This window comes from Chrysemys picta, chromosome 16 (genome assembly GCF_011386835.1).
Source record: "Chrysemys picta bellii isolate R12L10 chromosome 16, ASM1138683v2, whole genome shotgun sequence".
NCBI classification, from domain to species: domain Eukaryota; kingdom Metazoa; phylum Chordata; order Testudines; family Emydidae; genus Chrysemys; species Chrysemys picta.
Window position 1 is genome coordinate 16,152,558 of NC_088806.1, and position 144,179 is coordinate 16,296,736.

Sequence of the window (144,179 nt, forward strand, 5' to 3'; positions counted from 1 at the left end):
TTCTTACCTTTCAGACACAGAGACATTAGTAACATTAACTTCAGTTTAAAGAACTCTGTCCATGAATTAAACGAAGGTCCCACTCCCAGATTACTGACAAGAAAGGGTTGAAATCTTCCCCACTGTGGAACACCACAACCATATGCAGTCAAAGCTCTGTGGCTTCCTTATGCTGCATGAAAGAACATAAGGACGGCCATACTGAAAGGTCCATCTAGCCCAGTGCACTGGCCAATGCCAGGTGCCCCAGAGGGAATGAACAGAACAGGAATGAATTTATCTAGTTCTTTTTTGAAACCTGTTATAGTCTTGGCCTTCATAACATCCTCTGGCAAAGAGTTCCACAGGTTGACTGTGCATTGTGTGAAGAAATACTTCTTTTTGTTTATTTTAAACCTGCTGCCTATTAATTTCATTAAGTGACCCCTAGTTCGTGTGTTATGAGAAGGAATAAACACCACTTCCTTATTTACTTTCTCCACACCAATCAGGATTTTATAGACCTCTATCATATTCCCCCCCCCCCCGTCATATCTTTTTCAAGCTGAAAAGTCCCAGTCTTATTAATCTCTTCTCATATGGAAGCTGTTCCATACCCCTAATCATTTTTGTTGCCCTTTTCTGAACGTTTTCCGATTCCAATACATCTTTTTTGAGATGGGGCAATCAGATCTGCACGCAGTATTCAAGACGTGGGTATACCATGGATTTAGATATGATATTTTGTCTTATCTATCCCTTTCTTAATGATGCCCAACATTCTGTTTGCTTTTTTGACTGCCGTTACACATTGAGTGGATGTTTTCAGAGAACTATCCCCAGTGACTCCAACTCTTTCTTGAGTGGTAACCGCTAATCTAGACCCCATCATTTTATATGTATAGTTGGGATTATGTTTTCCAATGTGCATTACTTTGCATTTATAAACATTGAAATTCATCTGCCATTTTGTTGCCCACTCACCCAAGTTTTGTGAGATCCCTTTGTAGCTCTTCGCAGTCTGCCTGGGACTTAACCATCTTGAGTAGTTTTGTATCATTGGCAAATTTTGCCACCTCAGTGTTTACCCCTTTTTCCAGATCATTTATGTCTAAGCCATATAAGCTATCCACTCTCTCTCTTTTTTTTTTTATTATAAGTCCATTGCCTTCTTCTAGTGCTTGCCTAAGACTTAAAATATTGTTGGCAATCCACTGTTCTTTAGTGTAGGGTAAATTTGGTGAAGAGTAATTAAATATGAAACTAGTAAATAATTTGGCCTGTATTAAGTAGTGATACAGCTAGTCTGACTTTCTCTAGTATCAGTAGCTTTCGGCTAATGAGAATTCACACCACTTCTAGATTCAAGAGCAGACACAATCTAATAAGCATCACTCATAAAGCAGCAGCATTCTCTTTAATATTAATCAAACCACCCAAAAAGTCTGCCCAAAACTACATCATTTAAAAATATGTACAATTTCAAAAGAATATTACAACTTTTTTTTTTTTTTTTAGGAAAATATAGCATATTTTTCTATATGATACAAAAACCATGCATCTTTAAGTCATTGCTTTCAAAGACCACACAGGTGAAATACAGAAAAACATTTTCCTTGGGCAGTACGACAGCTGAATGACGTTCTCAGATACTGGGAGGATCAGAGAGGGTTGGTTTGTTTTTACCAAGACCCATATTAAGACAGACCGTTACATAACTAGAGCCCGTACCAAGAGGAAAAGGTTTGAAACAGGATTTTTAAATTTATTGTTTCTGAGAGATCAAGATTTGGCTAGTAATAACCAGGAAGCTTCAGAGGGCCTCTGTTTAAAAAAAAAAAAAAAAAAAAAAAAAAAAAGGATAAAAAAGGGAAACGCACATAGGTCTGATGTCAGTGAATCTTTTTAAAAAAAAAAAAAAAAAAAACCAACCAACCAACCAACCCTGGGTTATGTATGTAGTGCCCATAGAAGCAAAGAACGTAACACTGGCTAGAGTCAAGCATAACATAGGCAGTTAATACAAGTTTCCTCATCACAGCTCTGCCAATGCACCTCATCCCCCTGGTGCCAAAACCCTTGCCAATGAACCCAGGATTCTAGAGTTGTGCACCTACTTCTCACATCCCACTAAGTCCCGGTGCCCTCTAGATTTCAACGGAAAATAACGTTCAAAGCACAAAACCAAGCCAGCTTTAAAGAACAGGGTGGGTTTTCAGAGGGGCAAGGCCTTTTAGCATTTCCTGGGGAGCTGGTACTAGCTGAAGTCTAAGGATGCGACGGGACTGATTTGCATGACCTGGGAATCACAGCATCTATGCAGGATTGGTGTAGAGTTTTGTAATTATGCACCTATAGTTAGGAGAACACGACCCCTAAAAAGAAAGGCAAACACATATATATTTTTATAAATAAAATACAATAAAAGAAAAACACTTAAAACAGTGTTATTCATTATAAATAAAGCAGTCCATGATGAGACTCTGCTAACATGGCAGATTACAACAATCTCTTCCTTGAGTAGAAACCCCACCCCCGAAATCTGACTCTTTCAAAGCAGTTTAGTCTCAAGGGCTAATACGAACCTGCCTTGGTTTCCTGCTCCAAACTACCAAACTCTTACAGCAGAGTTTCCTGAACCTCTCTGTCAAAGCATTTAATATGCTAGTTCTCTTAACAGGCAACTTTCGTAACCTAACGAGATCGGCCATTGCACTCAATAGATCACACTAGACGACGGGAGTCTGCCTTCCTCGGATGCTAATTAGGTCTCTCAAACATGCAGACGAATCCATTATCACATACTGTACACCTGGACATCAGGAATAGAGAACTTGTGTCCTCTCCCAGTAAGTTCTCATTTAAGGGCTGTATTTATAAAATATATAATATATATCCTATATTATATATAATATTTTCCACACACTGTACACACACATGCTGCATTTGACATTTGTTGCGATAGTTAGAAAAGTAGAGTCAGTCTTTATGATACACATATCTTACTCAATGACCTCGGAGTTCCAAACACCTTGGGAATGGAAGTGGTTAGTAACTCTGAAAGGTTTGTAACTCGGAGCAAAACGTTATGGTTGTTTCAAAAGTTTACAACTGAACATTGACTTTGAAGCTTTAGTATGCAGAAGAAAAATGCTGCTGTCCCTTTATTTTCTTTTAGTAGTTTATGGTTAATGCAGTACGGTGCGGTATTTGCTTTGTTGGGGGTCCCTGCTGGTTCCAAACAAGGTGTGTGGTTGACTGGTCAGTTCGTAACTCTGGTGTTTGTAACTCTGAGGTTCTACTGTATAGTGCACCTGTAGCCACCTCCTCGTTTCTTCTGTAAGTGGTTTGTGATTCAAATAGGGCAGCTTTGCTTCCCTCCCTCCCCTCGGGGCGTTTCTCGCTCTCGCTAGGAAAATATTCATTCCATTAAAAGGAGACTGCACATGTGTCGCCTCAGGGCGGCAATAATTGTGATTTATGTGCTTCATTCCTTGGGTTATAGGCTCTGATTTTTGGATAGAGTGTTTTACAAGTGAAAGTTTGTTTTATTTACTCTGATTAAATTTGAAAAAAAAAATGTGCAGTTAACATTGCAACACCTACATCATGCTCCAGCTGCTATGTCTGAGATACAGGCAAATTTCTTCATACACAGCCATTGTCTGAGCTGTGGTTTGTTGGACACCGTCTGCGACAGCACCGGGCTCAATTTTCTAAAGCAACACCTCCGGGCTCTTATTTAACAGGCAAGGGGAGCATTATTACACAAGTATCAGAGGGGTAGCCGTGTTAGTCTGAATCTGTAAAAAGCAACAGAGGGTCCTGTGGCACCTTTAAGACTAACAGAAGTATTGGAGCATAAGCTTTCGTGGGTAAGAACCTCACTTCTTGCATTGGATTACTTGCATCTGAAGAAGTGAGGTTCTTACCCATGAAAGCTTATGTTCCCAATACTTCTGTTAGTCTTAAAGGTACCACAGGACCCTCTGTTGATTATTACCCAAATGATACGTTTTCCCTTTTTCTCAAACCATGGAGTTAAAATACCATTCAGTCCCTGGGAGATCCATTGCAAAGGATTGTAAGTGAACAAGCAAGCAGGGCGAAAGTATCACAAAATGTTCGTTATACTTTAGTTTTAACCATTTGTGATAACAGTGCATCTTGGACTATCATATTTTAGGAGCGTGAGCCTCACCACACATCTGCCTCTACTAACTAGGGTTATGTTTAGAGATATGCAACTACCAGCACTACTGACTATTCGCTCACGTGGGGATTAGAAAAGTACCAACCATTGGAGATTTTACTGTAAATTGAACAGGTCCATTCTGAGGCAACTGGAAATCAAGCCAGTGGAATTAGTGGCAACTAAGTACTAATGTGCCGTAGAAACTGAAGCAGTTGGACATTTCAGAGTGACAAGTATCAGAGGGGTAGCCATGTTTGTCGCTTTTTACAGATCCAGACAGTCCTGTGGCACCTTATAGACTAACAGACGTATTGGAGCATAAGCTTTCAGGGTGAATACTCACTTCATCAGATGCATGTCACCCACGAAAGCTTATGCTCCAATGTGTCTGTTAGTCTATAAGATGCCACAGGACTCTGTTGCTTATTTCAGAGTGAGTTCACTTTGCCCTGCCAGCATTTACTCTTGGTATATCAATCCCACCTGCTCCGAAGGAAAGGTGCGCATGCATGAGCAGGTTTAAGATGTAAACTTAGAAAATTCAGCCCGATTTACCCGCAGCGAAATTTAAAACATGCACAAGAATGCAAAACAACTGGCTAATAAAAGACAGTTATATACTCACTGCCAATAACTCTTCTGAATTTAGCATTCTTTTTTGGATGAGAGCCTTTAACAAGAATAACGAATATGTTCGGAGAAATCACTATGCGCTAACGAGCTTGAATAAACAATGCTCAGACTCTAGGCCGTTCACAAATTATTCATGTAGATTATTCCTTATGTATATTATATAGCTGGTCCCACAAGTCATATGGAATACTTTCTGTTCCCTGATTAGATGATGAATACTTTTAAAAAACAACAAATAGTGACCTTCCAGTAAGACTGTTCAGATAAATCATTCCTGCTAGAAGGCATGAGAGTTTGGGGAATTATGAAATTTTCTCTGAACACTAAGGGTTTTCCAATACTTGGAGATAACTAAAAATATGATAAGTCGTATCCAACTGAATGCAGGGCTCTGGCTCCCAAATCAGATTTATTACTACTCGACCAGCTGGACCATTCATATAAACAGATCGGCTCGGGTTCATTATGTTGGGGTTCCATTATCAAATCTCTTTCCATCAAGAGAGCCTGAAACAACAGCATTCGAATGTCGTCAGGCAAATTAGCTGTAAAAATATTGCAACAAATGCCAGTGAGACGGCAGCTCTATAGAGTGGCTATAATCTGCTATGAACTTCAGAACCACTCGGGTTGGATCCACTCTAAAATCTGCATACTCAACATCTATGCTCCTTTGCAGAAGTGCTTCTCATGCTGGTAATATCCATGGAAAACACACTACATATTTCCCATTGTTGTTCTTTATATTATTACAAAACTTTATACATAACCAGGCTAATTCCACAGGGTGTGGAAAAAACAAAGGAATTTCTCAAGGCATAAATAATATAAAAAGGCAAACATTTTAAACAAGATACATTCATGACACTACTACAAAAAATAAATAGTGACTCTCTCTGTTATAATTAACACCCCTCCATCAGTCCTTGTCAGTGATTCTGCTGTGCAGTTACTGGCTTTGAGTGGGAAAATGGTTGCTGCTTCTTCAGGTTTCCTGCATCTGGAGCTGTCGAAGGTCCCCGGAGCTGTTTAAAGTGACACCAGGTGAATTCCATCCTGATTTTTCATTACAGTCCTTTGAAACAGGCTGCAGAATAAGAGGACTCCAGCTCAAAATATGATTTGATGTTTCTGAACGTGCACAAATGTCACCTGCAAATCAAGAGCAGTTTATATTAGCATGAAATCTCTCCTTGCCCCTTCACTATTTCAGCAGACTTGCCCCACCAGTCTCCAAATGCAGATTAGTGAACTGGGTAAAATCTTTGCTTTTCACTAAAAGTGAAAATTAGTTTGGACGCTGTACAGTGTTAAACCCTGGCAGGAATTGCTAATTTCCTAGGGCATTTCTCATGATAAATTTCCCTGTTCTCTAGGCCTTTTAATAATGTACTTTCAGTTATCACTAGATTTAGTGATCAGATTGTGGGTAGTGGCTTTGCTATTTTGAGAGATTATGGGCAAAGCCCTAGTTTCAAATGGCAAGCTGCCTCTCTGATCTAAATAAAATCAGTGGTTTGAGCATTGGCCTGTTAAACCCAGGGTTGTGAGTTCAATCCTTGAGGGGGCCATTTAGGGATCGGGGGCAAAAATCTGTCTGGGGATTGGTCCTGCTTTGAGCAGGGGGTTGGACTAGATGACCTCCTGAGGTCCCTTCCAACCCTGATATTCTAGGATTATGACCCTAAGAACCTCTCAATGCCAAGTTGTGTAACAGGAACTCATAACAGGCCTGACAAACTCATCACTTCTAGCACACCATTTTTATGATATTTATCCATAAATGAGGTTGTGAGGTTTCTAAGAAAAAGATTTTGTCATACTGATCCTCAATCATTGCCTGATGTATGCATGGATAGTTAAGGAGCTGCGTATATGTACTGAAAATATGTTTTAAAGTCTGTCACCAACCAAAGAGAAAAACGTTTCTTCCAGACAGGGAGTAAGATGTGCATCTCTGTGTCAACTGTAAATTAAGTATTGTAAGCCAACACAAGGGAAGGCCCATTTACATACAGGATCAACCGGAAAAGAACAGAGGGAAAAAAAACAAGCAATGGGGGCAGGGAGGGGGGAGATTCTGCTGTCTCTAAGATCAATGATCTATAGGGGTGTAAGTAGAAGGCAAGGAGACACCCCTTTATCCTGCACCTGAGGAAGTAAAGGGACAGCATGTTTATATTCATGCAAATATGATCTCAACCAGGCTTGGCTGAAACACCATGAAAGACATCTGGGGTGAGACAAACGTCCTTAGACAGAAGGTTAGACTGTTAAATTTAATCTCTAGAAAGCGTGTTATCAGTGGCACGGGAACGCTTTGAATAATGGGGTGCTGAAAACCAGCCCCCATACCTCTGTCCGCCCCCCCTCCCCTGCCCCCAGAGCCTGGGGGTGCTGCAGAACCCCTCACCCCCTCTAGTTCCCGCACCTATGCATGTTATGCTTTTGTTTTATATATAACTCTATTACCATTATCCTTACTCACCGTCTTGCATCTTAATCTTTAATAAATTTATGACTGTCTTTACTATAAATATATCTCAGTGCTGTGATGTTACATATGAGCTGATCCTGACTTGAATCATACAAGCTGGTGCATACACTGTTCCCATGGGGATAGCTAACCTGATAATTCTGTGAGCATTCAGTGTCTAAGGGACTGAACGCTACAGGAGAACGCTTCAAAGGGGCTTGTGGACTGGGGTACACTTACTGTTAACCTGCACAACAAAGGAAGGGCTGCCATAGCCCAGAGGAGATTGTTTCACAGAAAAAGAAAAGGCAAAATGATGGGGTGGGAAGGAACAGCCAAGACCCCTGATCCCTTGTCTTTACCCCCTCTAAACACCATGTTGGTCCAACCTGTCTTTTCAGCTGGAAAGCTCAAAATCTCTCTTTTTGGGGCCAGCCGGGAGCTATGAAGGAATGTGTGATGCTTTCAGCTCTTGCCCCCCCGAAGAGCAAAGACAGTTTATTCCTGAATTCCAGTTTCCCCATTTGGTACTTCCCCTAACTAGCTCTGAATTAACGCCACTTTCTGCAGGTACCTGGGCTTTCCCTAGAGGTCTCATATACATAATTACCCAGACGGATTCTTCCTAGAATAGGAGATCTGATAAGAGCAATGCCTAAGGTGGTACTGGCAAAGATTATTAAAAAAATAGCATTCAAAATAAATCAGTCGTCACATCATCTGGAGTAAGCGTACTGGAGGGGTTCCATTTAGAACACATCATTTAGGGCATGCACCTGGAAGGCATTTTAATATCTTCACTTCCATTGTCTTCAGGGGGAGCTGCAAGCTGATCAACACCTTGCAGACTCTGGCCTTCCTTTCCTGAGACTAATTGCTAGTTTCTGTGTAGTCAGATTAAGCACCCTACAGCTGTTGTACAATAAGTATGCAGCTTGGAAGCCAAGATTTATTCTCCCCCAATTTGGCATACCTTCTGGGTAATCTATGTTAATCTGATTCATATTTTCCTGACAGCAGGAATGCTGAGTAGATGGCTGCTCCACTTTCTCCTTGCTGTCTTCCTCCAGCTCGACGCTGCATTCTGGGACCGTGGAAGCTAAACACATGGCAACCATCACATGATTCATCGGTTTCATCTCTAAACTGTCCTGCTGATAAGGTGCTACTATGGGCACCACAGGTAGTGTGTTGCTGCTAAAAGTGCCATTGGTTTTGGTGAAACACCTGTGAATTTAAACCAAAATAAAGAATCACTCAGACTCCTGATCTCTCCAGATTCTTTGTTCTAGCACAGAGGTGGGCAAACTACAGTCCACAGGCCACATCCAGCCCGTGGGACCCTCCTGCCTGACTCCTGAGCTCCTGGCCCGGGAGGCTCACCTCCAGCCCCTCCCCTGCTGCCCAATGCTCTGGGCGGCAGGGCTGCGAGCTCTTGCCCGGCAGCGCAGCTGCAGAGCTGGCCTGACCTGGTGCTCCAGGCAGTGCAGTAAGGGGGCAGGGAGAAGGGCGGGGGTTGGATAGAGGGCAGGGGAGTTCGGGGTGGTGATCAGGGGGCGGGGGTGTGGATAGGGGGTCAGGGCGGGGAACAGGGGGGTTGGATAGGGCAGGGGTCTGGGTTCTGGGGGCGGTCAGGGGACAGGGAGGGGTGGATGGGGCAGGGGTCCCCAGGGGCCCCATCAGGGGACAGGGTACAGGGGGGCGGGATGGGGCAGGAGTCCTGGGGGGGGTGGTCAGGGGGCAAGAAGCAGGGGGGCGTTGGATAGGGGGTGGGGGCCGGGCCACGCCTGGCTGTTTGGGGAGGCACAGCCTCCCCTAACTGGCCCTCCATACAATTTCAGAAACCTGATGTGGCCCTCAGGCCAAAAAGTTTGCCCGCTCCTGTTCTAGCAACTAAAAGTGATTTAAGAAGTTTTTGAATACTTCATCAAGTAAATCTCAATTATTTAATACAGTAAATATAGCAGCGCTGATGGAATAAATTACAATTATTCTGCCAGATAAATTCAGACTTTTTTGGGAAGAATATATTCACAATTAAATAGTTGTTTGCCCTGCTCACCAGATGGCTGAAAAACATTCAGAGAATCATTTGTTTAGCATTTTTCCCCCATCTATTGTCAATTAAGTGACATTCCTTCATTTGGCCAGCTCTGTAATACAGATTTTAAATGCCATGACACAGGGCTTAAGTTACGAATCCAACAAGCAAATAGAGCATCTTATGTTTAACTAGCTTAGCAATGCCTATTTTTATGTAAACAGAGGACCTACATACAACCAACTGCAGCATTTTAAGTGTAAAAAACGTATAGTAACTTTTCAATTTATACAAAAAATATCAAAGACACTCATTCTGGACTCTGAAACTGAAGGCAAGCTGGGAAGTCAGTTATTTAACTTTTAAATAGAAAGACGTTCATAAAGGGCTTTTGCTGTAGATCTTTGCCTAGCATTATCTCATCCTAAGTAGTGAAAGTGCCAAGAATGTTGTAGAGTTCCTCAAGTCCTGGGCACAGCAGTGCTAGCAGCTTCATTTGTAACAGCCACGTTAAACGTGAAAGCCCAGGACAGACCACTCCAGTATGACTGCATATGTACGAGTAATTGTTACACAACTCAAACTTTCATATTTAGAACAGTCACATGACTTGGAATTCTCTGAAACAAACTGTATGAGCTGTAAGAAGAGTGCATCCTTTCTTCCGAAATCTAGCATGGAGAGTGATAAAGCAGAAAATATACAGCAAATCTTTATCACATCGCAGAAAAATTACAACAGTTATTTCACCAAAACCTCACTACCCGTCATTCACTTTAATCACACACCCTGGCAGTCAACAGAAACTTACTTATTCTGCAGGATTCAGTTATTAAGGACACAAACCCTGGATTGCAACACCACAGCTCAACATGGAAACAAGAGTGATAGCAGCAGGAGCGTATCTGTTTACACACAATTACCTTGGCCATAGCAACGTTTGGAAGTGCTCATGAGAGTCAGACAGGGTTCTCAAATATTACACATAGATTATCCAGTGATATGCCAAATGGATACAACTCAGAACAATTTCTACTGCCAAATCTAAACATTCAACCCTTCCTGCTTTATGCACCAGGCACAGAACTATCCCATCTCATTTTAGATACTTGTATAGCACCAAAACAACAAGGAGTCTGGTGGCACCTTAAAGACTAACCGATTTATTTGGGCATAAGCTTTCGTGGGTAAAAAACCCCTCATTTCTTCAGATGCATGGAGTGAAAGTTACAGATATAATTTCTGCATCTGTAACTTTCACTCCAGGCATCTGAAGAAGTGAGGGTTTTTTTACACACGAAAGCTAATGCCCAAATAAATCGGTTAGTCTTCAAGGTGCCACCGGACTCCTTGTTGTTTTTGTGGATACAGACTAACACGGCTACCCCCTGATACTTGTATAGCATCACACAGCGCCGTTCTGAGCTGACACCAGTTACTAAACACAATTCCATCAGGATCTGAAACATGTTTAACAGCTTTATAGCACAATGTATCTAAAATGATAAAATATCCTTTTGCTGATGGAAAGAAATCAACCCAGAAACAAGTTAAATGAGGACTTATTTCTAAACACGAGAGCATATTTATGCCACCAAAATAAACCACTCATACACACTTGAAAGACCGAGCACATATGCAATTGGAAGGAGTGAGTTTCGCAATGCTGGGACTACCACATCACATCTGAGTTCAATAAGGAATTGCTGTGACGGTAACGTTTTACAAATGAGCGTATGAAATACAACTTGGAGAACCGCTAGGCTGTGCTGCATGAAACCGTGCTCATTCAGTTGCTGTGTTACTTGTTTGGTAGTGAAAAAAGAGAAGAAAAAAGCTTAGTTTGAGTGGCTCAGGCCCAAATCATTTATTTCCACTTGTTTTAAATAAAAAATCTAAATAAACTAAGGGCTTAGTGTATTCTGCCACACACAAATCTGAACTGTTTGTGTGAGAACTTACTGCACACATCATTGTGCTCAAAATAACATGCAGTAAACAGAAGAGGCCCATTTTACCACCTGCAAAGTAGGAAAATTACTCGAGGTTTATTCAGGCCGCATTCTAAGTAGTGAAGTCTTCTTCATGTGCCTCTAGAAGGACGGGCTTTTCTGGCTACGCAGAGTCACGATCTTGTATTGCATTGTATAGCATAGTGCCATTGGGAGAAGCCAGTATGTTATTTGAAGTCAGAACTGTCTCATTACCAAGTTTCTTTTGGCACTGGGAAATGCAAGATGTTCTCACCCTTTTTTTTTTTAAATGCCTGTGTTAGCCTGGACAGCTTGCCTGTGAGAACTGGCTACAGGTTTGTGTGTTATTTGGCATTCCATAAACTGCTGAACTTTCAGTATTCAGAGCTGATTGTGTGCATTAGGAAGTTCAATGCCTATTTTGAGACATCTGCATCTAGTTAACAGAACCCATGCTGTTCTAGTTTGTCGAGAGTATGCAATTCAGAAGAGTTAAATGGGTCGGTCACTCCGGCATTTGATCGTTAGACTGCAAGGGAAGATGGAAGACTATTACATAAGCTATTTTGGAAGACATTGACAGTGACAGCATATCTGCATTCAGAAGCCCCCCTGCTGACAGGTAACTAATCCTTTAGCACAAAAGTATTAACAGAATTCACCCTCTATTTAAAGGGAAGTAAATATATTCAAATTCATAGTTTCTATGTGAAGAGTTTCTATGCAAGGTAACTGCTAAATTTAATAATAAAAAGTTGCTCCTATTTAGATTCCCCCAAAGTATTTCCCATCAGGACATTCTGATTAGTACAAAGATCATATTTAAGGGGATTCGATCTAAAATAATTTAGAGATTGAGCCTGAAGTTCCAGGGGACTGTAATTTTGGTTTTAAACATGGTCACCTTATGCACAAAACCTTAGAATCGTAGACTCGTAGGATTGGAAGGGACCCCAAAAGGTCATCTAGTCCAGTCCCCAGCACTAAGTATTATCTAGACCATCCCTGACAGGTGTTTGTCCAACCTGCTCTTCAAAATGATGGAGATTCCACAACCTCCCTGGGCAATTTATTCCAGTGCTTACTTGGGTCTCTCACATGAAACCAAAGCGAAGACCAGCATTGCTGGAAATAAACAGAATCAAGATAATTCATCTTCCAGGGCCCAGAAACCAAGGAATGGAGCTGTCATGGGGAGATGAAACAGACAAGGTCAAAATATGGACTTTGGAGTAAGAATTTGTCTGTCCTTGTAGGTATTAATAATAATAATAATTAATAGAGATATCCCATCTCCTAGAACTGGAAGGGACATTGAAAGATCATCAAGTCCAGCCCCCTGCCTTCACTAGCAGGACCAAGTACTGATTTTTGCTCCAGATCCCTAAGTGGCCCCCTCAAGGATTGAACTCACAACCCTGGGTTTATCAGGCCAATGCTCAAACCACTGAGCTATCCCTCCCCTATGTATCCCTGGAAGTGGGGTGAAACAGCCCCATGGGGTAAACTCCCCTCCCAAACATTCCTATGACAATAGCAACACAAAGTGCCAGAGCACAAGCAGCTTCCATTTTCGGTCCATCACCTCACATTAATTCATTATATTAATTAATTTTTTTATTTTATTACTATTAATATTTAAATTATTTTTATAATTATTTAATTAATTTTATATTATATAACAAATCCATTCATGAGTTGACATTTCTTTCCACAGAGGTTTTGACTAGAATCCCTTTTTTTTTTAAAATAGACAATTCCTTTAGTGAAACCCATTTTCAATGTTTGTTTTTGCTTGTTTTGGGGATCTTCTTTTGAAAGACACGAGTTCAGTATCATTCCTGGTAAAACTGCACTGGCTGGAGTGGAGTTTCAGTAAATTAATTTGGCTAATTAAATTTAAATCCAATGGTGCATACTAAAACTCTGCTTAAAACTAGTTATTACATCTCCAATGCAGAGCATGTATGAATGATAATATAAAATCTGCCCAGTGGAAAATGCATTTCAAATCTCAATGCTAAAAAGCCAAAATCAACCCATGACCTGATTTATAGACCCTACTTCTGAGTAACTTACATTACAAATTGGCTGAATACTGCTTTGCTGGTCCATTTAAAGTTTTTGTGCTGCTATTGAATCTGACCACAAAATACAAATATTGCCCTGGTCTGGGACACAAAGAAGGGTTAGAGAGAAGCAGCCCTACCTGGGTTGAACCTGCAGACAAAATATCTTGCCTACATGTGCTTGCTGTATATAATATAAATATAGAACATTAAAAAAAAATTGGGTGCCCATTTAAAAAGTACCTGAGAGCCTTTCACTGGCAAAACTGACACAAATTGCAGTCTCATTGGCCTTGTCAACACTAGAAAAATGAGTATTCACAGTTCAGCAACTATCAGCAATGGTGCGACTGCATCAGTGGGAGCAGCAGTGTAAGTATTAGTGTAGACAGAAATGCAGGTCTTTTCACCACTGTATCATGAAAGCCTGCTTGGAGATGGTAATTGCTGAAAATACTGGTACTTGTTTAGCTAATACAGATGTACCACAAGCAGCACACTTTGGCACTAGTCCAAAAAGCAAGCAGAAACTGAACAGCCATTTGGTTAAGTACACAGAAACCCACCAGATAGGAGTACTCAATAAAGAAGCGTGCACCAGGTTTTTTAGTGCAGGAAAAAAGCAAATTGACTATAATCCTTACTATAGCATGAAGAATTATGCTTATCTACAGGTGAACAGTGTAGAACAGAGGTCAAGTCTGATCCAAGACACAAATTTCAAATCTCACTTTTAGTGCGGCTAAGAACCATTCCATATTAGCTGCTTGCCGTTAAATATGCTAAATTAATGGCTTTCGACCTGTGGGGGTCCACAGATGGTCTAAGATTTCCAAAGGGGTCCACACCTCCATTTGAAATTTTTTAGGGGTCTGCAAATGAAAAACCACTGTGCTAAATAATGAAAAAAACATTCATTTATATTTGGTTTGAATTTAAATGCAGAATTTAAACTCATAAGATACAGGGATGCAAATATCGTTTAAAAAATATCAGTTAACCATTTAATATTTCACAGCCCTAGTTGATATCCCATCAGCACCCCCTCCTGCGCACTGTCATGGCAACGGGAGATGGGGGGCAGGAAGGGAGGGAGAGACCATCACGTGATCCGGGAGGGTTATAGCAGCAGGGAGAACCGGTCATGTGACCGGGAGAGGTCATGGTGACATCAGTCTTCCCCCATCACCTGATCCGGTCTTCCTCGGTGTGTTGTGGGACTTTGACTAGTTCCGGTCACGTGTCCCTGGCTGCCCAGCTCCCTCGCCACCCCACAAGCCAGGAGGCGGTGAGACCTTCCAAGTTGTGGCATAAGCAGCGGCCAGACTTAGTGCCCAGTGCCACCTGCCCCCTCAGCTGCTCCCCAGGCAGGAGGCCCATGTCTGTGGGGGACGGGATGTGCCTCTCCTGGGTCCCTGTGCTGGCTCCTGGCGGGGAGCGAGGCACCCAGCCCTGGAAGCCGGCCTTGACAGCCTGAGAGCACAGCGCATGCTGACCGTCCCCAGTCTCCGCTGTTCTGGGCTCCCGAGCCATCGCTGTGCAAGGAGAGCTCAGCTTGTCCGGCCCTTGGCGCTGCCGCTGAGTGCAGAGCAGGATGCGGATAGGGAAGAGGTGGATTTGTTAATGCACATGGTGTGCTTGGATGTGGGGGCGGGGGCAATCTGTTTTAAATGTTAACTGCAATGTATTAACCGCTAGGTATTGGTCTTACCGTTAACCCTTTAATATTTACATCCCTACTAAGATTATCAGTAATATCAGCCAACGTTTGTGGTCAAATTCCAGGATCAGCAGCATTCAAGTGATTCATGCAATGAGGCCAGGTACAGCCCACTAGCAATTCAACAGGTAGATTAGGCATTAAAGGTTGATGTCACCCTTAACCCACATGAATCCCTTTTAAACAAAGTTTTTATATAGGAAATTTCCTGTGTTTTTAGTACGGCTAGTGCTGGAGCGTTTCGGGGGTGCAAGGAAGGCAGCAGGGATGCACCTAACATCCCCTATGGCATATGGGGATCGAGGGAGCAGGGATGTTTGGAGAAGGAGAGGCAGCAGGAGCTATCAGCCCTGCCTAAAAGTCCAGAAGAAAAATGCCTGTATTGATGGGGCAGGGCAGATCCCACGAAGTGTTAACTGCTCAGCCAGGCCAGTCACGGCTTCTCAGCTTGGAGAACCCTTTGTCAAACTGAAGAGCTTCAACAGATGCTAGAGAGCCATAAGCTCCAATCTCTGGAACGTCTCACCCCAAGAAACCTCCGCCTCTACTCCCTGATTGAGACAAGGTCGATGGCAAAAACTCTCTCATCAATTTCTAACCACAAAGTCTAAGGGGCCGTTCTCTTTCCTGAGGACAGCCCGGGGCTTTGAGACAGATATGGCAATTTCCTGCAATATCCTTGAAAAAAATCTTACTGAATTAAGTTTAAGTATCTGTGGAGTCCACAGTATGAAATGCAAACAATACAGAACTGCTATTAGCAATTATCCCCAGTAGCCAGAGATGGGACACTAGATGGGGTAATTACAGAGAATTCTTTCCCAGGTGTCTGGAGGGAGTGTGTGTGTGTGTGTGTGGTGGTGGTGGTGGGGTGTCTCGCCCACATGCTCTGGGTCTAACTGATCACCATATTTGGGATTGGAAGGAATTTCCCCCCAGGTAACACTGGCAAAGACCCTGAAGGTTTTGGCCTCCTTTGCAGCGTGGGGCACAGGTCACTTGCTGGTTTGAACTAGAGTAAATGGTGGATTCTTTGTAATGTGTAAGTCTTTAAATCAAGATTTGAGGATGTCAGTATCTCAGCAAGAAGTGATGGGTCTATTACAGGAGTGGGTGGGTGAGGTTCTGTGTCCTGCGATGCACAGGTCAGACTAGATGATCATGATGGTCCCTTCTGGCCTTAAAGTCTATGAGTCTACACAATATTGTGGGCTAGGACTTTATGTAACACCTCTCTGGGGGGAAAAGGATATGAACCCAGGAAGTGTTATGGCAATCATGCTGTTTGTAAGCTTTTGCATTTAAAGCACAGACTCTGGCCTGTTTAGGCAGTCTGGCTTGCTGTGGATATCACAGTGTAGGCAGAGATCTGTGCAGACTGAAAAAAACTTCAGTCAGGAGGGAGACACACATAGGTCTCTATCCAAGAGAGGTGACTGTTGAGGAGCTGGGAGACTAGAGGGGGTGCCCTTCAGGGACCATGGAGAGGGAATACAAGTGCAGTTGCCCTGACCCGTGATGGGCTTCAATCCCATTGGAACAAGAACCAAGAGGTGACCACCTTTACTAGGGAGTAGCCTCACTATTCACATGGCAAGCACAGCTCTCAATTGCATTGCAGCTGAACTAGTCTTGGAGAGGGAAGACAATCCCATCAAAATACACCTTAGCTTAGCAGTAAGTGCGTTGAGCTGGGAATCAAGAAAAGACGAGTTTAAATCTCATCTCTTCCACTCCCTGTTGCTTATACGCCTGTGCACTTCACAGCCCTTAATACTGAGGAGGCTAGTATTAGCCACCCCATTTTACAATTAAAGGAACAGAAGTTGCACAAAATCACTTGTAGCAGAGCTAGGGACAGAACTGAGATCTCTGATATGGCAGACCTCATCTCAGCCACCCTGCTGCTCAGAAACAACCTGCCCAGTCTGATGTACTTGATGATGCTGTCTGTAACTACGAGACCATTCTTCCATCCCAGAGCCAGGAATATAATTCCTAACGTCTAATCATTAGAAATGAGGCAATCCCAATTCCCAACATTTTACTGCTGTCTAGCAAATAGTTGCGTCACTTGCTGGCCAAATGAAAGTCACTTTCCTCTCTAGCAGAAGGTCCATACAGAGGATAACAGTTAGTCATGTATCAGCTGGAGATCTGAAGGCCTAGGGTCCAAATGTTGCTGATAACATGTGAGGTGAACCTTTGTTACACATGACAGAATTCCTAATTTTCCAGTTTTCTTTTTTAAAAAAATGTGAAAAGAATTCTCACGGTGTGAGACAATGTGCTCAAAAGCAAGAAAAAAAAGTCAATTAAATTGTAATGCACAAAAATATGTTCCTCACTATGGCCACATGTCACACATCAATGGCTTGTGTCACACCCAGGCAGGTTTGAAAGGTGAGACGTTTGATAGCTTTAGGGTATGTCTGCACTGCAGTTGGGAGGTGCAATTCTCAGCTCAGCCAGACTTACACATATTAGATCTCTTGAGCCAGTAAGCTAAAAATAGTAGGGTGGCAGCGATGTGGACTAGCCACCTGAATACGTACCTAGGATCTTGAATGGAGCTGTATTCAGGTGGCTAATCTGAGCTGCCACCTGGGCCCCCACAGCCACACTTATGTTTTTAGCACTGTAGCTCGGGCAGAGCTAATGTGTGTGTGTGTGTGTCTACCCTAGCTGGGAATTACACCTCAAAACTGCAGTGCAGATATAGCCTTAGTGAGATGGTAGCATCCTCCCTGAAGAGGATTTATGGCTTCAGTCCAGTTAACAATAGCCAACAATGGCCATCTTTACTAGGGGAATCCCTCCCCACTGAGAGTAGATTAGTATCTTTCTTTACTGAGGGCATGAACAACTTCAATCCCATTGTAAGTAATGGGAAACGGGGTCATTTTGAGTAAGGAAAATAGCGACTATACTGGGAATTCTAGGAAAAACAAATCAACTTTGCTTAATTACCACCTGAATTCTTCAAATCTATGTTTGAAGGTAGATGGCAATGAGTTTTAAGAATATGGGGAGTTTGAACGACAACAAGTCAGCCATTTCCTAGCAGAACAGGTCCAAAAAAAGCGAGACACTGAATTCTAAGGTCCCATTTTTAAATTAATTTTAGCAAACTAAATCGAGATTTACTTGAAAATCCTGAAAACAAATAATCTTTACTCACCGATGTGAGGTCAGTTTGGAGAAGAGACATTCTTCACAGAAAAAAGGCTAAAATCTTTGAAAAACGCAACCTAACCTTAATACAGGAGGCACTACTGGACCTCAAATTCTATAAAGGAATCTCCTTTCTCCTGCTGGTACGTGCCCAGAGTGTGAGGCTGGCCAAACCTCTACCAAATGCCTCAAGAGCCTCAAATGTGCAAGACTGAATGCTGTGACCCCCAACGCACTTGCTCTGGTTTTATAAATGGTCTCAGGGGATTTCAGAAGATGGCAGAAAATTCATAATACAGAACAGACAGTAAGAATGTGAATGGTAGCTGACAAACTAGCCTTTTTATGCTGAATTTAGAATGGTCTATCGCATGTAACTGAAGGAAAGAGACGTGCATCTGAGACCAAAGGTCAACCCTCCCCATTAACCCCAGACCCAATAAAACCCAGCAAGGGTTAGTTAATGATTTGAGCAACAGCAACTCCAGGGGTCTAATACTGGCTTTATTCAATCCTATCTAGGTTCTTATACTTTGTTCATCAGCTGATCACCTTTGAGACTCATCTGTCAAACACATATTCACACGGACTTCCTTTGTGTCCTTGGCTAAATCACAACCAGAGTTGGCTGAAATTGGAAAGTTTGGGGTTTTCGATTGTTTTCATCCAAATTCAGAACAAAAACAAATTTACTAAAATTTTCTGGCAAACCAGAGACGCCCAAAATGTTCATTTCAGAAACAGTGAAATTCAGTGCTCCTGAGACAAAATGTGAAACTGACACCCGGGTAGCTGTGAAACTGACAAGAACATGAATTTCAATAAGTTGTTCCACTGCAGGGAGCCTGCCAGTCACAGAGACCTGGCTCCAGCCATTTGTCAATTTCACTCATGAAATTGACAATAACCTTCCAGCAAGCTGAGCCCAGCAGTTCTGCCTCCTCACCAACCCTGAAGCTCCGGGAGCCAGAAAGGCACTGCTCGTCCCCCAGAGTTAAAGGTGCCCTGGGACTTTGTCTCTCTGTGCACAAGAAATAGGGAGAGGCGGTGTGCTTGCTGATCTGCTTTTCCACACCCTGGAGCTAAGGGAAGGCGAGGAGGAGGCAGAGCGGCAGGGCACACTGCTGTTTCAATGGAAGTTTAGCTAAATATGTAGCAGGTTTGGTGAAACATTTCACTCAAAGTGACATTTACTGATGAATCTAAGTTGTGTTGGAAAATTTTCGGCAGCTATAGTCACCACCTCTTAGCTTCTGCTTCCCATGTGTAAAACGGGATCATCTGCATTTACACTCATAACAGTGCTACTAGATTGTGGTTTGTAAGGCTCATTGAAGAGGATGCCAAGAATTAGAGGTGTAACTAACTTACCTGTTATTGTTCCGACAGTTCCGGCAATTGATGCACTCCGAGGGGTCGGTCTGAGGCACTGCTGTGTACATTCCACCACCCTGGAGGAAGAAGGGGAAAAAAACCAACCCAAAAATCAATTGCAACCCAGGCATACAAGATGTAGTCTATGATAAATGGGCACAATGTACGTTAACCCCCAGGACCCCTCATTTAATTATGACTCTTAATCACCTTATCAATCTTCAGATCTGTGTTTTGTTATGTGGCATGGGAATACTGAGCTTCTATTATACAAAGTCTAGTTGAGTTTTCTGCCAGCATTTGTGTCAGAGAAAAGTAAATAACTGTAGCTTAGACAAGCATGTAGTAATTTCCCTGGCTTATTTTCAGTCTAATATGTCCAGGTTTAATTTAATAAACACACTGTAAATATGTTTATTTTTAACGCTGATGACAGACATGAAAGCAAATTCCTATTCATTATAGAACTGTGCCCCGTTTGGAGTGACAGGGTGTTAAATATTCAGGGCTGATGTCACAGCATAAACCCATCCCACTTTCCTGTAATTACTCCGATTAGATCAGTTTACTTCACTAAACAGACTTTTGAAACATTTTATATTTTTACAGATGGGGTAATTCCTTCGCCAGCAATGACTCTGGGGTGCGAGGGATTTTGTGTTGTTGGTTTTGGCTGAACAGGCCCATTGCAAGTAAGTAAAATGGCCAGATTAACACATACCTCATTGTTAAATACTAGGCGGACACTGATGTGAGTCATTTGAAAATGGTACTGTACTGTTGTGTTACAATTCTGCATTTTCTTAAGGGGAGCGAGTTTGGGAAAACTAATTCAACCTCTGAGTTTGAGTTAGATTGGATAACTGCTTCTTCTCCGGTATTTATTTTCATACGCCTCTGCACCAGGTCTCGTCCTACATTTTGCAGACCTGTGCACTCATACGTGTGGGACCTGTGGGGCCACTCACAGCATGTCTCTCCCCCAGGTCTCTTTACTTCATCTTCCCAAACACTGGAGCATTAAGAGGGATGCCAGTAAGAGTGGGGATATAAAGTTCCTTTGCTCTGTATTGTGATCATGCAAGTCTCACTTGTTCTGTGCAGGAGTGGAGTCAGCTGCTGACATCCTTGCTCAACAACCTTCCATGGCATTCCAAATGGGGAGATGAAAAGAAAGGCAGGTATTTACAAGGGACAGTCCTCTAGAAACAGTACGTCCTGTGGAGATCTCATGGGCCTGCTCCACACAGAACAGCGCAGGGATCTAAAGATCAGCTCCACATATGTGCACCTGGAACACAGAGTCCTATGTGGTAGTACACCATGTACATAAGCTTAGGGCAAGGCTTGCTCTGTGATTTCCACTTCTTACCCTGGAAGGAGGAACCCCAAAAATACCAGCCACAGAGTTCATAAGAAAGCCTGTCCGTAGAGTATCTACAGTCTGTGCAGCCCCCAGATATCTGGAGAAACATCTGTGTGCTTATCTAAACCAAAATACCAAAGTTTTTGAGGGTCCTCATTGTTAATGTTGGTTAGATAGCTTTACAACGCAAGAAATCTTTATGCCATGGTTGTTCTTTTAGGCAAAGGAAAAACTGCACCTTTGGTACTTAACCGTGGCGCGAAAAGGAAACCATGTGATGAGATGACTAGTCTACATTCCAACCTGGAGTTATCTGAAGTGGCAACTACTGTGTAAGTGGCAATTTGCTGTTGAATAAAATGAAGTACTTGTGTTCAATTACTAAAGCAAACAATCGTGCCATTTTTTCCCTTTGGAAACAGCATTCATTACATAGACTTTTTGAACTTTTCCTTCAGTTTTCCTGGGCAACATTCACAGTTTTGAGTAGGACCAGTGATAAAAGTGGAGTAAGTTTGAATGTAACCCATCTGTTTCCATAGACAATAATGAAATCATTATCCTCTCTTGGAAATGGGACACGTTTCAGAAAATTAAATATTTTTCCACAGCGCACACAGGCTGGATCACAGATTGAGACCAGTTTTTGTTACTTCAAGAAATTAGTCTCAAAAGTTGCAAATAAGGGACTCAGTAAGGCAGACTTAGTTATTATGTTGTTGTATTTCAAGACCGGGGGGACATTTTCTTTTATGAGACTCCAGCTATGTACATGCTGTGGTAAAATGAATAGCACAGCTTACAAATCACAGATCTGAAACAGGTGTGTGTGTGTGGGGGGAACAGTCAATTCGTGAAGCTGCAAAATCAGCAACCATCATTAAGTCTATTTGATAGAAAGAGAGAAAGACCATATATACAGTACAGTATCTCAATCCAGCATTGCATGAGTCTCAAAACTCTCAGACTAAAAACCGGGGTAAGAGGAGACTCCCCATAATAAATAGAGTTATCGGTGCCTCTAATCCTAATCGCCACAGGAAAGCCCTGAAGATGAAAATATGAGAAACACCAAGCCCAGCTACTTCCACTGGCACAAAGATAGGGTAACTGGTCGTTATTAGCTCCAGCACAACGACTTGAGTATTTCCACAACTGACTTGACTAGCTGGAGCTTCCTTTTACACCTTGAATAAAATTCCAAGGTCAAGATCAGGACCCTTCCAACATACATGCGTCAAAGCACTCTTACATTCACTAAATGGTGGGGATGTTCATAATCCATGTGTGTCCTGGATAGAGAGTTGGTGTGTCCCAGGTAAAGGCCAGTCCCTCCATTCAAGCCACCATTCATGATCCCATTAACTCCATTGGGAACCTTGTGATGGAGGTGTGGACAGCCGTTACTGAGACTACCATTGCTGATGAAGTTTCCATGTATGCTGCCGTTGATGCGGCTTGTGCCTGGTAAAGTAGCGTATTCGACCATTTGCCCATTGATATCTGCACCTTGGTAGAGGTAACCAGGAGGGTCATACTCTGCAAAGGGAGACCCACAGGGAAAAAATTAGCAAAATTATGCTAACAAAGTGTTCTAGGTATTCAATGCATGATTAAAGAATATTTTATTTTTCATCATACTTCTAAAACCAAAGTCAGATGAGCGTTTCAGACACCCAGTGTGACTCATCTACCCCTTTTCAGGGTTTTTATAGTAGCCATAAATTGTAACATCTAAGTGTTTAATATGCAAATGTTTTCCATCTCTACAATAGCTATGTCCACATACTAATCCTCTCGGTCTGGAAAGAATTTAGCAGAAGATGTTGCTCAGTAAAAATAGGATTTTAAAACAGGACCATTTGCATGATCAACAGGCTTTAAAACTCTATGGCAGAGACAATTTAGCTTATTCTGGTCCTGCTCAGTTTCAAAGGAAGTTTTGCATAATTTGGGTTTGCTGGTGGGGAGCATGGATCATATTTAAACAACCACAGACTGTGCAAATAAAGCTAATTAAAGTACCAGAAACAGAGGGAGCTATTTAAAATGTCATGTAAGACTCCGATTGCTCCGAGTATTTGCTGGGACTAGAAGCGGATAGCTTTTGTACGCTGCTATAAACTAAGTATTCCATAGTACTTCACAGTGTGTTTCTAGTCAGAAACTGGCAGGTTTCTGCTTATTAACAGCTGCTCCACAGCCTGTTGCCAGCACTACAATGAGCCTCAAAAAAAGTGCCACAGGATCTTTCACTTGATCTGGAAAAATTAGAGAGAGGCAAAAAGAATGTTGGCTTTACACTGCTATCTAGAAAAACACTTACGCACATGCTTAAGTCTAAGCATGGGAGTACTGCCATTGAAGTCAAAGGGACTATTAATCTGCTGAAAGTTAAGCACGTGGCCATAGTAACAACACAAGTGAAGAGTTTCTATCACTAACCAAATACCAGTTTGATCATAACAGAGGATGCCCGGTTCCCATTTGGAGTATTCAATATAAAAGCTATAAATTTATTGTCTAATTTTCATTACCCTCATTTTTTTTTCATATTAAACTAGGGCTGGCAGGAGAGGAAACCAAAAATAACTTACTCTGCATGGCGTTTTGCTGCCGATTCTTCCACAGACACATGGCAATGAAAACTATCAGAATAAGGACCATCACTCCAAGGACACAGCCCACAATCAGATATAGCATGTCGCTGCTCCGAACAGGGCCATTTGATGGGCCAGCATTGCCTCCACCGGCACGATCAGGAGAATTAGGTGGTGTACTCAGATCCTTCACTGGATATTCCGATGCTCCAGGTGTGCGTTTCACTGGTTGAAATACAGGAGACAAACATGGTCTTGTGAACCCAACTTGGAATGAAGTCTGCAGAAAGGTTATTCTACACGTGTTTATTTATCTGTTATTCAACTATACAGTTATGAAGTGGAAATAGCTACCATTAAATTTAGTATCCCAATGATTTGTAGATAGAAAATTTTCAGCTCAAGATTTTTACATTAGCTGATGAGGTCAACTAACATTGGATGGTAACTATTTGTTTTAGAAAATACCTATTATCTACCTACCTATAATCCCATGCATCTACGCCAAGTTATACTTCAACAAGTAATTGAACGTAAGCATTGCTAGAAATTGCACTAGCTTCCAACCTGAAAGAATACAAATCTTTCCACTTCTGAGGTCAGGAAAAACCACAATATGCATTTCTGTCAACTAACCATTGCCAGATGCCCTACTTCTATCTGACGGGAACCCTGCTAACCTTTACTGATTTCAAAACTGCATTCTTCAGGAAATTAACAACCAGGTAGAAGCCTTACAAAATTCAAGACGACGTCAATATGACACCTGCACTAAAGTGAAAGGCACCATTTCAGCAGCTAAGTAAATACATACTGAATTGTAGCCACTCTGTGTTCCCCAAAAACAATGTAAAGAATTAGTTATTGGTAATTCATTTTGCAGGACTAAATTTTTCCATCAGTGAATATTACAACCAAGATTTTAAATGAGGGTTTGTACTGAACATTTTTAATATTGTATTTATAGCATTAGAATTTGTTTTGCTAAAGGTTAGCTCATGCTTAGGGAATCTAATAGAGAACTGTAAGACCAAGTTAGTTTTTGAATGCTAATTACCTCTTTGAACAGAAATGACCAAACAAGCCCTATTCAGTGTCTAGAGTCTCATCAACACTCACCTTGATCTGCTAAAACATGTTCAATACAGACTGCCTGGTCTACATTAGCATTTTAAAATGTGTCTAGCTAACAGGATTTTTAAACATTTTTTTCCTCCTAGTCTGGACAGACCCTGTGTGAACAGGGTAATCACGCCTGCCATCTCATCACGGCTCTGCTGGGGCAGTGTCAACAGAGGCCCACGCTATGCTAGGATGAAATGAGTGGGGGCTGAATCCTCCTTCCTCTGGGCAGACTCCAGCTTGCCTGAAGACAGGAACAGGAAGGAATGAGGCCAGCTTGCTCAAAGAGAAGGGCCCAAAAGGCTGCTTGTGTGGGTGACCCCTTCCAGAGCCAAGCCAAGAAGGATCAAGGCTAGAGCATGGGGGCAGAGACAATGCTTGCTCCCATTTGGGGTTGTTGCTTAGGGCCCCAGATTGCCTTGATTTGGTCCTGAAAGAGGTCATGAGAACGACCATACTAGGTTAGACCAATGGTCCCTCTCGCTCGGTATCCTGTCTTCCAACAGTGGCCAATGCCAGGTGCCCCAGAGGGAACAAACTGAACAGCTAAACATCAAGTGATCCATCCTCTGTCGCCCATTCCCAGCTTCTAGCTAAAAGAGGCTAGGGATACTTCAGAGCATGGTTTTGCAAGCCCTAAAGGAAACGTCAGTATGAATGTTTGACAGCAGGTTGTCCCCCGGGTATAGTCTTAAAATCTTGAAGAATTACAGAGCTGTTGATAACTAAGCCAGACTCTGGGTAGGATATGTTCCACCAGATGTAGGTGGTCTGAGAGATTGCAGCTCTCAGCCCTGCCCTGTAAGGTATTAGGTATTGCACTGTAAGTTTGATGTGCACGCTTGTAGACTCCTCTCAGAGGTAGCGCATTTGAAGACGTACTGTACTTTTAGTGTCAGCATATTCCCTCTGCAACGTCACTTGATTTTAAAGATTCATTTGCTTAAGAAACCAAAGTGACTGTGATCGTTAATTTCTTTTGCAAATAACTACTCTGACATTTTCAGAGAACAGTATTCCTATCTTCTTGCCAGAGGCAGGTAGAATTGATGCGAGTGGCAGCCAACTTACTCATCATGAATTAAGAATTTGAACAAGTCCCGAAGAGACAGTGTAGGCAGAAGTATATTATCTCCAGTAACCAACTAAGCCACAGCAAGATGGTGTCTGCCTAAGGAAAGACCACCAACACCAGATGAACTGGAACTGTCAATAGATCCGATAGGTCTAAACATCTTTGCAAACTCTCTTTCCTGGAGACAAATGCATTGGTCTCTATACAGTCAGAAAACCTCAGCAATAGTAAATAAAAACAATCCTCCAAACATAATTATAGGAGATGGCATCAACTTTTTAAAATAAACGAGAGGGTCAGCGAGTAGAGGATCAAAGGGTAATTTTCTCATCAGGCTTTACATTAGACATTACCTCTCAGATAAACAAAAGTGCCTCCACTCACCTTTCGTCTCGCACATCATTACGTTGCTGTACTCACTTTCACCTCCCTCATTATAGCACTGCATTTTAATATCGTAAGATGTTTCTGGCTGCAGGTGGCTTATCAAGTGCCACTGTTTTGTACCTAGAAAGAAAAATGAAACGAGATTTGTTTTCTTGTTTGCTATGAGACACTTGTGAGAGTGTGTGGGAGAGAAAATGTCTGAGTCATGGTAGAAAATATAGCTTCATGCCCTTTTCACTGGGCAGAAGTATAATGCTGGGTTGTCACAGCTTTGCTTGGTGAGCACAGAAAGCATTATCTTTAAAATATTACATCTTGTACTTTTAAACAGAGCTGGTGGAACCTCTTCAGGCAATGTTTTTCCGTCGGAAATCTCAGAATTCTTCGGTTCTGTTCTGAATGAAATCCATTTAAAAATCATGGAATTTCCTATGAAACGGAACTTCTGGTTGACACACACAATTCTAATTTTAAAGACAAACTAAACTGGATTTCTTACACTTGGAATTACTCTTTCCATCCTGAAAGATTCTTAAGCACTTTACAAGCTACCATACATATGCACAGGAATCTCTTCATCCATCATTCACATGCACGCCTCTAGGGTGGAATGTGCCAGCTGTTTAACAACATACAATGTTCATGGCAAGTAGTGAGGCAGATTACTGTATCAAACTGAAACAGTAGAAGTTTAGGGAGACAGTGTAATTATTCTCACATTAGAATTTGGCCAGAGTACTGTGATATATCCTGACTCTTTCAAGAGTACCATGGGATCTTCAGTGACTATAAATGCGAGGTCCCAGTTAAAATTCAAGTCACCCAATATTTTCACAGGAAGGATTCAGCTGAAGTCGATGTTATGACCTCGCCTATCTCAGTTAGCAGAAGCCACAAATAATTTAACTTGTACTTTATGAAACATACTAGGGAACCCTTTCAGATAACAGGCCTGTCTTTCTCACTCTCCCAGCCTCTTGTGGCATGGACTCCAATCCAAGCAAGCTTTTCTAATAGAATGATTTTGTTAACTCTGGCTGCTAGCCAACCTTTCATTTAGACACCCTCCTGAAGTACAGAGCACTTCAGTATAAATCACTCTCCGTTTTTACTTTCACAGACTTGTGACAAATTTTAATAAACAGGGACCTTTTTTTGAGAGTTTAATTAACTGTTTGAGCACTTCTAATCCCTCTTGGAAAATACCACCTTGAACTGTTTCCACTGTTTCTAAGAAACTGTCATACCACCTACTGATTTAAGTATTAATTAAAAAAATAAAGCCCACTTGGCTGGAAGGGCTGTGCCATCAAGATTCCATTCTAACGCAACAGAATTAAAGCTGCAATACAATTCCCACTGAAGTGTCACTAAAAATACCCTAAAAAGGAGGGTGTTTTTCACTCTACGACATGAGGAAGGCTCTTTTAAACTGCTTTCTTTCAGGGCTCCAAGTGGGGAACTACTATGAAACACAGCTCTCAGTCCACACACACTCAAATGAATAGATGCCCCAAATAATAACTTTTATTTAAATATTGGTTGATGCTGGAATTGGCTTATTCCTAAAGCACATTTTTTCCAAGGCTTTTTACTTCTGTCTCCTCTCTCCCTCCACCCCCAAACATTCCTTTCAGTAATTACTATACCAGGTTTTAGGTTTCTGCTTCAAACCATTAGAGGAACTGGAATCAATACAAGCACTTTAACTGTGCTCTCCCTGCACCATTAGGAAGGGAAAACATTTGAACAACTGACATCAGACTACATTTAGGGTTAAAATTCAATCTCCAAGATTGAAGCAATAGGGAAAAATTCAGCCCATCTAAGCAGGAAAGGGCAGGTTTAATTTTGCTTTTGCTGAAAGGTACAACTACTGGAGAGCCATATGATGCAAACACACAAACATTTTTATAAAATTGCTTGTGGCAACTTTTATAGAGGAAAAACCTTCTGTAAGCTTTTGACTCTTGTCTCAGAAGACAAGACTTAGCAGGAAATGTTATGACGCTTAAGGCAACTCGTTAACTAACACAACCATCACAACAGCTTTTCCACTAGTAAAAGAGTCTTTGTAAGATAAAATCTTCTGTCAAAACACTGATTCAAGAGTAACAGAGGGAAGACTGTGAAGGCCAGAGGTAGCCATTTGTAATGTGTAAGGGTTAACCAAAAGGCCTGGCACCTAAGTTAAGGATCACATGCTTCTTTATACTTTTGTAATGTAAAAAAGAATCCAGGCACATTTGAATTGAAAATAGCGTTCACTATTTTACAGAAACACGGTAAAAAAGTTTATGTTTCAAGTTGCTACCATGTGAATTTCAATTGCAGGCTCTGGGATAGCTGAGCAGCTGCTAATGGTTTCAGACTGCCACAAAGATTTCAGTATGCATAAACTTGAAAATCAGGAATAAGTCAATTTCACAGCACAGTGGAGGCACATTTAAACAATCACCCTGTGCGCAACGTTCATAAACACACAAGTTCTGTGTCACAGAAGGCTAAAATATGTTTACAGACAAAGACACTGACTGCATAAGCTTTGAAGCGACCTTCTGAGCACCAACACTAACAGTCCTACAATCTGAAAAAACTTACGTCACAACTTACAGTATTGTGCAGGCTACGGTCAAAGAAGGAAGAATTTGAAAAATAAGGGCCCAATCCTGCCTCAACTGAAGTCAATGGCCAAAAAACCCATTAGCTTCAACGGGGCAGAATGATGCTGCTACATTTATTTAAGCCAGATGATTAAGAGGGTGTTAAAAAATGTAAAATGTGACTACTATGAAAATGATGATCTAAAAGTTCCTAGCAAAATAACCCACTGGCTTCCAATATCTGTTATCAATGTGTTCGAACAGCAAAGCATGAATTCCGCTAAACTGTCAAATTAGTTAACATTTACTGAATGTTGCAGTATCTTGGGCTCAGAGAAGCTCCCTTATAACAAAGAGTAAAAAATTAAGCACCTACTAACAAATAACTGGAGAGGGCTTCCCAATTTGCAACAGCAAATAGATGTTACTTACTGTAATTGGAGGATTCTCTGCACCTTGAGGTCTTTAAACCACGATTTGAGGACTTCAATAACTCAGGCATAGGTTAGGGGTTTGTTACAGGAGTGGGTGGGTGAGATTCTGTGACCTGCGTTGTGCAGGAGGGTCAGACTAGATGATCATAATGGTCCCTTCTGACCTTAAAGTCTATGAGTTCTTTGAGATGGTCCCTATCTGTATTGCACACATGGGTATGCACCAGAGTCCAGAAGTTCTTTGAAGCAGTGTCTGTTGACCCAAACATGCACAGTAACTCTCCTCGTGCTCCTAACCAAGCGGGTAAAAGGCAGTGCGAGTCGACACCTCTCCATTTCCTCCTCTTACTGCAATCCAACTGGATCCAAAGCAGAGGGGATGGAGGGCAAGTAGTGGAAGACAGATAGGGACCATGCATCTCCAAGAACCTCCAGTTACAGTAAGTAACCTCCATTTCTTCAAGTGATGGTCCCGACATGTATTCCACACACAGGTGACTGTCATGCAGGGTTGGCTGGAGGAAGGTGCAAGGAAACTGGTAGCAGAGATGTTTGTAGTACTGCCGTTCCTACGGCTGCATCTGCCATTGCTGCTTGAGTTAGAACATAGTGTGATGTGAAAGTATGGCTGGAATTCCAAGCTGCCACTTTGCAGATATGCTGCAACGGACTGCCCAATAAGGATGCTGTGCAGGCAGGTTGTGCTGTATGGAGCAAGCTATGATATGCCCAGGAGAGGGAAGCTTTGCTATTTTGTAGCATTCAAAGATGCATCCCGAAACCCATTTAGAAATCCTCTGTGAGGATATGGCTTGTCCCCATGACCTTTCTGCCAAGGCAACAGAGAGTCTCAGATTTTCTAACAGGTTTGGTTTGCAGCATGTGGAATGCCAGGGTGCACCTGATGTCAAGGGAATGAAGTCTCTTCTCCTTGGAAGAAGTGTGGGGTTTTGGGCAGGAAACATAAGTATTTGACTGATGTGCAGCTCAGACACAACCTTGGGGAGGAATTTGGGATGTAACCAAAGGGAAACCTTCTCCTTGCGCAATACTGTATAAGGAGGGTCCACCATCATGGCTCCCAGTTTATTGACCCTTCTTGTCAAAGTAATGGCTACTAAGATGGCTTCATGGACAGATAAGTCATGGCACATGTCACCAGAGGTTCGAAGGGTGGGCCTGTGAGTGTTGAAAGGATACGGTTAAGGTACCATTGAGGCATAGGTTTAATGTCAGGTGAGAAGATCTTGATCAAGACCTTCATAAATCAAACTGTGGTTAGGTGTGTGAACATAGACCATCCTTGCACCAGGGGGAGGAAAGCATTAACTGATGGTAGGTGTACTCACAGTGAACTGAGGGCTTTAAAAAGAGAAGACAGTCTAGGATAACTGGAATGCCTATAGCATCAAGTGGATGCTGGTGGTGATGTGCCCAGGCCAAAAATTGCTGCCATTTAGCCAGGTAGCAGAGCCTAGTAGAATCCTTCCTGCTTTGGGTCAGGATTTCCTGAACAGGGAAGTCTTGGATAGTATTTTGGCCCTCCTTTGGGAAGCCCGAAGAATGGAGCCACGAATCCCTTCGCATGACCAGTCCTGTGGCCAAAGATCTGGATGCTATACCTGCAGCATTTACCGCAGCCTGGGAAGCCACCTTCGCTACCAACCTCCACTTGCCCAGAGAAGACTGGGACTGGGCTTGGTATTCCATGGGGACTATCTTTAAATTCTGTGAGCCTGGTATGGGTGTTAAAATCACATTTGGCTAACAAAGCTTGGTAATTAGCTAACCAAAATTGGAGACATGCAGAGGAGAAAACCTTCCTACCCAGGAAGTCCAGTCTCTTTGACCCTTTATCTGCCAGAATAGATTTTTTGTTAGTTGGCTGAGCTCTCTCCGTAGCTACCTGTACCACCAAAGAATTAGCAGCAGGATAGGAAAATGTGAAATCAGCACCCTTTGGCCGATTTTTTGGCTCTTTTTGGCATAGGGGCACAAATTGCAGGTATGTGCCAGACTGCTCTGGCCAGTTCTAATATGGCCTCATTGATTGGAACGGCTACCCTGGTCGGTTCCTGTGGTTGCAAACATGTCCAGGAGCCGATGTTAAGGGTCCCTGGACCTCGTCTAGCAGGATTTGGAGATCATTAGTGATCCTTTGCGAGAACTCGTGATGTTGCTGATGGTTATCCAGCGGAGAGGGCAATGAAGGGGTGATGGCCTCCTCCAGGGAAAATGAGGAGGCCCCCATCAGAACCGGTTCTGGTTCTTCCTCCTCATACACTGAGGGAGCCGGCTGATGGGAGGTGGAGAAATGGAATGACTCCTAAGAGGTGACTGGGGCACCTGCCATAGAGGTCCCAAGGGCCTCAAATGCCTTGGCCCCTATGGGAATCGATATCGGGGTCCATAACTGGAGGGATAATAATGCCTCAGCTGCATCAGGGTTCCTGTACCCTCACAGAGATACTGGTGCAGCTATATCATCTGACTTCTCTGATTCCAAGGATGGTTCTGTTGGTAGCAGTGGTATCATCAGTACTGAGGTGCTCCTGCCCGATGGAGATGGTACCTCTCTTGAGACAATGGTAACAGTTCCTCCTCTGGGGTAAAGATATCTGTCAGGCAGGCAGGCAGGGCCCGAAAGGAGTGGAGATTGTGGGCAGGGGAGGAAGATATCCTTCAGTGTTAAAAAAGGTCTCCGTACGGCCCAGAGTCTGAGGAGTTCCAATAGAGACACCTGAAGGACCTATTACATCTGATGCAGCAGATGGTCTTTGGATAGACAAGGTGGTAGCAATGATGAATCTGGACTTGCATTCATTGACGTGACTGGCAAGTGACTATCTTTCTACCACCGATACCGCTGTCACTGCCAGATTGCTCTTTTTCTGCACCTTACTCTCCAACCTGGGGGTTGAGCTGGTTCCGTGGGTTCCATATGCAACGCCTCACCCGACCTAGACCAGTTCGGGGAGGAACACACATTTTTTCTGGACAGTCTGCTGCAGGGATCTGTCCTTATGCCCATGCAAGTGTCTCTTACTCTCATGGGGAGCCCTGTGTGACGAGTCCTTGGGCTTCCATGTTAAGGGCTCTGCTCCAAGGGTCATGTTTGGAGGGGCTTTGCTCGTTGGTAGAGGCTGATGTATAGCGGGGGCTCCTGGGCCCAGTTCGGAGTGGGGGCCTCATAACCTCTTCCATCAAGAAGATTTTCAGTCAGAGCTCATGGGGCTCTAATGCCGAGTAGGAAGGATTTACAGATACTGCACTTCGCAGAAACGTGCATCACCCAGACAGTGCAGCCACAAGTGATACTCGTCGCTGATGGAGAAGGAGCGAGGGCAGGAGACGCAGTTCTTGAATCCATGGACCCTGCACCTAGTCCCGTAACTAGGGAGGGGTGGCGGGGGAGTATTTTATTCTATACTAGAGTTTCTAAGCTAAGAGATAAACTATTTATAAATTTTTACAGGTTCTGCAACAGCAGAAGGAGGACACGATTCTGACTCAGGCCATGTAGTGGTAAGAAGGAACTGGAGAGGCACTGACCTGCATTGCCTTTTATACCCTCGGTCAGGAGCACAAGAGGAGTTACTGCACGTGTGTGGGTCAACGGACACTGCTTTGAAGAAATTCCAGACTTGGGTGCATGGTGTGCATACATACCCATATGTGGAATACACATCGGGACCATCATTCGAAGAACTATGGGTTTATCTATCTTAGAAAACTTGTGCCAGTGAAACTAAATCTAAGAGCCATTTAATTACACCAGGGGAAACCCCTAATTGTTAGATGTATGTAAACTGGTTTAAATCTCATTTATACCAGTTTATTTTATTTTAGTAATTAGTGGACTAAGCTAAACTGGTTTAAGCGCATCTGCATTTAGGGCTTGCAATGATGCAGCCGGAACAATTTAAAAGTGGAATTTAAAATCGATTAAGTTTGAACTATGGATGGAAGAAACAAGTTCATGCGGGGGCAGAATTTGGTGCTAAAAAGGTTAAGATCGCTACTGCTGGTGAATATATTATTTAGACTGAATTCGTTTGGGCAAAGTAGTTCAGATTTTATGTAAACTCGGCCATTATGGTTACATAACTGTCTTCCCCAACAAATATCTGGCACACTGCCTCTGATAATGCATACGCCACATCATACCTTCCACAATCTCTCTCTTGTAATCACTATCATTGTCACTGTCAGTTGGCCGGTAATAGATATAAAATCCTTGGATGGGGGTATTGTTGTTGCTTGAAGTAATATACTGGAAAAGAGAATAAAAATAGTACAATAAAGGATAAATCTATTTAAAATTAAAATATTTGATTATGTTTCAACAACGTCATGACAGAAATAAATTTACTTCATTCAGGAAGAGACCAGAAGTATTTTCAAGAAAGAGTGGTCTTAAGTAAGATAAAAGAAATAGAAGAAACCACTATAGCTCAGATGATGTAACAGTTTCCATTCTAATCCCCTGCTATCAGTCACCAGTTGCTGTCTGTAACTTCCATTTTAGCGGAGAATTTTTGCATGCTGGTCTCTGCACAAAGGTCAATTTCTTAGAGTCTTTGGGCTGGTCTACACTGGGGCAGGGGGGGATCGATCTAAGATACGCAACTTCAGCTACGTGAATAGCATAGGTGAAGTCGAAGTATCTTAGATCGATTTACTTTGGGTCCTCACAGCGCGGGATCGACGGCTGCGGCTTCCCCCGTCGACTCCGCTACCGCCTCTCACTCTGGTGGAGTCAACAGGGAGCACATTTGGGGAATCGATTTATCGCGTCTAGACAAAAATTGATCCCCAATAGATAGATTACTACCCGGATCGGCGGGTAGTAATCGACCCGATCCGGTGGGTAGTGAAGACGTACCCTTTGACCTAGTAGTTCACAAGGAGAACGAAAAATACACACCCTTCCCATTGAAAAAAAAAAAAAAATTATATATCGCAATCTTTTTCTGAACAGCCCTACAGCTGAAACGACGGTGGTTTGAAAGTTGAAAACAGGCCTCAGTGTATGTCAGCACCTTTCAGTGCTTAAGAACAGAGGCGCTGACTTTCTGATCTCCCAGGGGTTATTTGACCACCGCCCCCCGCCTCTTCCTGCTCCACCCCCACTCCACCTCTTCCTGCTCCACCCCCACTCCACCTCTTCCTGCCCCATTCTGCCCCCTCCCCCAAGCGCACCCTGCTCTCGCTTCACCTCTTCCTGCCCACGCTCCTCCCCTTCACCCCAGTGCCTCCTGCCCGCTGCTGAACAGCTGATCCTTGGCAGGCAGAGGTGCTGGGGGGCAGGAGCTGATTGGCGGGGACAGCCGGTGGGCAGGAGGCACTGGGGGAGGGGGAGGTGATCAGTGGGGCCCGCCAGCGGGTGCTGAGCACCCTCTATTTTTTTTCCCCGTGGGTGCTCCAGCCCCGGAACACCCATGGAGTCGGCACCTACACTTAAGAAAATTGTATTTGATTTGACAGAGCAATAAGCCTTTCAAAATCAAACTGAGTGTGCACAGATATATATATTTTTTTAATCAGGTTTCATGGTGTGAATTGAAGGGTCTACTCTGCATGTATATGGAGCTAAATTAACTGCACTGTGAAAAATCTAGTCAGACACAGTGCAGTGAATGCAGACATGTGACTGGGGAAAGCCCTGTTGAAGGGTTGAGGACGGACTCCTGCAGTTCTGAAGAGCCCAGAAGGGGTCCACAGCAGGGAGCTCTGGACACCTTCCTATATCTCTTTTTCAAAATGGGACTTACTCTCATTTGAAGTTTTTATTTTTAAGTCAAAGATATACTGGACCATTATGACCAAGAAAAGAAAAGAAAAACAATTACAAGAATTATATAATTTCAGACATCGTATGTAGTCGTGCAGCTGAAGACTGCTGTGAGGCACAGGGGACAGAGTTAAGGTTGTCCACGCAACTTTAAGTTGGGTTAAATTGACTGGCTTGGGCTACACTTAAAACTGGCATCAGCATAGCTACGTCAATCAGAGGTGTGAAAAAACCCACGTCCAACCAGCATGGCTATGGTGACAAAATCCCCAGTGCAGATGCAGCTATTGCAACAAAAGAGTGCTTCTGTCAACACAGCTAACGTTGTTCCTATACCAGCAGAAAAACTCCTTCTGTCGTGTAGGTTGCATCTACACTAGGAGGCTATGCCAGCTTGGCTATGTTGACGTGCATATACTGGCACTGACCCTGTAGTGCAGACACAGTTTCCTAACCTTTGAGTTCAAACTTAACATTCTGCTAATAGAGAATTCTGTAAAAATACTCTTATGTCGTCCTCAGACATTTTAGACTAAGTTTCTTCAGTTTATTACTGATATTTTCCTCTTTCAAGGTTGAATTGTTCCGGCAAATTGTAGAACTGGGAATTCTGTGGAGTTTAGAAACTACCCTCATGGTGTACCATGGTTGCATACATCAGTGTACAAAAGCAAAAAACTAATGATACGGTGGATTTCAATAAGGACTTCAAAATATTTGTTTATCAAAGACGGAGTTACAGAGGAAAGGAGGGGAACGTTTTTGCAATATGGAATGTTTATTGGATACACTTCCTCTTCAGATGTAGTCTACTGAAAATTCTCAACAGGGAATAGGATTTTGAGGCGTAGTTAAGACTTTTTAGAGTGTGCATAATACAACAGTGGATTCTTTTCAAGGACTCATATAAACTAAAACAGGATCTATTATCAAATAACACTTCTGAGCTGTTTGGAGGAGTTAAAGTTGCAATTAATCAACAGTCACTACAAGACAGTGTTAGAAGAACAGCAACAACTCAGGTTTCTAGATTTTAAATCTTACAATATAGGAAAAAATGAGTAGATTGATATGGTTCATGGGATGAAGCCAACCAAGAATCTCTTAAGAATACCACTCAGTACGGAGGAAAACAACTACATTGCTAGCTTGAGTGTGTTGTTCTTGGTCCTTCACTTTTAAAGATTTCTAACCACCAAATCAGTAAGAATTAGTCTATAGAAGGGGAAAAGAACAGAAATAAAGTGTACTCACAGTCCATTTTAACATGATCTGAGTGTCGCTGACTGCCTCAGTGTAGGCAATGTGAGGTCCTGTGATCGGGCGGTTGGAAAAACGGTTGGTAAAGCCAGCGACTTGATATGGCCGAGATGGTGAGCTTCGTGGACTATCCCCGTAATTGTTAACGGCAATCACACGGAATTTGTATGTTGCTCCTTTCAAAGGCAAAAGATAAAATTAGGGGGCAAGATAAAAATACCCAAGCACTAGAAAAAGGGCTCAAATGATTAAAAAAAAATCTGAGATAAGACCCTGTCATAGTGGAATTAGTTCTAAATTGATTTCTTGGGATTCAAAAAGAAAATTACTTGCTATCAATGATGTCTCTCTAGTGGTTTTAGATGCTTAACTGTGACAGAACCTGCTCTCATGCAGTGGTGAAAAGCTAGTCATATAATTGGGCTGGAAAGAAATTTTCACCCATGAGAAAGGCAAGGAAATGCTATTTTCTCCCTCCTAAAGCAGTGATGTCCAATTAAGATTATAGGAGTATATCCCACAAGACCAGTTGTGTGCATTTCTAGAGGTCATGGACAATGGTCCTTTGTTTATTTCTGAAGCTCCCCTGAACTTCTGTCTCATCAAAATAATTGGCTGATGTTAGTATATTTGTTCTCTTGTTTCCCGGCCCAATAGTACTAACCAATGAAAAACAAATGGAATGGCTGCAGAGAAGCACATAGCAATCATAACCTAGATTTAGTATTTACCAGAAATGACAATTAAGTAGGGAGAGGTTGAAAGAAAATGTACACAAACAACTAACAAACACCAATAAAAATTGAATGGGGGGCCGGGTTAGGGGGCGGGGACCGTTTCCTTCTTAGAGAGCTAAAAGCCAACTTCAATTAAAGAAACAAATTCCTAACCTGAGAGACAAACTACAGATAAAATGGGCCTTTTTAATCGTGTTTAGTATTCTTAATGAGTCTGTAATTATTTTATCTGCTGAAGTGCATGACCAGAAATAAGAAATACTTCTCCTCACAAGAAAACGGTCATCTAAAAGAAAAAGGATTTGGAACTAAAAATCCTAAAGGCAGTGAAAGAGTTTTAATACCTGGCTCTAAGTTGCGAACTTCCACTGACAGGTTAGAAGGAGAGATGCTATTGGCTGCAATTAGCCAATCGCTGTTTCGGCTCATGCGCTTGTACTCGACTTTAAAGGCAGTGATGGGAGAGCCACCATTTGCACGTGGGATCCATGTGACATAGACAGAGGTCTCTGAAGCTGTTGAGATAGCAGGGCGATCTGGAGCCTCTGGAACTGAAATGGGAAATTAAGGAATACGTACATAGGAGTTAGATGAGAAACATGGAACTCCGTTCTCTACAGAGCACACCTATGATTAGTTTAATCAATTAAGTTAGACCAAATGTTTCAGACATGGAGATTCTTAAATCTTCCTCCCACAGGCATTCCAGTATATAAAATGAGAGGTACTTTTATAAGTTTTCCTTTTATCCTTCAGAGTTGGGAAGAGCCCTAGTACTAAAGTCTTAAACTGTGTATGAAAACTTAGTTGTGGATGTGAACACTGCCATTTCTAACACCAGTGACTGTGCTGCATCAGACCAATGCAACTAAATTACGGGAGTGCAAAAGTGTTCTTGAATAACCAGAAAATAGGGGAGCTACATTCTTTACGCAACAGAATTGAAAGAGACATGCTAATACACTAAATCCTACCTCTTCCGTGGTACTACAACAAAGGGAGCGCATACAAAAGCAGCAGGTTGGTTTGGTGAGAATAAAAAATTTGAACTGAAATTCCCAGAACCATGAAAAAAACCTGATCCATAAATACTACTAAGCACTGAATTGCTTAAGCATAATTTAGAAGAAATAAGAGCAAACCAAGCATGTAACAAATGATCTCAATACTTACTGAACTCACTGGAAGTTACAGACAGCAGTGGGAACAGAGAAAATGGAAAGAGGTGGTGTTAGCAATCTGGTTATAAGATGTCTCATCAGTCAGAATGGTTAAGTCTTCACTGCACTGGTTTATACACATTGTTAAATCACAAGTGCCATAGAGGGAGGAAGGTATTTAATAAGGAACAGAAAGGCAATAGGTTATCTGGCACTAACTGGATTTTAAACTTTTAAACTCATTTTCAGTCTATTTGGGTAAGAATTTCAAAAGTGCTGAAGGGAGTTAGGAGGCTAAATCCTATTTACAAAATTGACATATGCACTTAGGAGCCTTAGTCACTTTTGAAAATTGGACGTGGGTGCCTTTGAAAATTTTACCTTTTGTGCTCATGTTATTTACCTTCACTTTGACAATGATCTCTGCAAACAAGCCTTAGTGTACTGCAGGAAGACTGACACATATTTAGCAGTAAGATATTTAAAGGGACATTTCCAACTTAAAAATTGCACCTGTTTGAAAATGAATTACTTACTCTTACAATATCCAATTTGACTATCAGTGATAAACTACAGAAAAGACACTGACTTTGTGCATCTGATAGCACTTTGTGTATTGTCACCTTCAGTTTCCCCTGTATAATTTGTTTCTCCTGTTCTTGTGGGTCTTTCACAAAGTCAGAGAGGAGAGAAGACCACAAAATAAGAAAAAGTCCCTGTAAATTATCAAAATTGGCAGTGAGATTAGGGGTCAAGTGTGGCAAATTACTTAACTCATTTTTAGAAACTGACTACACTTCTAGGTAAGTGTCCCTTTAAATATCAAATTCACTGGATGAGAAATCCATTTGATGACATCTCAGTGTATAAACTACACTCTTATGTAAGACAGGCACTGCATTTTGAGGATTCATAAATAATTATTGCAAGTCACAACAAATGACTGGATGAATCAAGGGCCTGGTCCCCACTAAGCCCCCACTTCGGACTAAGGTACGCAAATTCAGCTACGTTAATAACTTAGCTGAATTCGAAGTACCTTAGTCCGAACTTACCGCGGGTCCAGACGCGGCAGGAAGGCTCCCCCGTTGATGCCGCGTACTCCTCTCGGCGAGCTGGAGTACCGGCGTCGACGGCGAGCACGTCCGGGATCGATCCGGGATCGATTTATCGCGTCTTAACCAGACACGATAAATCGATCCCAGAACATCGATTTCCTGCCACCGGACCCTCCGGTAAGTTAAGACGTACACAAGGTGGCTACTTAATACACTGCCTCACTGACTGGGATGAACCTTTTAGTTAACACTCTCAAAAGCATGAACAATCTGATCCTTGCATGCAAGCATAGAAAATCTGGTAGTTTGAAGTCACTTATATCTGAGCCTTGCTAACAAATCATTCACAAGAGAAAAAGAGACCTGCAACAGAAAGACAGACCTAAGGAATAAACAGGGAATAAAAATGGACACACGACACAGAAGTACAATTATAAGCACTTGAGAAATTAGCTTAAATGCACCTCATTTTATATTGCAACATCTAACATGTGAATTGGAGACAATCCATTCACCTACCTCCACTGTGTCGAGACAGGTCTGGAAGGACCACCCCAAAGTTATTTGACCCTTCCTGAATGACGGGATGTTTAGGAATGCCAAGTGGGGGAGATGGGGCCTGAGTGTTTTTTGAGGATGATGTTCTTTCTAAAAAAAAGTTTGAGATATGACAAATAACTCAGTGACCGGAGAAGACATTGCCGGAAAAAGATCTGTTCACTGGATCCTTACAGTATGTCCCCTCCCATTGCTTTTACACAAGATTGCACCAGAGTTAAAGTTGCTGTTGGCACTAAACCTGGCTCCAATTCCCAGCCAGGCCAGCTGTGCACTAGGGAGTTAGTTCCTCAGGGGCTGAAGGAGAAGACAATTCTCCATGTCAATCGGCAGACTCACCTCCAGTCTCAGGCTGGAGTAACTACCATAATAACTGCACATTTATACAGCATGAGAGGCACTCGCCCCACCCTAGATTTCTGCTGTGAGTTCAACACCTGCTACATTGGCTTCCCCCAAATCATGCCCCTCAGTACATTGGAACCACCAACATTGGTAAAGGAGTCATGTTGAATGTACTCTAGCAACAATAGTAATAGGTCTAACGAAGCCCCAAAACTGGCAATTAAAAACTGATACCAGTGTTCATAGCATATGGCGGCCTCCTCCTGGAAATAAATCACTAGCATGTCTAATCATTTTTAATACAGCTGGTTCTTGTATTATATGACCAATTGTTTAATTCTTTGCATTAGGAACATTTTAAGCAGAGTGGATAATATAGGGTAATTCAAACATTTAATGGTCAGTTTAAACCTGAATTCAAAAATCACTTAAGTTGGAAATGAGAACTGGGTTAGTGTTCTCAATACAGCATGCACTACAAAACTAGTACAACAATGTGCACCGGAAGTTTCTGCACAGGAAAGGCCAAGGCCAAGGCCTTTTTACACAGGGGTTTTACAGGTCAGGACTGAAGCAGCTTTATTAATTTGGGTGAGGACACTCAGAATGGAAGGACCAGTGAGGATTCAACAACTTTAAGTGTTATGTGGAAAAGGCTGACCAGAGCTTGGCTGCCTTAGGACTTGTACACACTACCACTTATGTTGGTATAAGTTATGTTGCTCAGGGGTGTGAATAAGCCACCCCCAGAGCAACGTAAATTACACTGACCTAAACACCTGTGTGGACAGCGTTGTGTTGGCAGGAGAGCGTCTCCTGCTGACATAGCTACTGCCGCTCACAGAGGTGACAATGGGAAAGCTCTCTCCCAGCGGCACAGTGTCTTCACCAGATGTGCTACAGCAACGCAACTACATTGGCACAGCTGCGCCGCTGTAGCACTTCCAGTGTAGATTAGTCCTAAGAGTCCATATGTAGTGCAGTTGCCTTTGTAGTTTGTTTCGTGAATTGAGACGCAAATAATCACCACAAACAGCATGACAATTGAGAGTCTGCTGTCTTTTACTAACAAGAATCCTCTCAGCATACCGCTATGGTAATACACCATCAGAATTTGACTTACAGCTATGCTGGACCCCATTTACCAACAGCCTTAGTTGTGATAGGCACTTCCTTTGATACTACATTAAACCACTGTTTCCACAAATAGCTTTATAGACAAGCCACAGCCAACAGGAATGTTTTGGCGATAACTTTGCATATAGGAAACACTGCACCTACCTTTGCTGGTGCGAAATGTAAGCATGGCAGGCTGGCCTTCACCAGCAGCACTCCTCGCTACCATCAGAACTTCATAGAGGCTGGAGGGCTCCAGTTCTGTGAGATGAAGCTCATTTTCACTTCCAGGAACACGAACTGTATGCCAGCTTCCCATGGCATTGACGCCATCATCCAGCTGTACAGGAGGGAATCACAAGATGCTAAGATCAAGACAAACCATGACTTCAACTTTAGATGTGGGAAAAGATCAATACTTCTCCAGCTGAGCTGGTCTTCTGGACATTTTATTGTATAAAAATGCCAAAATGTCTATTTATGTTCAATGAGTTTTACTTAGTGCCAGTGACAGGCCTGGAAATCCAAGGCTTTTATCCACACAGCAGGTAAAGCACAAGCGGCAGCTCTGTGAGCTTCTACACCACGTTCCTGAAATAGATCTGAACCCTGACCTACAGGATCCCCCATATCAAGGTTTGAGAGAATTTAGTCTCCACATTAATTTGGCCCCTTGCCACTCAGCTGAGACAGCTAACAATGCTAATTAGTACATATTGCAACGGATATTTACTGCGAGTGTTTGTGCCCGAGAATCTAGAATGAGGACAAATGATTTCAAGCAGAATACCTAGCATTAGATGGTGGTGTGCCTCTCTGGATAAAGCAGAACCCAAGATGGGAAAGGTGACAGTCAATTACCCTATCCTATCCCAGCCTTCCATGAATTTAAGCATCTTTACATGTTTATGAGTAACGAGAAAGAGAGAGAGAGAGAGGGGGAGGGAGGGAGGGGTGTTTTATCTGCTTGGTTACCTCCAGAGGCTGGAAAACATCAGCAGGAAGATTGAAGATTTGTTTTACTAGTGTACATATTTCCCTTTTTACAATTTTTCAGGGTTTTATTCTGTTTTACAGTGAATTCCCCAGTTCCATTAGGTAAAGGAAAGATTTTTCTTAATATTTGACCTTCTGAGAAAAGCATTACCCCAAATCCCAAAGGAAAAGGCAGAGATTCTATCAAAAATAAACTACTAAACAACTTAAGACTTTAATAAAAACATGGAAGGCAGCTCTAAATGCTACGGATTACTAAAGTTTATACTGACGGCCTTGATTCAAATTCTTTCTTCAAAAGAGACATTTCTTTCTAATACTTTATAAAAAGAAATCTTGGAAGAAGAGGAAATCAATTAAATAACTTTTATGATAGAAGAGATAGGTGCTTTTAAAACCATGATAAACTGTCTACTAAAAATATATAAATAAAAAAGCATTTAATACAGAAAATATAATTGCTAGTGCTGGACAAATTTGAAAGGGTCAGATAAGCACCAAAAGTTTTGAATACTTATCTGAACCTACTATCTTTGGTTCATAAATTAAATAGGCGCTGTCATGAGATTTCCTGGATTTGGCTGGTCAAAAATATCATGCGGTATTTCTGCTTCAGGTTGGGACAAGACCAGGACGAACAAGGATTTAAACTTATAAAAATATGAACTGAGTAACTTAGCCCTTCAGAAAAAAAGTCTGATTTAAGATTTAGTCCTATGTGATGCTTAGTTCGAATTCTAATCAAAGAAGTTCACTGCTTGCAAAAGTTCTATTCAAACTATACAGTGCAAGTGAGATCAGAACCAGACATACCGACTTTAAATGCATTTTTTAAAATTACTAATGTTGTATGAATAATGCTCAACCAGAGTCCAATTCCACACATACAATAATGGTACGACAATGAAAATAAAAACTTGAGTTCTGTTGAATAAGGCCCAGTTAAGCCCCAAAAAGCAGCAACTAATTTCAAATCATCCCTAAACAGACTGCCTGTGTCTCCACAGCAAAACGGTGGTTCAACTGTATTTTATCTTCTCTCTGGGCTGATACCATAACTCTTGTTAACACCCATGCTGCTGTAACAATGATAGTTTTAGGCTTCTCAAGGAAGCCATCTGCTCTGGAGTTATGACTATCTCCTGCAAAGAAGCAGTACCTTGCGATATTTCACGAAGTAAGCATTGATGGGCAAGCCGCCATCCTTCCCAGAGCGCCACACCAGGTTATACATGTCCGGCTTGAGTGTCTGTGGAGGGCTGAGGATGATTGGGGCTTCAGGAGGCAAAGCCCCATTGGGTGTCTTTTCTGTAGCAACTGCATCAAGATGCAACTTTGTCGGAGACAAATTTGAGAACCCCACTTCTGTATCATAATCTCCATCACCTTCATCACTTTGGGCAACCTCCGTAGGAGTGACTTCTTCAGCTTTTGTACTAGATTCAAAAGGAACTGCAGAAGAAAAATTCTGGTTATATCTACAAGTCAAAGCCTATTTGCTTCATGCACCGGAAACAAATAATGAACTACTGCCTTTCACTCTTAGATTCTACTGCATCTTCTATGCGGTAACAGCAGGGCAACATTTCATTGAATGTAAGCATTCTAAAGGTGTAGTACCTGGCAGATTGGCAGCAGTGGATGTGTTATAATTCATGTACCAGGTACATTAGGTAGCAGCAATGTACTTATATGGAAAAGTAAATAACTACACCTCTACCAGCATATACAGAGTAATTTGATGCGACACCAAGGCATTAAGCCATATCTGTACAATTACAATTTACTGTACAGTATGTACAAAATTACATTAAAGGCATTTTCTTAGCTCACTTTGTGAAGTTTTAGTTGTGAGTAATTTCTACTAACATTGAACGTTACAGAGCTGAAACCCAGCCAACTCATTTGAAAATATAGTGCTAAGAATGAGGTAAGCTTAAAGTCAGATCTAAAATGCTATTTGTGATATTAACATATTTCTGAAAGCCCTCTATGTGCTTCCTCCTGCCATCCCGCAGCTTTAACTGAAATGAGGTCAGTAGTACTGGAAAACATAACAGACAAAAATACTCTTAGGGAATCCTGGAATTGATACACAGCTTGACAACATTCCAGCAGCAATGGGCTGGCAGGTTGGACATCTGAGGTTAGCATCAAGACAAGCAACAAACTTCAATATTTAAAGTGAGAACACTGAGGGAAATGACGCAGCTACTGAGGTTGCACACTGAAATGCTAGACAGCCAGATGTTCTTAGTCCTGCCCGTTCTTTCGTAGATCTGTGTAGGTTTCTGTTATGTGTTGGGGTCCAGAAAGTGGAGGGGAATAAGGGGAACTTAGTTTACAAAATAAACAGAAAATCCTTGGTAATGTAAAGCGTAAGCGGTGTTGGCCTGGCCACCTCAGATTGCATCAAACCTCCATTAAAATACCAACAACAAGTGTGGCTGCTATTTTTGGCCATTTCTTGGAAACTGAAGGGGAAGGGAAAGGGTTGGGTTTTTTTTTTTTTTTTTTTTTTAAACTGAAGCCCATGTTCTCAGCAAGCACTGGTTTATTTAGGAATGCTGCAGAGTTTGGGGATGGGAGTCATAAGCAACACAAAGAGGAAGTCTTCAAGGTCAGACATCAGCTTGTTCAAGACAACAGAAGAAATGTCTGACAATATTCTCACACTTAAAGTGTATCTACTACACCAGTGGTCCCCAATCTTTTTCGTCTAGTGGGCACCAGATGACGAGCCACGGAGGACAGTGGTGGTGGACGAGCATCCGTCGAAATGCCGCCAACAAGCGGCAACGTCAAATAGGCATCGCCGCCGAAATGCCACCGAGAAGCAGCGTCATCCAGAGGCGTCGCTGCCGAAATGCCGCCAAAAATCAGCGGCATTTCGGCGGCGGCGCTGCCGCTGCCTTTGGATGACGCTGCTTCTTGGCGGCCTTTTCGGCAGATGCTTGTCCGCCGGCCAGTACGCGGGTACACTTAGACGCTCCGGCGGGCGCCATGGCACCCGCGGCACCGCGTTGAGGACCCCTGTAGTACACTAAATTAACCAGTGAGAAAGTGCTGCATATTAGTATCAAAACCCAACGTTTTGTTTGTCTGACGAGTTGGAACATGTACTTTCCTGTGATGGGTTAGCAAGGATTCCTGGATGTACACAATAGGACTTAAACAACAAGAAGTCCGGTGGCACCTTAAAGACTAACAGATTTATTTGGGCATAAGCTTTCGTGGGTAAAAAACCCACTTCTTCAGATGCAATATGACTTGGTGACTGCTGGAGCAGGGAATTGGACAGCAGTATGTGGGGAATTAGCTGTGGTTTAGGTTGGAGTGGGTAGACCTACTGGCATTATTGCTTTCACTAGTCCTGAAGGCTAGTAGTTAACAATTGGCAATCAATTTGTATTTAACTTATGGACAGACACCACAGAACAGTAATGTTTATTAAGGCTGTTCAGATTTATGTGCCTACACCAGAGGATTTGTCAAGGTTTCTGTATCCTCTATTTTAGTATGTAATGTGGGGTACTTCCGCTACCTCTCTAGTCAGATTAACTATTCGCCCTCAGCTTCCTAGTCACTGCACCCTTTGAAAAAATTCCTTAGCAATCCCACAAATAAGCTAGTGTTTAATGGAAGTTAGCAGGGAGATTTGTGGTCGGTGTTCTATAACATACCCAACCTCCTACAACCAGCACTGCAAGACGGGAGTTACTACTCAAGACAGGTAACATTTTCCAAACCATCTAAATGACTTAAGACACTAAGTGCCACGGAGTTAGGTTCCTAAATCACTCGGGTGCTTCTGAAAACTTTACCCAACATGTTCACTTGAACCTATTGTAGACTCAACTGACTGCAGAACAACATCGGTTTGATACTTCTGCTATTAGAACTGCTTTATTAAAGTCGTATGGCATATAAATATCTTTAGGCATTTAAGTTAATAGTCCTCAATCGTGATGGCTCTCAGGTAGCCAGCTTCCAAACCCATTTAAAGGTTTACAGATCAAACCCAGTGTCTTTACTGTCACTTGAACACCAATCAGAAGTCAGTGCAACAAATTTGATATTTAACTTGTAGAACTCGATATGGCACCAGGATTTTTATTTCAATTCAGGTGGAGTTCTGAGAATTGTGTGTGATTTTGGTTTTATGAGGTCCATTAATGAAGCTAATGTGAGTTTTTAATATTAAAACTACATTGATAGATCATTTTCTCAGCAATTTTTTTTTTACCCTATTTCAGATGTATACATTTATTTCAAGGAAAAATATCTACTAAAGTCTAAATGGAAAAATTTAGGGAAAAAAAGTCTCAGTTTATGGTATATATTTGATAGCACTTTGAGTGTAGTCAATTTTTATATAATCCCCTGTACAGTCAGTTTCTCCCTTGCTAAAAAGAATCTTCTACACATCAAGATGGAAGTAGAAAAATAACTTTAAAAAAAGGATTTTAATATATTTCAGGACATATTTACCAGTGTTGTACCAGAAGCCAGAATATTTAAAAATTAGGCAATTAAAAAATAAAATTAATGTTGTTTTATGTGAATTATGCATTCAATATATTTTCTATCTTGATTTTTTGGAAAAAAATATTATTAGGTATAGAGTTTAACTTGCTTTCTGGCTCAGCACATTTTAATGAGGTTTTCTGTTTTCCCTAGGATGTGTTTTGACGATTGTACAGCAAGACTAAGGGTAAATTTTTCAAAACCACCTACAGGATTTAGGCTCTTCAGTCCCATTTTAAAAAGGCACTTAAAAGGCTAAACCCCATTGATTTTTTGAAAATGAACATAAGCCTAAATCATTTGGGTGCTTTTAAAAAATTTTGCCCTTGTTTTCGTTAGGGTAACATTTTAAAATTATTTTAATGCTTTTGTGATCTTGGACATAACAAAATTATAATAAAAATAAAGATTTCTTTTTATATTGTGCCTTCAGTTTAATTACAATCTCTTTCTAGTAGCAACCTCTGAGAATAGTGAACACTCAGTATTTTCTTTGCAAGAGCAAGCCTTTTATATTGTCTATTTATTTTTACATTTCTCATCTACCCACAGTTAAGGTCATGGTGGTGGTGTTTGTGTGTGCACACTACTGAGAACAGTTGAAGATTCATAGAATATCAGGATTGGAAGGGACCTCAGGAGGTCATCTAGTCCAACTCCCTGCTCAAAGCAGGACCAATCCCCAGACAGATTTTTGCCCCAGGTCCCTAAATGGCCCCCTCAAGGATTGAACTCACAACCCTGGGTTTAGCAGGCCAATGCTCAAACCACTGAGCTATCCCTCCCCCCACTTTACTTGACTCTGCAAACACTGTTTTTGCTGTGCACCAATTCCTTAGTGACTTTGGAAGCACTCCTCAAGCATAGTCTTTATGGCTGAATGCTGGGCTGCAACCAAACAACACTTTAGCAGGTGATTCTAAACATACTTTAAAAAAAGCCTGTAGAGATTTTAAAGTGAATTTAGTGCTTGCCAAAAGTCCCTCATTGGAGCAGACTGGAGAACTAAATCCTCCAATTCCAAAATGGGGCTTCCCCACAGGGCCATCTCCCTTCCCAAAGACATGCCACAATACTGACAGGTTTCAGAGCCACACTGGTACAAGCTTTAGCCTCAGATGAGACGGGCAAAAACTACAAGGTGAATATCTGTCGTTAGGAACCTGGCCAACTCATTTCAATATGTCATGAAATAGCCACTTAATTTCTAATTCAGATTTTGATAAACTGACCCTTTTGACACTAAAAAGATGTTTCACCCCATAAGGCACATGCTCGATTATTGAAAAGATACATAAAAGAAAAGAAACATAAAAAAGGCTCATGGCAACACCGATGTTAGCTTACCAACTGTAAGAAATGCTTCAGACAGTGCTGAGCCATGTTTATTTGTTGCTTCACAAGAGTATTTCCCAGCATGCTCTGGAGTAACTGCCTGAATGTATAGGGAGCTTGATCCCGCTCGAGACATGGTGAAGTAGACGGGTTCTAAAATCATGCTGCCTCTTCTTGTTTGTGGAGATTTTCGTGGTTTTGAATGTAGGACCTGAGAAGGGTGGCTCGTAATAAGTCCACGGCTGTTGTACCAACGGATTACAGGAATAGGTAGTCCAGTGGCATTGCATGACAATGTAACATCACCACCATCTACCACATTGGCACTGGCTGGTGAAGAAACTATAACTGGCTTGTAACCTTTGCCTGTTTAAAAAAACCAACACAATTCATACATAAAATTAATTCACTGTACTATGGAATCTATTGTCTAATGCACAGATGAGCTATTAATATGGTACAAAAATGAACACATTCAAATATTTGTCATTTATACAGTTCTTTAGTTTTCTGGTTGCTAGTAATTCCCCAATTCACTGCCTTACTGAACAAGGGACTGAAAACCGTTAACACGATTGAAACTTTTGTTAGGAGAAGGCAGATGCAATATTAACCTTCAATCTGCACTTGGGGTGTACAAGAACAAAAATCTCAAACCTTAAGTAAGGAATTCGTCAGTTAGACAAATTCCAATAGAATCTGAAACCATTCAACTCAGATGATTTAGGACAATGGAATCAATGATCAGACTCAGAATAGGTTTAGTTACACTTGGATTTAACCCTGAAATTTAGGTTTAAAAGTTTGAGAATCAATACAACTGAGCCACCAAATACTTCCAGCTCTCCAAATATTCCTCCTATCAAAACATGGCTAAAATTTCATAAAAGCCAACACTGTCTAGGAGAGAAACATACAAAACTATATCTGAGGCAAGATTTTTTTTTTTTTTTTTTGGGCCTTCTTTTAAATTCTGGATCCTTGAAATAAAGGAGCTGGGTTATATCTCCCACTCCTCCATGAAATACATCAAGTAGTGATGGATAAATCGTACAATTTGCTGCTTACTGTGGTCAGAAATGGACGCAGTCGATACATAAACCAAATCTTTTGGAAATAAAACGAATATGTATCAGAAAAAGCAAAGGTTTTAGTTTAAGTTCTTGGATAGTTAAAAATGTTCCTATACCTGTCTGGATTTGAAGTCTCCCAGTGGATTGCATAAAGCCAATCCCATTGTTTGCCACACACTGGTACAACCCAGAATCCTCCTTGGTGATGCCACTGATTCTCAACCTGTTTCCTGTGACCAGATGTCGTGGAGAGAGATGGATGGGAGCTGCATTATGGAACCAGGTAAGATTAGGAGCAGGGTTTCCATGAATGTCACATGTGAAATGTATAGTTGCACCCACAGCCACTGTTTGATCCTGCAGTCCTTTAGAAATTGAGGCAGATTCTATAAAACAAACAGAATATGAAACCCTGCAGATGGCTCTTTCAGGAATCACGCAGCAACTAATTACTAGACCACACATTTAACAACAATATGAAATCGTGCAAACTTATCACACATATGGAGGCCAATTTTAGTCATGTCGTAAGCTCAGTGAAAGATGAATACTTGCTTCTAAGGCATTTGCTCAACACTCCTTATTTTAATGGTTTTTTCCTTCAGTGCAGAAAAGTCATGCTTACACTACAAAAGTAAAGGATTCCTTTAATGGAAAACTTTTTCTGACAAAACTATTTTCTGTCTCAGCATCTCTACTTTATGAAACAAACTTTTTTTTTTTTTAAATCATTCAGACTGTTTGGCCAGAATATACACATATCTAAGCCCTAACATATTTACCACTGATCAGGGGTAAAGCCCCCATTGACATAAATGGGAGCAGACAGGCAATCACTGTGTGGTTTTGAAAATCCCACACAGAACTAGCATGAAGAAACAGAAATGTTCATATTTATTTACAGATTAATGTCTATGACAAACAGCCAGAAGACTTGCAGCCAGAGGTACACTGTTCATTAACCACACAAGCAAACCCAGACTGTAGCTTTTTGCTAGAATTCTATTTCACTCAAGAGGTATAGAAAAGCGTGTCCTTGCAACAAAGCCCGATGCCAGCTCTGTCCAAATATCTATTCAAGTGACATCATCATAGGACCTAATCACATCAGCCACATCATCAGGGGCTTGTTCACTTGCACATCTACCAATGTGATATATGCCATCATGTGCCAGCAATGCCCCTCTGCCATGTACATTGGCCAAACCAGACAGTCTCTACGCAAAAGAATAAATGGACACAAATCTGACATCAGGGATCATAACATTCAAAAACCAGTAGGAGAACACTTCAACCTCTCTGGTCACTCAGTAACAGACTTAAAGGTGGCAATTTTGCAACAGAAAAGCTTCAAAAACAGACTCCAACGAGAAACTGCTGAACTTGAATTAATATGCAAACTAGATACCATCAATTTAGGCTTGAATAGAGACTGGGAATGGCTGAGCCATTACACACATTGAATCTATTTCCCCATGTTACGTATCCTCACACCTTCTTGTCAAACTGTCGAAATGGACCACCTTGATCATCACTACAAAAGTTTTTTCTCGTAATTAATTAGCCTCTCAGAGTTGGTAGGGCAACTCCCACCTTTTCATGTTCTCTGTATATGTACATAGATCTCCTTACTATATGTTCCAGTCTATGCATCCGATGAAGTGGGAGTTTGTTAGTCTCTAAGGTGCCACAAATACTCCTAATTTTCAAGAGATGAGTGTTAGAATCATCCTTAGCTACTTTCTATTTTAGGTAATAGTAAGAACGTTGGGGATGAAAAAGATGAAAGGGTGATTCCTTCAATATGATTTAAGGATGCTGCACAATTGATTCTATCTTAAGTTATGCAGTGCCCAGAAAGAATTGCTACAAAAGAAAAGTGGAATGCAATGAAATACAGAGGCACAGCAGAAGCCAGCTACATACTGATTGGGGGGCGGGGGGAGGAACATTTTAATATGCTCACCCCTTCCAGCTAACTTTTTGTTTAGTTACGACCATGAACGAGGAAAGGAGAAGCATCCTATTGTGGCACGTGATTCATCCAGTACTAGGAGGTGTGTATGGCATTTTTGCAGACAAACAAGATTACTAGTTTTGTCCTGAGGAGTTTACAATCCAAAATAGATTAACACAATGAAGGAGGACAGAGGATTTAGAGAGAGGATAATGAGTCATAAGGGATACAAGCAGGGAGAGATCATGATATAATAATTAAGTACATATCTTAACTCTTTGATGATGTAAAAGTACAACAGCCCTTGTCTAGGTTGAAAGAGCATGAGGGAACTTAGAGTCAAGAGCTACTATACAACAAAAACAGCAATGGTCTTCAACATAAAACTTGCAATAAATAAATAAATAAATAAATAAATAAATAAAATAAAAATTCAGTTCCTTCCTCTATTTCTTACCAAGAATAGTTACTGTGTAATTTATATATTTCGCTACTCCAGATTGATTTGCCACCACACAGGAGTAGTTTCCAGCATCCAATGTATCAAGCCTGTCCGTCACAAGATGGGAGTGCAGTAGTCTCCACCTGCTTCCAGTCAGTGCATCCTGACCATCCTTAAACCAGTGGACATGAGAAGCAGGCAACCCACTGACAACACACTCTAGAGTTAGGGGACTGTGCTGAGGTACCGTCAAAGCCTGAGAAACGGTGGGGTGAAGAATGCGAAAACTTTCTGCAGAAGTGCCTGGAAGTAGAGTAAAGGGATACATAAAAGATAAAACTCCTTAACGATCCAATTTTTAAATTGGATTATTACTTTTTCCTCTAGCGGCTCCCTCTCCTTTCTATCAAAGCCCTGAGGTTCTGTGTGTTACTTACATTGCGGACAAATTTTCCTTATGGCTGAGTACAGCATGATGGGGCTCTCTTGAATTGGCACCCCCTCAAAATCAATTGGAGTGGTGGTTATTGGACATGGGGTATTCCCCTTCCAGCAGCTAAGTGCAAAGCCTTTTTGGCATTTGAGCCTACATCTCCCACACAGCAGTGCACACCCACCACGCCGCTACTATCAACTCTGCGTTTTACTCTTGCAGGAGTTCATTACCCCTCCATTAATGTTCCCATCACTCCCATTTATGCTAATAAGAGAACGAACCATAAGTAGCAATAAATTACTCCTTTTGCAAAAAGAACAGAAAGTGAGCATTTTACCACAGATCACGGACTTGATAACTCATGTTAGACGAGAGCATGAAATTGATAATATAGGCGACTATTTCTATACAATGGAGTTACCATATACCATACTGATGGAATACATTAAAAAACACATGCAGACAGGAAAGACTTTGCAGACCCAGAATTTTTTAGACTACTAGATATTCATGCTAGGAATCTTTTTAGGTTGATTTTTTTCCTAAAGTCACAAAATCGTAGTCGGTTACAGCAGATGAAAAGTATTCTGCAGACATTTGCTAGCTAGATTACATACAGTAGAGGAAAAGAGTTTCACCCATCAGAATAGCGAGACATTAAGATCTAGCAGAGTTTATTAAAAATACTAATTTAAGGTGGATCAATTTAGTTTGAAGCTTTTATCCTTTAAAGCCACCCTCGTAGATATACTAAATACTCACGGCTGACTATGAGCTTATGTCCAGTGGGTTCTAATTTGAGATCATGAGTGACTGGGTTGTATGCTGCACATTTATAGGAGCCTTTATCCTCTAAAGAGACATTCAAAATCTGCAGATTTCCAGATGGAAGAATTAGGTAGTTATCTGAGGAAGGGAAAAAGGCTGGTTTAAAATTAGTTTCAAAGAAACCGTTTAAAAAATGTCTTTAGTCAATTTATCTAACACCCTGTTCTATTAAGTGCATAGCTGTGAACTAAGAACTCTGCCGACAAAAATTCATTCCTGTAATGGATGTCTTTACTAAGATAGATGCATCTAAAATGAATTGCATAATGAGTTTTCAACTTTTTAGGATATCACTCAGTTCTGATTTCAACCAGTATTTTTGCGGCAGGTTATTTATATTAGGGTCACAAAATTTCTCACCTGTTGATTGTTCCAGCCATTTTCCCCGTACTCGAAAGCGAACTTGTGCTTTAGGGTTACTTTCTGGTACCTTACAGCCAATGAAGGCAGCACTTCCTTCTTCTGCTGTAACTGTGTGTTTCACTGAAGTATCAAAATCATCAAGATCTGGAAGACAGTGTACAAAGGTAAGTGGGATTGTAGATTTTGGAGGAGGTGGGGTTAAAGAGTAATTACGGATTACAAATACAGCAGGTTTTGATCCAAATGAATATTGTTTTTGACAGCTTCTCTCAACTCCTCTGTAAAGAAGTGTGGCATTTTAAGTAGGGCTGTCAAGCAATTAAAAAAAATTAATCCCGATTAATCGTGCAATTAAAAAAATTAAGCGCGATTAATTGCACTGTTAAAGAATAATAGAATACCATTTATTTAAATATTTTTGGATGTTTTCTACATTTTCAAATATATTGATTTCAATTACCACACAGAATACATGTACAGTGTTCACTCTATATTATTTTTTATTGCAAATATTTGCACAGTAAAAAACAAAAGAAAGTATTTTTCAATTCACCTCATACAAATAATGTAGTGTAGGGGTTCTCAAACTGTGGGTCGGGACCCAAAGTGGGTCATGACCCCATTTTAATGGGGTCGCCAAGGCTGGTGTTGGTCCTGGGCCCAAGCAAGTCTAAAGCCCAAGCACCACTGCCCAGGGCTAAGGTTACATATCCCCTCCCCCCGAAGGCAGAAGCCCTGGGGCTTCAGGTTTGGCCCCCCCCCCACCCAGGGTGACAGAACTCGGGCGGCCTCAGTCTTCGGACCCCTCCCCCCCGGGGTCATGTAGTTATTTTTGTTGTCAGAAGGGAGTTACAGTACAATGAAGTTTCAGAACCGCTGATATAGCGCAATCTCTTTATCCTGAAAGTTGAACTTACCAGTGTAGAATTATATACAAAAAAATTACTGCACTCAAAAATAAAACAATGTAAAACTTTAGAGCCTACAAGCCCACTCAGTCCTACTGCTTGTTCAGCCAATCGCTCAGACAAACAAGTCTGTTTACAATCGCAGGAGATAATGCTGCCTGCGTCTCATTTACAATGTCACCTGAAAGTGAGAACAGGCACTGTCGCAGCCGGTGTCACAAGATATTTATGTGCCAGATGCACTAAAGATTCATATGTCCCTTCATGCTTCAAGCCCCATTCCAGAGGGCATGCATCCATGCTGATGACGGGTTCTGCTCGATAACGATCCAAAGCAGTGCAGACCAACGCATATTAATTTTCATCATCTGAGTCGGACGCCACCAGCAGAAGGTTGATTTTCTTTTTTGGTGGTTCGGTTCTGTAGTTTCCACATCGGAGTGTTGCTCTTTTAAGACTTCTGAAAGCACGCTCCACATCTCATCCCTCTCAGATTTTGGAAGGCAATTCAGATTCTTAAACCTTGGGTTGAGTGCTGTAGCTATCTTTAGAAATCTCACATTTGTATATTCTTTGCATTTTGTCAAATCTGCAGTGAAAGTGTTCTTAAAACAAACAACATGTGCTGGGTCATCATCCAAGATTGCTATAACAGGAAATATATGGCAGAATGCGGGTAAAACACAGAGCAGGAGACATACAATTCTCCAACAAGGAGTTCAGTCACAAATTTAACACTTTTTTTTTTTTTAAAAACGAGCGTCATCAGCATGGAAGCATATCCTCTGGAATGGTGGCCGAAGCACGAAGGGACATACGAATGTTTAGCATATCTGGCACGTAAATATCTTGCAATGCCAGCTACAAAAGTGCCATGCGAATGCCTGTTCTCACTTTCAGATGACATTGTAAATAAGAAGTGGGCAGCATTATGTCCCGTAAATATAAACAAACTTGCTTGTTTTAGCGATTGGCTGAACAAGAAGTAGGACTGAGTAGACTTGTAGGCTCTAAATGTTTTCTTTTTTGAGTGCAGTTATGCCACAACAACAAAATCTACATTTGTAAATTGCACTTTCATGATAAAGAGATTGCACTTCAGTACTTGTATGAGGTGAATTGAAATATACTATCTTTTCTTTATCATTTTTACAATGTAAATATTTGTAATCAATAATATAAAGTGAGCACTGTACACTGTTGTAATTGAAATCAATATATTTGAAAATGTAGAAAAGCGTCAAAAATATTTAATTTCAGTTGGTATTCTATTGTTTAACAGTGCGATTAATCACGATTAATTTTTTTGAGTTAATCGTGTGTATTAACTGCGATTAATCGACAGTCCTAACAATGTAGTTCTCAATACCAGAACTAGGATATAGATATCTGAACTTCTGTTGCATGAAGAGACAAGAGTTTTCACTTGAAGGATGGAAAAAACTGAAAATGTAGCCCTCTTTTAAGTTCCACAGACCTACTTCATGAAAAATAAGGGAACAGAGAGGCTCTCAACCCAGGAACTAAGTGTGTCAATTACTAGTTCTGAATTTAATGCAGGAGGCAAGTTATAGTACATGGATAACAGGTACTTTGTAAGCTCTATGCATACAAAAAGGAGTTAATTACTCTGGGAGAAACATAACCTGACAATTAATACATCAGTGAGGAATGCAGCATCTGCTATTCACTGCCTGTACAATATGAGTCAAATATAAAACCTCAACCTACAAGTTATAGCATCTCCCAACTTCGTTTTTAATGCTGCTAGAAACCCAGAAACAGTTTGTCTTAGGCCTGGTCTATACCTAAAGAGTAGGTCAAACTAGCTATTGCTTATGGGCTGTGAAAAATTCACATCCCTAAGGGTATGTCTACACTAAAGGGGGGTGTGTGTCGATTTAAGATACGCAAATTCAATTGAATTAGACGCATCGCAGCCGACTTACCCCACTGTAGGGACGGCGGCAAAATCGACCTCTGCGGCTTCCAGTCGATGGTGCTTACTCCCATCTCCGCTGGTGGAGTAAGAGCGTCAATTCGGGGATCGATTAATCGATCCCCGAGAGGTCGATTTCTATCCGCCGATTCAGGCGGGTAGTGTAGACCTAGCCTAAGAGACTTAGTTAAGATTACTTAAGTCCCTGGGTAGGCACTGCTAGGTTGACAGAAGAATTCTTCTCTTGACCTAGCTACCACCTCTCAAGGGTGTGGATTTACTATAGCAATGGGAAAATCCCTTCTGTTGCTGTAGCAAGTGTCTACACTACAGTGGCAGCTGTATGGCTTGTAATGTAGCCATACCTTAAGTCCCTCATGTAGTGCAGTACAGTATGCAAGTTACTCTTTTCCTGCTGCCTTCCATGTTCAAAGCTTATAGCCTGTAAAGTTTGTCTACGCTGATTACCCTTACAGGTCTCTTGAGGGGGTTTCGCTATGGGTCAGCACTTTACCAAAACACTTAGTCTTCTCAATTATGAGAAACTCTCCTCTCACAGGGATTCTGGACATGCTCCATAGATGGGGCATCCTTAAGAAGAAGTAACTCAAATCTTGGCTGACAAAGGCCCAATTCAGACATAACTTTGATGCAGGACAGCCAAATCATACTCCGAGGAAACTGTCTTCAACGGTACATAATCTTTTTCTTATGAACTTGGCCCATGAGCCCTCTACTTCATATTTCTTTTTTAATTATCAAGCAATTTACAGATCAACCACCAAGGCAAAGATTGATTAGATGACAGAACATAAGAGAAGAGAAGAAAAACAACCAGGAAAAAAGGAATTTAAACACAAAGACAGATGATTTTGACCAAACTAAATTGATAAAAAATGGAAAGGACATTAAAAAAAAAAAAAAAAATCATGAATTATTCTTCTGTCTTCCCCTCCCTCCTAGTTTCCCAATCAGTTCAAGTACTTGAGAAAAGGAATTCCATTTAATACAGCAAAAGGAATTCACACAACTGACACAAACCACATTTGGGAACGTCACTTGCATTTACTGCTAGCAGTTGCTGTGTGTAAGGCAGATATTGCTGTGAATTGTTAAAAATAAAGAGATTGTAAAGGGCTTTTTGTTAGCGCTTTATGCAACACAGGCCTCAATGCAGAAAATTCGAAAGCAAGAAGTGCAGCCAGGAGCGTATGGTTTTGTAATGACATGGCAGATCAACAAGAGAGTTTACACTAGAAAATTCTTTTGCCCGGAGGAGAAGCTTGTGGGATCCTTGTATTATAAAAGCTGTAACTAGAAACATTATTTCTAGGTCTCACTGTGGCTACATATAGAAGGAACCACTATTAGTGTGAGTTAGAGTATCTGTTCATCCCTTATCTGGTACACAGCTTACGGAAAGAAGATTCACAAGATATTGACTCTCTGCTTTACTGAGGGTGACAGGGAAAAAAAAAGGCAAAAGGATTTTTGCTTCTGGAAATTAAAAACTATAGTTGCAGAAAGCAATCTATGAGCATGTTTCCTTTTTCCTCTAAGCACACAGTCAGGTTTTGTACGTGTGTTTTCAAATACTTTCAGAAATGGAACACTTATTTCCCATTAACGCTGTGGTTTTAAAATTCATCCTCAGAACATAACTTAGGAAGGTTTGCATTTAATAAAATCAAAGAGAGTTTGGGAGGAAGGAAATGGTCAGCATGTGGACAAAAGCTTTTGTATGGTTCCAGGGACATAAGGGGCATTAGTTGCATTAGGAAGGGTATGGGGGCTTTTTTGAGAGTAGGGAAAAGAGGGAGCCGGAGAGTTACTGATGTCCCTGCCAAGAGTGTGACTGTTTTCAGGAAATCACTCAGGGCATGTGGATTTTGGGTATTTTTCTCCAACATTCTGGCTATCAATCTAGCTCTGATCTGGCTAGCCGCTATAGTTCAGTTTAACGCTAACTATGGTGGATCTGTCATTTTTGTTCTTCAAGTGTTACAAACAGTACCCTCATTGTTGTGAGAGGCACTTCATAAGTTATTAGCCTAACCAATATCATTTTGGCACCTCTGTTACCTTCTTTTGCATTTTCTCTCTCTAACACTACTGCATCTGTGGGCACTGACTTGTGGCACAGGGAGTTTGTTAGAGTTCCTTCCTTTGTGTTTGCTAACTGGAAGCTTTACTGGGAAAGAGGAGACAGGGAGAGCACACTCTTCCTGGAAAGATGGTATCTTCCCATTAGAAAGGCCTGCAAAGCAAGGTGTGATCTCTTAGCCAGAAAGTAAGGCCTTAGATAACTCTATCCCTTTGTAGCTGACCTAGCCATAGCATTATTCCCAACACCCTCAATGCTTTGCTAACAACGCCATCTTTAATTTCAACCTCTTCGGAATGCTGCTGCTAAAGTCATCTTCTTGGCACATCACTCTGACCACATCAACCCCACCTTGGAGTCTCTCAGCTAATTCCCACTTCACCTCTGGAGCAAATACAAGCTTCATCTTTGCCGACAAGGCCATTCATAAGTTAGCCCCATGCTCGGTGGCTGATTAGTAACCCACCACACTGACCTCCACCATTCCCAGCCTTTACCGCCCACCCCAGTCAGCTTCTCCTTTAAACACCACCATGCTTCCTCCCATGATGCTCCTCACACATGGGGAAAGCACTTGGATAAAATCTGAACAGCCATGAACCTTATCTTCCTTCAGATCCCACTTAAGACTCACCTTTGCCATGATGCCTACAGAACCCAGCCTGCTGATCATGGTTACATGCTACTATTCCTCTTCCCCTTCTTTCCTGTGCCACCCTGTCTCACCCCCCCCCCCAATTAAAAAGCTCCACAAATTACACTGCACAATAAGCCAACGAAGTAGTGTCAATTCTTCACCATATTTTTTGCTTCTAAGTTGTATCCTCTACTCATGTGTGTATGTGTTTAACCTGTAAGATCTTCAAAGGCAGGCACTGTCTGTCTGTACAGTGCCCAGGGCCCAATCCCTTTGGGACTACCATAATATAAATATGTAATACTACTACTAGCCCACCCATTAATTCCCCCCCCACAAGCATGTGTCCCCCTTTTTCATGCCATGTGAAAAGTCATAGGCCATTGGGATATGCTGCCTTCTATGCATGGAATGGTCTTCAAACTACTACATTCTCCTCGTTTCAATCTAATTTTTGTAATGTATTTCACCAGAGTAAAAAGTATTTCATTTCCTTCTGAAAACTCAGTGATACCTTAAACAAGAGAGTCATTCATATTCACCACCTCCTCTATTTTTTATACAAATAAAAACCATACTGATCACCAAAATGTGCTCATACCCAACTTGAGAAATCACATGATTTTAATCGCTAAAACCTGTCTCACCCCACTTTGTTTGCTATCCTCACTTATTACAATTTGAACTACTAGTTGAAAGCTTGCGCTGGCGTATAGGTGTAATTCGTAAAGTCATGTGTGTAAAAAAAAAACCCGAAAATGGCTGCCAACTTACAAATTAGATGGTAACAGATCACATGTCCCAGTGACGACTGAGGCTGGTGATTTTCTAAACAAAAAGAGCTCTCAAAATTCTAGACTTCAGAGTGACACAAAGTTATTGTGTATGCTGACTGTGGTGTTGTGTAGGTGGTTGTGCTGATTTGTGTCTGGGTGGGCTGGGAGATTTGTGCAGGTAGCGAATGAAGGCTGTGTGCTGCCATGAGGGGTTGTGTGTGTTTGGGGTTATTGTTTATGCCAGTTGTGTTGCTGTGTGAGTGGTTGCGTGGATTTGAGTGGACAGCAGTTGGTGCAAGTTATCCCCCATCCATGCAGTCTCCCACATACAACCAATGAAACTGTTGCATGCAAATTAGCTGTAGAGTAAGGGTGGTAATGAATATCATAGTGGTCTAGGATTTGTCGCCTGGCATAGATGCATGCCTTACTGTAGCTGTACACCGCACAGATGCAATTTGTAGAGTCAAAATGGCTGAGAACTTAAAATTGGACAACAACAGATGAGAAAACCCAGCGATGCTTCAATCTTGTGATATTCTGAACAAAAAGAGCCCTCAACCATGCTTGTAGCTGCATCCATTGCTTCATACCGACGCAGACATTTTAGGTTTTAGAGTGACACAAAGAGCGACATCCCTGTAATCTTATTACATCATCCATTTTAAATTATACACAAGATCTTGGGGCAGAGGCTATCTTTCTCCATCTCTGAAGCATCTCTGGTGCTCTATTAAATATATATGGAGTGGCTTTAAAAAGCACTGTTTTCCCAATAAAGTTCTAGAGTGCTTTTCTTTAAAAATGCAAAATATTTTCAAAAAAGTTGCACTATAAATTTTCAGAAATGTGTCAGGTTTTTTTCATCTCTACAATGGAAGAAACAACATTTCATACAACTAGTTGATGGCTACTAAGTTTTGCCATGGAGTTAGGAATAAAAAGTAGAAAATAACTTACGGCCTATGGATACTGTAGCAGGCCTGCTCACAATTGCACCAGCACTGTAATTGGCAATGCACTGATAGTGACCAGAATTTGAGGGGCTGAGAGAGAAGATTGTCAAAGATCCTAGCTGCACCTCCACTTGCTCCACCTTGCTGTCCAACCTTTGTCCGTTAAACAGCCAAGAAATGCGAGCTGTGGAGGGTTCAGCAGAGCAATGAAGCTTTACAGGCCCACCAGGCTTCTGGATAGTGGACAGGGGCTCAGAAATAAAATGAGGAATCAAATCTAAAAGGAAAGAAAAAGACATTAAATGGCTGAACAATACTTAGCAGTATGACATTTGAATACTCTCTGAAATCGCTCTGTCTAGATCAGTTATACTTTGACTTGTATGGAAGAATGGACCAGATTTATTTATTACTGTGCAAATATAAAAAGTATTTCCCTGCCATTGTTCTCCAAAAACATAGCTTGGCAAATGATCACCCCTAGAGTCTCAGGCCACTGTATACAGACGTGGCAAAAATTCTCTTACATCAAAGTCCTGAGTGATAGGTCCTAGCAGAGGGTGGACAGTTTCTTTCACAGCAGGAGTACAAGTACTGGCAAAATAATAAAAGGCAGGACAATGCAACATTAAACCATTTACAGAACCTCCCAATTCTTTGAGGAGACGGTGTGTCAGTGGTAATCTGTCAAAATGGAGATCTTTGGAAAACAGGCAATTATCTCTTTTCAAAAGAGATTCATCTTGACAGATTCCCACTACTAGAGACTAACATGCCACTGGGAGGTCATTATGACAAAAGCAAATAGCCTGCAACAATAAACTTACTGAACCCACCTTAATATTCACAAAGAGATAAGATACATCCAAAATTATGTAAGTGAGAAAAGAGTCTTCTCCAAAATAAGATTACAAGGGACAGAAGTGTTTGGGTGTCCAAAGACCAGAAAGATTGTGTTACAATGAGACTAAATCTAAACTTGGTGTCCTGATAAGACCACTCTCACCTGGTAAGCACATGCACAGAAGACCACATGGCTCCTTTGCAAATCTTCTGACAGGACACAGAATGGTAATTTGAAGATGTAGCTAATTTGCCCTGTATAAAATGTACTTTGACATGAGTTTCAAAGTTCTAGACCTACTATGCTGTCAAAGTAGCTTCAATCAGCCTGCTATTTTGGCATGTTTATCTATGAGACTGCAGAACTTATTAAATTAGGATGAAATAAAATGTTAAAGTCAACCTAAGTTATATGCAGTGATATAAGAGACATGGTGGGTGAGGTAACATCTTTTATTGGACCAACTTCTGCTGGTGAAAGACACGCTTTCGAGCCACAGAGAGCTCTTCTTCAGGTCACCTTGTCTTTCTAAAGTTTACCTGAGATTTTCATGTGCTCCAAATAATTGGACTTCACCAGGTAGAGCCTGATGAAGATGGAACTGCATCATCACATTTGTAAGGCTGTGAGGAGCCATTGTGAAGCTGTCTGTATCAGCTCAACATTCACATTTGAAAAAATATCTTCACCACTGTAAGGGCTAAAAACTTTATTTGGTAAATGAAAACTTGAGTTTTGCACAACTTGGGTTACGCAAGTCCTTCGCCAGGGCAAATTTAATGCTCAGACATCAGGGTTTTTCCAGCCCTACCCACTGAAATACTGCAGAAAGCAGTTGGAAACAATTTCCAAAGTTGGGCACATTCCTGCTAACAACAGAAACTGGTGCACAGAGACAGCAAACAAGAGGCAATCCTGGTGACTTCTGTTATGTTAGAAACAGAAGGGGGGAGAATCAGTTTGCCAAACAGAAAAAAATGGGAGTGGAAAAGCAGTTTCTAGTTTGTGAATATGCTGTAAACACTGAAATATATAAAAAAAACACTAGATAGTGTGTGTTTCACAGTGACCTATGAAGTTTCCTGTGAATGGTTCTGCTCAATTAATATTTTCTTCTAAAAAATCAGTTCACTCTTCCACTAGTTACACAGATCAATTTCAGATGAAAGATTGTTTAATGATTTTTAACTGAGCCATAAAAAACATGAACAAACAGAAACAACCCTGGAAATTAAAGTGTGATTCTATTCAGAAAAATCAACTCCATAAAAATGGAATCCTGGGGTTACATAAAGATGCCAGATCTATTTTTTCCAGCTTTGATACTTTTTCTGGATGCTAGTGCTACAAATGTGAACTGAGATCTCAGAGAAAAGCAGTGGTCTTTCTAGTTTGTAGCTCAGCATCAGTAAAACTAGTGGCATTCGTTACATCTTTGTCACCCCACTGTCTTCAGATTCTGCCCTCAGCTATAACTGAGCAACCACATTGTTTTCAGTGTGGATGCACAGGGTATAACTGGGGCAGAAAGTGACCCTGAACCTGGAATTTACTTAACGAGTTTTAGAATGGTTGAAGAACAAGATTCATCTCACTCTCCTGCATTGCCTAGGGAGGGCTAACGCTAGTAAAAGCTTGTAGCTAAATTAAGACAAGCTGACAGCACAAAGGAGCAGATCGGTTATTAAAACCATGCCATTTTTACATAAGAGCTTTTCAGACTAGAGCCAGGGTTTAATTTGTTAGAGATTCAACTTCTACCTCTGTCTTTTTGCATACTTTAAACCATCCCTAAAACAGCACTTTCCACGAGCAAGAGGTAAGACCTGAACTGTACACACAGTGCCATGACAGTTTAGTTCAATTTTGGGGCACCTGTAATCCTTAGTCATTTTGAAAAGACAGGCTTCTAATACTCAAGCAAGTTACCTAGGTCAAGATGAAGCCTTACCTGAACTTGTAGCGGAGAAGATAACTGCAGCAGTGATGAAGAGCAGTGCCTGTAAGGGTCTGGGATCCGGATGCATAGCGCCAGATTACAGAAATTGAAAGCAGAGTTCCAGACTAAGACAAGGCACTGAAAAAACTATAAACAAGAAAAAAAGTCTACAGTAAATTTCAGATACTCTTTCCTTCTTTGCATACTGTTGACAGAAACAGTCTGACATTTGATTCAAGGAAATTCCAACCTTTAAGAACTAGAGATTTTCCATATCTAAATCTGACACTGCCCTCTTGGCCACCACACCAGAGACTGAACCATAGACTTTCAGAGCTAAAAACATGACTTGCTACAGCTTGGGCTAATTGGCCAAGGCTATGTAGCTGTGGTCTGTGGGTTACATAAGCATATGACAGTACTCCAGATGAAGTAGAGACAAATCAGAAGTTTGTAAAGATTTTAAAAATTGTATCTGTCAAAGATTGAGAAGTTATAGATCCAGAGGAAAAAAGCATGGTCCTTGTATTGATTTATCCATCAGCCAGCATTGCTATTTGATCACAGATACGTGAGAGCACACATGAATTCTGACATACTAGGATACTCAATACAGATACAAAATATGTATTATGCATAGAAATCCAATCTGGATTTGACTTTAATGGGATTCTGCACAGGCATAAAAGGTCTCCCTGGGTGGAGCAACTTGCAGATTATGGGCCTGTGTTTATCTAGCACCAGTCATTATTTACTCACTACTTATCTCAATTTTACATTTGCTGATTTAAACTTCAAAGTACTCAGATTCTGGAATTTCAGATTTTCCGAATTCATCCAGTTCACATAAGAAGAGTCCTAATTTACCAAATACTTGGTCTCCCTTTGTGCTCTGTGAAACTCCATTCTAAATAAATAGTGGAGGTTTTTTGTTTAATATTTCAGACCTTACTGACACTGAAGGGATTTTAAAAAATAATAATGGTTAGCGCTTATATAGCGCTTTTCAGAGTACAGCTCCAAGTGCTTTTAGCGGAATCTGATTAAAAACCAGAATTGACCATCTTAAACTTTTCCTTCCAACCCAGAATGTCAAAACCAAAGCTCATTATTGAAGCCTTCGCCTTGGAAAGAAGAGGCGCTCTCAAAGCAACCAATATCCTTCACAAAGCCGACACCACCTACAGAAATCCCTCATTCCAAAATAAATTAAAGATTCAACTCCTATGTCTCCCTATATATTTTAGACTAGAGTTTAGGCCAGAGGTCCCCAAAGTGTGGGGCGCGGCATGGAGGACTGTCTGGGGAGCGCATCAGGACCCAGTCCATCCCCCATGGGGACGGGGAGGGAGCACTGCCCAGCCCCTCCCCGCCCCCAGCTCTGCTCTGCTCCCACCCCAGCCACATCCCTGGCTTCCGTTCCCAGCCTTGGCTACTGGCAAGGCCAGGAGTGGAGCCGTGCCTGGCTGCGATCCTGGCTGTCTGCGGCCCCACTCCCACCCTTGCCCTCCTTACCCCTGTCCATGTCCTACCCCGCCCACAAGCTGGAGTCCCGCTCTTGGCCTGGAGGGTGGGGGACGGGAGGGGCAATTTGCTGGTTTAGGCTATTTCTAATATAAAACTTTTCATGAGAAGGAAGTATATGACATGTACCGTTTACAGAGTGTCTAGACAATTTAGTTAAAAATACTTTACATTTCTCATCTTAAGCTTGCTAATCAGGTTACTTGGCAAAGACCTTCAGAGTGCATACCCCAAAATACTGAAATCTAGTCAGCAAAATATTGTTTGTAAAACATCTGATCAAGAATCGCCGGGAACGTGACCCAAAGTTGGCTAGGTTTGGCATAGTAGATCTTATTATGTAACTGAGCCCTTGTTCATAACAGAGAAATAAACTTAGCCAACCTACTGAAATACACAAGTGGTTTTCATTCTTTTGTTATTGCTGCATTGGAACATCACGCAGAGTATACATAGGTTGACTTTTATAAAAGTCAAATCGCAATTTAAATATTTAATTGTCAAAAATGACCACTCTACCTCAAATTATTTTCTTCATCAGACATGCGGTCCTCTTCTATCCTCTCATCCCTCAAATCATAGATTATGGGACATTAATTACACAGGCTTACAAGCTACATCTTTTGTATTTCTCCAGACAGATAATTATGCATCCAGTTACACTATGCATGCGGAACCAGATTAAAAAACCTCAGCACCGCTTTTCCAATAATTTTAATACACACACCACACACACACACACACACACACACACACAGAAATTTAATTCTACGGAAGGACTTTAAATACTGTCACTAAATATTGAAGAAGCTCACAATAGAACCATAACAGAAAAGTTGTACAGAAAGCCAAATGATTTATTCATAACATAGTCCACACCAGATCTCAATTTTGCATTTCATAATATCAACCACACCATGAAACAATCAACCTGTCCTTCTGTCAGCTGTTACATACACCGAAATCTCAGATCTTAAATTTCTGACATTTGTGTCCCTCCAAATTAGTGGAGATAAGATCATGTTCCTCTCCAAAATCCCCAATATCTGCATATGGTATTTACATAAATTCAAAAAAGCAGAAAATCATCTGTAGACATTCATCTAAATGCCTCCCCTGATATTTAAATCCACTACTTCACAGTTACCTCATTTATTAACCTAGGCTATACAAGGAAGTAGCTGTTGATAACATTCACTGCATTCTTTAAGGGCTTCATGTGTCAGCAATTTCTATGAAAATGTACATCTGATGTACAGGTTGGATCCTGGGCTCTGCTGGTCTAATGTACACTGCTCAGAATTCAAACAATTAAGAACTAGAGGCAAAACGATGAGCACCAAAATGTGGTACAGGATACAAATGTTTCAAATTGAAAAATGGAAAGCAGTACTGTAACTTTCACATTCTCAAAGCTTGAAGGTCAATGTAGCATGATGAAAAGACAAAAAAGTATTCGATCTTAATAGGAGTAAAAACACTTCATGTTTCCTGGAGGCTACTTACTTATTGCTGTTTTTCCCTGCATATCACATTTAAATTTAAAAAATGGTTCAAGGGGATCCTACTGAATTATGTTAGACAATGCACCAAATTAAGGTTTGATAGGCCTGCAAGACCATTCAGTAGTTCGATGTGCCTCACTCTTAAAGAGTCCAACAATTGCTAATTCCTTTAGAGAGCACTCAAGGATATTTTTGGTAACACAGATGGCAGAAAAAAAAACTAACTGTGTAGAAAGTGCTTGGTTTATTTGAATATTCCCTTGGTTCAAGGGCAGGAGAGCTACCCCTCCAGCGAGCACACAGGACAAAGTAAACATTCAGAGAACTTGTTAACATGAATCACTTTTCCGAAAAGGGTGGGGGGTGGTGTTTCTTTTTGCCAAATCTTTCCTCAACTATTTATTTATAAAAAGCAATGAAACGTAAATTCTAGGTCAACTTTAACCCCAGCGCATGAGGCTACTGGGTTACACTGCAGCTGTCTTTAACCAAGGCAAAGCTCATTATCTTCAACTAAAACCTTATCTTATGAAATCTCTCCTTTATCCATTCTCTGATTTCCTTCTGTTTATCTTTTTTACATGTTCCTTATTGCCAGTGTCAACAGCTATTCTGCTCTTTTGATCTTTTAGTAGGCTTGAATGACAGTGCGACCAATTACAGTGTATTATGTATACAGAAAAAACTGCACAAGAATTCATGCATGTGCCTAAGTATCCGCCGACTGGAAAGACACCACAAGTGTGCTATAAAAAACTTTAATGAATCTAAAGTAATCAGTTGTAAAAGCAATATTAGTGTTTAGGCACTTGTTTCAAATTCAGTTTTAAGAAAAGACATTGATGTTGCAAAAATTGGTATCTAAATATTGGAATCTGCTCAACTCTTTTGTCATTTTTATACTTTGTTACCCAAAGAACACCTAAGTAGGTGGAACATTTAAGTTGAACAATGTCTAGAGAATGAAGGCCACAGTGCCATGTATTAAAGCTTTCCTTTTACTATACTTACGTCTCGTAAATATCAACAAAGAAAAATGCTTTTATAATGTATTAGGTTAATTACTTTCCAGCTGATGACTGATCAATGGCCTACATCAGTGGTTCTCAACCAGGGCTCTGGGGCCTCCTGGGGGTCTGCGAGCAGGTTTCAGAGGGGCCGCCAAGCAGGGCCAGTGTTAGACTGCAGGAGCCCAGGGTAGAAAGCCGAAGCCACGCTGCATGGGGCTGAAGCCCAGGGCCCTGAGCCTTGCCACCTGGGGCTAGAGGCGGAGCCTGCAGCTTAGTTTCGCGGGGCCCCCGTGGCCCCACATATTGCCCTGCTCGCTACCCTCTAACGCCGGCCCTGGCTTTTATATGCAGAAAACTAGTTGTGGAGGCACAGGTGGGCCACGGAGTTTTTATAGCGGGGGGGAAAGGGAGCTCAGAAAGAAAAAGGTTGAGAACCCCTGGCCTACATGAAATGGTCAGTGTCACAATTCAGAGCAACGGCACATGTATTTGCCCTCAGTGGCCACACAAGCACACCCACTTTCACACTTCACCTAAAAGAGGTAACAGTCTGGGGAGTGGGGAGACACACGACCCACTCCCTTCTGACCCGGCTATTCCCAGGTTGCACAGTTCCCTGCCTTCTATGTTATGCCCAACAGAGGCAGAGTGCCCAAACACACCTGCCTCCTTTCTCAACAGGGATGGTTAGAGTGTGACTGCCCCCAGTTATAGATACCGCAAAGCTCTTTCTATGCAAGCCTCTTTTATCCTTAAGGAATAACACTAGAGAGAGAACATTAAAAACAAGAAAGGAACGTACACACATGCTAATGATGATGGGCGATCACTCGGTACTGAGTATGATCATCTTCCATGGGAGTTATGGGTCCTCAGGTGGCTAATAAGGCCAATCCTTGAACCACAAGTTCTATTGCAATGAGGGCAGATGTTTTCAGGCTCAGCAGGAGGCTGTTGACCATGACTGGGAGCCAGCCTCTCCTTCCTCCCGTGCCTCTTGTCCTCTTCGGCTTGTCGACGAGCAAGTACAAACTGCAGGGGACCACCACATAGGACTTCACTCCATTTTAAGCAATCCTGGGCAAGTGTCTCGCAAGTGTCAATGTCAATATTACAGTTTTTTAGGTTGTCCTTCAGTAAGTCCTTATAATGCTTCTGTTGTCCACCAACGTTATAGTACCCTTCTTTCAGCTGAGAGAACAGGACCTGTTTTGGGAGGAGATGGGCTGGCATCCGGACAACGTGACCAGTCCAGCGGAATTGCTGACAGATGATCATTGCCTTGATACTGGTGGTCTTTGCCTCTTCCAGAACACTAATATTGGTGTGCCTGTCTTCCCATTTGATCTTCAGAATCTTACAAAGGCAACATGATGGTGCCTCTCAAGGACTTTCAAGTGGTATCTGTAGGTTGTCCAAGTTTTGGACCCATACCACAGTGTTGGGAGAATAACGGCTTGATAAACAAGAAGCTTGGTGTCTGTTCGAATGTTATGATCTTCAAAAACCCTGTGCCATAAATGAGAAAAAGCTACACTGGCACAGCTCAGGCAATGTTGAATTTCTGCATCAATATCTGCCTTGGATGAAAGAGGACTTCCAAGGTAGGAGGAAATGATCAACATTCTCCAGTGCCACGCCATTGATTTTGATAGATGGGGCATGTAATACCTCATTTGAAGAGGGCTGATAGAGCACTTTAGTCTTCTTGATATTAAGAGTGAAACCAAGACATGTGTAAGCATCGGCAAACATGTTCAAGATAGTTTGAAGATCTTTCTCAGAGTAGGCAAAGATTGTATTGTCATCAGCAGACTGAAGTTCCACAATAGATGTTATGGAAATCTTACTCTTTGCTTTCGGCCTGCTAAGCCTGAACAGCTTCCAATCCATTCTGTAAATGATTTCTACACCAGCTGTAAACTTCCCAGCAATTAGGTGAAGAATGACGGCAATAAAAACTGCAAACATGGCTGGAGCAATGATACAGCCCTGTTTGAAAGGTTCACTCTGGGAGGCAGTGCTGCTCAAAACAGTCGCTTTCATGTTATCATGAAGCAATTTTAGGACATTGATGTATTTATCAGGACATCCAATCTTAGAAAGTACAGTCCAGAGGGCATGGCGATTCACTGAATCAAAGGCTTTAGTTAGATCAATAAAAGCCATGTACAGTGGTTAGTTTTGGTCCCGACACTTTTCTTGCAGCTGCTGTGCTGTGAAGATCATATCCACAGCTCCACGACATGGTCGGAAACCACTCTGACTCCAGTAAAATTTCTTCTGACAGGGGCAGAAGGCGGGTTGCAAGGATCCGCACCAGAAATTTGCCTGCAATGTCTAGGAGGGAGATACCATGATCGTTTCCACAATCCACCATTATCCCCTTTCTTGAAGATGGTGACAATCAGGGCATCCCTCATTTCACTGGGTATTTCCTCCTTTATCCAGATATTAAGGATAAGCAGGTAAAGGTGCCAAATTAGTTCTGGTCCACCGTTTTTTAAAGATTTTAGTGGGGATCCCATCAAGATCTGCTGTCTTGTTGTTCTTCATCTGGTTTGGTAGCCTATGGTTTCCTCACTTGCATCGATGATTACTGCTTTCAACTGGCTGCAATGTTTCTCAGTTTCTTCCAGAAACTCTGATGGGAGCTGTTCTTCTAAGACTGCTTGGAAGTGGTCACGCTTAATAGAGTCCTTCAAATCTTGAACCTTCAACTTGCGCCTGACCTGCTTCTTTTGCAGCCTCCATTTGGGAGTGATCTTAATTTTCATTGTGAATTGAATAAGGCGATGATCAGTCCAACAGTCATCAGCACTTGTCACTGCTCTTGTGAGAAGTACGCCACTACCATTGCGGGCACGAACTATGATGTAGTCGAGGAGATGCCAGTGCTTTGACTGTAGGTGTCTCCAAAATGTTTGGAATTTTTCCTTTTGTCGGAAAAGAGTGTTCGTAATAAGAAGTTCACGTTCAGCACACTTGGTCAGGAGCAGAATTCCATTTGAATTGCTTTTGCCAACTCCTTCTTTCCCGATTATTCCTTTCCACAGGTCTGAGTCTCGTCCAACATGTGCATTGAAAAAAATCTTCCTTTACATTCTCATCAGCATCCAGTGTTGGTGCATAGGTACTCACAATAGTTGCCTGTTGATTTTTGGTGAGCCTCAATCGGCGTGTCATAAACCACTCACTGATGCCAACTGGTACCTCAGAGAGGCACCTTATGAGCTTGTTCTTTATAGCAAATCCCACTCCATGCAATCGGGGTTCATCTATAGATTTTCCATTCCAGAAGTAGGTGTATCCTCCTTTCTTCTCCCTCACCTGTCCATCAGCTCTTCTAGTTTCGGGCAAAGCAGCAATATCGATGTTAAACCAACTCAATTCACAAGCAATAATGGCTGTACGTCGCTCTGGTCGGTCACTGTTTGAGTTGTCCATCAGGGTACGTACGTTCCAAGTTCCAAAGTTGAAAAGTTTCTTACATTTTTGACCGCTGAGGTGGTGATCCTGCTGGATATGGCTATCCAGCCAAGAAAAAACAGAGGCAAGACTATTTTTAGGGTACCTTTTCTAACACCTTCCCCATGTGGGGTGAGCAGAGTGGATCCTAAAAAGGACTGCTCAGCCGTGGGTGCAGCTGCAGAGATACTCGACCCACCTCAATCCTTGAGCAAGGTGACTGTATCACACACCCACTGCCTGTGTGTAGGTCTGTGACTAGGAACTTCCGGATTTCACTGACCTGCTCCCGTCGCCACTCGCCGCTCACCACCAGACTTTTGACTTGTGCAAATGTTATTTTCCCTAAAACTGGAAGATGCCTGTGCAGGACTTCTTTTAAAGTGGGGAGACTGGTGCACAACAGTCACCACACTATCCTTGACAGGACACCATGGCGATTGGAAATCCTCTATCTGCTGCAGCCTTCATCCACCTTCATAGCCATTGTAACATTACACAACAGTTTCACCTCCATTGTGCAGTTATCCGCTGTCTGCTCTGCCCTTAGGGACTTCTTGGACCACATTTGGTCTGGAACCTGGCCCTTGACCGTTCTGCCACGGGTGACCATAGGGAGTACATGACTCCAGGAAGCATCATGCTCAGGGTCAAGAGAGCGCAAGCCTCTCTATCACTACAAGGTGGTGATCCATGGAGAAGACATGCTAATAAGCTTACCAGGGTTCACCCCAATCCTAACATGGGCTGTGGCAGAAGCAGTCCTTCAAACCCCCACCTAAAAGGATTAAGCTCACCGCAGCTTCAGCCCTGAACAAGCACCCAGGCTTATGAGGCCTCCGAAAAAGCCCAGTCCTTCCAACCATGCTCTAAAGACTGGGGCCCTCTGTGGACCAGGGATCCTGTCTGCCTGCTGGATCAGAAGAAGGCCCTGAGCCAGTTTAAAACCAGGCTATTTACCCAAAAATCCTTTCTTTGTATGTGGGCTCCTGGAGAATCCAGTATGCGGACCTTTCCAGGGGTCTGACAACGGAGGAAGTACTACTTCAGAAGGTACAAACAATGCCACAACAACAGCTGCATTTTAATGCAATGCACCCCAAAGGTATTAACCATAATTATAAGGTATAACTTAATTCAGAAAAGTTATCTTAATTCCATAAGATCTGCTCAGGATATTTGCAGTGCTGTTGTAGCCCGTGTTGGTCCCAAATGGTCACGAATGAACTCACCCAGAAAAATGATAAAATACAAAAATACTATATCACCCGTGAGCACTTTTCACAAAACAATCGTGCCACATCTGACCTCTCAGTCCTCGCCCTCAAAGGACACCTGCACAACAGCTTCCAAAGACGAGCCCGGAGCTTAAATTCATAACTTTGCAAGACACTAAAAACCATGGTTTTAATAAAGACACTGGATTTAAGGCTGACTACAATAGGTTAACAGGCCACTACACCTTAGAATGTGTGTTAACTTGCTTATGCTAAATGATCTCTTCCACTCTGTATTTAGCTGTAACATTCTGAGTACATTTCCCAGACCTGAAGATGAACTCTGCGTAGCTCAAAAGCTTGTCTTTCACCAACGGAAGTTGGTCCTAAAAAAGATATTACCTCCCCCAACTGTCTCTCTCTAATTAGTGGATATTGTCAGTCTGTCACAGACAGACCACCAACTAAGTTCCTGGCAGACAGGTGTCCACTTTACAACTGGCAGGTTTGTTGAGAGTCTCAGAAGAGGTGGTCAAGGATTTAATGAGCAGAGAGAATGAACTTTTTCACCCTTAGCGGTGCTCCCTACAGGTCAGGGGCGAGGTGTACAGTCCTAGAAAGAGGTGGTGTGGGGGATGCCTAGATTTCCACAGTCAATGAAGCACCTCTTCTCTGGAGGGAAGTTTATTTTCCAATGTTTTTAGTCCAGCATCTGACCTTGCCAGCTCTAAAGTAGCTGTACTACTGGTACATCAACTGCTATGAAAACCAGGAAAATGAAGAATTTCTTTGTAGTGAGTAGTGTCAGAAAGAATTGTTAATTCTGTTCAGTGTTGAAACACTAGTATTGTTCTGAATAAACAGGAGATTACTGAACTGTGCTTAAAGTTTTGCAGCTGAGTAAGATACAGTATAAAGCTTTGAGATATACTAATGAAAAACACTCTGATATATTTAATCAAACTCATAATACTGACAAAGATCATTCCAGTTACAGAGCCTCACTTGTCATGAGATGAAGGTATGAACATCCTGATGAGCTCCCTCACAATTCTAAGAAGACCCCATGCCAAGGAGGCTCAATGCCAGAGGGATAGCTCAGTGGTTTGAGCATTGGCCTGCTAAATCCAGGGTTGTGAGTTCAATCCTTAAGAGGGCCATTTAGGGAACTGGGGTAAAAATCTCTCTGGGGATTGGTCCTGCTTTGAGCAGGGGATTGGACTAGATGACCTCCTGAGGTCCCTTCCAACCCTGATATAGAATCATAGAATATCAAAGTTCTGGAAGCGTTATCTACGTGATGCCATCTGCTGGCAAATGAATGGAATTCCTGAGACTGGTATAGTGCAATGCAGAGCGACTGCCATAGGCTCAAGAAGTGGGATTGAGACTAGAATCGAAACAAATGCAGATCTGAATACAAGGGTGAAAAGCCCGAGTAGCTTATTTGGACTGACCTAACAGCTGCTGTACCACTTCTCATGGTCCAATACTGCTATTCATGGTATCAAAGGCACAGACACTAAATGAAGCACCACCATAGATATTAGCTGCATAAAACCAGGGTAGTGCTGCCAGCTGCTGTAATCCACCTACTTTGCCACAAACATCAAGCTTACAAATATTTTACTATTTCACCTGAATTTAAAAAGTATCTAAGAGGAAAACCAGAAGTGAACTAAGAGACAGTGAATATTCCTCTTCAATGCAAAGAAGTATCTTATAATAGGATTTGAATGGGCTTGGGGCTAATAGGGAATTTCTTCCAAGTTTTATCGCCTTTTCTGCCAAGATGATAAAATAGTCACTTTTGCTGCACAGATGACATGCCAAGTAATTTGGGGCAAACTTTTGTTCTAAATTCTGCTGACTGGCCTGTTGTCTCTTGGTCTTGTTCCTCTACAGGAATTATTTCAGATTGTAATTTAACTTTGAAATGGAAGCAGGAGTAATTTTCTAGTCTTGCCCAGTGAGCAAAGTTTAACCCGCCAACGGTGATGAATTCTCAACACTGGTGTGCAGCCTCACAAGACGTCTCTAAGGTGCCACAAGTACTCCTGTTCTTTTTGCGGATACAGACTAACACGGCTGCTACTCTGAAAAAAAAGACAGAATTTAGGCTCTTTTAAATGCATAAAAGTAGTTTTGAGGTATTTCACGCGTCCCTTGGGAATCTTCCAAGCTTTCCAAGGGTAACAAACATTCTTTTAGGTATGATTAAACATCTTTTCCACCATAAGGTACTAGGCCTAACTTTTAAACAGCATAACAATGTACCTGATGGTAACAGCCTACTATTCTAAAACATCTTTTTTTCTTTAAATCCTCTCCTCCCTGTCCTTGTTGGCCTCATCCACCTCTTACGTCTTGTCTTTCGGACTGTAAAGCTCTTTGACTGTCATTTGTACTGTAACTAGCACAATGAAGTCCCAAATCAGTTGAGGGTCTAAATGAATATAAACAATAAATAATAGACAGCTTCCGCTGCTTAGCCATTGTATACACAAGTACTTCCCCATTTAAGTGCTGCTTTGTACCTACCCTTTCAGCTGTGCTGAGAGAGCAGGAAAAAGGAAAGTATATTCACTATGAAGAAGTTCCTATTTTCTTCTCCAAAGTTATCAAGGGTCCATCTTGCCCAGTATACTCTCTTCTGACAGTGGCCGGTGCCAGATGCTTCAGAGGGAGTGAACAGAATAGGGCAGTTTATCAAGTGATTCCATCCCTTGTCATCCAGCCCCATCTTCTCATGGTCAGACATTTAGGGACACCCACAGTATAGGGTTACATTACTTCACTTCCCCTCTGAGAGTTAAGAAGTTAAAGCTCTCTGGTTACCCACCCCAGTTCTAAAAATTGACAAATAGCCTTCTCTGTAAAGACAACGGTGCCCTGTATTGTCCTACGGCCAAAGGAAAGCCTCTATCTTTGGCAACATTACTCAGCTGTGCTAAAGGTAGCAAAAATGACAGCAGAAACGCCTTTCCCTGTGAATACATTGGCTTTGAGATTCCAGGGATTTCAGATCTTTGCCAACAAAGGCATTTCACATTCTGAAAAATGTTTAGTTCAGTATGCTACTATATCATAAACATTTTATATGCTCTGACACCAAAGCATATCAAGTACTGTTCTTCCTAGACCACACATAAGTTTCAGTATTTTTTTTAAAAGTCTTTTTAATTTTAATTTGTTCTCTACAGTCTTCACTTTAGCAATGCAGTAGACTGACGATTTCAAAGAGAAACTGAATTTAAGATCTTTAAATAAGGCAAATAAAATCTCCAGAATTAGCTAACATACCGTGGTTATAGTGCACACAAGCTGAGTTGGATCATTAAAGTTCACACCAAGACACCTTTAAAAAAAAAAAAAAAAAAGGTATTGAAGCCTATAGTTTTCTAAGAAAAAGTAATCAGACATTCCTTTAACTTTTGACTCCTCAGTGATCACCAAAGCCTTTGATCATTGGACTGTCTTCATGCTGTCCTCCTGGGATCTGGCAAAAATGCGCATAGCAGCTGGCACACATACTTTGCTAGTTTTTATTTGTTTGTTAGGAGGGGGCAGTGAAAAGCCCAGTAGCAACTGGCATGCTGCCCATCAGTTTTAACTACTGGCCCCTGGTGTTTATTCTTGGTTCTTTCTGGTAGTTATAAAATCTCTTGAAGCAGTCATGTGTAATTGACACTGATGCAGTCTCACACATACCACATAACTCATATGTTCACTACAGAAACATACAGTATACATTTGTAAAAACAGCGCTGCTGTGCATTAAGAACACAGTTGATAGGTATAGTGCTGATAGGAAGGTCTGCGATTGTTTAAAGGGAAATGTAATCTTATTTAAGCATATTTATGAATGCTTAATCACTCAAAAATTCACACCAACTTTTAACAAGAAAATGCAGCACCTACAGTGTTCATAACCCTCCCCCCCCTTCGTCCTTCAGGGTCTCAATCGAGTCAGCCATGCATGCAAACTGATCCTGTCGCCAGCAAAAGCATTTCCTTTCACTGTGGTCAGCCAAAAGCAGAGGAAGAAAATGGAAGTGACTTGGAGTTATGGCACCAAAAAGGCCAGACGAGCAAGGAAATAATCAACTCCACATGAGCCACTTCTAGCCCATCACAATGAAAAGGGCCCACGACTAACCCCAGGAAAGGTCATCAGGACCTTGGGGGTCACAAGCAGAAAAAGGCAATAGTGTGGCTGCCAGCTGCAATAAGAATCAATGTGTTCCTAATTACACTCAGAAGAGGGGCTTGAGCTCAAAGGAAAAGTTTTGCTGTAGTCACAACTTGCATAAAAAATTAAAGCGCTCCTGTTCTACTCCCTTCAAAGCAGGCACCACAAGAAACCAAACAAAGTAGGTAAGAAATCATGCATCTACATAAACGTGGACGGAGGGCTTTGTGTATGTGTTTTTAAAAAAACAATTAAATATTTGTATTGGAATTATGCAGTTATGAAAGACAGGATTTTGAGATTATGCATAATAAAACCACATCAAGGGTTTGGGGGGTGTGTGTGTGTGTGTGTGTGTGTGTGTGTGTGTGTGTGTGTGTGTGTGTGTGTGTGATCAAACTCAGTCCAACCATCTTGCAGATCCAACATTTTTTCTAGTTAGATTTTTCAAGGGTGGCTTTATGAAAAATCACATGTAACCCTCCAAACCAAGAATGGAAGCAGTAAACAGACCTGAGAATCAAATGAAAATAGGCTGTCTACCAGGCAAGATTACCGAAAAAACTAACTATTAAATTGATCACGTGGAAAATTATTTCAATTTGAAGTCATGACCTCCTTTCAGAATGAGTTCATATCTGAAACTAATATATATTCCTAACAAAAACACTTTTCTAAACAAAACAAAGGGGGGGGGGGGAATAAATGAAGCAAGCAGTTAAGGCATTAAATATCCCTAAAACATCCCAAGTTCTCCTTCTTGACCTTAACTCATTCCCTTCCCCCCAACTATTCCCTTAGCTAAGAAAATACTGAGCCATAACTCAAACCATGTTTTTATTAGGTTTGTGTTTTCATTATTAATATAGGGCTCATCTGACTTTCATAAACATTGTATGTAGGTTTGCACATGGTTTTGTATTGATGTGTATAAGTGAGGCATAATGTTAGTTTGCAAATGGTGGCAGCCAGATACATTTTTCTGGAACGTTCAGGAAGATTCTTGTGAATGGATAACATGCTGCTAGTGACTGTTCTAAATTTGGTAGCAATTTTTGTGTAGAACAAAACTCTGCAAGTGTTTGTATCGGTTCATTGACATAGACAGAAACAGATATAGATATATAAAAATCTGTTACGATCATATATTTGCTCCGGACAAAAGTGTAGATATAATGACTGCACATGGTAGATGAAGTTGAGAAAGCCAAATAAATTCTATATGTGGGATGATGGACTCTTGACAGTACCTGCCACTATCTATACCATGTTTATCAAGTACCTTAACAAGATGCCTCATTAATACACACTGAACAGAAGAGTTAAGACAACCTTCAAGGATGTCACATTTCAAAATTTAGTGACAACAATTGATCACTCACCGCCAACTGGCTCCTGTTTCTAGCTATGACTGACAACTATAGGGCAATTTCTCACATATGTACCAGCTATAATCCTTGGTAATCAAAATGATTACAATTTAAGCATTTCAAGAAGTCAGATGAACAAATAGACAACTGATCCAAATTGAAAACCACAAGGTCATTGATGACCCTGACATTTCATTTGAAACATAATGAATAACTCAGAAACAGATCAAATGGGAGGGGAGGGGGGAAGACAACAGGTGGCCCAACCCTACAAAGACCAAAGAAAAATAGCACACTAAGCCAACATATTTGCATGCAGTTTCAGGAACAGGACCGTGTGTTAAATCAAAAGAGCTTGCAGGAATCAAAGGAAAAAGCTGTAACAAACTCAGCCTCAAACGCAAATAAACTAAATAAAGCTTTCAAAAAGATCAGAAAAGGAATCAAACAGCCTATATTCTGTGGCCATTCTCTCTATAGAGAACATTCGTTTGTCTGTTAAAGAATAGATACTGTACACTTTATCAGTGAGGATTTTATGTTTTCTTCCAGGTCATTACTAAAAATGTTAAATAGCTTATGGCCAAGAACTGATCCCTGAGGAACCCCATTGGGAACACACCTGCTGGATGGCAATTCCCTGTGTACAGTTACATTTTTAAACCTGCTATCCAGCTTTTAATCCACTTAATGTGTGCCATGTTAAGTTTATATCACTTTAGTTTTCTAATCAAAGTGTCATGCTGGTACCAAGTCAAATGCCTTACAGAAATTTAAGTATATTACATCAACACCATTACCTTTAATCAACCAAATTTAACCTCATTTAAAAAAAATATATCAGGTTAGTTTGACATCTGTTCTCCAAAACCACAATTAAATTTGCATTAATTATATTAGCCTCCTTTAATTCTTTATTGAGCAATCCCATATCAACTGCTCCATTATCTTGCCTGAAATTGATGTCAGAGTGAGAGGCCTATAATTACCCAGGTCACCCTGTGATGTTATCTGATTAGAGTATGACCATGCAAAATCATTGTTGCTACCACTGTTCTATAATTGCAACAAATATTATACAAAGTGTGACGCATGGCCAAAAGGGGTTAAGCATCCTGCAGGATAAATGACCAGAGTCAACCATTAGAGACACATGTTAGGAAAGTATATAAAAGGTAATTAGGACCATTCCATGGTAGATAGGCTAGAACTTGGAAATGCAAACCTATATTGTTAGAAATTAGAGGTGATACTAATTGTATGTGTATACTCATATCTTGTTAAATGTTAGCCATGTAAATAGACAGTTCCTGTCTGTCACTACAGCTGTTAATTCAAAGATCAAAAGGGAATATTAACATTTAGATGAATCCTGGGTGAAATAATGTCATTGTCCATATGTCTCTTTAAAGTTTGTGATAGACTGCCTAATGGATAAATTGCCTTATGTTAATTTATGTAGCTAATTACCGGTGATGCTTAGGAAACAGACCTCCTTCAAAGTTGCCCTGATTGCCTACTGTTCGCCTAAGGACTCTGACCTGTCAAGGAAGGCCTGGTACTGTATAAAAGACCCTTGGGTCCTGATTCTTTTTATCTCAGATCTGCTTGATGCCTCATGCAGGGGAAGCTTAAGCCAAAAGGCTGAGATCTCCAGTCCTAACCTGGAATCAGCCTGAATATAAACATTGGACTAGAACCTATAAACTAATTCTGAAATAACTCTTTGCAACTACAAAGCTCACCATCTCTGCTATGAATCTGAATCTCAAGAACCGTACTCATGTCTGTATGTATACTGATCTTTTAACCAATACTCTCTTTTCTTTTTTAATAAATTTTAGTTTAGTTAATAAGGATTGGCTGTAAGCGTGTACTTGGGTAAGATCTGGAATATTCATTAACCTGGGAGGTAATGTGTCCAATCCTTTTGAATTGGTAGAACTTTTTTATATGATGAATAAGATTTTCAGTAATCCACAGCTGGGTTGTTTTAAGGGAACTGTGTTGTTGGCTTCTGGGTAACCAGTAAGGTATTATAGAAGCTGTTTTGGTAAATTTAAGTATCAGAATATCTACAGCTTTGGGGATTGTCTGCTCCATTCTATGCAGCTCACCCTAATTGAGTGACCTCAGTTGGCTCCCTTGGGGCCCTAGTCACACACCCCATTTACCCTTTTAAAATACTGTCACATCGTCAGCTTTCTTCCAGTTTACTGGAGCTTCCCAATGTGCCAATTCTTACTGAAAATAAACATTATTGGTCCAGCAACCTCCTCTGCCAGCTCTTTTAAAACTCTTGGGTGCAAGTTACCTGGACCTGCTGATTTAAAAATATCTGACTTTAATGGCTGCTGTTTAACATCCTCTAGAGATGTTTGTGGAATGGAAAGAGTGTTATATATTACATCATCTGTTTTTTCCCCCCAAACATATAACAGAAATATTTATTGGTCACTTCTGCCTTTTTTGTATCATTGATAATGCTATCATTTCCACCCTGTAATCAGTATATAAATATTAAGGACTGTGTTTCGGACTTTAAACTGCAAACATTAAGTTAGAATGTCTTCTGACGGCAGCTTCAGAAAAGTCAATAGCATAAATGCCAATTCAGTTCTCTCACACCTCTCCCATTGAATCCACATGCATGCTATGGGCTGATGTTTACACTCTATTTCAGATTAAATAGTAAAGTGTCTGCAATGAACTTTCAGAACAATTTTTATTTCTTCAAGAATATGTCAGGTCACGATTTTTGGCTCCTTCCCTACATCTCTTCTCCCTCCCCTATAACCTTTACCTTCTTCCCTTAAATAGCCCCAAGCCCCCCCTCCAGGCTTCTCCGCCCTCAAACAGGATATTTGCAAACCAGCACATTGTTTGCTATATTTGCATGTTACTTTCCCCTAACCTTTGGGACAGGGCTACCTCCCACTATGTTTGTACAGTCACTAGCACAATGGTGCCCTGATCTCCGCTGTGGTTTTTCTTCGGGCACACCTTCAAATAGATCATCTTTTGCTTGTCACTAGACATTGAAGTTAGCACAAAATGTGGCTGTGCACTTATTAAGTGAAGTTGTATACTGACAGCATTGGCTACCAGTTGGCTTGAATAGAACTTAAGGTGGTGTTTTTGACCAAAGAAGTGCTACGTAACATATGCCCCATACCGTTGCTGACTATGGCAGTACTTGAGCTTACTTGGTTTAAACCGGAGGGAGCTTCCAAAGAGCTGATCAACTTCAGGATTCGCTCCTCAACTTAATCCAATAGAGCCGAATCTCTTGGCCTTCAGAGCAAATGCAAGATTAATCTGTTTATTGTATTAATGTTTATGGACAGAATTTGTTGTGAGGCTAAAACTGACTGGGCTGTTTTCATAGAATAGAATCATACAAATCATAGAATATCAGGATTGGAAGAGACCTCAGGAGGTCATCTAGTCCAACCCCCTACTCAAAGCAGGACCAATCCCCAACTAAATCATCCCAGCCAGCGCTTTGTCAAGCCTGACCTTAAAAACCTCTAAGGAAGGAGATTCCACCACCTCCCTAGGTAATCCATTCCAGTGCTTCACCACCCTCCTAGTGAAAAAGTTTTTCCTAATATCCAACCTAAACCTTTTTTTATACTGTACAATGTTGTATGAGCATTTAATCAACGTCAAGAAATGTAGAGTTACAAATAGGTGCTCTTTTGTTTGAAGAGATGAAATTAATGTTTTTGGGCCTGATTCCCTGAGACCGTATCTTTCCCCAGGACACTCTTTATTTTCAATTGCTTATCAGACATCCCTTAAATTTTACATTTAGGCCTGAAGCTTCTCACGCTTAGTGTCAGCTCATAGGTGAATTCTGTTATAAAGTCTGAATCAAATCCATTCATCTGTTTGAGTGATACAGTAGGTGGGCAGCAGGATTTTTTCAGCTGTTAAAGTTTTTCAGATGCTTATTTTGCACTCTGATAACTCAAAAACATCTTTGTTTCAAAACTTCAGATTTGGCACACATATGGTCTTGATTGAAAAATGCATGCTTGGCCTTGTCTGAAGAAACTGGTTCTGAAACAGAGTTATGAGCATTTAACAGCTTGTGTACTGTGCATGTGCAGTATATTATGCATGTGCAGTATATTGCTTTCCTTCTTCCTGATGTGAACACACACCAATATGGGCTCATAGTTCAGTCAAACTGAATGACGTTACAATGGGGCAAGGTCTGAGTTTACACCTAGAGAGAGGGGACTTTCTATCACACAGCAAACACCACAGAGCAGAACTCTGTCATGTAACACATTAAGGAGTCCACAGATTTTTGTACTTCAGATGCATCTGTGCAGCATTACATGTTGGGTAATCAAAGACTCAACTGCCATTCACTCACATAGGCAGAATTAAGTTGTGAGAACCATGCCACTGGAATTTCCTCTGGACTCTTACTAACATATTAATCTTAGGGCTAGTCTACACTGGCGGGGGGGGAAAATCGATCTAAGATATGCAACTTCAGCTACGTAAATAGCGTAGCTGAAGTCGAAGTATCTTAAATTGATTTACCTTGGGTCCTCATGGCGTGGGATTGACAGCCGTGGCTCCCCTGTCGACTCCACTACTGCCGCTCGCTCCGGTGGAGTTCCGGAGTCGACAGGGAGCGCGTTTGGGGATCGATATATCGCGTCTTAACGAGACACGATATATCGATCCCCGATAAATCGATCGCTACCCGTCAATACGGCGGGTAGTCTGGACATACCCTTAGTGCTTTAAGGAATTCTACATTATCCAAAGTTAGATAAGTTATCTCTGAGCCTGTAACTGAAAGAATATATTCCTCTATTGGCCCATACATATGCCTTCCTGCCTAGAAGCATTCACACTAGATTTCTACATTCAAATAGCTACTCTAGAACATCAGCAGTATATATGGAAAGTATAAAATCCAGGAAGTTACAGGAGCACCACAGGATTTTTCATAACATACAATATGCACAACTTAGGCTAGTTTTGTTTGCAACTGTGACACCAAGTCCCCTTGTGCCTTGCTAAAGCAGCGTAAGTGGTTCACAGCATCATGAACTGATCTCAGATTTCCCAACTTTCCAGCCTCAAGAGAAAGTTAGGGATTAACCACTAGTATTAACACACAGTATTTCTGGGTTGCAAGTATTTTTTAAATCCCTGAACTAAGCCTATTTATTTAAATGTGGTTTATAAAACAGAAATGTGCAAAAAAATGACTTATTCAGGCCACAATGGTTCTGATGAAGCCATCAGACTAAGCAGACTACAGACTAATGGCTCCATCAGAATAATTGTAGAGTGAGTAAATTCAAAGTTCTAGCTCTTTGCTTTCCCTTCTTCAGAGCCTTACACAATATTGATCTCACATACCTGTCTGTTAATAAAATCTTAATGGTTCTCCATTCTTGCTTTTGTGCCTATAATGCTGTCCCTAGGCTTGGGGTAGACTTCTTGCCTGCCACCCCTTCTCTTAATCACGCCTTAAAATATTGTTTCTAGGAATGCTTCCGTTTCCTCATCAGTAATCCCCTCCCCTTCTTGAACTACTGACCAGACCCTTACATTGGCACCTCTTTGGAGCTGGGGTCAGATCTTAGTCTGTAAAGCATCATGTACATTTATGATGGTGTATTTAATAATACGTAGTCTCCGGAGCTCCCCAAACTATTGCAATTTCGAGGTGGATTTACTAGCCTGAAATTAAAGTAACACACAAAGTTCTCAATTGACACAAGAAGATCCAGAAAAGAGCAATACTACGTATTTTCACAGCTCAGCTAGATACTCCGAAGTAGCTAACACCCACAAACTTAACTACGCAGACTAAATACACACACTGTATGGCAAACTTTTCAAACCCACCTATAAGTATAATGTTTTTAATCCAGAGTACATATTTAACACACCAAGATGATTCACGCTTGTTTATACCTGGCAGATCACTTACCTGGACTAACGAAGTAAGAAAACAAATGGGAAAAAGACTGGAATGATCAGTTTGCTGTAAGCACCAGGAAAAATATTAAGAATAGACCCTCCGACAATGGAACTATGCTAATTTATATTAGCTGAGGTTCTGGCTCCACCAGTTTTACTTCCTGCACTTGGAAGCCATCTACCTCAAGTTTGAATTTAATGGGGAAAAAAATACACCCCTCTGTGGCTGAACCCTGCTACAAAAGAGCTATTAAAGAAAGAAACTCTGTTAATTTGCCACAACTTCAGAAAGTAATCCCACACTTCCACTGGCATCCTCCAACAACCCCTGCAGTTCTGTAAAATGTAGGCAAAAGGTGTTTTAAACCAGTTTATCATCAAGTCTGATTCATTCTGTTGCAACTTGTAATGATCCATTTTACCTGTGAGCCCTTAAAGGGAAGTACAACTAGTCTATTAAATCCATACCTGCAGCCAGAATTTACAGCAACCCAATCTATTGCTGTCTTACATCATGGGCAATTAGGAACACAAACTCATGGCTGCAGGGGATGGGAGGCTCCCTTGAACCAGAGAGCAAAGCTTGTGCGCTGTAGTCTATATAGGATTTCAGTTTACATACAATGGCAGTGGATTCCACAAGTTGACTAAATGCTACATCAAAAAAGGGAACATCTAACCAGTTTTGACTACTCTCTTCATAATTCTGAACATCTCAATCAACTCTCCTTATGGGGCTAAACAATCTTCCTTTTTTCAATTTCTTGGCACACGCACGGAGTCTTGGTATGCCTTTAACATTTTCAACCTAATTCTAGATGAGGCAACCAAAACTGAACACGGTGTTCCAGATGGAGCCATACTTTTGTACAAAAGCGGAGTTCTCTTTGTAATGCATTAACTAGAAAATTATAAAAGATGAAGACTTAGAAAACTAAGGGTACGTCTATACTTACCTCCGGGTTCGGCAGTAAGCAATCGATCTTCTGGGAACGATTTATCGCGTCTTGTCTAGACGCGATAAATCGATCCCGGAAGTGCTCACCGTCGACGCCGGTACTCCTGCTTCGCTAGAGAAGTATGCGGAGTCAACGGGGGAGCCTGCCTGCCACGTGTGGACCTGCGGTAAGTACCTTGTAGTTCGAACTAAGGTACTTCGACTTCAGCTACGTTACGCAACTTCAGCTACGTGAATATCTTAGTTCGAACTGGGGGGTTAGTGTGGACCAGCCCTAAGATTAAATCCCAAAAGCAGTTAAGATAGCATGTAGTTAGAGATTTTGCTGGGCTCTTTCTGGCCCTAGACAACTTAATAGCACTAGTCACCAAAAGTGCAATCTTCCAGTGTCTGCCCTCTCAGACAATCACCTGGTCACAGCAATCCATACGCTGGTCTCCTTGCTCAACTATTGTAATCTGTAAGGCCAATATACTGTCCTTCTGCAAATCCATTCTCAAGACCTACTTTTGCTGTGATATTTACAAGAAATCAGCTAATCAATGATGGCAAGGAGTGGCGGCAGTTGGGAACAGCAGATTTTATTTACTGACTTTTATAGCGTTCCAATGATTATCATCAAGTTGTACAACAGCTAACTGTGATTTTGTTCTCTTTACTCTCATTCTTCCCCTTCCCTCCTACGCTCAAATGCTGTGCCTGGTTTCAAAATCAGATTCTAAGCATTTTGGGGAAGGGACTATTTCCTTGTACAACATAACAATGGCCTCCAATCCTGACTGGGGCAGAAATAATATTAAACTCACTCTACTAGGGTCTAGAGAAGAGTCATAAGGAAATTAAAGGTAATTCATAACATAGCCACCCATCCAAGAGTGCAGAACTGATCCGTAAATCCCCCAATAGAACAGATCCACTATCACACAGACTAAATTTCTTTGCATGACTCACATGAGCCATGAAACTTGTCATGAACAACACAACAAAGTTCAAACACAACCACAACATGACCAAGCTACCTGACTGAAAAGTGCACCTCTTTTATCCATACAGACATGGACAATATAGAACTTGAGGGAACTAGGGGTAGGTCTATACTTACCTCCGGGTCCGGCGGTAAGCAATCGATCTTCTGGGATCGATTTATCGCGTCTTATCTAGACGTGATAAATCGATCCCGGAAGTGCTCGCCGTCAACGCCGGTACTCCTGGTCCGCGAGAGGAGTACGCGGAGTTGACGGGGGAACCTGCCTGCCGCGTCTGGACCCGCGGTAAGTTCGAACTAAGGTACTTCGACTTCAGCTACGTTATTCACGTAGCTGAAGTTGTGTATCTTAGTTCGAAGTGGGGGGTTAGTGTGGACCAGGCCTAGGTATAGAACTTGAGGGAACCAAAACAAGAATAGCAGGCCCACGGGGCTGGAAGACCCTTTCCCAAAGCAGACTGGGATAAATCTCATCTGCACCATCTTCAAGTTGCACTACAAACTTACTTATTTGCCACTGCACTGCCTGAAGTACCAGAGCAGAAGAAAATGTAGTAACATACTAAAGACAGAATGAAATCAAGAGCCAGGTATATTAATTGTCCCTCCACACACTTCTCATGGTTTCTATGATGTATGCACAGGTCTTACCCTACAATGCTATGTGCTTTAGAAATGCTTACATAAATCTTTTAACAAATTTCAATGAGTCCTCAGTTGAATGTTACATTTTGTTGCAACAGAGCTATTTAAATATTGTCGGAACATGATCACAAAATAGGGTAAAGAGTCCAAAAACCTTCACATTATTTAAGCTCCACTTAAACATTTAATACAGGGCTCAAGTGGCACAGAGGGCCTTACACAGACCCTCTACTGGGGTGAATTCCATCCTACATGCATAGCAATCGGCTACTGTGAATAACAAGATTAAGTAGCATCACTATTCTGATCTGTGTTTAAACTTGCAATCAAGGACAGTGAATGTTCACTTGTTAGCGTTTATTTTCACTTTTAAAGAAAGCTTACAGACAAGGCTCAGTCACACAGAGGTGCCTGACCTGATATTAGTGTTGTCCATCCTAATTGAACACTTCCCCCAAACCCAGATAAGCAACATTTGCCTTCTGCAATGTATACATCTCTAGAGTAAAAACAAACTAGAGTAAAACACACTTCTGGCTGGGAGAAGAACTCTGCCCGTTGTAGTTTTCTGCAACCCATCTTGTTGAGTAGGAGGGGCCTTAAATTGTACATTTACACATTAGTTCCCTATCTCAGGCTTTGTAAGCAAACAGGTGATAAACCTCAAAACTTTCAAACTTCAACTGAACTTATTTCGCTTATTAGATTAGTTTCCATAGCAATTTTAGGATTTTGTACTGTAGTGTATGCTTTTAATATAAACAATGACAAACTAGTTTTAGTTTGGAATTTCAAATGCAGATACATTATGCACATACATTGTTTATGTTTATAAAATAAATTTATTTCACACTATTTCCTCCTGACACATCCAGCTTAAACTGTACTGATAAATGTACAAGATAGGACACAAGGTAACTTCAAAGAACAGGAAATAAATCCAAAACGTGCTCGCTTTTTTTTTTTAAAAACACAAAATCAGATGTCCCGAATTTAGAAAGTTAATATCAAAACCTTCTAGTACTTGCAAAATTCATCAATTCAGCTCCTTCAATCCTAGTCTGTCTTTATAACAGTGATACTCAGACTGTGGTGTGGGAGCCAAAAGTGGCTCTTTAATGTATCTCCTGCAACTCTTTGAAGCACGATATTAAAACAGTGTGATTTAATTATTAACCAATCTAAGTTATTAACCGATCAGGATGCTTTTACTATGCTATTAACCAATTGCAGAATACTTGGTCAATCATTTTGCGGTGACAATACAAAGAGAGAGAGAGAGAGAGAGAGAGAGAGAATGAATTCACACTGCTGTGGCTCTTTTGGGTAATGCTGGTCCCTAATTTTTTCCTGAACCACTGAGATCTGAGTATCACTGGTTTATAATGCTAAAGAAGTTCAAGACACTTAACTCTGGGCACTAGACACAGCTGTGTCAAGTAAACTCTACCATCAGATGGTCCCAAAAATCTTCTCTCGTTACTTTTGAATGCACCGCAAACAGAAAGTGCGACACAATGTTAGCCTCAGAGTGCATCACTTTGTAAATCCAAATTTAGAAAGATTTAATTAAGCATAAAACTGCAATAATCTATAGGGAGTTTTAGAGCTTCACTCCATTCATTACCAGGCTCCTTATACATCATTACAAAGACTTAAAGCATACATTCCTATTTTATTTTGCAACACAGATTAGTGGCAAGAACAGAAAACATCTTTTGTTCCAAGTTTTTTTCCCCCCTCTTGCATTTTATTAGAAGCAACTCAGACCTCAGTCAAGCTGTGATACACTATCATTTTAGAACTTTTAGGCAGCAAATATCTAAAGTGCTATAATATATGCATATTTTGAAGAGGTTATTGAGAAACAATAGGTTTCCTGATGCTATAGTCATATAGCAGTAATAGCCTCTAACAAACCTTATGAGAAGTTGGGCTTATATTTTACCTTGTAAACATACAGCAGAATCATCCTATGCAAAATGAAAGAGTATAGGAAGCCTCTGGGAGGTGCATCTTCTCCAGGAGAGGGAAAAAAAGCAATTAATCTTAGTTTGCCTACACTGGTGTGATTAGGTAATGAAACTTAATCTGCAGTGCTGTGTACTATTTATGGAACTTTTGTTTTGTTTTGTTTTTTAAACACAATTGAGGGATTATACACATTTGACAGGACCAAAATACTGTACACAGTGTTGCTGTAGCCATGTTGGTCCCAGGACATTAAAGAGACAAGGTGAGTGAGGTAATATCTTTGATTGGACCAACTTCTGTTGGTGAGAGAGACAAGCTTTTGATCATACATAGAGCTCCTTCTCAGGTCTGAAGAAAGCTCAAAAGCTTCTCTCTCTCACCAACAGAAGATGGTCCAAGCAAAGCTATTGCCTCACCTACTTTGTCTCTATAGGACCAAAATAGGACCACCTCACCCAGAAATGAGCAGTGTGTGTTTAGAAGGTCTCAAATTTGTCACTTGAGGGAAAGAGGGTAATTTCCTCCAAGACAAAACTTGTAATTAGCACTTAACATTCTAGCTGCTCACCTGAGTGGCTCAATTAAAAATGCAGATTCTTATAAGCCTGGAGAAATTCAAACTGACAAAACTCCCCGCTCTTCAAGGGGGGTTGAGAAGTCAGAACTCTTATGTGTTCTTGCCAGCTAGCATATCACAACAGAGTTGGGGTATTTCGACACAGCAATTAGACACCCACGACTGGCTCATGCCAGTTGACTTGGGTTCCCGCTAAGGGGCTGTTTAACTATGGTGTAGACTTTCGTGCTTGGGGACCCTCCACCACATCGCTTTAAGAGTGCCCCAAACAGTTACTTCATAGGACAGTAAAATTAGTTATATTAATTCCATTGTTAGAACTATGCGACTAACTCCCCAAACTGAACATATCCTACTCTGCATCATATTGATGAAGAATACTGTATGTGCTGTGATGACAACAAACAGTCACTGTGTGGGAGGGATCTAAGTATTAGAGGGCTGGATGGGCAGATCTGGCCTACTTGGTACCCAAAATCACTATTCTAGTCCATCCACAATCCAGTGACAAAATGCCTAGGAAGCTTAAACTACATATCGTGACTGTTTGAACGGTTTACTTCCTTAATGGCTGAAAATCTGCTGTTGCCATTCCTGAGGTGAATTCCTTGTGAAACTCAGTGTATACCCATACCCATAAGTAAAGCATCCTTGGTGAGGGCATCATCTTGACTTTTTTTGATTAATCTATGTTGCTATAGAAAATTTAGTGTTCCAGTCATGTGTTTCTGATTTGTGAAGGCTGGGATTCAGATTAGGAGGTTGGCAAGAAATGGATGCGTTTGGATTCCTCTTTACCTAAAGGCTTACAGCTTACTACCAGTACTTCTAATGTTTTTGTGAACACCATTACTGCTGTGGAAAGACATAGAAGATCAGAACCAGTATTGGCTGTGCCATATGCCATAGGAGAAGTTGAACAGGCATGAGGAGTTTGTGCAGCCAGGCACTGTTGTGACCACAGTAGATTGTAGGGTCTCCCTCTTGAACCCAAACCTTTTCAAAATTGAGGAAACTTCTGGTTACCCTCTGGATCTATCTGGAACCAAAGTAGCATAGCATATAGACATGAGCCCTGTTCCTCCTCTCTTACAGCTTCTCTGGCTCTATACAGATGACATACTGCAAACTTTTCCCACAGCCGGCGGTAGCACTGATTATCAGAGAAGCGAGTTTCTGGAGTATTTGTTTAATACTTATCTATATTCATTTCCCAGTCTCTTATACTCACTTGCTTTTGGTAAACAGTTCATTGAGAGAAGTGAATTAGTTTGCCCTTTGAAGAGATCTCTAGCAAGTCGAATGTCTGAGGGTCCTAAAGTAGAACTCTAATCTGTTTTTACCCCCATTCACTTGGCCTGTTCCATCAACTCTTAATAAACAAGAGGAGGTAAAAAAAACCCATCATGACTACCACTTCTCTTAATTCCAATAACTTTAGATTTGGAAAATCTAGGCTCACTCAGGTCAGAAGAATGAGATTGAAAGACTTAGGAATCAAAAGGAGGAGAATGAAGTTTAAGTTTCCTTTGCAGGGTGTCACGACTCACTGCACCTCGTAGACTGGAGGTTCATTATCCCAAGAGATATCTGTCCTCTGAGGGAGTGGGGTCTGCTGGTCAGGGACTTCAGGAAGGATCTTTCTTTTCAGTTTAAGGGATTCCCTATGCTTGGGCTGCCCTTACCTCATTGTCCCTCTTTTGTTTTACTGGGTGAAGTCTTTCAAGAAGAGCCGCTGGTAACATCCTTTCAGCCCAGATATGCATATGGTGGAACAGACTGACCTGGATTAAAGACTATGTGCATAAATTTGTGACATAGGATGAATAAACCCATCCACCAACATCTAGATGGCTCCCAGTTACTCTGAGCAGCACATTACAATTACAGGAATGGGTCCTTAATTTGAGGCTTACTCCTTCTTAAACTGGGACTGAGGAGGCTGGACGCCATCTGGGACTTTGCTGGCTCTCTCCGTAGGAGATCTTGCAGACAAGGCTCTACTTGTCTGGGCTAATTCAGGAGGATGTAAATGGCCTCTGATGAATAACTCCTGCAGTTGCCAAGCCATTTGGGGAACTTTGGCTAGGGTTACATTCAGCTTGCCCACAGGCAGCTGGATGCCATGTTTTCACTTTTCAAGAGAGAGAGAGGCTGCTGCTCACCTGTCCTTTGTTGACTGATGGACCAGGGGGAGGGTGCACACTTGAAAAGATGTTTTATTCTCCACTATGGAACCCGGCTGTTAGTAATGGGACAGGCATAGATCCCCCTCTGCTGGTTATAGCATAGGAACATTTTTTCTCCTGGGCTTCTTGGGCATTAGGTCCATAACAACGAAGTGGGGTCTAACCATGCCTGATGGGGAGCCCACCTCAGAAAACCTGCCTTGTCCCAAATAGGATTTTTTTGGAGTGCGTCCTCCAATAATTTAGACTGATCAATTGAAAGACCTTTTCCCAATTTTTATTTTTAAATTAAGTCCTGTGCTCCTCAGAACCAGTCTCTGTAGCTCCTTGCTGACTTGGAGGCAGACAGAACTGATGGGCTCTTCAGTGGGAAATGCTGAACTTGCAACTGGAACCAACAAATATGTCTTGCAGCAGTGCAGGCCAGAAAACCACTGTCAGAACCAGTGGACTTGCTTGAAAGAATATATAAGTTTATGTGCATATACATATAGAAATTGTATTCAGAAACTCATTTAGAAATGTCAGTGCCTGTTTTGATTCATTGCTCTCCAGACTGGCCATTTAAAGTAGTTTTCCAGTCAAATGAATGGAACATTGGAGAGCATAAAAGCAGCTAGTGCTGATATGATTGAATATATCTATAGATTAACTAGCTCTCTTTAGAGATCAAAATATAACTGAGCAATGAGAGAAGACATTTTAACAATTCATTTTCAATTAGTTTAACCAGGATCACATGACTTTTCCTGCGCTCACAGACCTTACTTGCATCAGGTGTTCTTACGAGAGGACAGTTCTATTCACTGATTGCACTAATTCTGTACACTTCCCAATTAGCTTTTTTCCTTTGTTTTCAGATGCTACCATTAAAAACCAGACTGCTCAAACAATATTAAAGGTCAGAAAAAATACAAAAGAAAATTCAGAAACTCTCAAGTGGCTGTTGCAGTCATTTCATGGGTCTTAGTATAACAAATGATCTTATTAGATGAGGGAGTTCTAGTCTAATAGTTAGAGATATCTAGACAGAGCAGGATTTAAGAGCCAGACTATGTGAGTTCTATTCCCAGTCCTGCTACCTTTCCTGCATTAATGCAGGTGAATCAATCTTTTTGCCCTGCCTTTTTCCCTGTCTGTGAAATGGAGATCATAACAACTAGGGGGGATGTTTTAAGGCTTAACAGCTAAGATCTTTGGATGATGACATTACTTGAACTTGTATTACAATTATGTCTTGTTGTACCCTGGTGCAACAAGGTGAATCAAAGTAGGAGTGAAGCTTTGTTTTAAATGCATAAAATCAGTTTGAGATAATGGCAAACAATTTAGGCCCAAGATGAGAATCATCTTTTAGAATCATATTTTCATTCCAGAAAATCAGGTGGGTTTTTTTTATATTCAGACCTAGACAAAAAGGTATAAAGAAATATAAATCAGCAGCCACTGTTTCTATAGTGTCCTACATCAGATTTCATTCAGCACTGTGCAGAGCTTGACAGCTGGCCAGCAGAGGGAGTACACAGCAGCTATTAAACTGTTCCCAGAACTGCATGATAAGCATCAAAAACGCTGGTACACAAACAAAGTAGTAAACAAAATAGAGGCATCTTAGCTTCTACAAGAAACATAAAAGGAGAAAAGGCAAAAAAATGTCTGCAAAATGAGAACAAAAATAGGAGAAAACAAGTTTTATTTTCAGGTTTTTCAGGGGGAACTCCAAACAAAAGTAAGAACTGCAAACTATTAGTTACTTTTCAGCATCTTAAGATGTTAAACAACTGAGTTCTGCTGTTGTCCCCCCGCTAACATGGGAAATTCCAGCATCAGCATTTCAATATGATGTACCTGGTTCAGTGACAATGCACAACGTGTATTTTGCCTCTAATGCAGGCACATTTAATAGTAAATAAGTGGTTAAATATGTGCTTATAAAAATTCAGATCATATGGTAATCAAAGTATCAAAAACGGTATTTATCTCAGAAAGACCTACAGTTCTTCATTTTCTGAGACTGTTCCCCTTTTGAAAACCCATTTCTTAATTTTACTCTATCATTTCTTATTTTTATTCTTCTGCTATTTAAGCTAATGAGCCCTATCTTGGTATTGCCACTTCCAACTCCAGCTTTAAATTACTAAACAAACAGTTTTAAACATTAACAATGACACAAACTTCTGTTAGTTATGTCACTTCACAATTTTAAGGAGGGGTTCTTACTGAAATGATATGGACTCAACGAGGTGGCAGTGTCCTTTTTTATTCCCCCCCCCCCCCCCATGTGAAAAACAGACTTCTAGTGATGTGGAAGTTTGTGGGTGTGTCCTGTCTTGAACCTGTCCAGGTGGTAACTACAGCTAATTCTTATAACAAAAAACCCACTAACCCCCATCCCTGCCACTGGATTTTAAGTAATTAGTTTACTGAAGAGTACATATGCAGTCAAATTGTACCAAGCTAAAACTGTGCTACAACAAAAACACCCTTTTTACAGTTATGACATGTACTATTAAGTTTAGCAACCTGAAGTAAATTCATGCCATGAAATGTTTAAATAATGATATTCAAGATCTGAACATCTTTAGAATACTACAGCAATGTTAAGAAAAGGATTGTTGCCATCAGCAACTAAGTTGTCTAATACAAAAGCACACCCTCTTCCTAAAGACTTTTTTCTTTTTTAATAGACAGCATAGCACCACTTTGTTGTTCAGTTTACTTCACACAAAATGACTCTGTCAAACTGTCAGCTAAGCTCTCCAAAGTGCAACTTTATTTTAAGAGGTATAGATGTCACAGAATGACCTATTTTGTTCAAGATCATGAAATGAAAACATCTGTCAATAAACCACCAAATGTGAAAAAAAGAGTGCATCTAGCTACCAGGTAATCCTAATTACAGATGGCTGTAAAGTGAATAAAAACTTTACATATAATAATGAGTTTTGCAGTCTTTAACCTGTATACATATTGGAATTGTGCATTTACAAAATTAGACACCTAGTCAAAATTCTAACCAAACTGACATCTTAAGACTATGCATTCAATATGTTACTCTTGTACAACTAGTTTCTAGGAACTTCATTATGTAAAATGTAATAAAGTAGCTATATTATTGCTGGCACAGAACAATTCAAGTAGGTAACTGAAATACAAGGTGTCCTACATGTGGTCAGATTTATTAGCTTCCCAATCCTTTCAAGTTAAGACAATGTGACAGAATATGGGGAAAAAAGTATTTATTTTTTATGTTAATACATTTTTTGTTACGTTAAAACAACACTAACAAATTTCTTTAGTGATAATGTAAATTTACTTACTGAGATAATTACAGGAAGCGCTGCAAGTTTGCACCTAAATTCAGATTTCTACTTTTAGTCAAAATGACAAAAAATAAACTCTCGAATATACTACAACAGCCTGTATTAGCTCAAGGCTGGCTGAAAGTTCTTCCATTAAGTCACCAGCCATATAATCCCACTCACTCACTCATGAGAAAAAACTAAAACAACCAATTAACCAACATTAAATTCAAACTCAAGACCAGTTACTAAGATTTTATTTTAATAAAAATACACAATTGAATCAAGAAAATCTTAAAAATAAAAAATACAAGTTATTTGAAATCGCAAGACGTTTTAAAATGTACAAAAGAAGGTTCTTTAAGAATTACACTTTTTTGCTCTAGACTAACTTCAGAGAAAGCAACATATTAGGCAAAAATAATATTGAGGTATCAATTTTAAAGTTTTAAGACAATAAAGAGGATATGAAGAGTGAGTTCAGGTTCTTCTAGCATTATAATTTTATATCTACAATGACCTGGGACAAAAAAAAAATCAAAATATATAATTATTTTAAATTGACTTTTGTGGTGACAAGTTAAAAGAAAACAATCATGCAGATTTACTTTCTTTGGAAGACTGCAATAAAACCCCAAATTGTTAACAATTAGTCAAGGTAAAACAGCTGACATCCTGTAAATTGTTTTTAGAAACTCACCAGACTTGCAAGTATATGTTTTTATATTTGTTTTCCTCCAATTTGTGTCTACAGTTTGAGAACTAACGAGTCAGACGGGTGCAATAAATTGTGTGGATGAGTTCATCTCAGTGCCCAATACACACCACAGTTCCACTTTAAATATAAGAAGTCTTGGCTAATAGTGTGCCTTTGGGTTGGGCTTTTCTCTTACAAGATAAGCTGTTAAGTCATGCCTTGATTTTAGATCTGCCAACATATGAATTCTTCCAATGCAGCCTCCTCCGCCCACCATCAACACTGCTATACTACTCGCTCTCTCCCCCCACTACCACCAAAAAAAGGCACTGCAGGGCAGAAATTCCTCAGGTGCTCGCTAATGGAATTCCCAGGGTCTCTGAGCCGCTTCGAGGATCAAGAGATCTCATAGCCCCTGCTGGGGTAAGGCGCAACGAGTCTGTTCCATTTAATCAAATACAGAATGAATTTTCAGCCCTATTCACTAGGCTGTCTCCAGGGCTCCAAAAAGGCACCAGGGAGCTAGAAGCACACTAATGTGGCTCTTTCAGGCAAATATAATTAGTTTGATTTTAAAAAGCCACATTAATAATATCACCTCAGTACTATTATTCAGATCACACCAGTGATACTGTAGGAAATGAAAAAAGAATCATGGAAAAGGGGTTTATTTTCCTATAAGCTAAGATTTTGAAAGTGACATTCCATATTATTCCATATGGCAGGATTCCGTACTTTTAACTGAAAAACATGAAGTTATCTCCTTTACTAAGTGCACATTAATACAAATTAGCATTTATATTGAAACTGGTACCAACTCATCTCTTTATTTTAGAATAAGTGCCACTAAATATTATAATTTTATGAGTCTTACATTCTCCAGATATTACATTACCACAATTACAAAATAACTTTCTCCTTTAATTTTAGTGATTTTTGTTTATGTCCCAAAGTACAATGTCTGTTACAAGACAGAAAGATACCAAAAAATCCCTATCTCAACGAGATTCCAATAAAGAGACTGATGATAGGATGCACAGGGGAATTCAGAGAAAATAAAAAATATATCCCAGTATATTCCTATTATAGTCAATATAGTAAATAAGTTTGGGGTTTTCCCCTCAAAGTTCTGTTTAAAAACAAACGAATGGAATCCACAAATATATATTCATTTTTCAGTTTATATATACACAGTTTGAGGGAAAACATTTCTAGTGAATAAGATTTCCCCCCCCCCCCCATGTATACTTAAAGATAAAATAAAGAGCCCAGACTACCTAATTTAATATGAGCAAAGAAAGTCATGAAAATGTTTTGTCAAGCTGAAAACAAACCCTGTCTGATGAGGCAATAGAACAAGAACAATTAAATTAGGTTTACCTTTCACTTTTAGTGACAAGAGCCCCCACTCAAGTACACAAATCTCATTCAACTCTGCCTTGCTGACCTGCATAAAGCTGTCCATCTAAACAACATCAATTTAATTAGCTCACTTCAAAGTCAAACCACCTGCAACAGCAGGCAAGGACTGATGCAAACCTACACTGGCTGGATCAGTGAGGTCCAACTCTATGATCCTTTGTACTTTTTGATCTTGAAGCTTGGGATGTGCTCAAGCATTTCATACCAAAAATAAAGAGTTTGAACAACCCAAGAAGGGTTTTATTAGACAAAAATGAGTTGCACATGAATCATTACTTCTCATAAATAATGATCTTGGGAATCTATGCTTTGCTCATGAAATTATATCGTCCTCTCAAGACTATCAATTAAACAAGATTCTGAATGCAGTTAAACAACATTAAGAACAACGAAGTACATTTTGGATGTTAAATAGTCAAAACACTGGCTGAATTCAACTTCAAGGAAGTGCAAAGGTTTCCCCATTTGACAGTGTTTGTCTACTTTTCCAAGTTGCTCATTTGTGCACTGTACAATTTCAACACGTGCTTAACAGATAGTGGCAGTTTGCGCTGCTCCTTGACAGTAAGAATGTTTTCTAGCTGAGTAGCAGTTAGTCAAACAGCTAATTTAAAATTTCCAAACAAAATCTAATCTTTCATCCTGTCCCAAATGAAGAGAACGTCCCAACAGCTGCTGCTATAAATAGTCTTAAGAAAAACAAGAGGCAACTTACAATTTAATGTTTAAAAGGAGCTGTACTGAATGTTAATTTGACAATCTGAAGTTGACAGCTGTCTCTCTCAATCACATTTACCAACTATATGCCAGGCACTGCCTTTAGTTCTGCTGAGTATATGTTTCTGTCTATGAGGTACCAGAGTATTATTATTGTATTGAGCAGCAGAATGACTGAAGACCAGGTAGCTTGGGTTCTGCTGCCCTTGGTTTTGCTCTGGGAACATTTGCGGGATTAAGCTATCAACATCAGAACTTAAGGAGGCAGTGTCAGACTAGCCCTCTCCTCTCATACCTAATCCAGGCAACTCAGGAAGGCAATCACTCCTATGTCTCTTCCTAGGCTTCAACTGGAGGATGTGAGGTGTTGTTTATCAAAAACAAGCCCACAATAGTCCCAAGGTGGAGCAGCTGGTATCTGGTGATCTCTGTCTCCAGAAATGACCTTTCCTTGCACCCCCTACCTGCTATATTCCCAGGAAATTCTATAGTACCTACAGGGTGGGAAGTCACACCAAGATCTTTAAGCATCACAGGAAGGTAAATAGCCCAGTATAACACCCTTCAATGCTAACACCATCCAGGAATAGCTTAGCACCTTTCCTGGAGCCTACAGAGGGGACATCACACTGGCTGGTCCTAGCTAATGCATCACAACCCTATGCACGGTACCTGAAGGAGACTGCCCTGGCTAGGGACCTGGCCACGCAGCACCCAAGGCTTACCCCCTGTTGCCACTCACTCATTAGTTGAGAGCACTGAAGGCAAGAGCTTCGCTTGCCAGTCACTCTCCAAGCCTGATCCACCAGTTGGCACCCAGCACCTCCCAACCCCCCCGCCTGGCACCCAGCACCTCCCAACCCCAACCCCCCCGCCTGGCACCCAGCAGCCCCAACACTGAACTGCCTGGCACCCAGCACCTCCCAACCCCAACCTCCCCACTTGGCACCCAGCACCTCCCAACCCCCCCGCCTGGCACCCAGCACCTCCCAACCCCAACCCCCCCGCCTGGCACCCAGCAGCCCCAACACTGAACTGCCTGGCACCCAGCACCTCCCAACCCCAACCCCCCCCGCCTGGCACCCAGCCCCCCCCGCCTGGCACCCAGCACCCCCCAACCCCAACCTCCCCGCCTGGCACCCAGCACCCCCCAACCCCAACCCCCCCGCTTGGCACCCAGCACCCCAGATCCCCTGAACCAGAACCCAGCACGCCCCGCCTAGCAACCAGCATCCCCGCTCCCGGCACCCCCCAGCCCCGATCCCCCCGCCTGGCACCCAGCACCTCCCAAAATCGATCCCCACGCCTGGCACCCAGCATCGCCGCCTGGCACCCAGCACCCCCTGGACCCCTCCAGGTAACCTGCCCCGACCCGCGCGACACCCCCTCCGCCTAGCCACCCTGTCCCGGCCAGGCCAGCCGGCGCCCCGCAGCCCCGCCCCGGTACCTCTCAGCAGCCGGGCTGGCCGTGCCCAGACAGCCCCCGCTCCCGCTCGGCAGCCGCCCCCAGTACATTCCAGAGAGTGCGGGCGATCCGGACCGGACCCTCCATCCACCACCGCCCGCCCCGACCGCTGCCTCGCGCACACTGACCGCACTCGGCGGCGGGGCCCCGGGCGGCCCCTCCCCCGCGCGCGCCCGGACCCCGCCCAGCGCCAGAGGGCGCGCGCAGGCCACGCCCCCGAGCCCCTCCCTCCGCCCGCTCTCAGCCAACTGCCACTGGTCCCCTCCCGCTCCACTCGGAATGTACCAACGCTGCAGATGGGGGTGGGGAGCCGATGGCCAAACACACGCCTCCCCTCACACCTCGCACAGGGGCTGGGCCGGCACGCGTGGGAGAACCCGCGGACGGGACGCGGAGCTACTGGCCCTTTAAAGGGCCGAAGGGACGGAGAAGCGTCTGGTTCGTGGCCCACGTGCGCGGTGCCCACAGGTGCGGCCCTATGGCCCTGCCCGAGGACCGGCCCCGAGAGCGCTGCCTCCACCTCGGCCTCGCCGTGGGGCTCCCGTCCCTCGCCGCCTGTGGGCGGCTGCGGCATCATCACCCCGCCCCGCACGGGCTACCCAGAGCGGCAGCGGCATCGCCCCCCCACCCCTCCGCACAGGGCTCCGCAGCCCCTCACCCCCCCCACAGGGCCCCCCGCCCTCTCAGAGCCTGCCTGGCACAGCCCCACCCCCACACAGGGCCCCCCTGCCCTCCCAGAGCCTGCCTGGCACAGCCCCACCCCCACACAGGGCCCCCCTGCCCTCTCAGAGCCTGCCTGGCACAGCCCCACCCCCACACAGGGCCCCCCCTGCCCTCCCAGAGCCTGCCTGGCACAGCCCCCCCACACACACAGGGGCCCCCCGCCCTCCCAGAGCCTGCCTGGCACAGCCCCCCCCCACACACACAGGGGCCCCCCGCCCTCCCAGAGCCTGCCTGGCACAGCCCCCCCCACACACACACAGGGCCCCCCGCCCTCCCAGAGCCTGCCTGGCACAGCCCCACCCCCACACAGGGGCCCCCCGGCCCTCCCAGAGCCTGCCTGGCACAGCCCCCCCCCCACACACACAGGGGCCCCCCGCCCTCCCAGAGCCTGCCTGGCACAGCCCCCCCACACACACACAGGGCCCCCCGCCCTCCCAGAGCCTGCCTGGCACAGCCCCACCCCCACACAGGGGCCCCCCGGCCCTCCCAGAGCCTGCCTGGCGCAGCCCCACCCCCACACAGGGGCCCCCCGCCCTCTCAGAGCCTGCCTGGCGCAGCCCCCCCCCCAGGGCCCCCCGCCCTCCCGGAGCCTGCCTGGCATAGCCCCACCCCCACACAGGCCCCCCTTGCCCTCCCAGAGCCTGCCTGGCACAGCCCCACCCCCACACAGGGCCCCCCTGCTCCCCCAGAGCCCTGCCTGGCACAGCCCCCTGCCCCCCCAGAGCCCTGCCTGGCACAGCCCATGCCTGCACAGGGCTCTCCACAGGGCCCCTTCTGCTCTCCCAAAGGTGCTGGAGGTTTGGCAGCACCTCCTGGGTTGAAGTGGCCCCCCTGTCCCCCCAGAGCCTGCCTGGCGCAGCCCCCTGCCCTGCTTGGCACAGCCCCCTGCCCCCCCAGAGCCCTGCCTGGCACAGCCCCCTGCCCTGCTTGGCACAGCCCCCTGCCCCCCCAGAGCCCTGCCTGGCACAGCCCATGCCTGCACAGGGCTCTCCACAGGGCCCCTTCTGCTCTCCCAAAGGTGCTGGAGGTTTGGCAGCACCTCCTGGGTTGAAGTGGCTTTTGTTTGATGGTTTTCAGCATCCCCACTATAAAAATTGTTTCAGTGCCACTGCCAGAGCCCTGCCTGACATAGTCCCTGTGCCCCCACCTCACATGACTCTCCACAGGGGATGCCCCTCTGCCTGGCATGGGCCTGTGACCAGGAGGTGTTTGGAGGCTCTTAGCTTGCAGGTCCATTTCCCCTTCCACAGGGCTCCCCTGGCTTGGTGGCAGTGCAGGTAATAACATCGACTCACAGGACACCCTGGCCACACCGCAGAGTAGTCTGGATGGAGGCAGCATCAAGGCCCATAGAAGGGTGGAGCCAGTCAAGGCACTGATGCTGGGAGGGGAGGAGGGAGTTTTATGGCTCCCAAGGTGTTTCACAAGGGGGGGCTTCCAGCTTGGCATCTGGAGTAGTCAATCTAATCCCAACCATGAGTGGACTAGGCCAATTGCAATGGTGCATTGCATATGCAATCACCCAGCAACCGCTTCTGCTGCTTCTCATATTCCGCTTCTGTGGGTCTCAACCCATCCCCCAAATTCCCCTTCCGCCTCGCTGGCACCTCCCTCCATCTAGCAATGTGGCAAAAGCAGGGTGGTCACAACCCTCTTCCACCTATTCACAACCCCCATGCTAAGAAGATGGGTTCTGCTTTATACATCCCCTTTGACCATTTTATGAAAATTTACCAGATAGCATTTAAAACAAACCAAAGTTGGAAAGACAGTACTACACTACAAAAATGGGTTGGGCTGAACTTGGATTTCTGTCCAGATTTAACCACAAAAGATCACACAAAATATTTGTGAAATTCTGATCATATGCAATGACATTCAATATCGACAACTTGTTAAATTGCAAAGCATTAGACATAATCTTCGGAATTACACATTGAATGATTGCATTACAACATTTAACTATCTCCTGCTTTGTCCCCAAACCCTTATTATTCTTCATAGCCTTGACAGTCATGCAGCAAAAACATCAAGGTCATGAAATTAAATGTCAATTGCCTCATATAATAATTTTTGGTTTTCAAAAAGGAACAACAGGAAGTTGCAGCATGGTCTACTTTATGGAAACATATGCAAGTGGATTTCATAGATTTCTATAGCCTTTTATATGGAGAACAGGCAAGGCTTTACTGATTCAATTGACTAAACCTATTATATACAGATCATCTAACTCTATTGCTGAGTTTGTAATGCTGGATTAATTTACCAGTAGAACAGATTAAAAGAAAACTATTTTACACATTTCATTTGCATGATGGAAAATGTGATATGGCTTCATGGGAAGAGGAGACCAATCCTGTGATTAATAAGAAGATGGCTTTTGTGCTCTGGCAAAACAGCACAAATATAAAGTTAGTTCGTTTCACTAACTAGTGGCAAAAGAAAAGGAAGATACGTCAGGGAAAGAAAGGCAAAAATATCTTATAAAGGTTGTCAACTTTAAAGGTGCAGATTCTAAAGTCTTCTTTTTTTTTTATTAAGGCAGGTTAATCAAGTATGACTGGAAGAAGTCAACTTGTAATAGAAACACGTTAATAATACAATTGTAGCTAATATAGGTACCAACAACTATGTGGTATGTCATCTGCAGCTTGGGTTCAAGTGTGATGTTCCCAGAGGCCATGGTGATGGAGAACATGATAAATTTCAATGTAAAAGCTGTACTCTTGTAAATGAAGGGGAGTTATATAACTAAACTTCCTGCCCCCAGGGAGTCCCAAAGCCTTGAAATGAATACAGCGAGCCTCATTCAGATCTCACACCGGTGTAAATCAGGAGTAACTCCACTGATGTCAGCTGGGTTGAGATCAGAATGAAGGCTATGCTTTTGGGATACCTTTTTTTCATCTAAACAAGGAAGTTTGACTTCCTTGCAGCATATACAGCAGAATCTTGCTAGTCTAATCACCACCCAGCTCAAACTGTCATCTGAAGCTGCAAATGTCTTTTTAGATGCATAGATTTACGTACATAAAGATGACTTCCCCAGGTATCCAAATCTCTGGAGGTTTAGTGTTCCCTGAGAACTTCAAGTAACTGAGGTTCCACAGTACTAGATAGTTTGGCAATCTAATGTTATTGTAACAGGCTATTTGTATTAAAGTCGCAACTAGAGGCTCTGACCAAGATCAGGGCTTTATTGTACAGGACACTGTACAAACACAGGATAAGTCAGTCCCTATCTAGAAAAGTTTTCTATCTAAACAGACAAGACAAAGAGTGGGAGTGAAATCAGAGACACAGAGAGCTAAAAAGACTTGCCCAAGGTTAGACAGCAGGTCCACAACACTGCTGGAATAGAACCCAGGTCAGAATCCTAGTCCACTGCCTACGCTACTGTCTCTGGGCCACAGGAGCTAAGCGGATTGTAGGGGAGCCCACTCAGTCTACAAGTTTCTTTATGGATTATTTCAGGTGTCTCCTTTGACACACAAGCATTGCACAAATTGTCTGGTAACCAAGATGGAAGAGGTTTCCTTGAGAATAGACTTCACTGAGGATTTCCAGTGAAAATGGAAACGCATCCCACCGAAGTTTTACCCAGTCACATTTTCAACAGAAGAGTTGTTTATATTCATATTACTCCCATAGTTCCTCAGATATTATAGCACCACAGTGCACTTCAATTAAGGCCTGCCCTAAACGAAAAGAGAGTGGGACTGGATGGGTCATGGGATCATTAATGATTTACAGTCCCATTCAGTCCAAATCACCAATTTGACTCCCGTGCAGTGTACCCTATTGAGCTAGCTTTAGCATTTAGTTTATTTAGCAGTAACCCAAAGAACCTACAGGCCGGAATCCTGTATGACATTGGCTTCAGCAGTTAGTATAAGGCTTGAGGCCTATGAACTTTGGCACAGATAAATGGCCTAATGGTCACCCCTAAATTTTGGGGAACTGGGAATAGAGTGATTTAGGAGGACGTTTGTCCATGAAGACACCAGCCAGCCACAGGAACATGAGCTAACACCAGCTTTTGTATATTTTAGAATAGGAACATCTGCAGGTGTCTCACCATAAGAGTGCCATGGCAACGAATTGATAAATTGAGATAATTAATATACTAACCTATAGGAGAAGGGCATCACAACATCAGTAGGGTGAGAAAATACAAATAAGGAAGAGGGGAGAAACCCCAACTGAATAGGCATAGTGGCAACAGCGTCACATATTATAAAAATTGTATCCCAGCCAGTGTGCAGGAGGAGAGAGAGATGTAGCCCTTGGGAGGTGCCAGGATGATGGCCAGTGGTGATAATGAGGAAGGTGATGGTGATGAGGAAGATAACTAACATTTCAGGTTCTGCAAGGGATGGTGTGAGCATATAGATGTGAAGATGGACATTCTATATTATCTCTTTCTACCTTGATGGGTTAGAGTGTTTGTGACTTTGCCAACGTATCAATAAACTATTACAAATGCAGAAGGATTCCTGAAGTGTGAGTGTTGCAACTGTGCACAACAGGGTTTCCCACTGAACAGTAATGTTAATAATATTGGGCCTGATCTTGGGACAAGAACCTGTCAACCCTTCAAGTGATAACTGGGAATTCTTAATTAATCAATATATTGAATACACAATCTATAGATTGGGCTACAGCAGGCTTTGATGCCTTATGTGAAACAAATTGCTAATCTCAGTCCAGCTCCCAGTAGCAGATGGCCAGATCATAAACACATCCCCACAATTGCCACCCTTGTTAGAGTCAGCAGAGGAGTCAAGGATTGAATAGGTCTTGGAGGCTGGAGTCCTCTCTTCTTGCTGGAGGTGATCTCTCCAGGTCAGGGGGAATTGGCTGAGGATAGGGTGGGATTCTTCCTCTAGTCCCATGGATGAACAGAAGACTTGAGTCTCCAGAATGATGTCCTATCACCATGATTTACAAAGACCCACAAGCGAAAGTCTAAGGGTTTTAAAATGCTGCAGTTGCACTGCTGTGGCACTTCAATGAAGACACTACCTACACCAATGGGAGAGGTTCTCCTGTTGGCCTGGGTAATCCACCTCCCTGAGAGGCAGTTGCTAGGTCAACGGGAGAATTCTCCTGTTGACCGAGTTGTGTCTGCACCAGAGGTTTGGTCCATTTAACTTTGTTGCTCAGGATTTTTCACGCCCTTAAGCGACACAGTTATGCTGACCTACAGCAGAAAATTAGGTTAGCATAACTGCGGTGCTCAGGGGTGTGAAAACCCTTGAGTGGCGTAGGTAAGCCAACTGAAGTCCCTGCATAGACGGTGCGAGGTCAGTGGAAGAATTCTCCCGTCGACCTAGCTACTGCCTCTCCGGGAGGCGGGCTACCTATGCCAACGGGAGAACCCCTCCCGTTGGCATTGGTAGCATCTTCACTGAAGCACTGCAGCCGAGCAGCTGTGCCATTGTAGCGTTTTAAGTAGCCCAACCCTAAATGAAACAAGCTCAACTTTGAGAGCTTGGGTTGTAACACATAAAATACAAATGGAAATAACATAAGGAGTTGAGGGCTTGTCTATATGTAAAAAGCTACAACAGCAGAGCTACACCACTGTAGTGCTTCAGTGTAGAGACACTACCTACACCAAAGAGAGTCCACCAACTGCATAGGTAATCCATCTCCCCGAGAGGTGGTAGCAGGGCCGGTGCAACCATTAGGCGAACTAGGTGGTCGCCTAGGCCCTAAGGTGCCAAGTGGTTGGGGGCACCAAAAAGCGGTGCCGTGGCTCGGCAGGGAGGAGCTGCCTTCCGGAGGCACTGGAAAGCCAGAGCATCGGCTTGCGGTGGCGGCGAGCCACATCCATGGAGGTGCTGGCGCAGTGCAGGGGGGCAGCAGCCCTGCAAAGGCGGCGGCACCGCTAGCAGGGAGCAGCCGCACCCCCCACCCCTCCTGCCCAGGCTGCGGCCCAGCGCTCCCCTGGGGGCTCCTGAAGGCTGCAGTGGATGCATGCGGGCAGCGGCCCCTGTGCGCCCCCCGGCTACCCCCTTGCCGCGCTCAGGTTCTGCGGCTCCCAGGCATGTGAACCATCGCCGGGGCGCGGGGCCCTGAGCCTGCTCCAGGAGGCGCAGCGGCGGTGGTGGCTCACATTCCCGGGAGCCGCAGAGCCCAAGTTTGGCGAGGGGGCAGCCGGGGGACCCATGGGGTCCGGCGCCCGCATGCATCCACTGCAGGAGCCCCCAGGGAGAGGGTTGCCGGGACACAGCCTGGGCAGGAGGGGCGGGGGGAGCAGCTGCTCCCTGACAGCAGTGCTGCCGCCTTTTCAGGGCTGCTACCCCCTTGCGCCGCACCGGCTCCTCCATGGCTGGGGCTCGCCGCCGCTGCAAGCGGGACGCTGTGGCTCTCCGGTGCCTCCAGAAGGCGGCTCCTCCCTGCTGAGCTGCTGCAGCGGCCCAAGCCCGGCAAAGCCAGTGAGTGGACTTGGGGCGAGGGCCGCCGGGGTGGGGAGGGGAGGGGAGGGTTCGTGGGGGGGGGGCTGTGCACCCTCCAGGGGAGTTCAGGGGGCGGGGAGGGGGGAATCTGATCTGGGGAGCAGCCCCTGGGCAGGTTGGCCCCTGGGGTCTATAAAGGCTCGTTGGGATTTGCCCCTCAATGAACCGATGTGTGTGCGGGGGGGGAGCACAAGGTGGAAGTTTCGCCTAAGGCGTAAAATATCCTTGCACTGGCCCTGGGTGGTAGCATTCTTCTATCGACCTACCATTGTCTACACAGGGATTTAGGTCATCTATGCCGCTGAAGGTGTGATTTTTCACACCCCTGACCAATGTAGTTAAACTGATCTAATTTTCTAGTGTAGGCCAGGCTTAACCTACCATCCACCTATTTTTTAAAGAAACACCTTTGTTCAGATACAAATCAGTGAGGCAGCTGGAACTTAGCACCCGTCAGTGATCAATGGGCAGATAACCTTTGTACTGACAGCAGGTCCAATTCTTAGCCAAACTGTGCATGCCTAGGCTTGGGGAAATAAATGCCTGCATTCTACATCACTCCAATAATGTGTTGCATGCTTAGGATGCTGACTCAGACTTCAGTCCACAAGGGTGGCAATCAAAGGATGATCTCTCCTGACAAGCTGTTTGTTTTTTTGGCTTGAGTCATTATGAAATGTTAACTGTATTTTTACCCATTTCTTTAAGGAAGCATAAAGATGATGGTTAGCACCTGTTTACATGCTACTGACAGCAAAGGAAGATTCTTAAGCACTTTATGGACAATTCTCCAGTTCAGCAGTCTCTATACATATGCAGCCACTGCAGTAGTGGGAGGATAAAAAAATGTCCTAGCGTGTTTCTGAACAAAATAAAAAGGAGAGAGAACATACCAGCACCATACCAAACCAGGACTGTAGCATCTCTGAGATTGCAGTCCTTTCTGTTGCTATTCAACAGAAAACTGCTTTTCATAATAAATTGGTATCTATGTCATCTTCAGTTTCAGGGGTTCACAACCTTTTTTCCTTCCATGGCTCTATATTCCATTCAAACACTAGCAACCTGTTTGCTTCAGATGTTGCCCAGAATTTTTTGTGTTCAGATACATTGAAGGAGGTGTCATAGGAATCGGTGCAATTGTTTATTATTGTATTTTTGTAGCACGTGGGAGAATGAAGCGTTAGGTGCTGGACAAACACAGAACAAAAAGTCCCTGTCTCATACTTTATGAGGTGGACCCTTTTCCAAGCAAACAAATCCATTCTAATTTATAATAAGAGACAGAGAATTGGGAGCAGGGTCATGTCTATCTTAGTCAACTACTAGTAACTTCCGTGATTGAAAATCAGATTTATTTGGGAAAACTTAATTTAAAGCATCACTAAGGAAAAAACCCAAGACATAACATATCAACAATAAAAACATTAACAAGCTATCTGACAGATTGGGCCAGAGGCAACTCAGAATTTGGCCTAATATTTCAGTTAGAGACAGGATGATTCATTGTGTTATAAAACCACAGTAGAAAGTTCAAATGGTCATCAAGAAGTCTCTCCTAGAAGAGGTTGAATTCCCAGCCTAGGGCCAGATCCTCAACAATATTTAGACACCTAACTTCTGATGCCTATATGCCTTCGAGGATCTGGGCTTGGGCCTGTGGAGAAGTCAATGTGAGGTTTTCAGAGCTAGAACCTTGTGTTTGAAAATTCCTTTTCTTTTTTGCTGTTATGTTTTTCTGATAAAAATCTAGATGTTTTCTGGGTGTTATCTGTTTATTGCTACTAGCCAACTCTGTGACACAGCTAAAAAGAAACCCTCTTGCTAAGTGGCCGGAAACAGCTCTGGTGAATTGTAAAACATCGTGTTAATTGTCAGATCCCCAAAGCAGCCATTATTTTAAAAAATATAACATATGGCGTATTTCCCAGGTCAGAACAGAGCAGGGAGGGGTGTAAAATAAACATTGTATCGAAAATCTCTGCAACCAAAACAGCTACAAAAAGTACTCCCTGGAAATAACAAACTGGAAAGCGAATCATAAGAAATCAAATAGATGAGGCTGGCATGTTCTTCCTGTCTGGCTTTAGCTTTTTTTCCCTTCCCCAGGTTTGTTTTTTTTGTTTTTTTGTTTTTTTGCTCTGGCGTGTAGAGAGTAGCAAAGCCAGGAGAATGATCCTAATCCAGTCCCCTACCAGGATGGACTCTATATCGCAGCATGGTGATTCTCTGGCTCTCCTTCTGTTCCCTAAAGGAAAGATAGTCCTGCTGACAGCAGCAGCTAAAACCCAGGCTGTGGCCCTAAAGACAGGCCACAATGCAATTTTCTATGGTCTCAGATTAAACTTTCCTTATCCCGGTACCTGTCTGGCTAGCACAGTGGTGAGGATATACAAGCAGCAAAGGCTATTCATTCACCTCCATTCTCATTCTGCTACCTGCATTCCTGGATGTGTCCCCCTCTCCCCCCCAGTATTAATTTCAATTGGATTTCTCAGAAGCTTAACTCAGAGCTAATTAGCACCCTATATGGCCTATCCTTTCTACAGTACCTTTACAAAAGGTTTACAATGTGATTAAAGTTAGGTGCCTGAGGACAGCCATGTTCAATGCGTTCCTCGGCATTCTTGAGGAATTAAGCCAGAAGGGGGAGAAAAAACACTTTGTGGGTTTTTTGTTTTGTTTTTAATCCTAAAAAAAAAAAGAAGAAAAACAAGAACAAAATGAAAGCCGTTTTAACTCACTTCTAAAGTTAAATCACTTAACCCCATCCTATTGTCATGAGAAAGGAAGCAGGATTAATAGAGTTTCCCTCCAAGATCCAGGTCACGAAAGATCTGTTTCTTTTTTGCTCTGTTTTTATTTAAGGTGAACCGCTCAGTTCTGTCAATACAGCTCCGCTCTACCAAGATAGCAGCCCCCAGGGTGTGGATTCTCAGCCTTTCCACACTCAATATGAAGAGAGTAAACTTGATAGAAGGGGCTGCGTCCTCACTGCTCTTTATTTAGAGTGACCAGACAGCAATTGTGAAAAATCAGGACAGGGGATGGGGGTAATAGGAGCCTATATAAGAAAAAGACCCAAAAATCGGGACTGTCCCTATAAAATCAGGACATCTGGTCACCCTATCTTTATTGCCATTTCTTCTCTGCCTTTCTACATTTCATAGAGCACTGAACAAAACAGATTTTTATTTAGGAAGTTTAAAAAATAAAAAAATGCAGTTTTTCTGTTAGCATTCGGAAAGGTTTACTATGGGGTTTACTCTTGCCAGCTTACGCATCCGTTTCTTCTAGTTGCCCCTTTCAGCTGAAGATTTTAAAAAGCACTTTACAATCAATAATTAATTATGCTGCACAGCACCCTAGTGCTGCAGGTAAAGGTTGTTACGGAAGGGTAAACTGAGGCACACAGGGTGACAGAGTCAGAGGCTGAGTAAAGAGTAGATTCCAGGAGTCCTGAACCTGCTACCTTAATTACTCGACCACACAGTCATTGCCAGTGATGAAAAGATTCCCATTGCCTTCCATGCCAGTTGGACTGGGATGTTAATGAACATCTTTAAAGAAAACAGAGTGCTTAGTATTATCATTTGTTTTCTGCCTGTTGTAGAAAACGAAACCACATGAGTGGAATTCAGGCTGTTATTTAGAAGGTATATACCTGAGAACATGGCACAGTTGCAGTGTTTCCTGAAATTTACAAACAGGAAGGATTTGTGTAAGCAGCTCTGTCGTGTAGGGCCTGATTCTGATCAGTGTCAATCAGTGGTAAGAAGTTCAGTGAAGTCAATGGTGTTCCGCCTGTGCGTGGGTCCAGTCCCACTCTCACTGTAGGCATCAGAAGTGAAGCATGATGTGTGACTGTGCCATAAACCTAGGGTAAGCGAGATCAGACTCAGATCCTAGTTAGGGTAAATAGACACTAGGAATAGCTAGGATTTCCATGCTAACTGATAAGGCTTCACTGAGACACCTGGGATAGGAGTTGGCTTTATGAAAACTACTAAATTTGGGGTTTGGGGACATCAGGGTAACCAATATGTCATGGTCTGTATTGCACCCACAGACACTGGTTACAGAGACAGGAAGGCTGACACTGCAATGGTCTCACCCCCTAGCAGGTGGAGGACAGAAGTGCAGGTTTTAGTGACAGCCAATGGACATTTTCATTGTCTCAACTGGTAGAACAGCTGCTTCCGGATGTAAGGGTTCAAATGTCAGATGAACAGATTCCTTGTAACCTAGCCAAACCCCTAATGTGGTAAATTTTACTATGATTTTTAGGGTCCATTATACATTGATTCCTATCTCGGTATGGCTTTGAGGGTGAGAAACGGAAACTGAAGTAGCTGATGTAGTGAAAAGAAAAGTTCTTTAATATATATGGGCTTTGTTGTCTGTGATTCCTTATAAAAGGAAAACCTCTGTTTCCAGGAGCCTCATGGCCTACTTGCTGTCTTCATAGGGACAATAGGGTACCATATAAAGAGAACATATTGCTATGCCAGGCATCACCAAGTATTACACATAGTCTTCCGACTTCTTTTTCATAGGGTATGAGCAAATGTTCAGTTTTGGGAAGACATACTCTGTGGTTGTTAGTTTCTGTACAGAAGCACTGGTTCATAGATTCATAGATTCATAGATTATAGGACTGGAAGGGACCTCGAGAGGTCATCGAGTCCAGTCCCCTGCCCGCATGGCAGGACTAAATACTGTCTAGACCATCCCTGATAGACATTTATCTAACCTACTCTTAAATATCTCCAGAGACGGAGATTCCACAACCTCCCTAGGCAATTTGTTCCAGTGTTTAACCACCCTGACAGTTAGGAACTTTTTCCTAATGTCCAACCTAGACCTCCCTTGCTGCAGTTTAAACCCATTGTTTCTGGTTCTATCCTTAGAGGCTAAGGTGAACAAGTTCTCTCCCTCCTCCTTATGACACCCTTTTAGATACCTGTAAACTGCTATCATGTCCCCTCTCAGTCTTCTCTTTTCCAAACTAAAAGTCTTTGGAGGGGGAGCTGTGTGAGTAGCAGGAGAGTTTGTTCTCTGTTTTGGACTGACTGGGGTCTGTTGAGGCAGAGTAGCTCTCTGGGAGCTGGGCACTGGAACTAGGCAGAAATTCCTGGAAGAAGGGATTGCCCTATATGCTGTTTGACCATCTCTGTTCCAGGGCTGGTGTATCCATGTAAATAAAACAAGTTACACATAGACTATATCAAGATTCTGGGTCACTGATTTCTCCCCCACTGGGAAGCTGACCAGCCAGGCCCTGGATATCTGCTACTTTCTGGTAGAAAGGCAATGCTGGTGCAAGAACAGGACACTGGTGTCAGTAGTGGGGGCTGCAATACTGGGCATGCTTTGGGTTCAAATGAACACATTAAAACTAGACTGGACAAAGTACTGGAGAATCTCCCTTAGGGAAGAATCATGTGCTGGTCCCCAAGGGATAGACTAAATAGACTTTTCCATCTGTAAAGTTTATTATTCATTCAGCAGTGAGCCACGCTACTTAGGACGATGTATTACAACTTATAAATATTAGCATGGGGTCATAATTTACAGGAAAATAAAAAAAAATTCCACCACACATCTAATGAAACAGAGGATTGTTGCACAACGATCAAATATATTTTCTAATGATTAAAGCAATTCTGGAATAAACTGATCTCAAAAATTAGTCACCACCAGCTGCTGACAGCTTACTACACCTCACACGGCCAAATGATTTCTAAATATCTACTAACAAATACACCCTTCTCAGCGTCCTGTGCTTGCAGCAGCTGTAGGCTGCTGACATGACAACGTCAGTAAGGGCCCTGTCTTTATCTCTTAGAGATATGCAGCAGCATCTCGGAATTTACCATGCCCCTTCTCATCGGCTGGAGAGGTTCATCCCCAGCGTACTCTTATGTCTAGCTGGCCTGAGGAGTGTGCAGCCATGCCTTGGCGCTTCAGCAGGGCTTCAAGCCGTTCTCCACATTCTGAGGTAAATAAGTCCAGTCATTGAAGGGTGCTTCTGGGTTTAGATCAGGGCAAATGCAACTAGAGTAGAGACTCCCATTGAACAAGCCCTGGATCTACGGGTATCACAAGAATCCCGAACATATACCAGGAGCGACACAGAAGAATCTCAAAGGGTGGTGGAGGTGGGGAGCAGAGGGATAGGTCAGCAGAACAGAATTATCCAAACTCAGATTTAACCAAGGCTAACTTGCAAACTATGCCATCAGATCTTCAACACAGGCTCTCTGTCTCATGTCATCTAGCATCTCCAGCTCCCCAGTGAGCCCTTAACACCCTGCTGGGGCATTGGTTCAAAGCAGATTAACAGCACCTACTGAAATACCAATGTATCTTCCTGTACCACCTTGTGCTTTCCTAGGTAGACTCTCCCATGCAGGTGTTGACTCAAGCCAGCTGCTCATATACTATGGTTGGAGTGCACTTCAAATACCTAGATAGATTAGTTTAAGTAGATCAAGCCCAAACGCGCCTAGCTAACAAGAGCATGGCTCGAGGTGATATAGCTGCATGGGATAAAGAGACCAAGTGTATTCTGAGTCCCAGATGTTCTGCTGCTGCTGAGAAACCCAGAGAAGTAATAAAGTCTACATGGCTGTTGCCTTGACATATCTCCCTTACCAAAATTTGATTTCCATCTTTGGTTTTGGTCAATCAAAGAACATTTTGAAACACAACCAAGGGAAAGTTTTCTCAACTGCTAACAAAACCTCATGTAGGAATTCAAAAAAATCTGCAGAACATTATGACAGGCTTTATTTCACTGGTACAGTACAATTTACAGAATACATCAGAAAAATCAAACAAGGTAAAAGTATGTAAAAGTTTGATGTCTTTAGGCACTTCCAACCACGGTAGTCCTGTAACTGATGAAAATGTTTTGCTAACCAAACCTGGTGATATTTTTCTTTGGTCTGTTCCCCATGCCAAATACGGACTGTGGATTGGCACAGCAAATAGAAAACTGGCAGGACTTATGGAGATTGCATTTTGTACCTGCTGTCACTCAAGACATTTAATCTGCAGCAAGTGAAGATGATATTGTTAGGTGTCTATGATTTCTCATAGGACTGGACTCTGGATTTTTTGTTGGTTGGTTGGTTTGATTTTCTCTTTCAAGATTAATTATCAAACTAAACAGAAAGGTTCAAACATCCAGGACGTTGATTTTTCATATTCACCATTGGGGCTTTCAAAAACCTACCTGATAATTTACCATTAGAGAGACATTTCATAAAGAGGAGCAGGAAAGGTGAGAAGAAATGTCCAGAGGGGAGAAGAGGCTTATCCATCATCCATAAAACAATAAGAGTCTCTCTCTGGCTGCCAGCTAGAGAAATAAAGGGCCTATTGCAAGGTACTGCAGAATCATGTTACTTTCCCTTCCTGAGGCTATAAAAGCTCTTCCAATAAAAAAGTATCACCCACATCTTGCTATTATTGTGCTTTAAGAAAGGGATTGTTTCACGGGCTAACACAATGAGCATTTTTGTTTCTTGCAGCTAAGCCGCTATTGTTACAAAAGATTTATGAAAAAGGATGGGACTGTCAAAAGTGCTCACTGACTTAGGAGCACTTTCAGTGGCTCTGGTGCTCCTAAACCACTTACATGCTTTAGAAAACCCCACTCCAGATGTTCAGACTTGGTTGCCTTAAAGTTAGGCACCTAAATATATGGGCTACTTTTATTAAGGTGCTTAAAATATGGATTTAGGTGCCTCAAAAGTTTGCAAATTCTTTCCTTTGGACAAAGGTAGTCAAAATACAGCCAACTGCGGCCCATAGCATTGCACGACCTTCATCTTCAATATCGTCACATCACATAATGCTCCATCTTTATCCGACCAGTTTAGACCTGTGATCTCCAGCCTCTGCAGGTGTTGTTTCCATTTGAAATCTCCTCCACTTTGTACAAATCAGGTGCAGGCACAAATTGCTGGTGCTGCCACTCTGTTGAGCAAAGTGTGGGCACCCTGGGTTCAGAAGTTAGATTAACGGGAACAATCCAAGTGTTTATTTTCAGCACAGATGGGACCAGGCACACCATTTAGATCCCAAATGGCATCCCAGTCTGGGGGTATTTGCATCGGGGACCACAATCCCATGTGCATGAGTTCCATGAAGGACCCTGTGGATTCCCCTTTGATTCTCCAAACAAAGCCAACCTGAAAACGGTTTATGGCTCTAGGAATGAGACTGCCTGGTCTGAGGAGTTAAAAATGAGCTCTGCCTGCAGCAGCCTGTGCGTTCATCCTTAACATCCTCAGCTCTTTTTTTAGCAGCTCAAATTCCAAGGATAACTCTAGAGGGAGGATGCTGGTTAACTTTAACAGCCTAGAATCTCAAGGCATAATATTTACAATCAATAATCTCGGCGCAGCAATTACCCCCGGCGATTGAGTGCGTCCTATTTCATTTGCCTTCTACGCTGAAAAACAAAACAAAGCTATGTGGCAAGTCAACATCTATATGCACTGTCTGCACAAAGATAGTGGTGCCCTTCAAAAGCGCTAGCAGATTGGGTTACTGACTCCAGCCAGACTCTGATTATAGATGTTTGAAAAATGATAGGAGGTAAACAGAGACTTTAAGACATCAAGTTTCTTCAAGGTGGGAGCTGCTGTCAGCAGAGTTAAAAGGAAAGGAGAGAGATGGATTAATTAGCTTAAAGAACCTCTTAGCCAGCAAATCAAGAGGAGCTTCTACTCAACCATGTACTTGCGTCATGGATTCACAGGCTCGGTGCTACACCCGCCACTTTGGAACAGTCTCTCGGAGGAACCCCTTTGCTGCGCCAGACCCCCAAGGGCTCTCACTCTTCCTTTGGGGTGGGTCATGCAGCAGCACCACCTCATGAATCTGAACCTCTTGGGCTTCAGCACCCCTGCTTCACACTGTGAGCTCCGCTCAGCAAGTCCAGCGAGGCTTCTGGCAGAGATTTAGGCACTCTTCAGGGACTAATGCACTTCGCCCAGTATTTGCAGTGACAATCAAGTGGTGTTTTCAAAACAGTCAGGTTTGTTAGTCAACTGGAACATGGCATAGGAAGCCCTTAGGTTAGCAGAGAGAAATGAAGATTAAAGTGTAGTCCATTCTGGTCAGCCTAGAGCAATTCACCAGTCAAGATGTGGTGAGTTCCATTTTCAGGCTCTTTGTCTCACTCTCTGACTTCCTTTCTTAGTCAGTTTTCAGGTGAGAGATTCCCCAGCCTCTTCCAGAAGCCAACCTTTATTCTCCCACCTCATACCCCCACGTGGCTTTGTTCTCGAGCAGGGATCTGTGCTCAGTTTTCCTGCTCAGAGGTGGGGTCATTGCTTGCTAGGTGTCAATGTCCCGGTGAGCGCACTTTCCATTCTTAGATCTTCCACCGAGATGGGTCGGCCTTGGCCAATCATTATTAATGATCCATTCAGTCCACTTAGACAGCTAGGTGACGCACATACACACCTGTGTCTCTTAGCTGGTAGCAAATGCAATCCTTCCCCCCCTCCCCCAACTGGGTAGCCAAGCAAAGGACAGGGGAAACTGAGGCACACATAGGCGTCCTAAAAAATGACAAAAAATTCCCACTTTGTCACCACTTGTCAGCCATGGAGCTCTGCACAGTATTACACATACCACAGATTCACATGTTTACCAAGTGCCTGGTGCCGTGCGTTTCCCAGCAGCCATAGGGGCTCCCGTTCTAAAGCAAACACGGCTCTCCAGTCAAGATAAGATTGCTGGCATTTTGAGCTTTCCACTACAACTCTGTGACTTCATACAGTACGGGCGGGGTGGGGGGGAGAGAGGGCCGAAGCCTCCGCCAGCTTTGTCTGATTCTCAACTCATGTTTCTTTTATTATTCAGCAAAGTTCACCGAACTAGAATTCTTTCGGGTCTAGACGTCGAGGGCCGATAAGAGCAAAAGAGGGTAAACAACGTTTCCATGGAAACAGGAAGTGGCAGGAATCCCAAGAAAATGGCTGCCGTGTTGTGAATGGAGACAACCCCATCCATGTGTGTTTACTCTGTGCGTGGCTATATAAATAGCTACTGCTGGTTTAAATTTTTCCTGTGAAAGGATTCCATGGGCCAAGAATAAAATAAACACAGCCATGGCTTCAGGCCTCTTGTTTTTATTTTCTCCTTTAGACGGCACTTGGGTTCTCTTGCCTTCTGGGACTACTCCAGATTCCTACTGCCCATTATTCTATTCGGCGTTTAGATTATTAGAAAGCATTTCCAACTTGTATAAAAAACAGATGCATTTTGTCACGCTTGACTCGCTTAAGGGTTTTAAAAAGCATCCATCTAATAAATGCTAACCACCCAATGGGAATAATGATCCTCCATGGGGGGAAAATAACAGCAAAATGAAGGGCTAGTCTACCGAAATAACCAATGTTTAAATAGATCTGCTGTAGAGATTTTTTCAGGGACTTTCTCTGACCTGTGTTGCCCAGCAGGTCAGACAAGATGATCACAATAGTCCCTTCTGGCCTTGGAATCGATGAATCTATGATTGTGAAACGCAGACGTGGCCAACCCTTAGGTCTGAGTCTTCAGCTTTTAGGGTGAGTAGTTCTTATTCACATGAGTGATCCCATAGACTGCAATGGGATTACGGGTGCGCGGATTCATTGAGGGGTTGCAGAAAGAGGCTCTGTGCCCTAATATGTTTTTTTCTTGCATGTGTGGGTGGAAGACACTTGTGATAAGCATGGGTAGAGAACCGTGTGTAGACACCGTCCCTCGCACACAACGCCCTTTCCTTTCCACACAGGCACAAATAGACTATGATTTGGCCACAGGCATCTTTAAAGATAGTGATTTTTGTAGTTTGGAGAGGGCCATAGGCCCAGTCTGCATTTAAAAGTTGTACCAGGATAACTGTTTTGGTTAGGGATGTTATATTTTACCGATATAGTTATCCTGGGACAAGCCCTAGTAAAACTAGACTTATAATGGTACAAAGCTGCTTTCCAGCAATATAGCTTATTCCCCTTCCCCTACGGGAATGGCTACCTCAGGATAAAGCACCTTTATATCGATGTAACTGTGTCCACACTAAGGGGGCTCTGCTGTTTGCACTAGGTTGGTCTAGCTAAAGCCAGACAGCTTTCTAATGCAGACAAGGCGATAGACAGCAGAGCCAGAATTAATGTGTCTGAGGCTGAGTTCTGAAGGGAAAATGGGCCACAGTTGAAATATTCACCATCTTTTGGTGCACACTACTACCCTCAAAGATTCTGTATCGCCATGGAAACTACCAAACCACGATTCCCTGGAACAGATGTGTCACTGGGTTGGATGACGGAGACATGTCCCCATCCAAAGATTTTTTTTTTTTACTGTTACATACCATCCTGCTTCTCCTTTGGAAGCAATTTACAAACCAACATACACATGATACACAGGGCATGCCTCACCCACCACTGCAATGCTCCCACCTCTGCAAGGAAACACAGCAACACTGCGTACAGTTTGGGAGAGAAAGTGAAGAAGAATCCCATTTCCACTTGACAATGCAGTGGGGATTTCAGAACAGACAATGCAGTGCCTGAGTTAGAATTTGGCCAGGACATCTGGGTGAACAGCTCTCTTACCAAAAGGGCCCATGATCTGTAATGATGACAAGTAGTCAGGACCTCAGCTTTACATCTCATCTGACAGCACTTATCACAGAACAACAGCTCCATAGACCCTGCTGGGCATGAGATCAGCAGTGACTCAGAGGAAAAAGGGACACATGCTGACCAGTACTGAATTGCCAACTACATTTCCTGCAGTGTGTCCTTTAATGGTCTCCCACCAAACAGTATCTTGTCCTGACCCTGCTTAGCTGAGAGCTAGGATCCCAGGTGGTCTGGCTGCAGGCTACACTATGTGACAGAATCACAATTCCACTCTCAGCAATGCAAGCAAGTGTTTTAATGTTTTCTGTCCCGATGATTAAAATTCATGTCCTAATCATCTCCTTCCTTGATGACTGCAACCTCTTCCTTTCTGGCCTCCCTGATTCCTATACTGCTGCCCTCCAGTGCATCCAAAATACAAATGCTTAAATTATGTTCCTCACCTGTCAATCAGACTACATCTCTCCCCACTTTGAAGCCCATCCAGTGGTTCCCCCTTGCCCACTGTAACGAGTTGGAACGTCTTGTCTTCACTTGAGGGCCCTGCATGCCTCTACCTTGGCCTACATCTCAGATCTTTTTTTATCATCCTGTCCTGTACTCCATGTAAAAGAAGACAGCAAGTGTAATAAAGATGGAATCCCCTTCATTCTACCAACATTGGCCTCACTATCTCATCCATTTCCTTCTCCCACCCCACTCTTCAAACCTTTGTCCATTCTGCCTCCGATGCAGCTTGTCCTATCTTCTCTGCATCTGCCTACTGTCGATTGTAAGCACTTTGGGGCTGGGATTTGATTTATGTCTTGTGCATGAGAGAGCATATTATACAGCTATACCTAAAAACAATAGCAATAATAATGTCTAAAAACCAGCAAAATGCAACAGATATGCACCACTGACTCCTGTTTATCCACCTGTGCATGTCCATGGTTTATCTATGTGCCAGTCGGAGCTCCCTCTGGTGACAGGATCAATGCACACAGTCAAGCCTCCAGTCTGTATTGTCCCAGGTGTGATCAATTTCCTGTGTTGTCACTGTTAGAGAGGAGGTTTAGGCAGTGGGGCACTTCATGCTATTCAGTCATTCCATCTGCCCTATTCCTAATGATGCCCCAGACTGTGAAATCTTTTGATGGAAACATTTTGGTAAGACCTATGCAAATACCAGTTTAGTTACATATGGGGCAGGAAAGCAACCATATGAAAGGACTTATCTGGCAGGTGGCCTCTCATTTGCATCCCGTAAGGATCTGATTGTCAGCCCAATCGTATCCAGGCCTCTCCATTCACCTGCACTGTTGTGTGTGTAGATTAGCAGTGGCCGGTAGCCCGGACTGTTGGCTAGCCATTTGCTGGCTGTTCTCTCTGTGAGAAACAAGCTCAATGCCCTTCCCAGCAGGAAGGTTTTAAATCATAAAACCATCAGCGCAACAAATCCTCGAGGACCCCTGTGTTTACAGTCAGGAGGAGGAGGGATAGCTCAGTGGTTTGAGCATTGGCCTGCTAAACCGAGGGTTGTGAGGTCAATCCTTGAGGGGGCCACTTAGAGATCTGGGTTTTAAAAAAAAAAAAACTGTCTGGGGATTTGTCCTGCTTTGAGCAAGGTGTTAGACTAGATGATCTCCTGAGGTCCCTTCCAACCCTGATATTCTATGATTCTATGCCAGGGAGTGAACAAGCCACAGAGACTAGGCTCCCATCTAACGCTAGAGGAGGACCCACAGGGGAGAGGGGAGCTGTTCTGAGGATTCCAGGGCACTTAACCTAGTGTCTTTCACCAGCTCTAACATTCACTTTAATAATGTTGTTATTTCTAAAGAGCCCAGCTGATTTGCTGGGGGTAAAATCCTGGTCCCATTAAACTCAATAGGAGTTTTGCCATTGATCTCACTGGGAGCATTGACTTCTAGGGTTTCCAACACGCAGGTTTCTTAGGCCACTTCAATACCTACTCCTATTGGCACAGAATGTGATGTAGTGTGAAGTATGGTAGCTTCTCTGATACAGGAGGTTAATTTCACAGCTTCCACGGTAAATGATTTATGACTTCCATCCATCCATGGGACACCATGTTCTCATCATTAGGGATATCAACCTTAGTATTCAAATGACTATCCCAGCACATTAGATAGATCTGGGATCTCCACGGCTAAAATACAGGATGCTAGGAAACCAGCAGGAATGTGCATGGAAATCTGATAGATAAGAACATAGGTTAATTTTATCTGATGACAGTACCAGCATGGCAGATGGAAAAAGGAGGCTGGTTGTACTGTCCTCAGCTTGTGGGGACATTGATTTCATGTGTGATAATAAGACCCTGGAAAATAAGGAGACAATATTGTATTACAACATCACCGAGTGGCAGTAGAAAAGAAATGGTCATTTGGAATCCCATTGACAACACTGCGAAGACTGTGGAAGATTGACTAGAAGGCTAGTCCAGAGTTTGGTAACTCATCTCATATGGGTTTCTAAACTCTATTATATTTTCCCGTCTTTTCTACTATCCTATCCACATCCACTGGGCCAGAGCTGATCGAGGATTGTGATAAGATTCTTCAGAAAGGATATCTGCATGCCATCTGGCCGGTCTGGTGAGCCTTATCACCCTCTTGAGATGTTGCCTGGAGAGGGAATGGCTGACGACACCTCATGTGCGGTTCCCACACTTCTCCCTCTGATATACACAGTGAACAGACTGCTTCTAAACACACACATGCACCCATCACACTGTTCCCAAAACACCCAGACTCCACTGCTCCCTAACACACACTAAATCAGGGCTCCCAACCCATTAGCTCATCCACGTGCCCCATCACAACACGTTTAGGATGGCACTGAATCAGCTCTGAACTTTGTGGCTTGGGCCCATCCATAAGTTATGAATGCGAGCAGCGTCCACACACTTGGCCCCATTGTCCCATATCAAAGCTCTGAGAGGCAAAGATTTCAATAAGTGAGCGGAGAATCACTTTCCCCTCTGGTTTATAACACCAGTAAATGCATTCTGGATTAATGCCCCCCATCCTCCCAAGCCGATTAGAGAGGCTCAGCTGTTGCCTAAAGCCCTTACTTCACCTAAGTGGGCATTATTTGCATGATAATGCCCTCTTTGGGGGGAATTACTGCTTAATTAAAGAACAGCAGTCACTTTAATTAGCATGTCTCCATGCTCCCTGGTACTTTGCATGGATTCAAATGAGTTGCTCATTAGGCACTGGCATTAATACAAGCTACGCCCTTTAGCTGGAATCTAACTAAATTAACACAAGGAAGACAAACTACTTCATGCCTGAGAGGGAATGATAGACAGCTTGTCTCTGAGTGTCTCAGCAAAGGCAATTGCCATGGGAGATAGTTCACTGCCAGAGGGGCACTTGTTTTCTAATGAAGAGAACTCGAGGCTTTGAAGCAGCGTGCACATGCCAAAGTGCAATGGCTGAATGTGGGTTAGCACATGATGGGTGTCCTTAGCCCGTCTGAAGATGAAGCCAAATTCTCCTCTCAGCTACTGCAGCGTGACCCCACTGTGGTCAGTAGGGTCTCACCAGCATGGATGCCGGGGGGATTTGGCCATGCGTCCTGACACTAAACATGGACAGCAAACCGGCCAGATTTTGATCTCAGTTACGCCCAAAGTGCCTGCTGCAGCTACGTTTAGAATCTGACTTGCAAGGTGAGAAACGGCATTCCCGTCTGCCCTCACCTGCCACGGCAGTGCTATAACTCAGAGCAAACCAAAGAGCAACATTTGAGCTGCTAGCAGGAGATAAGGAAGTGACAGATGAAGTCCATTCCCCATTCTTTGCAAACATATGGAGACCTGTTCAAACTTTAGCAATGGACACAGGGCCTGCCCTGTGTTTCACTGAAAGCCTTTCCTTCTGTTTGCATACATCTGCTGCTAGCTTGTTCCTCCGTCACTTTAAAAGGGCAGAACAGATAAGTGTACTGTTCACCTAAGAGCCAGCCCTTCAGAACGTCATGAGCTTTACTAGTCCCACCTTGCCCTCTTGACTGGAGGTCCATTGAGAACCAACAAAAAGGGAGCCAGGAAATAAAACGTAATTAGTGACATTTCAAAATAAAATACTCAGCGTTATTTACAAAGCAGGAATTATTCACCCATCCCTGAAATGCAGCCGTCTCTGAGGTGGAACAATGCCTGCAGCAGCATCTCACTGCACTAGCTGAGGGTACGAAGTGAAGAATAACGTATTCCAGGGGAAGCACAGGGGGAGTTTAGTTGGGCAGGATGTAATGTAGCCCAGAATCTTGTAAAAGTTCTATGGGATACTTCAAGTGCACAGGAACTCTGCTTTCTACCTTATCCCAAAGCAGCTCTGCATCTTCTAGCAGTGCTGATACAGGTTATAGAGTGACACCATGATTTTCTGTGGAGATCTCTCTGCCAGCTACTAATCAGCCCTGCCCCTGCTTGGCTGAGTGAATTCATAGCCCAAGCTGGCCTGGCTGCTTGGCCACAACTCCCCAGTGCGGTGGGAGCTTAGATTGCTGCTCCACTCAGAGGATCTGTGCCTTGCCTGAGATCCACAGAAATACTAACCTTTAGAGCCAGCTGTCCAGTGGGAACCGGCTGCCTTTCTGAGGCTCAGTTCAGTGTAATCCATGCACCCATCAACAAAAATAAGTAACGGGTGAATTGTGACTGGCGGGGTGACCTCATGGCAAAACGTCTAATCAGAGCTTCTCTTTGCTGCGGAGTTGGGCTGAAGTCAAGGGGAAAAGCTCCGTCTCACCCGAGACCCATCCAATGCCCTGCTGGGACAGGTCCCTTAACTATGTCGCCTGATGTCACCCAGCTAATCACAATTCAGAGATTGTGTGTTGCGAGAAAGCAATGTGAAGGAAGGCTCCCACCCGGGGGGGAAGCTGATGGACTGAGCTTGGAGCAGTTTATAAAGAGAGTAAAGAAACATCCTTGAAAGGCCATTTAAATATCCCCCTTTCTTTGCTTGTCTTGCCTGGCTCTCTCACTGCCAGGCCGAACAGCGAAGTGCTCATGTTTTATCAGCGAGGTGACACCAGGAACAATGCCGGCGTCAGATGCCAGCCAGCACGAAGAGGAAAAGCACACTGGAAGCGCAGGGGCAGCTCAGGCCAGTGGGAGCTGGCCTGGCACCAGGGGCTTTTTGAACTCCTCAAGTGCTCCGCTTTTGTCTCCCTCCAGCTGTGCTCCACCGTACAATGCAGCCCCTTTGAAACGAGGCTCTCGGAGCTTTGACTCCGCTGGTTAGCAGCAGCTTCCGCATGGAGGGCCAGCTGGTGAATAGGGCAGTAGCGTGCGGGATTACAGAGACCTGAAAAGGGGGGACAAGCAGCTAGGGGTGGCTTAGTGCAATAAGCATCAGTGGGAAATACCTAGATGGCCTAGAACGATAGGTCTGAACTGCAGCAGGGTCGTTCAGCCTTTCCTTGGTCTGAGGCAGGTGGACTGAGTCCCATGCAACCACCAGGTGGGATCATTCAGAGGGAACCTTAGAAACCAAGGTCTTGTCTGCTGTGTAGGGAGGAGAGAGGATAGTCTTGTGTGCCCAGCACAGGGGTGAGGAGATCTAGGTCACTGAGAGATATTTGACGGCGCTAACTCTAGTCAGAAAGGGGATCAAAGAGAGAAGGGCACCTGGCCACTCTCATCTTCCCCAAACAGAAATTCATCTGCTTTGGCCCCTGGAGAGCACAGGCCAGAGAATCCCACCCAGTGCAGCAACCCATAACTTCTGGTTGAGCTCGAGCCAATCTCTCAGAAGCAGTCTTGAATTAAAAACTTCGGGTGATGCCGAATTTACTCCCTCCCTAGGCAAGTTGTTCCAATGGTTAATTACCTTCACGGCTAAAAAATTGTGCCTTATTTCTAGCCTCAATTTGTCTGACTTCAGCTTCCGGCTGCTGCATTTTGTTAAGGCTGACTGCTGAGTGTGGGATGCCAGACTCCGATCTCTGTTACGCCAGTGGGAATCCAAATAACTCCCATGACTTCAAAAGGGTTACTCTGAGTTTGCACTCCTGTACCAGAGAGCAGAATCTGGCCCTTTCCTTTGCTGAGGTGTGCACGCACCGAATACCACCCAGTTACTTGCAGAAACCCCAAACAGTAACCTGCCCTTGATGTGACAAGGGCTTGATTCTCCTCTTGCCTACACCAGGGTTACACTGGTGTAACTGTATGGACCTGAATGGAAATCCTGTTGATTTACACCAGTTTAAGCGAGAGCAGGACCTTTGTTTGCACTCTTGTAGCTCACCTGATTTTGTGACCTATTTTTAGCGTGGGGATTATTTTTGGTAAATCATGAAAAATGGAAGTTGGTGTAAATTCTGGCAGATTTAGTTAATTAAAGATGCTGTAAACCATCCGGGGGTGGTGTGAGGGGGGGTGGGGTGGGAGGAGGGAAGAAAGTGAGACTTTGCCATATTTGTTTAAATGTTCACTCCGAGGAATGCGTCTCACCCCCTCCAACAAGCCGAGGCGGTAGTAACAAATCAGAAGTAAATCTAATTACTGGAAGGGAGCAGGGCCATGAAAGTGGATGAAGTCATAGGGTTTCAAAGGCACAAAATGACACCCAAACAACAGGGCTGCTTCTAATCCTTTTTACAAAGATGCAAATGGCTAAATTGGACTCCAGAGTAAGACTGGTTGCTTTGTTTGGTGGTGATTTAATAAACAGCCTCATTGAGACAGGAAGACTATGACCCACAAACCCCCACATTTTGTTGCCAAGTTGCTGGTAGCTTTGGGCAACCGGCTCCTGTCAGGTTGAGCCTCACTTGCTCAGACGCTGGCGCAACATGGCAAAGGGGTGGGACTTTTTACTGTTTACATCAAGAGGTTTGATTCTCTAGTAAAACAGTGCTGCAGAATGACACACACACGGACTCTGTTCCAGGCATGCAGTTAGAAGAAATGGACACAAGTCTCCAGGTCTGGAAGCCCAAAACCCACTATATATAGAGACAAGCTATTAACACCCATCAGATAGACACATCCTCTACTCAGACTGAGATCCACTGTGGTCCAAATGCAGCCCTGGTGGAAGAGGTTGCAACTCTGTGAGCCCAAATTCTGCACTGAGTTGCACCCAGTGCTATTGAAGTTAGTGGAGTTCCACAATGTGGATTTTGGCCCTCTGATTTCAGCAGAGCTGGGCCCACTTGCAGAGGGCTGAATAACACTGAAAGTGCAAAGTTTCACTGTTAAGATAACTTTGATGAAAGAGGTATCTCAGCTAAGGAGCAGGGTGCTCTCCTGGGAATTCTGTCCTTAAACCTCTTCACATCTTGCTAGGTGAGCTACCTGCCTCTGCTCAGGGCTGCAGATTTCCATTGTGCGCTCCACGCAAACAGTTCACATCAGGGCCGGCTCCAGGCACCAGCTTGGCAAGCAGGTGCTTGGGGCGGCCACTCTGGAGAGGGGCGGCAGGTCCAGCTATTCGGCGCAATTCGGCGGACGGTCCCTCACTCCCGCTCGGAGCGAAGGACCTCCCGCCGAAGTGCCGCCGCAGATCGCGATCGTGACCACGGGCTTTTTTGGGGGGGGAGGGGGGAGAAGGGCTGCTGGGGCGGCCAAAACCTTGGAGCCGGCCCTAGTTCACGTGGACGTCAGCTGGATTCTGCCCAGGGGACAAATGGAGTGCCTTGTTCTGATGTGATGTCAATCAGAAGGGGTTGCAGTGGAGTCACAAATGGTGTGAGTGCAAAATCAGGCCTTCAGCGTACACAACAGTGATGAGGACGGTGGATCAGAGGGGAGAATTTTGTCCCAACTAGAAGCAGAGTGACACAAAGTTAATAGGACACATCAGTTCTGGTGAGCAAGCACCTGGAATGTGTCACTTGGATTAGAAACTATCTGAGCTCGTGATTGTCTAGAAGGGAAAGAGGCAGAGTGAACCTGTACACTAATCACCATTCAGCTTGGATGTAACGTTTGGCCAGGAACTCCAGAGGGTGAGGAGAACATCACGGCTGGCAGCCAGATGGGCTATTTTCTCTGTATCAACCTTGCGTACAATCTGGACATTGGGCGATTCTGTTTCTCTCATCCACGAAGCACTTTGCCCTTCAGTTCCGTGAGCAGAAGGCTCCCAGCTGAGACCCCAAATCACAGCCAGGTGCACTCCTGAAAGTAGCGCTGCTCTCTGGGAGAAGGTGTTGAGAAAGGCCGCAGGCCAACAAGAAGATTTACGGGCTGCTAGCCCTGATCCACGCAGCAGCCATAAATCAGGCAGGAGCGGGGATGGCATGAGTACTCTCAGTTAGCTCCTTCCCCTAATGGAACACAGAGGTCCCTCCCACACTGTGATCAGCGCAGGGTAGGGCCAGGAATGAGAGAGAGCAAAGAGCTGCTAAGACAATCTACTGGAGATTAGTCCAGCTACAGGCCAAGGACGGAAGAAACAGACTAGATAATAATCAGTGATCAGAACGGAGAATCATCAATGAATAAACAGTACGCTTGCGGTGTCTTTCACCCATGGATCTCAAATCCATTTCACAAACAGTAGCACAGCCTCACCCCACCCGCCCAGCGTGACAGATGAGCTTTATTGCCCCAGTTTCACTGATGGGGAAGCGGAGGCAGGGGGAGGTGATGTGCTTTGCTGAGGATGATCCAAGTCGAGCTCGGAACAGAATCCAGGTGTCCTGATTTCCACCCTGGGATTTGTGGGTAAAATTTTCAAAAGCATTCAAGCAATTTAGGAGCCTGAATCCCATGGGCTTTCATGGGGACTCAGGCTCCTAGGGCATTTAGCACTTTTAGAAAGATTGCCCTGCTGGCCAAGACAACAACCCTGCCCCTGGGCCAAGGGCAGAGCCAACAGGGCTGGAATTCTACGGTTCTAGCCCCAAGTCTTTTTAATGATTAAAGTCATGCTTTAAAGGATGGTGAACTTCAAATTGTGTACACCTCGGCCCCTTCTGGGCTAGGGCTGGAATTGGCCACAGAAAGACACTACTCTTGGGACACATATGCCACACACACACACGCCACGCCACAATAACAACAGGGCTCTATTATTATCCTGAGTTTATTTATTTCCTTTGCAGTGGTGCTCAGAGGCCACAATTGGGATCATGGCCCCATTGTCTGGGCCCAACACAGACAGAGAATAAGAGATAGCCCCTGCCCCAAACAGTCTAATTTATGGTAGTGAAATGGGGTGGATTGCTCCCTAGATCCCCTCTGGTCTCTGTTGTGGCATTGGTTTTTCTTCCCCTAGGATCCAGCCAGGTCACTATGTGATCCACTACAGAGTATCCCTGAACAGAGAGTGGAATTTGAAATGGCATGACGCAGCCAGCCGGGAGAGTGCTGCTTCAATGCAGATTTTACCCTTTGGCTTCAGAATGAAAGCAGAAAATCACAGCAGGCTGCACACCCTTCCCTTAACACTTTCATTTTCCACAGGATAAACTGTCCGGCCTCTTCATTAGGGACTTGAGTGGGAGAGAGCTGGAGAATGGAAGTCTTTTCAGCCAAGCTGGTTCTCATTTCAGATGGAGACTCTAATTTAGTCTGACCTGCGCCCATCTACTTTCCATTACTGCTCGGAGCCTTCCAGCTGCCTTTCATGTTTCAAAGGGAAAAGTAACCTCATCTCTCTCTCTCTCTCTCTCTCTCTCTCTCTCTCACACACACACACACACACACACACACACACGGTTGCTTTGGCTTTTTTGCTGCCAGGCCCAACGAGAGCAGGTTATTACCAGCCAGAGAAGACTCCATAGTTTAAAGGACACAAGGTGTCACTCTTCCGGATGTCTCTTCCTCTTTCTTCCTCTCTTTTTATTGCTTCCATTGTCGTCTCTCTTGCTTGGCTGGAATTTGCCCATGGGCAACTGTTGACCTCACATGTGGATGTTTTCGGTTCAAATTTTCATACAGTGACAATTTCACTCTTGAATCCTCCATAGGGGCCTGTCCTGCTCCCCACCAAGGCCTCGATTTTCATTAAAGGTAGAGAAGGGAACCCGAGTTGTTCGGGGGAGGAAGGACACTGTGGACTAGGTGAGTTCAGAGGCTTCTATACCCATTTTTCCACTCCTCAGTACTTGGATTTGTTGGATTTTACAGTTGCTTCCTCCAGAGGGCTCTGGGGACGAATTTACATTGAGGCCTTGATCTATGTCTTAAGCTTTATACTCACAGTTTTGCAGGTGCAAGAAATTTCTGATGCAGTTAGTGTAATTCAGACACCTAAGTGAGATTTCCATGTGATGTTTTGTGAGCAAGCACTTTCCACAACCTACACTGCAAATGGTGGTGACCATACAGTGTCGAGACCAAACTTTTCCTTCCTGGAGTTTGGTTTATTAACTAAGAAATCATCAGTAGGATCACATAAAGTTCAGCTCAAACCTTCTCCCCAGGCTGGACTATTCCTAGAGCTCCTCCTTCACGCCTGCTCAGCCCACACCCTAGATCTTCTGTCTCTAGAGAGCCATTCCCTTCCTACCTCCTATGCAAGGCTGGATTAATTTGATGGGGACCCATCTTTGCTTATTCAATTCCTTCCCTTAACTGTTTTGCTACCACCTGTGCCCAATGGTAAGCACTCTATTGTTTAATTATCTTGGTTATTTCAGAACCGGTTTTTAAATGTGATATACCAATTATAAAGCCGAATGAAAGATAAAACAAACTCTCAGCACATAGCAGAGTAATACACACAGTGATGCTATGGCTTTAATTACTGCATTACCTACAGCAGTGGAATTCAATGATATTTTCTGGTGTTCAGATAAGGCAATGCCCACATTTCAGTGGTCCAAAGGGCACTCCCTTGAGCCAAAAGGCTCTTCAGGTGTTTGCTCTCTAGCGAGCCTGCTACCGGCCAATGGTCACAGCCTTCCAAGGTTGAAGTGCTGGATTGTATTTAATAATCTCAAAATACAAGATTAAGTGTGGTGGTAGACAATATTCCAACCAAATCTTGCAAACGAATAATTATACAAATATACAGTAATGCTATTAAAACAGCATGTTAATATCACTTCTATTAAAATGATGAACTTAAAATTAGAGGTTAATCTCACAGAGGTTAATAGATATGTAATTTCCCTTTCTTGGTGCCTGAAATTCTGACATTCGCTCGCACCGTCTTTTTTCCCGGAAAAGTACTGTGCATCATGCAATCATATTAACTAATGAAAGCACATCACTTCCTGATCTCTTTATAGAATCATAGAATATTGGGGTTGGAAGAGACTTCAGAAGGTCATCTAGTCCAACCCCCTGCTCAAAGCAGGACCAACACCAACTAAATCATCCCAGTCAAGGCTTTGTCAAGCTGGGCCTTAAAAACCTCTAAGAATGGAGATTCCACCACCTTGCCAGGTAACCCATTCCAGTGCTTCACCACCCTCCTAGTGAAAAAGTGTTTCCTAATATCCAACCTAGACCTTCCCCACTGCAACTTGAGACCATTGCTTCTTGTTCTGTCATCTACCACCACTGAGAACAGCCTAGCTCTATCCTCTTTGGAACCCCACTCCAGGTAGTTGAAGGCTGCTATCAAATCCCCCCTCACTGTTCTCTTCTGCGGACTAAATAACCCCAGTTCCCTCAGCCTCTCCTCGTAAGTCATGTGCCCCAGCCCCCTAATCATTTTCTTTGCCCTCCGCTGGACTCTTTCCAATTTTTCCACATCCTTCTTGTAGTGTGGGGCCCAAAACTGGACACAGTACACCAGATGAGGCCTCACTAATGTTGAATAGAGGGGAATGATCACGTCCCTCAATCTGCTGGCAATGCCCCTACTTATACAGCCCAATATGCCATTAGCCTTCTTGTCAGCAAGGGCACACTGCTGACTCATATCCAACTTCTTGTCTATAGTTCATGAACGTCCGACTAAGTGCCTGATTAAGAGCGCCGCTATAAGCCAAAATGTACCAATGCCGTCTAGCTCCACCGTGTTTAAATGTAAATGAAAAGTTTCAATACATGGCACAACAATAAAGAGAGGGGAAATAAACTGAAGTGCATCTGCCCAGCCCCCCTCAATTCAGCCTCCCAACCCCCATCAGTTCTGCCTTCTAGCCCCCCCATCTGCCCAGCCCCCCTCAATTCAGCTCCCCAGCCCCCATTAGTTCTGACCTGTAGCCCCCATCTGCCCAGCCCCCCTCAATTCAGCCTCCCAACCCCCATCAGTTCTGCCTTCTAGCCCCCCCATCTGCCCAGCCCCCCTCAATTCAGCTCCCCAGCCCCCATTAGTTCTGACCTGTAGCCCCCATCTGCCCAGCCCCCCTCAATTCAGCCTCCCAACCCCCATCAGTTCTGCCTTCTAGCCCCCCCATCTGCCCAGCCCCCCTCAATTCAGCCTCCCAACCCCCATCAGTTCTGCCCTCTAGCCCCCCCATCTGCCCAGCCCCCCTCAATTCAGCCTCCCAGCCCCCATCAGTTCTGCCCTCTAGCCCCCCCATCTGCCCAGCCCCCCTCAATTCAGCCTCCCAACCCCCATGAGTTCTGCCTTCTAGCCCCCCCATCTGCCCAGCCCTCCTCAATTCAGCCTCCCAGCCCCCATCAGTTCTGCCCTCTAACCCCCCCATCTGCCCAGCCCCCCAGCCCTCAATCAGTTCTGCCCTCTAGACCCCCATCTTCCCAGTCCCCCAGCCTAATTTCTGCTCCTACTGGCTGGGGGTGGGCGGGGGGGGGGGGAGGAGGCTGCTGCTGGATGCCCTTCCCCTTCAGGTGGGGTTGGGGGGAGGCAGGTCCAGGGGTTCTTCACCCACCTGCCCCTTCCCAAGTAGGTGTTACAGGGCGGGAGGTGGGGAGTGAAGGAGCCAGCCCTGCTCCCAGGAGAAGAGGGGGGAAGGAGGAGTGGGGCCCCTCAGAGCTGCAGGGCTCTTTCTGCTCCCTTTGTCCCTCCCCTCCTGGGAGCAGGGGTGGCACCCCCCCCCCTCCCGTGAGCATATAATATAATCAGCATCCTTAACATATAGTCACAAAGTCCTGAGCAGCAGGAAAGATGGACCAGTGGTCTGAGTATTAACCTTGGCTTTAGGAGATGGGGATTCAAATCTCTACTCTACCACTGATTTTCTGTGTACTCTCGGGCCAGTTTCTTAGCCTCTCTCTGTCTCAGGTCCCCATCTGTAAAATGGGGATAATTGCACTGCCCTCCTCATGAGGGTGTTGAGACGTGATGGGGGCTCTAGACAGAGAGTGGCAAAGGCAAAAGGTTTCTGGGGAGATTCAAACTAAGCTCCTCACCAGAAGACAGATGTGCAGGTTGATTGGAGACCAGAGGTTCAGGAGGAACATATGGAGGGCGGAGGCAGATTCAGGTCACAGAGGTGTGTTTATGAGGCACCTCCCATGCTCTGGGGGACTATGTAAAGAACTATTAAGAATATCAGTACAGGTCAGGTGGGGAAGTAAGGCCAGAGGTCCCAATGGCTCCCATTCTGAGCCAGTTCTTAGCGGCTCCCGTGGTTGACACTGGACTCTTGCCCAAGAGGTTTCAGGCTGAGGGGGAGAGTGAGGAATCTATTATATTTGCATGGCTCGCCAGGCAGCAGCAAACACAAGAACTTAATAGCGCTGTTCTGGGCAGGCAGGATTCTGTTCCAGGAAGCCACGGCTCATTTGCTCTGTACACTGCACAGTGCCATTGAAATGACGTGAGATTAAGTGCGAGGAGGCCCGTATCCCCATTGTCTGGAGCAATAACCAACATGGGCTCGGAAAGGGAAAACCTTTGTCTGCTTTTCTGTCACTGGTCAGAGGAGGCCACAGGTCTGTTGAAAAAACCAGATCATGGGAAGATCCAAGGACCAGGAGTCCGTGATGAACATGTGAGTGACCAGTGATCCTGGACTTCTCTGAACTTAGATGCACTGGCTCCCTCCACTTTCCAATCTTGCTTCATTGTTCCTCAAGTTGCCCGGCAGCTTGCATAGCCACGGCCAGACAGCACATTATACAACCGTCCCACTACCCTCGCCTCTAGAAATCTCTGATCTCTCCAGCTTCTTCCTTCACTTGAGGTCTCACTTTCAAGTGCGAACAAAACATTCTGCAACTGTGTGTGGCCTCTCCCTGCCTGTTTCAAGGCTTCTCCTTCTAAGCCCTTTCCTTCAAAGTGCTTGCAGCTGCCTAGCGTCTTTCCTTTATTATTATACATGATTATTTGTATTATTATAGCACCTTGGAGCCCCAGCCACAGACTAGGCCCTCATGGTGCTAGGCGCTGTACAAACACAGAACACAAAGACAGGCCCTGCCCCAAAGGCTCGATTCATCACTGCTTGACAGGTGTGCAAGAAGAATGTAAAATGCTAATGTTCTGACCGGGTAACATTTTACCCTCACTTTGCACGGGATGATTAGTGCCCCAAGGGGACATAGGCCCCACGTCTTCTCAGCCTTCTCTTACTGTTATCCCATTTTGATTATCTGACAAGGAGACAGGAATGACCCATAAAAGCATCTGAACGCAAAGCGTTGACTAGAGACATTTCTTCCTTCCTTCCCCCTTGTATGAGTCCAGCACTTAGAGAATCCCAGAACAGAAACATCACAGATGGAGGAGCCCTAGCCCAGCCACCCCCCAGCCAGGTGGGGTGCTCCTATTTCCCACGACTTTGCCCAGTCCCTTTTTGGTTGTCTCAAGGGATGGGGCTTCAGCCACCAGACAGTACAACAAGTGCAGAGATCTCACAGTTAGGAAGGTTCCTGTCACTCAGCCTAAATTATCTGGTTCTTCCTTGCACCCCATGATTCTCCACTGTGACACCTCGTTCCAACCTAAATAATTCCTCTTCCTCTGGGGGGGTATTTCTGCTTGCCTAAATACTTCAGAGAGTCAGATTAGCTCTGATGTGACCTAAAATTTACTCAGACTGCACCAGTGTGCTCTGTGTCACCTTTCTGACAGTGAGTAAGCCCGGGGCAGGTAGCTCACGTTCAGGTCCGTGCTGGAGCCTGTCAGAAGGGGACCACTTGCCAAACTACCCGATGAGAATTTCTGCCTTTGCTGCACAGCTCTGGTTCCTGAGTGGAGAATTAATGGGTGGGCTTAAATGACACCAGTCAGTGTTACAACCCTCCCAACCCAGTGGGTTACCGAGCTGGCTAGGGACAGTACACAAAACCAGGGAGGCCTTTGCATCTCCTCATGCACAATGTTTGCCCAGGCATATCTCACCAGGTTAAATGGACCTATTGCCCTTGGGGTGCCTTCTAGTAACCTTTGAATCATAGAATCATAGAATATCAGGGTTGGAAGGGACCTCAGGAGGTCATCTAGTCCAACCCCCTGCTCAAAACAGGACCAATCCCCAACTAAATCAATACTTGCCTTCCAAGTATGTCCTCATTTAGCAACAGTTGTAGCATAACTGATATTGACCCGGTTTATAGACAGTTTGATATATACATATGGTTGCCCCTTTTGGCCTGAGCAGTCAGCCAATATTTGGGGCCTTGCCAGATTCTGTCCATTGGAGGAGAAACTGAGGAGACTCAGGTATGTCTTTGGTACAATCCCGTGTACAAAGATTAGACAAGATCCTGTTTTCCTGAATGCAGTGAAACAATGCACAGCAGGCTATGCCAATGGCCCCAAGCAACAGTATATGGTGCATTTCTGCCTCTGTCTCTGTGCGTTAGAGCAGAAGCAGGCTCCCATGGCAGGGCCCATGTCTCTCTCCATGCTCTGTACAGCACCGAGCACACTGATAATAGTCACTGAATAATAAGAAGAATCTTCCTTGTAAGATCAGCAGGCCTGATTCTGCTCTCACACTCACCCTGGTGTAAACCAGGAACAGCCCCACTGTCGTCAGTGGATTTACACAGGGGGAAAGCGAGAGGAGAACCAGGCCCTTTGGTTCACAGCGATGGGGCCGGCAGTACAAAGCCACCAGATGTCTTTGGACCTGGGAATTTGCCCATAAATGCTGCTGTCTTAAATGTCAACCCTCGTCCCTTGGCTTATCCAAGGCGAACTGGATTTCCTGCGAGGCACTGTTAATACCAGCTGGTTTGTTACCTGATGGGAGAGTGGGATTCTTGGGGGAACCTGACACCCTGGCCTTCCGGCACACGGTATTCAGATTCCACTGAGGCCAAACACAGAGCGCAAACAACATCCATTGTAGGCTGAGCCCAAGGGTGGTGCCCAAGCTCTAGAGAGGAAGCCTAGGGGATTTCTCTCTTATCTGGGAATGGGTTTCCCATTTTCCTCTTTTGGGATAAGGGATAAGGGTCCCATGTCAAAAGTTTGGTCCCCTAAACAATGCCGGGTGTTCATTGGCCATGCTCTCCCAGGTCTGAGCACCCAGTTTTTCCCTGGCTGCATGCGCCTGTGTCCAAGCACTGGGGGTTCCCTGGCTGGGGTCTCCAGTGTCTGAATGCTGCATGTTCACTGGCCATGAGACCCCGTGTCTCAGTGCCAGGTGTTCAGAAGGCTCTCTTGTCCGGGTACCGGGTGTTCGCTGGCCGTGTGCCCCTGTGTCCAGGCACCGGGTGTCCCGGCGTCAGGTGTCTGCTGGCTCTGGGCTCCCATGTCTGAACTCTGGGTGTTCAGTGGCCCACACTCGCAGGGCACTCCTTTGTCCAGTGTGGTGCAGGGGGGACTGTGTTTAACCCTGCCCTGGCGCACTGTGAATGCATGGGGACAGGTTCCGAGACAAAGAGGTAAGTCGGGCAGGGGGGTTTGGGGAGACGGCACTGGCGTAACTCCCACACCCAGGGCTGAAAGGAGGAGTGCAGCAAGAAGGGCAGCGGAGGGGAATGGGGAGACCTCCTCCTGGCCTCTTGGCATGTGAGTTACACCTGCTGAGACTCAGACTCCCAGGGGCCACTTGCAGCATCTCAGCAAGGTGATCCCTGCACACGTCGCACACGGGCCCAATACACGTTCAGCCCCACAGGACAGAAACATCTCCTTTCAGTGGAAACCCACTGCAAACCCTTCCTGCCGTGACCAAGGCTTCAGGGAAACTCTGTTTGTAAGGAATCCCTAACTGCTGCCGTGAACTGCAATGGGCAACCCCGGGCTGCAGCCTGCGGCTCTGCTATGCTTTTCACCTGTTTTCCATGGGGCCAGGAGGGGTGGCAAGTACCTTTGGCCCAACCTGCTCACTGCCTCCCCGCCGCCCCCACCCTGCTCAGTCTCCTCCCCTTCTCCAGCACAGACCCTGGACGGGGGGAGCGGAGAATACAGCCACAGAGATGTCCTCCCAGCCAGAAGTGGGGTGCAGCTCTGAGTAGAGGGTCCCCTCTGGGCATGCAGTTAAGGGGCCCGAGGTAGGGCTCTGCTCAGAGTGTACAGCTGGCAGAGTCGGGCCCAGGAGAGGTTCTATTGACAGAGAAACATTTATCACAGGAGCAGTGGAGTTAAAGCACGAATCCTAAAGGGGTCAAATGCCGGGTCAAACTCTGGCCCAAACGCAGCTGTTTGCAGAAAGCAGCTTTCGCAGAACCGCAAAGCGGCAAGGACGCCATGGTTCTATTTTCTAAAATTCCCACTAGAAAAGGGCTTACGAGCACAGAAAATGAACACGTGCGCTTGGTAAAGACGAGTCAGGCTGCAGAGTTCACTCTCCCAACATGGCAGCATCCAACTGCAGCCCGAGGCAGGACGGTGGCAGGTCAGAAAGCTCCACCCCGGGAAGGCGAGGGTTAACCATCAAGGGCTAGGAAACAGCTGGCGCCTATTAGACTTCTTGAAGCACACAAAAAGAGATGCAAGCCAACAGCAGGGGCCTCGATTTGCCTAGGCTGGGCTGGGCTGGGCTGGACAAGGCAACAGTACACACACTGCTGTGAGCCCCTGTTGCCCAGACACTGTTTGCCTTTCTCAATCTGATCTCTTCGCTGAGAGGAAAGGAATCCCAGAGACTGTATTTCATTCAGCACCTCACTTGACACCCCTGGGGCCCACTCTCCAGGCAGAGGTCTGTTCTGAAGCACACCCTGACTGCTGCGTTTGTCCAGCTGCGGAGCGGGCGGCAGCTCCCCTTGGCCCCAAGAGACCACGGTGCCGCTTTTAAATCCGTTCCATGGGAATCCCCTCCGGTGGGGCCATAAGCAGGAGATTTGCTTTTAAAGAGCGGTACGGGATCCTGTTCATCCGTACGCTCCAGGAGGAACGTTTTGCGTCAGCAGGGCCGGAGTGAACCGATAAGGGTGGCCCGTGCTGTTTTTCACCTGCCAATGTCCCTTCAAATGAAGCCTGTATTCAGACTCTCTCAACCATCCCGCCCCCCCACTGAAAGCAAAGGTGACCAGTCTAGGATGGAGTGACTGTCCTAAATGGGCCAGGAGTGAGGTGCTGCTGTCCAGTGCTAGGCCCATGTAGGATCTTTCTGTTTTCCAGCCAACACGTCTCAACAGATCAGGTGCGTTCGCGTGTTGTTGTTCCAAGAGGGACATGCCCCCTCGAGTCACAGCGAGGAGAATTTTTCTCCGGATGACCCTCTCGTTCAGTAATATGATCGTCCTGTCATGGTTCCAAGCACTGATTTTGGCAGAACAAAGCGACAGTGCATCTTTCACTCCTCCAGCCAGGGAATGCAGCTGCGGGTCAGAGCGTGACCAATCGGGAATGAACATTTGGAGCGCATCTAATGCAGTTTGTACAGGGAGCCTTTCATGCATTCATGGGAGTGAATCCCACAAAGCTGAGCTGACATGGCCCTGCTCCTCCAACTTTGATATCTCACACCCTGCTCTGAGATAATCCTGGGGAACTTGACCAGCCTGGCTGAATAACGACAGCGTCCCTGCTTGGGGTTTGCTGGCATTGAAGGCGTCTCACCAATGGCTAACCCGACTTGCCCTGCATGTGGGTGTATGTGTCCCAGACCAGCTCCCCCTCTCCGCCCCCTCCCTAATCTCCCCTCCCTGGGACAGACAAGGAGCCTGAGAAAGAAGCCGGCCCCAGCCCCGCCGAGCAATAGAGCGAGCCAGAGTTTCTGGCAGTGTTTCCGCTACCTTCCTGGGGAGAGCGAGATTGATGAGAACAGGAGTCTATAATCAACTCGATCCGACCCCCGTCCTGTACGATGGGGGCCTCTTAAAGAAACACTGTCACTTCAGAATTAATGATTTTTGTGTTGAGGGGCCGGCCTGCCATCCTCAGCAATTTAAAAGCACGCTGCCTCACAAGGCCACTTTTAATTAGCCAGCAGAGGGGGCGGGCTTTACATACACACATACAAAATAATCAATTTCAAATTGCCAAGCCGGACCAGCATGGGGCGGCCGGGGGAAAGGCGACAATAAAACCGCCCTGCGCTCCAAATCATCCTGTCTCGCTCCCCTGCTTCTGGGAACGGCGGGGCCGGCTCCTGGCCGCGGGTCGCCCGTCGCGCCCCAGACACCACGCATGCAAAGCTGCCTGGCAAAACGGCCTTTGTTGGCTGTGGACAGGTCATAAGAACGCGAGCTGCAACATTTCAGAGGATTGTAAACGGGCAGCTTCGTTTTCAAATGTCCCCCTGCCCTGCAGGGCCAGCCGGCGCCCCCTGGGCGAGTTTTATATTTCATGCCCTATACAGGGAGAGCATGTCTGGGGACCCTCCGAAATGAAAGGGTTTCCAGATTTCCTCTGGGAACGTGACTGTTATTGCTGGCTTGCTGCCCGTTGCATTATGGCATTCTTAGGGGAGAGATTCGATAGCTGAATGATTGAAACGCGTTTTCTGCCTTGCTATTGGGTCCGGAGGAGGTGTACGTGGGGCGGGGGGAGGGGTAGGAGGGCAGCAGAATGATCCGTTCAGCTTCTCTGGACCTTTGAAACATTTGCCGTGCGGAGGATTCTCTGCATGCAGCAGGCTTTCCTCTCCGGAGGTGTCGCCTTTTCAAATCCTCCTTAGATATATTAAGGTTAATATGGGAGACAGCAAGGTCTATAAAACCCTAAAGTAACATTTACGTGCTAACGGCTTCTGTGGTAGTAATAAAAACCATATCAGTCAGCTCATTGGTGCCTAAGAAAACAGCTGTTTTCGTACCACACCAGCACACTCCAGCCAAAAGATTTATTGGGGCCTCAAAACACCGGGGCCAAATTCATCCTTGGGGCAAACCCACTGGAGATGAATTCAGCCCGGTATTTTTATTTTTTAGACAGGTAGGAGGTGAATGGTGATAACAACTCTTAGCACTTTAGGCTTTCAAAGGGTGGTGGAAACGGTAACTCGTTCACTCTCCCAACCCATCTCTGGCTTGGGTCTGGGCTGTTATCCCCATTGTACAGAAGGGGAAACTGAGGCATGCAACGAGGACAGGAGATGATGATGAATTGTGGGAGATGGAATTAGAACTTGGGATTTTCTGGCTTCCTGTCCCTTGCTCACTGGACTAGGCCATGCATCCCTCCCACGACTGCACCGGAAACCTTTACTAGTGACATCTCTGTCTGGAGAGGCAGGAGTGTGAAAGGCGCAACACCCAGCCCTGGAAACGGCCCGGCCTCCTCGTGAATGCAGCAGGAAGGGTCAGCAGGGTGCAGGGTTTACCCCCTGCCGTCCCTTTAAGAGAACCATGCAGGGGCTTTGATTCCTACATCCTATCTGGGAGTAGAAGTGAGGCCTCATACGGTCGCTCCCCTCCTCCCGTGGGAGCCATGGTTCAGACTGGTCAGGTCAACAGAGTGCACCTGTGAGCCTGCCTCACTGCACCCCTTAAATCTGTCCAACAAAATTAGGGGTGTGGCTCCTTTGCCTGCTCTGGAGGCCCCCTGGGTATTGGGCATGCATATCCGATTGGTTGTGCAGCTCATCCCGTCTGTGCTCAAGCCCCTACCCCGTGGAGCTGTGTGTGTCAAATGGAGAAGCAGAGGGCACTCTCCTGGCAAAAGAGATTGTCCCAGCTCCACCCATTGGCCCCTGGGAGGGGCCCACATCTGGTCCACACATACGGGGTGCATGTGTTCAAGCGATGCCCGGGCATTGCTCATCAGATTTCACTGAGCTCTCACGCGTACGGCCTGCGTGACACGCGTGCATGGGAACCCGCTGCGGCCCTTTGGCACGTGCTCAGCTTCCAGTTTCATGACAAACGTGGAGCTGGTTTGGTGGGAGGTTTGCAAACCTCCCAAGGTGATTCACGGTTACACATCCAAACGGGTGATGAACCTGAGCCATCCAGATCTGGCTTTTGAATATGAGCCTTCCTCAAGGCTGGGGGGAGGGGGCGATTACATCCAGGGGACCATAGCATGGCTCTGGCCATGCTGGGATCGAGACCTGAATGTGAATCTCCCCAAATCCACCTCCAGCTCAGATTTAGACTAGACTCAGGGTCCAAGTGTGGGGCTGAATCAGGGCTGGAGTTTGGGGATTAGGTTAATAATAGTAACACCTAGCTCCCAAAACCCTGTACAAAGGACAGCAGTGTCATTACCCCCATTTTACAGATGGAGAAACTGAGGCACAGAGAGGGGAAGTGACTTGCCCAAGCTCAGCCAGCAGGCCAGTGGCAGAAATGGGAATAGACCCCAGGTCTCCTGAGTCCCCCTCCACTGCTCTATCCACTAGGCAGCACTGCCTCCCTACAATTTGACATCACAATCTGTTATCACAAGACTTTGTCTCAAAATGGCAGAAACCTCTCCGGATTCGCAGTGTTCATGAGATTTCTGCTCCATCAGAACTGGAACCGGACAATATGCTCCTTCCGTTTCAGCTGACCCACAGCTGTCGGGATGGATCTGCCCACTGGGCGTTGAATTGGGGGGTCTGGGTTGGAGGTTTCAGCTGCAGCCCGTCACTGATGGGCACTGTGCTGGTGGCGTGTGGTCTGCAACTGAAGGAAGGGTCACTTCAACGTCTTTCCATGGGCAGTCATGCTGAGTCCCGGGATAACCCCACGGACATCAAAGGCGTTATGCCAGGGGTGAATCTGACCCACAGTGCTGCTTATTCTGCTGTTCCTCATCCCCGATCCCATGGCCTGACCTCTGAACCCTCCGCTCCCTCATTTACAATCCTGACTCGGCCAGTGGTGGATTCCCCAAAGGCCTGGGGAATATGCTTCAGGGAGCAATGCTGTGCTGGCTCCCAGAGGATGAGGGTAGAATGGACAAGACAGCCCCACAAAGCCATTTCTACCTTTACTTCCCATGCTTCGGTGACTGCTGTAGCAGTAGGTCTAGCCGCGCCGCAGATACAGAGCTGAAGAATCTGACTGCAAGGAGGGTAACAACTTAGGCAGGTGTGAGTGGGTTAGTGGCTTGAGCAGGAGCCTCGGTTTCTCTGCGAAAAGCAGGTAAAACCCCTCCCAACGCATTATTAACATGTTGCTGCCCAGGTGACATTTCGCCTAGAGGCCAACACGGAGACACCGCAGGGCCAAGGGACTTTGAATGTCAAGACAGTTCTGTACAACATTTCAACAGGCAGAATAAACTACTGCCTAAAGGGATGAGGTGGACACATATAATCTATGCCCTGGCCAGCCACAGATCCTGGAAACAGAATAAAAGACACGACAAGCAACCTCCCAAGATTATTTCTTCCTCCCTTCCCCTCCCCCCACCCCCCGCCCGTGCAGTTGCCTGCGAATGACATTTCATTCCACTCCTTAAAAGCTTTTAGCCAATCGCTCTGGCGTGATAACGTATCAGGTGATATTTCATATATCCCGGCCCTGTCCTTAATGTACGAAGTGCTTTTTTACAAGCTCCGAGAGCTCCGAGCACTATTGCTGGAGAAATTTGGAAAAGAGATGCCCGAGACACATTCCTGCTGATGAAATATTCCAGATGCCGTAGGCATGAAGGTTGCTCAGTAATGACTTTCACCCTTCACCCTCCCAGCTCCATGGTTCTACCTCTCACAACCACGGTGTGAGCTCTTGGGTTGCTAAATTAGGGCAGGGCGGGTCAGGCTGGAGACAGACACATCTTCCAAACCGCTCCCAAGCAGTTCGTATGGAAAGAAAGGGCGCCGAAGAGTAATGCCCATCTAGGCTGCACTGGAATACACCTACCTCTGAACCTGTTCCTCAGAGCTTGGATGGAATGCAGATAGCTAAAGTCTGGCTCCAAACCTAGCCACTGGTCTCCAAACCTCGCCTGGAAATCTCCTGGTAAGAGGCTTTGTTAGGGTGCTTTGCAGTCCCGGAGAAAGCAGACTGCCTGTGTATCCTGCTGCTTTCGTCTGGGGCTCTCAGAGCACTTTATAAACATGGCTGATGAACCCTCCAACCCCCACCCAAGAAGCTGGTGTCATTTGCCCTGCGTCACGCGCAGGGAAACTGTGTTGGAGGGAAAGTGACTTGCCCAAGGTCACAGACAACTGGTAGCGGAATCAGAAGGGGACGCCCCCCTGCTCTCGGCACTAGACCACACTACCTGCTGGCAAACACAGTGATGAGCAGAAGCACCAGAGGCTGCCAACAGTCCAAGTAAAAATCTGGCAGAAGCTCACAGATCCTTTGAGCATCCGACTCGTGTAGAAGAAGCAACGCTGAGCAGCCACCATATACCTGAGCCCGTGCTGAGTGGTGTCATGTCAGGGACCCTGGTGCCAGTTCCGCTGGTTCGTTAGCACTGACTCTGCCTCGCTAGTTGCCTTTGCCAAGCAGAGGGGGGCCAGAGGGGTGGGGAGGGCATTTCCGGTGCTCTAGCCCAGGGCTCGGTGAGCGCAGAGCCCCAGATGTGCCCAGGGAGGGGCCTGCATGGGCCAGGCCGCGCTAGGCCTGGGGCAGCTTGTCTCAATGCGTTTCAGAGGCCGCTGTTTCTGCCGAGGGGCAGAGAAGTGTTTCTAGCACCAGGGAACAGATGCAGAGTGAGGCTTGGACTGATCTGGGGGAGAGTCGCTGTGGAGCTGCCCCCGCTGGCTGGGAGCCAGGCACGGGCAGGCCCTGAATGTGACATGGCTCTGATCCCAGACACACCATGGCAGACAGAACAAAGCTCAGAGATGAGCCAGGCCCTGGGGAACCCAGTGTTGGTGCTAGGGGCACTGGAGAGAGCAAGCAACTGTCAGGAAACCAGGGTACACAGGGCACTGCCCTCTCATTGCTAGCCAGGCAGGGCCCTCCATTGTGCCAGCCACCTGCCTCGCCTCTGTCAGCGCTCCCTGGTCCATCTCCCAAGGAGACGTGCCCACTCTACACCTTGGCGCTTCATTCCTGCCCAGCCTCCTGCCCGTCATCCCAAGGCCCAGGGGTGACTCCGAGTCCTGGACAGGGACAGGCACAACCCGGCTCCCCATCCCGGATCTTCCAGCCCTAGACCCAGCTCACATCGCACCCCATCTGGCTCAGGAGTGCAGGGGGAGGCTGTATTGCCGGGGCTCCAGTGAGGAGCTGAGCCCCCTGGAACAGCCACCTGCAGCTCCCCTGAGATGGCCACGCTTGCGGCTCCGACAGCCCGGAGCAGGCCATACACGTGCCTGGGACCTGGCTGCCAACTGTGAGAGCGCCAGCTGGAGACTGTCTGGAGCAGGACGGGGGAGAGGCCTTGCAGGGAGGGAGCCCTATGATCCGCTGCCACCACTGCCCACCCGCCCCATTACCCATGACCATGTCACTGCAGCCACCAGCAGTGTCCCAGGGACCGAGGGACCTGAGCCCCCAGTGACAACCCGCGGTGAGATTTTGGCACTCCCTTTTAGAGCTTGATTGCACTCCTAACGCAGCCTGAATAAAGGGGCAAAGGATCCTGTCTGCACTGCCCTGACTCCAGAGTCAGCAATTTACCCAAGGTCAGGGAAAGAGCCTCCTGGTTTCAGCCATTTCCAGGGCCCCCATCTGTATCAACAAGCCAAGGTGCAAACACTTTGCCATAATAATACCACTGACCTTGACCCGAAATGCTTAGTGCTAGATAATTACCACTTGCAGCTAGAGAGATCAATGCAGCCACTCTCCCAGGAGGGTTGGGGGAGCACAGAGATTTGTATCCCGGGGAGGGTAGCATGGAGAGTGTGTGTTACAGGCCCTCTCTGTGCCAATCTACAGAGGATATGAGTTACACCCTTACCTAGAGAGCTTTAACTCAAGCTGTAGCAACTCATATGTTTAGCTCAGGAGGCTCTGTGGTGGCCAAAGAGGCAGCTGTTACATAGGGAGAATTAAGACCCCAAAGCACACTTACCCTGTGGGGCTGCAGATACTGGGATGGCCTGGCTGTCACAAGCTAGAATCCTGGAAAGAAAAAGATATGGGTCAGGCACGTGCAACTGAGCTGGGATCTCCTAGTACCCTGGCTTCAGTGGGTTTGGATGCGTTACAGCAGTAAGGTAAGTAGGAGCTCGCCAGGACAGTTTGTCTATATGCCCTGATCTGCTCCCCAGCAGCATGGCATCCAAAGGCCAGCCAAGCTTGAGTAATAGAACTAGCAATAGCAAGCGATCTGTCTCTCTCTTCCCTCCCAGCCTGTAGGAGAAGCAACTCCTTTAGCTCATGGGGCTTTTGTTTGTTTGCTTGCTTGTGTGGGAGTGAGGGTGTTGTGTCTATGTCCATGTGGGTAGGGATGTGCGGGTTTTGGGGGAGGGGGAATATTGTGTATCTCTGCCTGTGAAGAAATCGTTCCGGGAATGCTAAGCGTTACATGTTGCCCCGAATATGGTTAGCTTGTGGTTCAGGTGTTTGTGTTCCAGGTTTTTGCATGGGCTTTTTAGGGTCTCACAGCCACGTATGTGGCCAACAGGAAGTGAGATCTGGGGCCAGATTGTGATCTGTGTGTTACACCTGTGTCAGTCTGGAGGCAGTAACAGAGATCAGGGTCCAGGCCCTGGTCTCTTCATGGTGATTCAGTTCCTGAAGGGCAGGGAAAATGCTGGGGGGAGATCAGTTCTTGTGTTTATTTCAGCCCCCTGCAGCCATGAAAAATACGAACAAAGATTCTCACTCCCAAAACATTGGCTTTCTCTGGGCTGCTGTTTTTCTTGGAACATCTGGGAGTAACTAGAGAATTGGTAGGATCGTGATATCACATGTATCAGGATGCCAAAACCCAAGCTCCTAGCTGGGGAATGGATTTTCAATCAGTCTCTTTAAAGCTCTTTATTTTCAGTGAGATTTGGTTAGCATGTATTTAACTCAAACACCCAGAGCACAGGTGGGAGGAAAGATCTCTTTGTTAAAGATTCAGCACACCTGTCCCTTCCAGTAAGGGCTGAGAGTCCAGTTCTCTGTGGTTCCAAGGAGCCCTCCAGCAAAAACAGGGAAGACAAGACTTGAGGTTCATGATAGATCCAACATAAAAATCAAAAACTCCTCCCCACATTTTTTTTTCCCCCTTCCAGCAAAAAATAAATCACCAAGCCGGTACTTTTCCTTGGCGGGGTCACCTTTTCTTCAAATGTAGCTGGCCCTCTCTTTGGGAAGCCATTGGCCAAATGAAACTATTTACTCCTCTGGGGAGTGGAGCGCACACGCCTGCTTGTCAGTAATTTAGCTCATCTTGTCTTTGAAGAGCAGCAATCACTTTAGAGTTCCAGCTGTCACTTTCCCTGGTGTTCCCCCACAAGGCTGGCCTACCCCGCCCTCTCCATTGCCTCGGACACAGTCCCACACACCCCCTTAGGCAGCCTCCGGCTTTGAAGCATGCCAAGCAGGAAATTAAGAACCATCTTCAAACAAAAACTCGGCTCCTCCAGGAATAGAAAAAGAGCCAATTTCCTCACTGTCTCCTCTCCTTGCTCACAGGGCTGGATTAAGGTAATCAGGGGCTTTAGGGCCACCGTCACCCCAAATCAGGCTTTGAAACTGGGGGAGGCTTGATAAGAAATCTGTGCAAAGCAACAAAAATTTACTATGAGATAGCGGCGCATCTGCAGAGGAACTTCTACAGAGGGGCATGGTCAGGATGTTCTATTGGGAAGACCTTGTTAAGATGACTTGCTTGGA

At 44.0% G+C, this 144,179-nt stretch overlaps 1 protein-coding gene across 7 annotated transcripts; it reads right to left on the reverse strand.

The window, feature by feature from the left end:
• Positions 1 to 5,531: 5,531 nt before the first annotated feature.
• CDON (cell adhesion associated, oncogene regulated) lies at positions 5,532 to 98,651 on the reverse strand. Of its 7 annotated transcripts, XM_024107734.3 has the most exons (21): positions 98,470 to 98,604; positions 75,337 to 75,391; positions 63,322 to 63,456; positions 60,531 to 60,803; positions 53,204 to 53,350; positions 52,778 to 52,921; positions 51,595 to 51,882; positions 49,297 to 49,566; positions 48,120 to 48,473; positions 43,405 to 43,697; positions 41,415 to 41,589; positions 39,750 to 39,878; positions 37,357 to 37,563; positions 36,270 to 36,451; positions 33,389 to 33,494; positions 26,182 to 26,304; positions 23,598 to 23,825; positions 22,253 to 22,539; positions 19,632 to 19,711; positions 8,257 to 8,510; positions 5,532 to 5,959 (listed from the first exon to the last, which is right to left on the reverse strand). In XM_024107734.3, the coding sequence occupies exons 3-21, from the start codon at positions 63,395 to 63,397 to the stop codon at positions 5,793 to 5,795; spliced, it is 3,783 nt and encodes a 1,260-aa protein (XP_023963502.2). In that variant the 5' UTR covers positions 63,398 to 63,456; positions 75,337 to 75,391; positions 98,470 to 98,604; the 3' UTR covers positions 5,532 to 5,792. The 7 variants fall into 7 exon arrangements, 5 of the variants coding, with proteins under 5 accessions (XP_023963502.2, XP_008169305.2, XP_042707909.2 ...); XM_008171083.4 differs by lacking the exon at positions 75,337 to 75,391 and having other exon boundaries at positions 98,470 to 98,636; XM_042851975.2 differs by lacking the exons at positions 75,337 to 75,391; positions 98,470 to 98,604 and adding an exon at positions 94,887 to 95,016.
• Positions 98,652 to 144,179: the final 45,528 nt, after the last annotated feature.

What these genes read in the sequence shown, in the direction of transcription:
- CDON (XM_008171083.4), bottom strand. Translation starts at nt 63,397, where the DNA reads ATGCATCCGGATCCCAGACCCTTACAGGCACTGCTCTTCATCACTGCT. An exon ending in TACATTTCGCACCAGCAAAG is followed by an intron (nt 39,879 to 41,414) that starts GTAGGTGCAGTG and finishes ACTTTTTTTTAG; the next exon opens with AAAGAACATCATCCTCAAAA. An exon ending in CAAGAGAGAGATTGTGGAAG is followed by an intron (nt 26,305 to 33,388) that starts GTATGATGTGGC and finishes TTTTCTTTCTAG; the next exon opens with GTACAAAACAGTGGCACTTG.